The 140359-nt window shown below is 37.3% G+C and overlaps 2 protein-coding genes and 1 long non-coding RNA gene across 4 annotated transcripts; 1 reads left to right on the top strand and 2 right to left on the bottom strand.

Annotated features, from left to right (window-relative positions):
* The first annotated feature begins 20808 nt into the window (after positions 1-20808).
* LOC132120997 (homeobox protein Dlx4b-like) lies at positions 20809-121633 on the top strand. 2 transcript variants are annotated; one of them, XM_059530199.1, is made up of 4 exons: positions 20809-20916; positions 27177-27256; positions 117007-117200; positions 121188-121633. In XM_059530199.1, exons 1-4 carry the CDS (start codon positions 20903-20905, stop codon positions 121437-121439), a joined length of 540 nt encoding a protein of 179 aa, XP_059386182.1. In that variant the 5' UTR covers positions 20809-20902; the 3' UTR covers positions 121440-121633. The 2 variants fall into 2 exon arrangements, with proteins under 2 accessions (XP_059386182.1, XP_059386181.1); XM_059530198.1 differs by lacking the exons at positions 20809-20916; positions 27177-27256 and adding an exon at positions 115526-116132.
* Positions 33198-36065, bottom strand: LOC132120996 (uncharacterized). Its single transcript, XR_009426193.1, has 2 exons — positions 35919-36065; positions 33198-33594 (listed from the first exon to the last, which is right to left on the bottom strand). It is a non-coding gene; the product is annotated as an uncharacterized LOC132120996 (long non-coding RNA).
* Positions 121634-127872: 6239 nt separating the features above from the next.
* On the bottom strand, positions 127873-130976 carry LOC132121248 (homeobox protein Dlx3b). Its single transcript, XM_059530465.1, has 3 exons — positions 130495-130976; positions 129556-129740; positions 127873-128808 (listed from the first exon to the last, which is right to left on the bottom strand). The coding sequence occupies exons 1-3, from the start codon at positions 130811-130813 to the stop codon at positions 128503-128505; spliced, it is 810 nt and encodes a 269-aa protein (XP_059386448.1). The 5' UTR covers positions 130814-130976; the 3' UTR covers positions 127873-128502.
* Positions 130977-140359: the final 9383 nt, after the last annotated feature.

The following is a 140359-nucleotide window of genomic DNA, read 5'->3' as shown; positions in this document are numbered from 1 at the left end:
TTTGTGTAATCCACTTAGATAAACATTAGCTTCAGGATCGTCTCTAAAAAAATAGACAAACAAAACACTCATGCATGTAAGGTAAATAACCAAAATGTGTACAATATATTTAGAACCAACATTGTGTACAATAAACACATGATTTACATATACTCGTTATTATTCTGCTAAACCGGTTGGTAAATCAATTTTTGTTTCGCTCTTAGAAGGATGAATACTTCTGCTTGTTTTTGTGGTGGTAGGTTTGCTCTTATTCATTTGATTTGATTTGATTGATTTTCTGTGCCCTTCATGGAAATCAGACACCACTCAGATGCAGCTGTTGTGTATAAAGGCAGGATTGTAAACTTTTGCTTGGGGACAATTCCTGTCTGACAAGTTTACTTGGTCCTTGACCTTCTAAGATTTTTGAGGTCTCCTCCCATGGAGTCATCATATAACCAGGCTGAATGGACAAAGTAGCTTCAACCAATACCTTTTATCTTAGGTGTGATCTTACCAGGGTGAGGCCAGTATCTCTTCAGAGATGACACTTCGTTTTAGTCACGCAATTCATCATTGTCTTGACTTGTGCTGCAATAATAGCAACAGAACTGAACACTTTTGAGCACAAACTATTGATGTATACATTTATGAACATCTTTGAAACCGCATATTCTTGGACTATGTCCTACATGGCATATATTGAGTCATACAGAAAGGTTGGGCTTACACATTAAACAACATTTCTATCCTGGAGTCCCACAGGGTTCAGTACTAAGCCCTTTTTTATTTTCTTCTTGCACCTGATTAAATGGTTTCTCCTGCTGGTAGCAAACTGATTAAGTGTCTCAGTTTGCAACTAAAATGTTTCAACTCATGGGCTAGAGATCCTTATTTTCAAAATATATATGCTTATGAGCATAGGTGAGATGATAAAACTGTCAAGTATTAAAGGGATAGTTCACCCAAAAATTATGTTTGATGTTTATCTGCTTACCCCCAGGGCATCCAAGATGTAGGTGACTTTGTTACTTCAGTAGAACACAAACCAAGATTTTTAGCTCAAACCGTTGCAGTCTGTCAGTCTTATAATGTAAGTGGATGGGAATCATGACTAAAACATAAACAAAAAAAACAAAACAAAAAAAACATATGTAACGATTATAACTCCAGGATCACGGGAAGAAGGAGGCGGGAACCGGCGGCCAATCAAATATAAACTTTAATAATCAAAATAAATACAAAACAGCGCGTCAGCCCCTCACGGACGACTGACGCGCTCAAATAAAAAGCAAACTAAAACTAAAACCCAGGCCTGGTCTTCTCTCGTCCGTCACTGTTATCCCTCCAGTTTTATATCCCTCCATCTCCTCCGTGGGACTTGAGACCAGTGGGTCGAGCAGGTGTCGCTCATTTCCCAATCACTACACCGGCCTCGCTCCTGTTCCCATGTCTCTCGGCCCCGCCCCACTCGTCACATACCCCCATCGCCCCTCGCAGGCCGGGGGGTTCTCCCGAGACTTCGCTCTACTAGCTCCCCCCCCCCTCCGGGGGGGACCGCTCACGGGGACCTGCAGGAACCTAGGGGTAGGACAGACGAGGCGAGAGAAAAGGAGATGGAAGGAGGAGCGACAGAGACAAGAAAGGGGAGAGAAAAAAAAAAAAAAAAAACCCGGTACCCAGACGCACTGCCGCTTGGCCCTCCACCAGCTGGGCGATCTCCTCTGCGGTGCCTGGTGGTGGCACTGGATGGCCCTCGCCGGATGGCACGACACTCCTCGGCCGCCCGGTGGACGGCGACGCCTCCTCCGGTTTTGGGCATCCGGCAGGAGTCCCCCGTTCCCTGCTCCTTCCCATTCCGGCGGATGGCAGCAGGCTCCGGCCCCCTGGCGAACGGCGCCGACTCCTCCGCTCCCTCACGGACAGCAGCCGCCCCTCCACATCACGGGCGGCTGGCAGCGAGCTCGCCCGTACCTGGCAACTCACTCCAGCCCACCGCCTCGAGCGTCCATGGCGGCACACTCCCTCGCCTGCTCGATGGCAACGCAGATTCACCACAGCGGCGAGGGATCTTCAGCAGCGCGTCCCTCCTTCTCCCGGGTTTCGGCACCACTGTAATGATTATAACTCCATGATCACGGGAAGAAGGAGGCTGGAACCGGCGGACAATCAAATATAAACTTTAATAATCAAAATAAATACAAAACAGCGCGTCAGCCCCTCATGGACGACTGATGCGCACAAATAAAAAGCAAACTAAAACTAAAACCCAGGCCCGGTCCTCTCTCGTCCGTCACTGTCGACGCTCCGGTTTTATATCCCTCCATCTCCTCCGTGGGACTCGAGAGCGGTGGGTCAAGCAGGTGTCGCTCATTTACCAATCACTCCACCGGCCTCACTCCTGTTCCCACGTCTCTCGGCCCCGCCCCACTCGTCACATACCCCCATTGCCCCTCGTAGGCCGGGGGGTACTCCCGAGGCATCTTCTTCTTCTTCTTTCTTTATAGCAGATCGCAGATTTATAAATGCATTACCGCCACCTATCTCTCAAGTGGACCATTTACACTCTTTATTGAGATTGTAGATATAGTGTCCATGGTCTATTTGAGAGATAGGTGGCAGTAATACATTTATAAGTCTGCTATCCTCCATGAAGCAAGAAGGAGCCTCCTCACTGTTAAAAGAGATTTAAAGGTCCCGTTCTTCGTGATCCCATGTTTCAAACTTTAGTTAGTGTGTAATGTTGTTGTTAGAGTATAAATAATATCTGTAAAATTCTAAAGCTCAAAGTTCAATGCCAAGCGAGATATTTTATTTAACAGAATTCGCCTACATCGAACGACCAGTTTGGACTACATCCTTCTACTTCCTTCATTAATGATGTCACTAGAACAGTTTTTTGACTAACCTCCGCCCACAGGAATACACAAAAAAGGGGGCGTGGTCTTGTTGTGCTCCAACGGAGAAGAGGAAGAGTTGCGTTTGTAGAGTGTGTTTGTCGCCATGTCGTCGAAACGCTGTTATTTTCATCTCGGGGTCCAATCACCTTTGTTTGGGCTTCCCAGGGACGCTGTACTTAGAGATCAATGGTTACAATTTATGTTTAACTCAGTTCCCGAAAATTATAATCCACATGTAAAACTATGTGCAGCACATTTTGCTGAGGACAGCTTCCTCAATCTCAATCAGTTTAATTCCGGATTCGCACAAAGATTATTCCTGAAAGATGGAGCAGTTCCCTCTTTGTCTGGAGAAGGCGTTGTTTATGGACCACAACCGATAAGTGTATTTTATTATTTAAGTTGGTGCGTTTAACAGTTTCTGTAACTTATTACACAAAGGCAGAGGTGGGTAGAGTACCCAAAAACTGTACTCAAGTAAAAGTAAAAGTACTTCTAGAAATATTTACTCAAGTAAAAGTAAAAGTACTAGTCTTGAATAGTTACTTGAGTAAGAGTAAAAGAGTATCGGATAAAAAATCTACTCAAGTAGTTAGTTACTAGTTACTTTGGGTCATATATACTGAGCCTATTTTTATTTAGATATATAGATAAAATGTATGTAATGTATGTGTGTGTGTATAAATGTATATATTTCATCAGCCTTTACTCCAATTTATGTAATTTATTATAAAACCCTGTCTGTTTACTTAAGTAACAGATATAGGTGTCATGCCATAACATATTTTTAATACGACTGACTTTATATTAAATGTGAATTTAACATTGAAAGTTAATGTGATATAAATATTGCTACTAGTCTTTCATTGTTCAGAAAGAGAGCAAATAACATTTACATTATTAAAGATAATTTTCACTGACAGTCTAGATTTCAATCTCTCAGAAACTCCCATTAAATCACTGAAACTGTTAACACTGTGAAATCAATTACTTAATTAAAGTTTCGTACACACATCTGCACTTTGTTGTTTCTGACGAGAGAATTCGCCAGAAAGAGGTATTCAGTCAGTGAGCGAGTGAAGGAAGCACCGGCATTTTAGCGATGACTCATCGGAAAACCTCTGATTGGCCATTGCGTTCAAGAGCTCAACAGAATCTTGTGTGATTGGTTATAATGCGCAGTGCTGTAAAAACGCATCTATCTTAGTGATGGGAAGTTCGATTCTTTTCCGCGAACCGGTTCTTTCGGACGGTTCGATTCACTAAACCGGTTGAAAAAAACGGTTCACCGCTTCTTTTACGCTCGACGTAATGACGTCATTGGCGATGACGTAATGGCGTCACGTCTATCAAACATTCAAATATATAAAGTCAGTAATCATAACTTTAGTCAGTTAAAAACCTCATAATCATGAAAAGTTTACAATTAAGTTTTGCAACAATACACCCAAATACAGTAACAGCAATAATGTGCATATGAGGATTTAAGTCTTGAAGATATAAAGTAAATAAATTAGGTGTCATCAGCGCAGAAACCACTATACATAAACCATTGCGATGTATTTGTTATTAAATTAACTTACATTTCGCCAGATTGCCCCTTCATTCAAGCCCTCGGTTTAACCGTGCTCATAACATTAGCACAGAATCAGTTCAGAATCAAATACCAAAAGAATCAGTTCGGTTCAGACGCGCTGTGAATCAGTCGGCTTCACGCTGAATCATGCATGCGCAGTATCATCAGCTCCTCTGTTCTCAAAACGGACACGTCCGAAAGAAACGGTTTTGGTTCAGTGTACTGATGATCCGAAAACCGATGCAAGCGGTTCTTGACTCGAGAACGAGAATCACTCTAACCGGCACGTGCTGCAGTACAGTATAATCAGCTGCTCTACTCGTGTTCATGTTCTGTTTACTACAAACTCAATTTGTGAATGTGTCATCATTAACTATAAATACAGTACACATATTTCATAAATCATCCCTTATTCCTATTAAACATAGAGTCTTTAGAGTTCTTAATTATTGTCCAACTTCCCTGAAACCCCTTCTGGCCTATACATGATCTACAATATACAGATTAGAAACATTCATCTTAAAAAAAAAAACAATAATAATAATAAAAATGTATATAGATATTTTATCACACTTTCCGAAATACTTTACATGCATGCACAGTAGCATCAGTTCATCGGTTCTCAAATCGGACGCGTCCGAAAGAAACGGTTTTCGGTTCAGTGTACTGGTGATCCGAAAACCGATGCAACCGGTTCTTGACTCGAGAACGAGAACTGCTCCAGCAGTGGGCGTGTTCGTTCGTCATCTGGCTCGGCTCGGTGTTCATCTTCAGTTCGGTCTACACAGCAGTTCAGTCAGTGTACTGTTTGAGTAAATGAATTACTCCGGGATATTGGTTTATTCTGACTCAGAGGGAGTGTCAGTCACGTTAAAAAAGTTAACATCTTAAGTAATTTCTGGATTAATGCTTATTGGAGACGTGAACCGTTTCAAACGATTCAGTTCGATTTGGTGAACTGGTTCAACCGGTTCACTAAGAAGAGCCGGTTAAATTGAACGATTCGTTCACGAATCGGACATCACTAATCTATCTCTGGCAGCGCCAGCAAGCAAACACAGATCTGAATTTAGCAGCTGATGATATGACTTGCTGAACGTACTCGTACCGGTGTGATTGTATTAAAATTAATAAAATCTTGATCGGCTATTTTTTGTCTTTTGGAAGCTGCATTCAACTTGACTCCCCTCTGTTATAAGCCTCACACGTACAACAAACTAATGTCACAGTGGTATCGTGTACTGTAATCGAATGTAGCCCAAGTTATTACCTGTTAAACAGTAGACAGCACACGCGGTGTTCATCTAATAAGGATCTCCATCGCTAGCAAATAATAGCCTTTGCAGATTTGCTTTCAATTCAGTACAGTTCCATAGCCACGTTTTCAACGCTGCTGATGTTAAACGTTACAACTCTGAGTGAACCGCTTCAGATGCTCAGCGCGTGCGGCAGGGAACTGAACGACTCATTCAAACTGATTCATGAACCAATTCGCTCGTTTGCCAATTGGTTTGATCAAGCCTTTGAACAGAATTGACTCAAAAGAATGAATCATTCGCGAATGGGCATCGCTCATTGCCCAGAGAAAAGTAGACGGTGCGTTTGGAATAAACTGAAGCATTTATAACATTTATTGCATTAAGATAAAGTAACGAGAGGAGCGTCGCCCACAGTAACGAAGTAAAAGTACAGATTTTCCCCCAAAAATTTACTCAAGTAAGAGTATAAAGTACCCATCTTTAAATATACTCCGAAAAGTATTAGTTACCCCAAAAAATTACTCAAGTAAATGTAACGAAGTAAATGTAACTCGTTACTACCCACCTCTGCACAAAGGGCAACGCTTTTTAACTAGATGTTAAGGCTGTCCAAAAATCGAATGCGATTTTCATGCGCATCTCGTCAGTAAAGGCGTTCTGTGATTGCCAGGTTTTCAAAACAAATCCTGCCCACTTGCTTCTCAAAACTAGCCCAATCGCGTTTTCAGGAGGGCAGCGTGCGCTAAACTGCTGTCGAATCACAACACAGGAACCGCTGGCACAATCAGAACTCGTTATGTATATCTGAAAGAGGGACTTAATAGAATAAGGAAGTCATCAGCCTGTTTTTATGACAGTCAAAACAGTTTCTTGCACAGATCGATCATTTTTCATCTTTACACATAAATGTATGGTCACGAGGTGCAGGGATTTTATTTGGTTTTGTTTGGGTAATTTGTTTTTTCTTTCTTTTTTTTTTTTCTTTTTTTGCCGTGATTCCCATCTACTTAAATTATAAGACTGACAAACTGCAATGGTTTGAGCTTAAAATCTTGGTTTGTGTTCTACTGAAGAAACAAAGTCACCTGAAATCCATTGTTTTATGCAAATATCCCTTTCATGCTTCATTTAATAATTATATATATATAATTACTGAAAACATCATATTTACCCCTCAAACATGCCTAGAAATTCTTTATTTTTTCCCTTTTACTAAAACCTTTAAAAATCAAGTTGCTCTGAGGTGACAGATTCTCATTTTACCTTTAGAGGGCAGTCTCGTTTCATTTGTGAAATGTTAAAAGCGTCCTGACAGGTCCATGTTGGCTTCTTTTTTTGTCTAGAGAAGTCATGCTGTGTTTACCAACATTAGCTTGACTTTCATCCCATATTTAACATTTCTTTCTATCTGCATATACACATTAATAACCAATCATTATCTTACATAAACGTTATGGACACACTTCAAATTTGCATTTTAAAAGAACCATGGATTGCATGTGATTACCTTCGGCTTAATTATGAATGCTTGTATAATTCCCAATCAAACTTCTTCTGTGACAACAGTGGCACCATCCCAACATTTTGATATATTAGACATTCATGTTTGGATCATCTCCTGTAACTGTTAAAGCATGCGTAGAAATATCCAGCAATGCTTTCATTAGAAGATGACTAGTCAGTGGCATTTTGACTGTACAGTTGTGACTTATTTATGCTTGCTGTAGTCAGCATGTTTATGTCCTTTCACATTCAAAGGCCGTTGACACTAACACTAATGTACTGGCAAGAGGCTAAAATGTGATGAGTGTAAATTAAAATTGTAAAATTGCAAAGTACAACCACACTTGTATGTAAAAAAAAAAAAAAAAAAACAACAACAACCTGCTTTTATCCTATAAGTTACTCTTAAGACTCGTTAGATCTTTTTGTTTTCAAAGACCCAATTCAAGCTGTTCCTCACTTCCATGCAATTTCACACCAAAAACTGCTTTTAGTCTTTCAACCCCATGGATAAAAACTACATGATGTTATGTCAGGTAATGGTGCCAAAATCCTCTCAGTGCCATGTTATATAATGTTCTGGATTGCTAGCACGGTGCAGACAGTCTTAGTAAGTCACAATAGCGGGCGTAACATAGCACAGAGCTATAAATTGTCAGCGAGAGAGAGTGTTCTATTGCATATTTGATCCCAAAGGCCTGATTCTCATGTTCCTTGAGTCATTTGTCTGTGATTTTGAGGCCCATGGCACATTATGTGGCCTATGAGAGCAGAAGGAGGCAGTAACATTGGTTTTTTATTTCACCAACACAACCCAGAAAACCTTCAGATCCCAGTCATTTTTTATTAGAATTTTTGTTGTCACACGAGAAAACAATTTACTGATGTTGCAAAGCACAAAAATACATTGTGCCTGAGAAACACATGAAGCAGATCCAAGACATGCAAGCACTGTCTTTTGATAATAAATGCCATTTTGTAGTATATATTTAGTATACAGTATAATATGTACTATATTGTATACTTAGTGTAGTATAAGAGCACCATAAAAAGGGGATATATATATTTATATATATATATATATATATATATATATATATATATATATATATATATATATATATATATATATATATATATATAGAATATGATTAAATAAAGTTATTGTTAACAACAATTATAAAGAAATAGAATATATATACATAAAAAATGTTAAATATTAATAAAGATAAAATATACATAAAACATATTAAGTTACAAATAAATCTTATTTGAAATGGAAAACACTGCGAATGTTCAGTCCTGAGACAGACCTAGTGAACATATTGACTTATTTTGGTTATTTCGCATTAGTATTTACATGCCCACCACTTTACTAGGTGCAAACCAGGATGTTGTGCAGAGAACGGTTGCTAATTCAAACAAACATCAGACATGGACACAATGACATTTTCTCACAGACCTTGTGTGTTGATGTGGGTCCCTTATAAACAATAACCCAGATGCACTGATATACACACTCGACTCGTACACTATGTAATTAACAACAAATTCTCTTGCCAGCAATATAACAGTCATCACAAGCAGTTATTTACCATTTTTAACAGTCACTGACTTAAATTTGTCAGGCAAGCTCTTAGCTGTGCTTTGTGTTTGCCTGTTAGAGCTGATCACACGGCTACACGCAGAAACCAAACCTGCAAGCTTGTTATCATGGTTATGTCCTAACATTTTTCCTTTCACCAGTTTGGAATTTCAATAGCGTACATAATGAATGAAGTAAAATATTTTTTTAGTCCAATCTTGTGGCTACACTGTTCACAACACCCTACAGTGCTCTGCTTTGCATGGTCAAAGTTGCTTACTTTGTCTTCCAGCCAATATCTAGCTTCTTTGGTGAACCACAGAGGTGCAAAAGCCAAGAGCATAATGGGTAGACTGGGAGCGTTGTACAACAGGACAGATGTCCACGAGGAAAATGGCAGTCAATTCATAATGTGGCATTGTGTCAGTGATGTCAGAATAGATTAGGACTTGACGTGTCCCTCATGTCTATTTGACCTCCTCTGTAATTATCAGATCTAGTGTGTTTAAAGTGCTCCTACAGTTACTACCACAGAGCAGTAATTAAAATGGATGTCACTGATTTAAACTTTAGGACAGGGCTATTCAATTAGTTTCATTTGAGGGACGGATTATCGAATTTAAAATTTCATCCCGATCTCTTTCTGAGGGGCCTATAAAATTAGAAATTTAATTTAAATGGATATTCAGCAGTAAAATCAACTAATATTACCAACACAAACATCTATAAAAGGGTAACATTAGTGCTGTCTGTCAGTCGTTTAAAATAATAATAATAATAATAATAATTGCACATGTTTCTGTAATTAAACGTGATTAATAGCATATTAATATATTGTCATAATTTCACAATGAACCTCCAAATTAATGAAGAAACAACATAAATTTGCTATATTTTAAATATGTTTAATGGCATCTCTTTAAATTATTATTAACAAAGGCCAGTATTTTTGATACCAATTCTGCAACTGATGTCTTATTATTTTAGCCTTTAATTTATAGCCATTCAACAAATTGAAAGCCATTTTTTTACATTTAACATAAATTCTAAATATAAAAATAAACTATACATTTAAGTGAACTTGAAACAATCTTCACATAAACTATAAATTGTAGTCTCTAGGAATAAACTACATAGATTAATCTTTATTCAAGCAACAAAAACGTGATATGTTTATATGTCAACTTATATATCAATTTATATATGTTGATTAAACAATCGTGGGATTGTCACATTATGGAATATTTGAGTAAAACCAGTGCTAAACTGTATATTTGAACATTAAGCTACTCTTACATCTATTGCATTCTGTCTGCCTACAGTTTAGCATACTTAAAAATAGGATTGTTTATATATACTTTAAAATAATATAGTTAAGTGTAAACTGAATGTAATGTTTTCGGACATGGATTGCATATTTGCAATAGATGATAATGTATTATAGTTTAAGTTTATATTAAATGCAATTAGTGGAACTTTTGAGTTCTTTTGACCCACATAAGTAGTTTACATTTGCTTTAGTATGTTAGTCAGCACATCAAAATGAAAAGATTATTCAAAGATAATTATTTTAAATGCTTAATTAGAAATTATTACAAAGTGCACTTTTTTAAGTGGATTTAAGTGTTCAGGAACAATTATGAAACTGTACTCTCTTTAATTACACTTAAGTGGCCTTTTATTTCATTAATATTATATTATCTGCAAGAACAGTAAAAAAATAAATAATTATAATTATATATATATGTATATATATACATACAGTGCAGACCAAAAGTTTGGACACACCTTCTCATTCAAAGAGTTTTCTTTATTTTCATGACTATGAAAATTGTAGATTCACACTGAAGGCATCAAAACTATGAATTAACGCATGTGGAATTATATATGGAATTATATACATAACAAAAAAGTGTGAAACTACTGAAAATATGTCATATTGTAGGTTCTTCAAAGTAGCCACCTTTTGCTTTGATTACTGCTTTGCACACTCTTGGCATTCTCTTGATGAGCTTCAAGAGGTAGTCACCTGAAATGGTCTTCCAACAGTCTCGAAGGAGTTCCCCGAGAGATGCTTAGCACTTGTTGGCAATTTTGCCTTCTGTCTGCGGTCCAGCTCACCCCTAAACCATCTCGATTGGGTTCAGGTCCGGTGACTGTGGAGGCCAGGTCATCTGGCGCAGCACCCCATCACTCTCCTTCTTGCTCAAATAGCCCTTGATGCCTTAAGTGTGACTCTACAATTTTCATAGTCATGAAAATAAAGAAAACTCTTTGAATGAGAAGGTGTGTCCAAACTTTTGGTCTGTACTGTATATACTGTATATATATATATTAGCAGTTACTGTAGCTATAGCCGCACTAAGTAATGCTAAATTGTGACTGACAACAGTTAGCTATACTGACTTCCATATTAATAATAACTAGTGTCAACATAATATGGTTGTAGTGTCTGTCATGCTGCTAGGTGGATTTTTCTTTGGACTATTTAGCCTATTATAATGAGCCTGGATGTATGTCACAGATTAATATTTGATTTATATGCTGTCCTTTTACTTATGTATGTCAATTGGACAATGAAGTTGCAGTTTTTTATGAATAAATACATCCTGATTAAATTTTTTTATTTTTGTAAATGTAGTGTTTATAATTTGCAACCCTGGTACAAAATATTATGACCTGTCGGATCGTATTTAAAACCTTAGTTTGTGTGCTTCATAAACATAAAATTTTAATATACAAAATAATAATATTATGAACATAAAACAAAAATAACAATACAACAGTGTTGAATAGTTGAGCTTGATGAATGCTCACAGCAATATTTGTAACATTTTGAAAAAGAAATCCTTCAGAAATCCTTCTAATATGCTGAACCGCAAAAACGGTTTTAACCCTGATAATAATACTATGTTTCTTGAGCAGCGAATCAGCATATAAGAATGATTTCTGAAGGCTCATGTGACACTTAAGACTGAAGTAATGATTCTGAAAATTCAGTTTTGACTCACAGGAATTAATTACATTTTAACATATTTTTTAATTCTTTTGAATTGTAATAATATTTTAGAATAAAACTATTTTTACTGTATTTTTAATCACATAAATGCAGCCTTGGTGAGCAGAAGAGACTTCTTTGAATAATATAAAAAAAGAGTAGTGTAGTGTAGAATGACATTATTGACCCATCTTCCCAACATTACATAGAAAGAGTCTAAATTATGGTCTTGTGCAGACTTTTATGTGTTTAAAACCAGCTACCGTTCATGCTGTGGTAATGGCTGGATAATAGATTATCTATGTAATGGTTCTGACTAATAAAAACAACCAGGACACCAAGTGTACTTTATTCTAGAAAACTATACCTGATAGCTAACTATTGCTCACAAGCATGCACAGATTCACAGAGATTGATGCCGTCGACTTCACAAGGCTTGTTTAATACATAGGGTAAGTTTCTTCCCCTCCTCCGCTGCCTGCTGTATTTGCAGGCGGCTTTAGCGCAGACACCCTGAGGCAGCGGTAGCGCCAGTGAGTCTTCCCACCTCTGTTTTTGTGGTGGGAGATGACATGTCGAAGCTTTGAAGAGCTGCAGAGGGAGGGAGGGAAGGACTGAACACATCACTCTGCAAGAGCACAGAAATGTCATGTGGCCGGCAGTCCGCCCAGATTCCCTCACTGTCTAAGTGGGCCAGAGAAATGTAGACAGGAAGTACAACTCTCTCTCTCACACATACACACACATACACACACAATTAAAAAACTCTTGAAACCTGCAGTCCCATATTTCCGTCAGTTGTGCTGTTTGTCAGCATGGCGGTGTGATGCTTCAGTCAGCTCAAAGCTGTGCCAGAACCCACACCTTACATTCAGAACTGCTGCAACACATCACAGCTCCTTTAAGAGAGAGAGAAAAAAGAAAAACTTGGAATGTTGAGTCTCTTTAAATACCCCAAACAAAAAAAGAGACGCAGCACAAACAGACCCAGACGATCCACCCACCCACAGCACCTACAACAAAATAAATGAAGACACCAGGACAAACACAAATTCTTCTATATTCTATATAAGTATAGCACAATGCTTTCTGTGTATGTGTGTGTGTGTGTGTGTGTGAGAGAGAGCGAGAGAGAGAGAGAGCGTGTCTGTTTTTTGCACTTGTAAAGTTTGGTGTTTTCTGGCGTTTTTCTGGTTATAAACTCCACAAATGCTCAAAAAAATGTTAAAAGTATATAAAGTACGGCCTGTGTACTTCAGAGCTGTGAAAAATAGGATCCTCCCTCAAATTTGGTCTCTCAAAAGTTTATATTTGTCAAGTACATACAAATGATATTAATCTAAAATATCAAATTATATAGTGCATTATAAAACAAATTGTAACCTCTTTCACTTGATAAACTGTTAATTAATAATAATTATTGAACACCATTACGTTGTTCTTTTTTATTACTGAATTATTGCAAGAAAACATGTAGGATAAAGTGCAAAGTGATTAAGCTAAGCTACCATGCTTATTGGGTATCTGTATGCTATGCTACAATGTAAGATATCTAAAACAGACATTAATGGACATTATAATGTACTTCAAACATCATAACATGGTTTTGTAGGAATTCTAATCAGGCATTAAAGCAAGTACCCAATAAAAGTTATTTGAGCCAGTAGGATTGCTTGGTGTCCTGATTAAAATTTTGGTGGAGAACTTGCTTTGTTGTTACAGTGATTTACTGGAATACTTAATTCTGATTGGTTAGTCTGTATTCTGCAGTCTAATATTTTTTAATAATTCCACTAATCTGACCTTTGTCTCATGCAAATGATTTTCAAATGAGCTGTTAGAATAGATTAACCAAGTAGTGCTGTTTTGAGACTGACATGACTACAAATCTAATAAAAAGCAGATGACTTGACTGTAACACGCACTTACAATAAACTGAACATTATCATCCAATGATGTGGACGGTAATGTAGTTATAGTTATAGTTATCAACTTTGGTGTGAACAACCCTTTATATTGACACCTAGTTGCATGGATGAGGTGTTATGCAACAGTTTTACTTATCAAAACCATTATATAATGTAATGCTCTGTTCAAATGGTTCTCAAACAGGTGTCCAGGTCCCACTAGAGGGCCTCAGCAAACCTACAGGGTTATGCAGAATAAATATTGCAAAATAAAATGTAATACATCACTGGTTTTATTTTATGGTAATGATGAGCTGATTTAAATCATCTCTTTAATATTTCTAATTCATTATTGAAGAAACATCTATGTTTGTTTGGTGAGTTGGATGTGGGTACACCTGTGCACTGAGACAGCAGACAGAGAAGTGCACCTCCCTCAGCCGTACCAAAAGCCCACCTCCGCTTGGATCTCCTGTCTGCAGAGCCGAACTTCATTTAGAGAGAGTGATTAGAGAGGAAGCCGTCTGCATCTCTCCTATAGAGATCAAACAGCGCCAAACCCACGTCTCCCATCATGCACTGCTGCAGTCTGGGTTACTAGAAGTTGTGCGCAGTTTGAACCGCACACACCAAGATAAATAAGCCACAGGACGTTTATACACAGAGCAGCAAAGACTCAGTGAGAAGACAATGCTAGCATGCATTTTCTGCATTTCACTTCTGCTGTAGTTTGTGTTCTACTTTAGCTTGACCGGTACAAGAAATTGCTTGTAATGTTCCTCATTTGTGAGTAGCTTGGGTTAAACAGATGAAACCGTACATATTATGCAAAGATAAGTTTAACCCGTAATATGCTAAACTTTTATCACATGACCTTGTCACTTTGCATTCATTTTTCATTAATGCAAAGTGAGTGGAGCTAAGAATTTATCCTGAAAAAATAAAAATAAAAAATCTATCCATCCATCCATATATAGCCTATATATGCATATATACACACACACACACACACACACACACACACACATGGTCATGTGGCAATTCAGTTCAAATTGTGTACATATTGCAATAATAAGTAAGAGTAATACGGTAGTTTATGATATTCAAGTTTTTATTTCAATTATATTTGTGGTTCTTTTCAAAATACACAGTTTCAATGATTTTTACATAAAATAATATCTTCATATCTTAAGATGTCTTATAACGTTCCCTTTTAGTTGGATTCAGACTTTTATCGGAATGTTTTCGTACTAATTACATCATATGAATCCATCACCTCTTTAAACATGTATGTTTTCTCATGAAATAAAGGTTGGCTATTCCAAACACTCAATGTCTGTGTTAACAAAGCACCAGAGAAAACCTACAGTATGGAAAAATGGCTGTGGAAATTGGCTGGTTTCTGATTTTCTTCAGATACCTGTTTGATTAGCTGTGGTTTAGTGCTGCTTTCATTTTGATTTGGCAGTGAGTGATTAAGGAACTCTATTGGACGACCTCCAAACTGTGTTGATTAGATTTTGATTGCCATCACCATCAAACATTTTGATAAGCTTCCAAGAGGAGGCCGACAGACTTGTGATCTCGGCTCAACATCGACCAGTTGCATTTGAATTTTGAGTGATGGCTCCATCAGTTTCTTATCCGACTGAATCACTCTTTGACTGGCCACAGAATCCCAGACTGGTCTGTCTGCACCTGCAATTACTGCAAGTCTGAAGGTTCTTTAATCAGGATCTGGAGTGACCTCATCTGTAAACTCCGTCATAAACAAGCCTAGTATTTAAACGGCTTCTTTTAAACAGTTTACTTTTCTTACAACATATTATTCTAAACCAGTTCATACAGATGTAAAACCATTAACTGCTATGAAATCTTTCTGAAACAGTTTGGCCGTGTTGAAACAAGTATGTATTTCACAAGCAACCAAATGGACACCTTTTAAAGAAATATATTGTAGACAGATACAGATCAGCATCTTTTATACCTGTTTATAATAAATTATTAGCTTTCTTCTAAGCTCTGATCAGTTTTTATCTGTTTTCTTATGTATTATAAATGTTTACCTTTTTATTCTTTCTTTCTTGTTATCTGTATGTTTGTTTTAAAATATTAGCATTCTTTTTCATTTTTCGACGTTGTTTGTTTCTTTCCTTCTTCATTCTAAGTTATCAGTATGTGTTATTTATTTATTAGAATTAGCATTCATTTATTTATGTTTATTTGTTTCAGCATTTATTTTTTTGTTTTTCTTACTTTATTTTTGTTTGTTTTTATTTTTATTTATTTAAGTTGTTTCAGCATTTGTTTGTTTTTATTATAAACTATTAGCTGTTCTTCTTTCATGCCACTAGACAATACTATTAACATCATGGTGGAGAGTTTAGCAGTGCAAACGCTCTGAACAAAAAAAGAAACACCACTGACAAATGCAAAATTATACTTTTAGATTTTCATTCTATACGCCAGATCCTTGAGTGCATATTTGACGTAGTATTGCTGACGTGTTCTGTTATGTCATTATAGTGAAAGGGCCGTAGTAAATAAACATATTACACACATCATTAGAATGAAAGACTGTCATTATACGACTGGAAGTCAGGTGGGGTGCAAAAATCTAACTTACCCACTTTGCCAGATCAGCAGTATGTAATTTCTTTAGATAATTATAGCACTCAGCAGCTGAATACTACATCAGTTCCACTGAACGTGGCTCTCAGGCAGCCTACTTTACATGTCGTCCAACGTGACGGTGTGCTGTGTTTGGTTTCGGTTTGGCTTGATCAGGTGAATTTGCCCATGAATGGAGCACCTGGACAAATGACTCAGCTTTAACGGCCACAGCAAACAAAGAAACCAAATGAGCAGAAACGACAGTTATAGATTCCTCAAGGGACGCCAGCTTTAACAACGTGTTGAAACCTTTAAGAAAATCACGAGCTGTCAGAAATGCTTATGAGCGCATGAAATGAACCCCTCGCAAGGGGGGGTTAAAAACCTCAGAAAACAAAATAACACCTCCACATTTCCCTCTTCCTGGTTTTTCTAGTTGCGTCTACATTTTCCAGGGCTGCCGGCCCAGCCGCTGAGAGAGCTGTTCATTGAAGCCACAGTGTATTTAGAAACGAGGTTGACGGAGAGCGCTTAGGCTCCGTGCAGCAAACACAGGCCTCTCAGTTCTGGGCTAAGGCTTGGCAACAGACCTGACCAGAGAGGCCAGGCATCCAACACTCCCCACAGCATGTGAAAGCAGGCCAAAGAATGAGCCATGTGTGTGTGTGTGTGTGTGTGTGTACATGTGTGTGAGGGAATCTACCTCGGGGCAAGAGCTTCATCTAAGGTGTGCCAAACAGCAGAACCTGTCTGTCCTTGATTTACGGTTGCATGCATTACTTGTCCGGCTGATCTGCATTTGGAAAGAGTGACTGCCATAACTGTTTAAGACTTTGACCTCTACACTTTTCTGTATAATAATCATAATTGTCCGAAAGTGCGATGTGACGTGAGCGTGAATGCATGCTTGGGATTTTTGTCCAGTTGTGAGGCGTTCCTGCCCATGTTTTGGTCTCATATTTGCTGTGTGTGTCAGGCTGTTGTGGTTTCTCAGTTTTTGTTGTTTCATCTTGATATGCAGGGGTCTGGTTGTTGTAAATCTGGAGGAGGGCCCAGATGTGTGCAGATTTGACACATCCGCACAGGAAGAGGAGAGGGGAGTGTGTTAAATTGGTTCCATACGTTTCGCTGACAGTGAGGTCATTACACTGTGTTACACGGGTGACAGTGTGTTTCTGTTTAGTGTCAGTATTAAAAAATCGCAGCTTAAAAAGATGAGCATGGGTATATGGAGTTGTGACCTATTGCTCTGTGCAGGAAAATAGTACCATCTCTACCCAAGTCACAGTGTTTGTCGCTCTTTAGAAACATGGGAATGACATTAGTGATTTCTACCTTCACCACAAAGTCAGTCAGCTGTCCAAAAAAAAAAATAATATTCAGCTGTCTAGTAGGAATATCCTCCATGGGGTCTGTGTGTCTGGGCCGGAAAATGCAAAAACCACTGAGAAGAAATAAATACAATTAAATGGCCTTGATTTGTCTTCTGTGCCTTTGTCTGTCTGGCACATTCAAGTCCGCAGCGGAGCATCTACATTTGGTTTTGGCTGTTCTTGTCTGCGAAAACCACAGGAAAAGGAAATGTAAAGCCCTCTAAAAGCTCAAAAAACATTGGCCACAGTAAAAATTACTGTAAAAATGGAAACATAAAGTTTATACTAACATTTTAAAATAAAATTAAAAAAAACTTGATGTGTCCTCTTTTTACATTGGTTTAGCTGAACCCACTGTTTTCATAAGGAAAATTCTGCCATCATTTATTCACTCTTTTTTGACTTTCTTTTCTCCATGGAATAAAAAAAAAGTTTATTTCTAACTGAATGCTGCTGTATTGAATGCCAAGCTGCTGTTTCCATACGGTAAAAAGTGAATGTTCACCAAAACTGTCAAAAAAATTTTCAAGGCAAGACATTCAGTGAATATACAGTCACACAGTGGCCGCAGAAATATATATATATATATATATATATATATATATGAAAAGAGCAACATGAAATATGAAGCATCTTCTTTTGTGTTCCATAGATGAAAGTAAGTTTAGAATGACATAAGAATAAGAATCGTCTTTTAGGGTAAGCAAATCATCATTCATCCCTTAAATGTCTTAACCAGGCGTCATTCTTTTGTGTTTCACACACATCTCCTCTCACACTACACACACGTCATGTATAGCCTCACTCTGTGTTCCCAACTATATTGAGTGTGTCCAACAGTCCTGGTGAATCAGTGTAGAGTCTTCGGGATGCTCCAGCGAGGTGGGCCATCTGGTCACTGCCGCCGGGCCCTTGAAGTGCTGTGAGAGAAGCCGCTGCGGTCGGCCATGGAGACTGGAGGTTTGCAGCACAGCACTTCCAGCCCTTGTGCTGACCTCAGAAAAGGAAATCTGGGTTGGAGAAACAGAGGGGTTGCTCCTGAGCTATTTCCAGAGCACTCTGCCTATCCAGTGCCACCCACGAGATTCCATATGACAGAGGAAGAGTCTGAGTGTGTGTGTGTGTGTGTATGTCAAGCCCCTCAGTTTGTACTCATTTTATAACATTTCTATGTAAGAACACTTGCATATGTACTTCAGAATTTGATAAAACAAAACTTAAAAAAATAAAAAAAATAAAAATGCCTATCTGTATTTTTTCCATTATTTTTGTCATAAGCATTTTAACGTTTTTGATAAAGTCGTAAAAAGCCATGATTCAAGCCAACAAGCTAGCTTTTATTTGAAGAAAATCATTTGAAAACTGGCCAAAAATATGTATTACATATAAGTCTTTCTAAGTGTTCAGCTGTATCCTGTTGCATTAATTCTTCAGATATTAAAAGCAGGGAAAATGTCTTATCAGTTATAGCCATTGCTTCTGCATTCTAAGTCTTGCATTCGAAAATGACACACACAAACCAGTATGAAGATGAGAAAGCCGACTCTGAAAGAAAAGCAAGCAATTTGGATGCTAAAAGAAAAGATGAAGTCAATTAGAACTATAGGAAAAACAAAGGTCATGGATAAATCAAGAGTTTGGAAACTACCGGCAATATCAGCAACCAACTACGACCTGATCAGCTGAGAAAAACAACAATAGTTGATGACAGACAAATCATAAAAGCTGTGAAAATGAACCCTAAGATACATGTCGGTAAAATCACCAACAACCTCCAGAAAGCTGGGGTGATGTTCTGTCAATCTACAGTCCGCAGGAGAATTTGACACAGAATTACAGAAGCTACACAGCAAGATGCAAACCTCTGATCACCACCAAAAATAGAAAGAAAAAACAAAGGTACAAAAAAGTAAGTCACTTGATATTAACTTCTTGTTCACTGAACTGTGTATAAAAGCAAATGTCACTCTCAGTCAAGCAGTTTGACTACAATATCTCAAAACAGAAGTCTTGCCAATAAGATTCAAAAATCTGTTTTTCTCTCATGTAAGGACATCCCTATTGCGCAATTAATATGATTTTCGAGCACACTATCATGGAGTTATTAAAAAATGAGCTAGTGTACGATATTTTATTCATATTGCCATTTTTACCATTGCCCAGTCTGTACTGTAATGCCCAGTTCTGTAGTCATGCTCTCCATACTGAATATACTGAGACTCTGTCCTCTGTCGTTTCACTCAGTTGCTTTGCACATACTGTAACAACAAAACCACAAAGTGAGTCTCAGCAAGTAACCATAAATCATAAATCACAGTCTTTTTTGACGCTACGTTTTAGTCTGCATACCTTAACCTAAATTTGTAGGTTTGTATTTTCTTTTCCACAACTGTATAAGCAGTCGCTAGTCCCTACTGTTGATGGATATGCAGAAGGGGAGATCACGAAGAGAAATATGAGGCTTGTGTTACAAAGCACGAGACACATCGCTTGGTTCAGATGAGCTCATGGGCATCTCTGTTTCAACAGACATCAGTCGTATTCTGTGGTTTTGTGGTTACTTCTTAGAACTACCTTTTTATAATCAGTGGAAGTCTGACTGTGAATCTGTAGTTACTTTAGAGACTGAAAAGTCTGAGTATGCTCTTAACATAAACGTGGACAGAAGTGACATTTGAACAGCAACTACAGAGCAAAGGCGATCATATTTTTTTTAAAAATCCCAAGCTCAATATTTATACTTATACTCCTTTCAGTTGACATGTAAACAAAACGTTGCTTTGTTACAGAATATAAAACAAAGTCTCTGCTATGAATCAAATTCTGTCAATTATACAACATGTCAAACAATAAATGTTGTTCTGGTGCTCTTTAAAATACAGTAAATACAGTATGTAAGTTGGTTTTATTTATTTATATATAATGAAATATTAGCTTCAAAATCATTCTGATGGTTCACTGACTTCTAAAGCCAATGATTTTTGTTTCTTTCCAAACATCTGTTACTGCAGTTTGTAAGTTTGGTGATAAAAGACGGATTGCTTTACGGCAGCAACACCGCACTCTATCCACTGTAATAATTACGACAGTGGATTTCACTCACTTAACTGTAGGGGGCTCCAAAGTCAGTTGCTTTAATGAGGCGTGGCAGGTCGCTGTGGCATGTATCTCTTTTCCTTATTAGTTATAGCACGAAATAAATATGAATGAACATCGGAAGGTATGTTGAAAGAAACAGTATACAATGACAGAAATGTATCGTGTCTAATGTAATCGCCCAGTTTCTGTTTTAACAGCGTAAATACGTCACGTAGGCTATTACAATACCAGGGTTTCTTGTATACAAACAATACTGGATGCGCGTGCATCCAGGAGGCAGAAAACTGCTATCTGTTTTGCCGAGTTCAGTAAAAGAACATTGTAATTAACGTAGATTTCGCATTGTTTGTAATTTCTTGTTGACTCAATAATAAATTGCAATTTCAGAGTTGGATCTGTTTGTTTGTGTTTCATATTAATATATATATATATATATATTGGCAAAACCATGCTTCCCCCTAGGCACGTTGAACATCTGACACCCAGCACTGGCTCGGTTGGTACAATTGACAACGCAACAACTCCTTGGCATTTTGACTAGCGACAACACCACCACCTAAACCATGTACTCCGGTACGAAGATCGCGGGTCTTTTGCCTCTTAGTTGCGTGCGCAAGCAGTGATGACGTCGTCGAGAAATCCATGTATATGTCACTTACCTCAGGTGTCCAAAGTTAGTTAAGTTAGTTATGTGACGCTAACAATGGATGACAGGAGGCAGATGCAAGTAAAGGTAGTTTATTGACAGGAGGTGTGATGGATGAATGCTGGAGAGTGACGCAGGGACCACGACGGCAGCACAGACAGGTGAGTAGGTGATTTGAGTGCGTTGGTAGCGATGACGGTGGTGGTAGATCGGTGATAGGCGGTGATAATCCGTGAGTGACTGTGATAATCCAATGAAGACCGAAACAGGAAACTGAGCAAGGACAGGAACACAGGAGCACGAACAGACATCAACACGAGGACCTCAAACAATGATCTGACAAACAGGAGACGAAAGACAGGGCGTTAAATAGGCGGTTGGAATTAGTTGCACCCAAATGAACCAATCAACATGACGTAACATGGCTACAGCTGGAGACGGTGCATACGCGAACCGTGACAGTACCCCTCCTCCTAAGGACGCCTCCTGGCATCCCCAGAATCTCTTACCTGTCGATTGTAATCATCGATAAGGGAGTGATCCAGGATGTCCCTAGCAGGTACCCAACTTCTCTCCTCCGGACCGTAACCCTCCCAGTCCACCAAGTACTGAAATCCGCGTCCCCTCCTTCTAGAGTCCAGAATGCGATTAACCAAATAGGTGGTCTCCCCATCTACGAGACACGGCGGGGGAGGGACCGGGGTAGGCGGATTAATGGGAGAATGAAATACGGGCTTAATCTTGGACACATGAAAGGCGGGATGAATTCTCCTGTACGTAGGAGGGAGTTTAAGGCGGACTGCCACCGGACTAATGATTTTGGTGACAGTAAACTGGCCAATAAATTTGGGAGCCAATTTATTAGATACGGAACGGAGAGGAATATTCTTGGTAGAAAGCCACACCCTTTGACCCACGACGTATACGGGAGGCCTAGACCGGTGGCGATCGGCCTATGCCTTGGTGCGCGGCCCCACTTGGAGTAGAGTCTCACGGGCTCTGGTCCAAGTGCGGTGACACCTCTGGACGAAGACGTGAGCGGAGGGGACCGCAACTTCGGATTCCATACTGGGAAAAATAGGTGGCTGGTAACCAACACTACACTCAAAAGGAGATAGGCCCGTAGCTGATACTGGTAAGGTATTGTGGGCGTACTCCACCATAGATAATTGTTGGCTCCAGGAGGAAGGATTCTTGGAGACCAAACATCGCAACACCCTTTCCAAATCTTGGTTGGCTCTCTCGGTTTGACCATTGCTCTGGGGGTGAAACCCTGAGGACAGACTTACAGTCACTCCCAGTAGTCTACAGAATTCTTGCCAAAATTTAGCCACAAATTGGGGTCCCCTGTCGGAAACCACGTCTATCGGGAGGCCTTGTAAACGAAAGACGTGGTCTACGACGGTCAACGCTGTCTCCTTGGCTGAGGGTAATTTGGGCAAGGGAATAAAGTGGGCTGCCTTCGAGAACCGGTCCACCACAGTTAAAACTACCGTGTTGCCCTGGTAGGGAGGGAGGGCGGTAATAAAATCTAGAGCGATGTGGGACCAGGGTCTCGAAGGAACCGGCAGCGGTTGGAGAAACCCATCAGGGGGCCGATTGGACGTCTTACCAGTGGCACAAACCGAGCAAGCCAAAACAAAACTGTGAATGTCGCGAGCCATAAGTGGCCACCAGAATCGTTGCTTGACTAAAAATCTAGTACGGTTAACCCCTGGATGGCAAGCTACATTAGAGCAATGTCCCCACTGGATAACGTTGGACCTTAATCCCTCCGGCACAAATAAGCGGTTCGGTGGGCACCCGGGCGGAGGCGTTACCCCTTCTAAGGCCGTTCTGACCTTCGATTCGATCTCCCATGTGAGAGTGGAGACCACTAATGTCTCAGGAAAAATACACTCAGGAGTGGACGGGCGTTCGGAATGGTCAAAAACACGTGACAAGGAATCGGGTTTGATATTTTTGGAACCCGGGCGGTACGAGATAGTAAAGTCAAAACGTCTGAAAAAAAGTGCCCATCGAGCCTTCCTGGAGTACAATCTTTTGGCAGTGCTAATGTACTCTAAATTCTTGTGGTCAGTCCATACTATGAAAGGAACCCCCGATCCCTCTAACCAGTGTCGCCATTCCTCCAATGCCATCTTAACTGCCAACAATTCTCGGTTACCAATATCGTAATTTCGTTCTGCCGGAGATAAACGATATGAAAAATACGCGCAAGGGTGGACCTTGTCGTCTAAGGGAGAACGTTGAGCTAACACTGCTCCTACCCCCACCTCTGACGCGTCGACCTCCACCACGAACTGACGTGTAGGGTCAGGGGTAATCAGAATAGGGGCTGAAATGAAACGGCTCTTCAGTTTGGCAAACACAGCCTCAGCTGTGTCTGACCACCTGAACGCAGTCTTGGCGGGGGTCAAGGCGGTCAGAGGTGCGGCTAGTTGGCTGAAGTTGCGAATGAAACGCCGGTAGAAGTTAGCGAACCCCAGAAACCTCTGTAGGGCCTTACGGGAATCTGGGCTTGGCCATTCTACCACAGCCTTAACTTTCTCAGGATCCATGTGTATTCCCTCAGTCGACACGATATACCCCAAAAATGGAATTGACTGTGCATGAAACTCGCATTTCTCCGCCTTGACCAAAAGACCATTCTCTAGCAACCTCTGAAGCACTCGTCGGACGTGCTGCACATGTTCCTGGAGAGAGGAAGAAAAAATCAATATGTCGTCCAGGTAGACATAAATGAACTGATCGATCATATCTCGCAGCACGTCGTTGACGAGTGCCTGGAAGACCGCTGGGGAGTTGGAGAGCCCAAAGGGCATAACCAAATATTCAAAGTGCCCTCTGGCGGTGTTAAAAGCGGTCTTCCATTCAGCCCCCTCCGTGATCCGAACCAAATGATATGCATTGCGTAAGTCCAGTTTTGTGAAAATGGACGCTCCCTGCAACCCCTCGAAGGCCGAAGACATCAACGGCAAAGGATAAGTATTCTTTTCCGTGATGTTGTTCAGTCCCCGGTAATCAATTCAAGGTCGCAGTGATCCGTCCTTCTTTCCCACAAAAAAGAACCCCGCCCCCGCAGGAGAAGAGGAAGGGCGGATGAATTTAGAAGCTAGAGAATGGGTCTTAATATGTAGAGGAAAAACACCCAATCTGGCAACACCAACCACCAGTGTCGCACCGCCATCCGCCGCATGCGTGACGCGTCATCAAAAAAAAAACAGCAAACGACAGCAGCATGTAGCAAGAAGGCGTATGATCATGTAAAATAATTTTATGATGTTTATGACAAGGTCGGTGAGAATGGGAGACAAAGCATTAAAGCAACAATGGGGAAATGCTGTCCCCTCAATGCTAATGTAAACCCTGGTTGGATAAGGATTCAAAATTGGATATGAAGATGAAATCTGACGCATAGCTTCATTGTTAAAACTGATAAAATAATTGCTGTCTGTGATTCTATATGGGCTGTGGCAATAATTTTGAAAAATAATAGCTCGCAGCAACGTAGGCTATGGAAAAAAAAGAACTATGAACTAGTTCATTTTTAGAACTGTGAACTTTAGTTCAAAATTTTGTAGTTTGGACTATGAACTGAACTAGTTCATTTTAAAATTTGTGAATTGAACTTTGAACTAGTTCATGTAGAAAGTGAACTTTCCCAACACTGCTGCTGACCATAGACTGTATAAAAATATGGACGTAGTGTCCGTGACGTCACCCGTAGACTACTGAAGAGAGTTTTTGTAGCCTAAAGTGTGTAGAGCGGGCCATCGCCATCTTGGCAGCGCGTCACCGCGACTCTCCCGGACAATCAAAAATGGGCAAAAAGGCGGGAGCTAGTTGCTGTAGCCACGCCCACCTAGCGCGCCGGCAGTATCAGCAGCGGCAATCTCCCTGTCAGTCAAGTGGCCACGCCCTTAATTATGCAGAACTTTAAGTCTTAATATAATTTAAACAGATGAGTTATAAAAAAATTCACCCCCCTCACAGTTGTCATGAAGGGCAAAATTAGCTATTTAGACCAAAATTATTTTTTGAACCAGGCTGTAAACATGTTTTTTCCTGCTGTAAAGTTGGGCATTTTAACATGGGGAGTCTATGGAACTGACTCCCTTTTGCAGCCAGCCTCAAGCAGCCAGTTGATGAATTGCAGTTTTAGTCACTTCCTTATTGGCCTCACGAGAGAGAGCGGGAGGTTGGCGCTCGCTGCTGACACTGCCGTCGTGCTAGGTGGGCGTGGCTACAGCAACTAGCTCCCGCCTTTTTGCCCATTTTTGATTGTCCGGGAGAGTCGTGCGGTGACGTGCTGCCAAGATGGCGACGGCCGCTCTACACACTTTAGGCTTCAAAAACTCTCTTCAGTAGTCTACGGGTGACGTCACGGACACTACGTCCATATTTTTATACAGTCTATGATACGAACACATTTGCCTGAAAAAGTGCGGGGGACGAATTTCCGTGATGATAAAAGTTGGGGGGGGGGCACGTCCCCCGCGTAATCTAGCCTACGCCCCTGGCTCTATGAACAATGAATGCATGGCAAAAAAGAAAAAAAAAGTCCCTGGACATCGGATTTTTTTTTTTTTTTCTTGCCATAAGTCTATACATTTTGTTACATCGATCTTTACTATAGTGATGATTTTGACTTATGTCTGTTCTAGAGACCTTACAATTTTTGGATAAAGCTCTAAATGGTTTTCTTTTGGAAATATGTTTCAAATGAATCCTGAATCGATTTATGACTGTAAAAGCATATCGGTGTGTGTCACAATCGCAAAAATTGATCAAAGAAATCGCGATAGGTTTTTTTTTTTGTCCATATCACACAGCCCTAGTTCATTCAATAAATACAGTTAACAATCTAGCTTCTTAGTACTTAGTTATTAACCCAACAATAGCGGGGTCAGTTAATTGTTTTGAAGTGGGCCGCGCAAACATATGTGTGTGGTTGTGTGGGCCGCGAGCTGAAAAAGGTTGGGAACCACTGCCATAGGCTGATATCAAACTTAGCTATTGGATTTAAATGTTTGGACTGTTGTTGTTAATTTTAACCTTTAATATTTTAGGTGTGTACCAACTGACAGGGTATAGTTTACAGCATTAGTTGAGAGTTTTTGTTTTTCCTAAAAAGATTATCTGTTCTCACCTGATGCATATCCAAATCAATCAACAAGATCAAGAGCTTGAAAATCGAATTTGATTCATGAAATCCTTCTAATTTCGCATTTATAATAAAATATGTTTTAATGTAGTTCAAAAGAGAATAATTTAAGAGAATTTCACTGGGGTATTAAATGGTTAATATTTGGCAACCTAGATAGTGAATTAGATTTCATATGAATGAAAACAAGGCTGTGAGCAGACCTACAATTTACAAAAAAATATTGAAAATACTGCCAAAAAGACATTTTCAGTTCTTTGTCAGCAAAAAAAAGCCAGCAGTTACTCTTTTTTTTATTTCAGACATGTACAGGTGTCTTAGTAATTTTTTCATTTAAAGTATCAACTTTGTCTCAAATGTTGCTCCTAAAATTCACTGGAAGATATACAAATTTAGTGAATTGTTGATTTAAGAGATTGTAAGATTTTTTTTCATCTCTCTTTCTATCTATCTATTTATTTATTCATTTATTTATTTTTGCAGTGTGCCAATCATAATTGCCAACAAATGCGTGCGTGACACTGATTCTGGAATCATGGAAATCATGTTTTTTTACGTGTCTTTATAGTCGATCAGGAGCCACCTCGCAGCTGAATGAAGTCCTGAATGAAGCGAGCAAGCCACCCAGGAGGACCTCCAGGAAGTCCTGTAAGTCTCCTAATGGAGATTTTTAGGTTAAAGTTATTTTAGGTAGCTTTGCTTAGAGGAAATTATAGCAGCAGTGGTAAATGAAGAGAGAGAGAAGGAGGAAGAAAAGGACAGGCGGTCAGTAAAGTGTATAATTTTCTCATTTCTTTCTGGAGGATGAGGTATTCCTCGAGAAGGCTTCATTAGATTTATGAAGCCTGTAGCCCAACCCACTGTCCCTAAATAAACAATGTCGGTCTTCTTTAGGCTGTGGAGACCACGGTGGGGGCTCGGTCTCTCCTGCTGTAACCCTTTCTGCACCCCTGTGTACATGTAATATAAACTTCACCTCATATACTGTCAATACTGTTTACCAGTTCACCCATCATCATGTTATCTTATAGGGTCGTTTTATCATCATTGTACTATAATTTTATGCAATCCTGCACAGTCATGTAGCTTGCTAAATACTCTCAAGAGAGGCTTGAATACATTTAGAATTTTGGCATAAGATCTTTTACCACTAGAAAATAATTTCAGCTCACTCCTGTGAGCTAAAATCACTGTTACCGTAACACAACAATGAATTCACTACATATTTCTGCTTTTAAGCCATGCATTAGTCCATTGATTTCAATTGTAAGTGCAAGCTGTCACTTTTGCTTTTGTAAAGAAACTGAGGGACAAGTAGATTTTTTTTTTTCATAAAGTCATAATGCTCTAAATGGTGTTCCTAGAGCTTAAGTTATATTGAACTTGAACATTCCTTGATCCCTTAGCATCATTATGCTGTCTCTTTCAGCTTTAATCATAGCCTTTACAGAGTTTACGTTCTGTCTCTTTTTCGGTAATGTTGTGCAAAAGCGGCTTCTTTTTGGATATTTTTTTACTCAGGTTTTGCTTTGATCTCTATGACAGCTGGAATTAAGCTCATCAGCCTCTTGAATGCCATTAAAAGAAGAATAAATTTCACCTTTAATCTAAAAAAAAAATCTATCTATCTATCTATCTACAGATAAGATCATTTGTGCTGTCAAACACATGGGACTCAGTTTCTACAATTCAGAGCGATGTTTTGGCAAACAAAAACTTATAAGCAGTTATTTTAACAAGACTTTTCTCTGTCCCACAACACACTGTGCTATGCGACTCCCAGTAGCACATATATAAAACAGCAGTGAATGACATTAATAATGAGTACTGAATGTCTTTGGCTCTATTCCAAATCTAGCGAGCTGTCTTCGACTGATTTATATCGCTCTACATGGGTAACAACTCAAGCAGTGGCATATGAATAGTGCTTTTCATTTGAGGCTTAACTAACAACTGAATTCAATAGAGTGGTGCAAGGATGGCATATATTTGTAGGCCCAAACCTGGAAATGAGTTAGCAGTTTAGTGAAGAGTTAAACGGATTCACTCTCAAACCTTATTGTGTTTATATCCGTGCTCGTGTGTAATACTGCAGTTTTCCAGAAGCCAGTGGAATGTTGTCAGTGTTGAATACTGCAACGCTCTATAGGGTTTGATATTAGAAATTTGCTAATCTAATGCCACAATACTCCAGCACTGTTTCCTAATCAGAGGCAACACAATAAAAAAAATTGTCCTAATCCATACTCTCTTGCACTTTTTTTGAGAATGTTTACTGCTCCTTACCTTTCTACAAAAACTGACTCTGAGAAAGGCTCAAGAATTCCAATGTTCCTGTACTCTAATGTGAACATTTCAAATTCAAATCAATTAGTTTTTAATCAGTGGCAGTGCTGTCCCCGACCTCTTTAAATCATCATTGGTCCAAAATGACACTTTTTATAAAGAGTGCATAACTTTGCAGTGTGCCTTGTTATACACATTCTTATAAGACCAAAAAAATAATAATATGTACCCAATGACACTAGCGTTCTCTATTCTTTTTCTATTCTATCTAAAAAAAAAAAAAAAAAAAAAAAAAAAAACATTAATAACTTGATCCTCTAACACTAGCTCATTCTATACTCTTTTTATTATTTTTATTTATTTAAATAAAAAAAGTGTCACAGCACTTATATGCTTTTTTGTTGGTTTGATTGCTTCTATTGTCCTCAAGTCGGTCTGGATAAAAGCATCTGCAAATGAAAATGACAAAAGACATTTTATGTTTTTGTTGTTGTTTTTTGCCTTGACTCTTTCACTTTTTTTTTTCGCTGAGTTTGTTGCTGTACATAGACAAAAAAAAAATTAATCTACTTCAACTTAAAAACCTCAGTTGCTGCCTTATTTTTTTATTCAAATTACCTGTACAAGTCAACTGTACAACAATTTTTTTGTTTTTCAGTTATATTAATCTTAAAATCCAGTTGAATCTTATTGAAACTTAAGTTAAAATTATTTTATGAAACGAATAAAAATTTATACATATTGTACATATATGTATACTTTTTTTTTTTGCAATATAATGGTATTAGCTTGTTTGTGAAGGTTACAAAAAGTACAAATCTTAGGAGTGGAGAGTGCTCGTATGGTGCCTTAAAATGCTGTCTATGTAGGCAGCTTACTACGTTTTGAAACAGATGAATGAGCCCCTGCTGGAGGGATCATGGAGAGAGAGAGAGTAGGGGGCAGAGCTGTGTAATTATGGGCCCTGTGCTGCAGCTAAACTGGCCTGGGCGGTCTCTGGAGCCAGTGGGTCTGGCACAGGGAGGTCTGGCCACAGACCCCAGTGGTGACGGCACAGAGTCTGGGACGAGTCGCAACACCAGCCCGGGTTTGGAGCATTCCACACATAACCCTCCTCCTTCCTCTTCTCTCATTCCAGCCCTTTCCAGCTGTACCAGACAGAGAATTCTGCTGCGTGTTTGTGTGTGTGATGAACATTTATGTGTGTGTTTTGGCATGCAGGTGTGAATGTTTTTATGTGCATGCACATACATACATACATACATACATATATATATATATATATATATATATATATATATTTTTTTTTTTTTATTATTATTATTTTTTATTTATTTTATTTTTTTTCATGCCTGTTTTTGAAGTCTATGTGTCACATGTCTCTCGGGAATTAGATCTAGACTTGTCTGAATTTTATGGGGAGTTTGCTGGGACAATGGTAGAACATACCATACAAATGGATTCTGTTGAAGTCAACATGAAATCGTATTTGCATTTTAATTCAATGATGTGTCATTTCTGAGGATATGCAGTATAAAATGTAAGCAGGGCCTTAGTTTTATTTATTTATTTTGGGATGCTGGAAATTATGGTCACTTTGGATGGAAAATTATGGACACTTAATTTCTGGCAATATTGTTGGCTTTGCACAGGGACTATTTGAAGATAACTGATCATAAGTTGGTTGATGACATCAATGAACTGACTTTAACTGAGAATTGACTGTTTACTATTGTCCTCCTACATTATCGAAACTATTTTCCTGTTTAACACTGTAAAGCTGCTTTGACACAATCTGTATTGTATAAAGCACTATATAAATAAAGGTGACTTGAGTTGACTTGGTGTAGAAGGGGAGGGGCTGAAAAATAAAAGACCTTGGTGACGTCAGCTGAAAAGAAAAGTTAAAATTTAGAAACACAATTGGTATTTATTTATTTAATTCTTTTTGCAATAACTTACACAAATAGACTCTTTTCACAGGGTGTGATGGCATGTCATTAACATTGTTAATCTAGCATTTCATTTAAAAAAAAAAATTAATGTACATTTATAGCACTATAATTTGTTTTATAACCATGGTGAATTACAGAATACTGGTTAATGCTGCTGTGTTTTTAGTGACTGAGGAACTGACAACAAATTTGACATCTTTCTTTCTTCTAACCAATGTAATCAATTTCTTATTTTTATTTATTTATTATTTTGTTTTGTTTTAGGAAATCGTATACATGTGTGATCATTTTCCATTGCTATTGGTGTAAATGGGAATGCAAAAATGATATTTGTTGTAATTTCCATTCAGCACGATAGAAGTTTACACAACTATAGCAACTTCTATTTCTGAGAACCCTGGAAATGCGAAAAGGGTTCATACTTGCGTGCACTGAGACTAATACTGCATCCAGATATGCATACTTGCCTGAGTAAGTGGAAAAGCAGTGTGTGAAGAGTGGTTCGTTTGAATTCCCAGTATTTAACAAAATTGCCTGATTTCCTGCTTTCTACATGATTCTGAGGTGTCCATCCAGTGGACACTTTACTATCCCATGTGGCTGAAACCAATTATTACCTAATCAGCTAGGATGTTCATTAAAAAGTAAAAGGGAATGGTATTTAACCTTAAAACTTTAATGAGTCTGGTGCTATTATTATAACCTTGCAGTGCATGAGAAGTCAGGCGTTAATCCGTAAAATCTCATAATTCATATTTTGTATGCTATTTTCACAAATTATTACAAACATGGTGAAGTTCAAGTGTGTGCGTGCTAAAAATGTACAGTGCAGCTAACCTATGTGGCAGGTGTGTGGGCCATGAAGCTTGGTTTCATTCTACACGCCAAAAACAAGATCAAACAAGGCGACCCGTCAACAGTCATCTATTCGTGCACAGCTCAGAGCATTCTTATCAACACCTTCTCTGTCCCATAATACCAAAACACACTCACATTGTTCTTCTTATTTTTTAAATGTTTAAGCCTGTGGGAAAAGAATACAGCTCAACAAACTAGGGCTGGGCAATATGGCCTAAAAAAAAATCATACCATATTTTTCACAAAAAAATCGTATTTATGATTTAAATTGATCCCGACTACACATTCGAGTTAATCGATACAATCGATTTATCACCCAGCCCTACAACAAACTCAATTCTGCTGAGATATTCTCAGGTTATCTAAGAGATTCAGGAGCTTGTGGTTTACCAATTCAGCTCAAATATAGGATAAACGTCAAGGTCGAGATCAAAAATCCAATCCAAATGCTCTCTGCTGGAGATCTTTTAGACGGGCTTGTCATCTTGAATCTTTATTTGGGTTGTGGCAACATGGTGTAAGAAAAGAAAAACCTTACAGCTCATGGTGGGAGAGAAGGAGAAAGCATTGCTAAAACTGGGCAGATAATATCTTGCAAACTTTCCAACAACGTGTATTGTTGTTGGCGATGAGGGAGAAATGAATAAATAAAGCAAGTGGCAGTTAATTGTGCACAGCGCACAGCTCAGAATACACTGTCCTTAGTTCAAAACACATTTATGCCGGTTACACCAACATTAGTCAGTGATCCATATCATTTGTTGTGGCAACAGCAACAACACTACAGTCCTTTAAGTGATATATTTTGTGGTTCATCATCAAAAGATCTGATGACTGTACATTGGTCACTTTCTTGGGTACACCTTGCTAGTACCGTTTTGTACCCTCTTTTGTCTTCAGTACTGCCTTAATTCTTTGTGGCATAGATTCAACAAGGTGTTGGAAACATTCCTCAGAGATTTGGGTCCATATTCACATGATAGCATCACGCAGTTGCTGCAAATTTGTCGGCTGCACATCCATGATGCGAATCTCCCGTTCCACCATATCCCAAATCTGCTCTACTGGATTGAGATCTGGTGACTGTGGGGGTCATTTGAGTAAAGTGAACTCATTGTCATGTTCAAGAAACCAGTCTTTGTTACATAGATCATTATCCTGCTGGAAGTAGCCACACTGTAAAAAAATTCCTGTAGAAATTACAGTAACTTACTGGCAGCAGTTTGCCAGTGACTTACTGTAAATTAAACTTACAGTAAAAATACTGTATTCATATTTACAGTACCATTTAACTTGCAATATTATTTTTTACTGTAAAACACAATGTTCTTTTCTTCATTGATATATTTTAATACAGTAACAATATTACTTTACACTGTGAAATTTACTGTAATTTGTTGTCCACTTTTACTATGTATTGTAAAACTGTACAAATTATTGTATTTCAACAGGTCTCAGTAGTAAAAACTATAAAAAGAAGCAAAAGACTGTTTAACTTCTTTTATTGGTTTAATTGTTAAATTGTAATACTTGATATAACATTTTAATATTCCTGCAGATTGTACTTTCAGTTTTCCAAAAACCTGAAAACATTTCATTAATACATCAAAGTTTCATATTAAGAGCATTTTAAAACAACAGACATGAACAGATTCAGTCACAAGAACAATCTTAAAAATTTACAAATTCAGAAAACTCCTGTGTAGAATGTATTTGCTCTTAGTAGCTTAATAGTTTTGCCAGCTGAAATCCAGAAACTCCTTAATGAAGGAGGATACATGAGGGTTCGGGCCAGAGTTCTTCCTTTGTACCATATTCCAACTTCGTTTTCTGACCTGGAACTTTGAGGAGCACTTGCTGTTGTCAGGGTTAATCCTCACAATGAACCTTTACATAACAGAAAAAATTGTTAGATCATTTGAAAAATGTCTAACAAAACAACCAAATACTCACAACACAACCAAATACAGAAATGCACTGTAAATGGCACTGGAAATATTTCCAGGGGACCCCAATAAGTGACGAACCCGGATGGGGCATGTTTAGTGCTCAATGTCTACTTTTTTTTCTTGCAAAACATACAGAGATGACACGTTTATGACATACAACTTTGTATACAATATACAAAATGTGAAAATAACATGAGGGTAAGATATTAATCTATACATCAGTAACATTGTAAAAAAAAAATGGTAATGTTATGTTTAAATAAGTTTCATAGGTAAGAAATGTAAGGTAACGTAGGGTCCAAAGTTGAAACAGCAATTTTTAAAGTTGAGACACACAGATTAATAAAGCATATTACGAATTTTCTTTTGTATAAAATGTATTTATTTGCAAAAGTTATGTTAACAGCAATAAAAAGACATTTATTAAATTTAAATAAAATTACATTTATGCATTTAGCAGACAAAAGCGACTTACAGTGCATTCAGGCTATCAATTTTTAGCTATCATGTGTTCCTGGGGAATCGAACCCCCAAACTTGCGCTTGATAGCGCAATGCTCTACCAATTGAGCTACAGGAACACTAAAAATTTATTTATGTCCTAAGAACAGCTATTCACCATGCTGCTTTGTCACGAGAACATCTCAGGTTAAAATAATGAGGAAATTACGTTGGCTAAATTCGAAATCGCCCCCTAAACATTCACTCATTTCTACATTAGTCCACTAATACAATACAGTTCATTTGAAGCAGTAAATGAAAACAAGTGAGTGAATTCGGACAGACGTTGATCGTACATTGGCATCACTGGCTCCCAATGCTGATGTACAGAACAAATGTAACATTTGAAGTAGGCATATTTTTTTCTTGATTGTTTAGTTTCTTTAACTTTATATTTCTGTGTTTGCAGTAAATGTGAGACTGAATGGCGGAGAGGCTTTGGAAAGTGCATGGGCATTCAGGAGCTGCACACGAAAACCTGAAGTTCGCCGTGTTTTTATGCCCTTTGGCATGATTAATAAAGGCGTATAATGTAAGTTCTTGTTTGGCCAAATTAATATAAGATATTCTGTGTCTTAAGACAAGTTAAGTTAGAACAAGTTCAATAAAACATTTTTATTGTATTTCTACAAGCAGAGGAGAATAGCCAAACCCAAAAAGAAACAAAGAAAACCCAATGTAACATTCATAAACTGTACACAATGGAATGCGCACGTGAGTGGGGCTGCAGTGCCATTTAGTGGTCGCTGTTTTTGTGCATGGATCTCAAGCTGTGTGTGTGTGGATTGGGCAAGGCTCAACGGAACGAAAGTCTCAAAATTCAAATGAATCAAATAGAATCGAAGAGACGTGAATGAATTCACGCGCGTTGCCTGATTCACAAATGCACATTTTAATCTGTACATGCACAAATTATGATCATTTTAATACAAACTATAATGTTTGTATTCACAAATATGTCTCTATTTGATCAAAATGCTGCACATTAATGTAAATCTTAACTCTGCAGACACCGATTGAAAAGAATTTTTGTTTCAGTGTAGTGACGCACATTCGCAAATTTTTCAAATCGTGTACACGTTCATGAATTGCACCGGGCCTTGTTCGTCAGTAGTTGTATGTGTGTGTGGGACATGAAATGCTGAAAACTGCAAAAATTAAGTCTCAAAATCCAAATGAACCGAACAAGATCGACTGGAACTAGATGTCAATTAGCTAATGCACGTGTGTCACCCGATCCACATATGCATGGATTCCTTTTTGCATGAGCAATTTATGATATATTAATGCAGAACGGAACATTTTTATTCGCAAACATGTCTGTATATGTACAAATTGCTACACAATCATTTAATCCCTAATCAAATTGAATGGCATTTGTTTGTGGTTCGTAAAATACATGTATAAAATTGATGTAGTACATTGATATTTTTGCGTGCATCTATTAATCATTTTGAGTCCAATTTCATCCCATAAACCCAAGGCAGAGACCCGTTAATGTTTATTTGTATAAACATTAACGGTAAACATAAACATCAAAATGTCCATATTTTGATGGTGAAACGTTCAGAAAAGGGAAAGGAAAGAAATATGAATGTTTGCACTGTGCCACTGTGTCACCACAACTCTCTCTAGCTCTCTTCACAGCATAAATGTGAGGTGACTGCGCGCTAAATGGCAGCGTTTATTTTAAAAAATTTTTTTTTTTGTTAAACCAAAGCTATAATATATGTAAAGTAAAAGTAGGGATATTTGTACACACCTTTGAAACTGACTGGTTCTTTTCGCATCAGTGTGTCTTGTTTTCTTCTTTCTCCAAGCGGAAATAAAAGCTTTTCTGTGATTGGTCAGGTTTCGCGCTCATTTATTAATTTTTTTACTGTATTTAGATTTACAGTAAATTTGAAATACTGTATTTTAGTGGCATCAGGGGGATATTAACCAAAATGTAACTTTAAAATACAGTAATATGCTGTATAACTGTCCTACAGTAAAATACATTTTTCAGTTAAATACTGTTCAATTTACAGACATTTCATACAGTGCATCAGAAGATGGGTATACTGTAGTCATAAAGGGGTGGACATGGTCAGCAACAATACTCAAGCAGGCTGTGGCGTTTAAACAATGCTCAATTGGTACCAAAAGTGTGCCAAAAAAATAGCCCCCACACCATTACACCACCACCAGCCTGAACTGTTGAGACTAGGCAGGATGGATCCATGCTTTCATGTTCTTTACGCCAAATTCTGATCCTACCATCTGAATTTTGCAGCAGAAATCGAGACTCATCAGACCAGGCAACATTTCAAAACTTCTGTTGTCCAATTTTGGTGAGCCTGTGCAAATTGTAGTCTCCGTTTCCTGTTCTTAGCTGACAGGAGCGGCACCCGATGTGGTCTTCTGCTGCTGTAGCCCATCTGCTTTAGGGTTCGACATGTTGTGTGTTCAGAGATGGTATTCTGCATACCTTAGAATATATAATGTTTGTAACAAAACAGTTGCAGGTAGCCATTGACTTCCATAGTAGGGAGAAATATACTCAGTGGCAACCTTTAAAAATTAACAGAAAATTTTGATGAATTAATAGGTATTTTAATCTAAATTTTCTTTCTTTCTTTTTCTTTTTTTTTAGTTCAACAAGGCAAAAGTACCTCTAAAACCCACCTAAGAACCCTTTGTTGGGAGTCACTGCACTAGGCAGCATGTATTTAAACTGTATTCAACTAAAATGAGACTCCACTGATGTAGTCACATACCTTTTCCTCTCTCTGCACTTTGTGTGGTCTCCCTGATATGGAAAAGGTTGAATTGGAACAGTCACAAGACTATTGGTAAAATGGATTCCTTACTGTCTGTGTAGAGGAACAACTCTGTTGCATTCTTGAAAACAACACTGGAAGAACTGCATTAGCACACTGGCTGCTTTTCCCCACTGCCTACGGTCATTGTCAATACATTATCTATTGTAAATGAGTAAACAGTCAATTGCGTTGTAAAGTATCAGACAATGAGTATTTTGTTTTCAGCAAGTCATGAAAATTAATTAAAAGATGCCTGGAGCTGTTGGTGTTAAAAAATGTCTCTGCTTGCCAAAAAAGTTCACTATCACATATGTTTTTGGATACGTTTGCACAAGGGATAAAAAAAAAAAAAACAATATGCTGCTTCCTAGTGACTTCAGTATTGATACATTATAGGCCTAATACAGGAACTATTCTACTCAGGAAAGAATCATATTTTGCTTAGAAACAATTTAGCCAAGTCGTAATGAAATGGCAGTAATGAAAGTTCTTGTCTTCTGTATTGTGTTGCACATCCAAATGTAATGGATTATTGAAAAATAACAAATGTAGGTCATATTTATAATGTGCATTTAAAATGTGACCTGAGCATGTTTTAATGGGTTTGACCCACAGACAAATGAACCCTAATGTTTTGCATTTATGTATATGTGGACGTCTCTTAGCAACCGAGCGCATCTTTTTTAAAGGAAACCAGTCTGAGGATGCTGCAGCACACATAAGCAGCCAAAATAAACCCTTATACTGGCAGGCGGATGCCACAAAAAAAGAGTCCCTGTTTCTTTTTTCATAAGGTTCTTTATTTTGACAGGAACAGGAGAAATGGGTATTTATATCCCTGGCTGTGTGCTGTGGCCTCTCCACAATTACAGACTGTTCATCCCGGACTCTGAAGAGGGAGGGACAGAGGGATGCAGGGAGGTGTAGTGAGATAAAGGGAGGGGGACAGCGGGACAGGAGGGGACACTGTGGGGACATCAAGTGACATCTCAGATGTGGATTGTGCATTGAGAATCTTTGTTTTTTAAACTAATGTATTTATTGACCAAACAAAAATTTTTAAGTGTCAAATTTATTCAGCTTCCGTATGACTTTATTCTGATTTACAATAAGCATTAGTGAATGTACTGGTTTCAGTGCATATAAAAAAGAAATAAGTGAAGACTAGAGCTTTTGAATTTTGAAAAAAAAACAAAAAACATACAAATATGCCAAAACATAGTCCATATGACTAATATATAATACAGAGTTATCTGAAGAGTAGCTTAAAATTTAAGATGCTTTTCATTAATAATCTTTCTTTTCCAGTGAGCTCTTAACCAAATCAGTGGGTGAAATTAAAGGGATAGTTCACCTAAAAACGAAAATTTGATTTTTATCTGTTTACCCCCATGGCATCCAAGATGTAGTTGACTTTGTTTCTTCAGTAGAACTCAAACCACAATTTTTAACTGAAACCGTTGCAGTCTATCAGTCTTATAATGTAAGTGGATGGGAATCACGGCTAAAAAAAAAAAAAACTAAAAAAAAACTTCACAAAACCAAATTAAACCCTGCGGCTTATGACAATACATTGATGTGATGAGGCTTCTTCTTCTCTAAAGTGGACCATTGACACTCCTAATTGAGATTGTAGATAGAGTGTCAATTGTCCATTTGAGAGATAGGTGGTGGTAATGCACTTATAAGTCTGCGATCCGCCATAAAGCAAGGAGAAGAAGAAGCCTCCTCACGTGCCTGCTTGAGGACGCATTCAGGAGGATGCAATCAGGAGAGTTTTAACAATCGGACATTGCATGAATCAGAGGTATAAAAAAAAGATTGCACAGATCGATCGTTTTGTGTCTTTACACATCAGTGTATCGTCACGAGCCACAGGGTTTAATTTGGTTTTGTTTGAGTATGTTTATTTTTGTTTTATTGTATGTTTTAGTCATGATTCCCATCCACTTACATAATAAAACTGATAGACTGCAACGGTTTGAGCTAAAAATCGTGGTTTTTGTTCTACTGAAGAAACAAAGTCACCTACACCTTCGATGCCCTGGGGGTAAGCAGATAAACATCAAATTTTCAGTCAGTTTTTGAAGTTTGACCTCAGGCTCTATTCATTGTAGATACATAGAAAAGAACAACATGTGCCATTCTTTACAATTTCTCCTTTTGTGTCCCATGGAAGAAAGTAAGTCATTCAAGTTTATTATGACATTTTAATTTTGATTCGCTGTGCTGTTTATTAATACCAAAACAGTTCTTTTTCAGGCCTTATTTAGGACTATTTAAACCTCCTATATATTACGGATTGAGGACTTGTTTTACAAGAATATTTTACAAGCATGCTTTACAAGCATGTTCCCAGCAACAGATTACCAAAATAAATGTATTTAAATATAAATGTATTTATGTGTACCTTTTCTGTATTACATTGTTAGAATTAACTTGTGGCTGAGGACACCCCTCATGTTTGCACTATAAAGATTGTTGCATATCTTGGTTTTTGGGACCCGACCCGACCCGACCCCATTTTGTTTGATGGTTTTGGGGCTTGATGTATCCAGTATGCCTGATATTTTTTTCCGGGGGCTGAGGTTTTGCAGTTTGGTGGGGGTGCCTGAAGCCAGGGTGGTGTCTGAACCACCTTCTCTCTGCTGGCCATGTGCCCAGTGTCGCAGCTTTACAAGCATTGCTCCACCTCAACTATATCACTGCAGCCAAGCCTGTCTAGGGCAGCCAAGAAGATGGCGTGCAAAGCAACAGGAAATACAAGACAGCCTTGTTTATGAGTACAGTGTGTGATGCAATGCTGGCTGCACTGGGCTGACGGGTGCCTTTGAGGCAGACATCTTTCAGTGCTGCCTGTAGCGTCAGCACTCGCAGCTGCAGCGAGGAATACAGATTTTCACCAGTAAAAGTTTCAAATGTCCTTAAAGGACCATAATGGGTTTTATATAGAGTTGTTGAATTTGTAATCCAAAAACCCTGAAGAGAGTTAGGATTTTTAAGCCAAGGGTTCCCTTGGGAGTTTCTAATAGCTTTTTATTATGGTAGTTTTCAATTTATGAGTACAGTAAGGTCTGTGTTGAATTAAATTCTCTGTGCTTCAGAAATGTAATTTGCTAAAATAAAGATTACAAGGATGTGAGTTTACATGCTTATTGAGTTGGACAAAAGTTGTAGTTATGTTTTAAAGCATACAATGGTTTTAAAACACTTTTGTATGGAACTTAAAGGGTTAGTTCACCCAAAGATTTAAATTAGGCTGCGTTTTACTCACCCACGAGGGATCCTAGGTGTATATGACTTTCTTCTTTCAGACAAATCCAGTTGGAGTTATATTAAAAATTGTCTTTGATCTTTCAAGTTGTTTCATGGGACTGAACAGATGTTGCATTCCTTCAGTCCAAAAGACGTGAAATAAAAAGCACCCTTCCGTAAAAAAATGTCTCACGTGGATCCGGGGGGTGCACAAAGGCCTCCTGTAGTGAATCCATGCATTTTTGCTCACTGTTGTAAACTAAGCAGTTCCGGGAGCATGATGTATGGAGTCAGCATTGCACATGTGCCGGTAAGTCTTGTGAAAACCAACGTTTATTTACAGGACTGTGATGGCCGAGGACGTGGCCACACCAAAGGGGCAGTAACTGAGAACCCATGCACACATGCATCCCTCTTTCTGGGTTGTTTACACAATTATTTTAGATTATGTTTAGTATTTCATGACACATTTGTTACAGATACCTTGGTTACAGATCACGCTATTCGCATATTTCATAATAATGACAGACACAGATTTAGTTTACGCTCATTGTTTTATTTTCAAATTTGTTTTCTGCCATAAATTTCTAGTTTGGGTGCACACTTTCTAGTTGTTACTGGCATGTTAACATTTATTTCTTTTGAGTTTAAGTTCTTACGTGGAAAGAGTGGAGGGTTGGTGCTGTCTGGGACGTAGCGCTTCAGTGGAGGTCCGTTCCGATAAAGGACCGGCTGGCGTCAGTGGCTGCCATTTTGTTCTGTTGGATTAAACCATGTTGCTAATTAGCTGGGGGTGCCAGATTAATTATATCTGTTTATTTGGTTATTATAATTCTATGTATATTTTGTTGAGTATGATTCTTTGGCTATATTACTTTGTGGATGACCCATTTATTCATGTTTCTGAATTTATTACTTTATTTATTTGAATTGTGTTAAGTAATGTTGGTGTTATTCCCTGTGTATGTGTAATGGACTAGTCCTTTGTGTATATAAGTTCCCCATGTGTGTCATTTGAGAGGTCATGTTTTCTTTTTGTCTAGTTTGGTTTTGATTACTGTTAAGTTTGGTTCTGTTCAGTTGACCCTGTTTTTAGGCCTAGACCTGACTTTATTTTGTTCAGTTTTCAAGTAATTTAATTTGTAATTTTGTTTGGCATTTAATAAATCATTTTCTTGTTTTTGGAAATCCTGCATTCTTTGCCCTTGACTGCTTGGTCCCTCACAAGGACCAAAAGAAGCAAAGTTTCCTTACTTTAACAAAGGAAAATCAGTCTCCTCTTTGCTTATATAGAAATCCGCCGACATTCTTCTTTACAAATCCTCGTTTTGTACTTCTAATTAGTGACCGTTGTTTTGTTTTGATCTCTGCGTCACTTCTGAGCAGCGGATGCACAAAGCTGACCTTGTTCACCCCCTGGAGCTGAGTGAGACACTTTTTTTTATGGAAGGGCGCTTATAATTTCACGTCTTTTGGACTGAAGGAATGCAACACCTGCTGAGTGCCATGAAACAGCTCGAAAGACAGTTTTTTATATAACTCCGACTGGTTTTGTCTGAAAGAACAAAGTCATATACACCTAGTATGTCTAGGGGGTGAGTAAAACACAGTCTAATTTTCATTTTAGGGTGAACTAACCCTTTAATATCTGGAAATGTGACTTTATTTCTTGCTCACAATATGATTAAAAGTAAGCACGAAATGGAAATTGTGATCCATATGAAATAGATATACATCAAAATAAAATAATAACATTAGTCAGTTTGGATCTTATGGTTACTTGCACTTTGTACTCTGAAACGTTTTCTCAAAATTGTATAACTATGTACAACTTTATTACTCACAGTGTGACTTCTTATGCATATCACAATGTGGCTTTTTCTTATTTGTTTCTTTATCTCATTACTTTTTTATTCTGAGATTAAATGGGCTTCCATACTGTAAATTTGAGATATGACCGTGTCTGTTTTTTTTATTAAATTTAAGTTACTTTAAGTAATGTATAAAGGGTTCATATGACGTGTGTGATTGGCCGAATGCCTCAAGCGTGTGGCAAAATGTTATGCCCATTGACATACTGTGATGCCGTCTCACAGCGGGACGTGTCTCAGTCCAGCTGCTCTGCTCGTGCACATACCATCATCTGTTCTCTTTTAGCAGTTCAGTCAATGTACTGTTAGGAATAACGGAATAACTCGGGATATAGGTTTATTTTGCATCAGAGGGAGTTTCAGATACATTTATAAAACAGATTACTTAAATTAAGGATTAGTGCATACTGGAGACGCTAACTGTCTCAAATGATTCTGTCAGATTATGTCAATGAACACGCCATCACAAAGGATCAGATGCCTGTTAAAGTTGCATTAGTCACTACAGCAAGTTACCCCCCCCACACACACACACAAACAGACACAAAATTGCAGAGGGCCTTGCATGTCAACTTTGGACAGGGCCTCGCACCCCCCTTGCGACGGCCCTGATTGGGAGTCTGTCACACTCTGTGGAACATGTGTTTATGTTGATGGATGTCTCAGCAGTTTGTAACCTACTAGCAGTGAAGTGTTGGCACAGCAGCTTGGACTATTTGCTCTTTGGCTCTTTTGCAGTTCTAATACATCATCACCTTGACACCTACAACTTTGTTTGCTCATCTTTCTTTGAAGATACGGTTGCCATAGCAGCATAACAAATTATTTAAATGTCTGCTAGTTAAAATAGGTGTCACACATTGTTCCTTGGTACAGCGTCATAAAACAGAAAGAGAACATGGTAGCATTGTTTCTAAATTAAAACATTGAAAAAATGTTGAAGTTTAATTTGGGAAGAACTTAATGTTTTTTTGTTTTTTTTAACATTTTGGAACAAATTTGCAACTTCTAAATTGAACCCTGGGACTTTAATGTTGTGACTTCAACTTTAATTTTGGAACTTAAACTAAATTAAAATAAACTTTTGGAATTTCAAGTTTTCAACTTCTACATTTTTAAAAATGGACTTGAACTACTTGAGAAAAAAACTTGTAGAACGTCAAGTTTGGAACTTTAAATAAAACTTGAAATTCGAAATTGAAAAGACATTGGAATGTCAATTTTAGAACTTCAATTTTGGAACTTCTAAATAAAAAATAAACACTTTTAAAACTTCTAAATGTAAAAAAGTGTTGGAAACTGTTTTTTTTTGTTTGTTTGTTTGTTTGTTTTTCATAGTGGAAGTCATAATATACCGTATATCATGCAATAACAGCCAAATGTGTCCCATAAGGCCAACATATTTGGTTGACAACACATCGTTCCTCAACCACTTGACATGACGACAAAGTGTCTGACCTCTGAGATGTGGGTTGTCACTTGTTTTTTTGTGTTGTTTTTCTTTCTCTCTTTTCCTGCTCACTCTACAGTTGAAACAGATCAAAGACAGCACATCGTTCACCTGTCCCTGGAATCCACCTCCTCCTCCATCCATCAGTATGTCTGCTCTCCCAGCATATGGCAGCAGCCCAGGCCGGATCAGGTCTCGGGAACATTCTGTGATGGACAGGTGGCACCACCGATGCCATTAGATGCCATTAGTGTTTATTTGTGTGTTTTTGGGATGGCACTGGTTGGGAATGGGGAGGGGGTGAATTGGGAGAAACCAGGGTGTGAGCCTGTGCAATCAAACAAGTCACAGCTTTGCTTAGGTGGATTTTCTAATGTCTGCGGTTTAGACAGGGCGTTACGCGACTTTCACGAGAACTTTGAGGAGAAAAAACAGAAGAAAAGAGAGGGATTCGGCATGCGTCAACATGCATACCTGTTGCCGTGCAGAGAAGGCCCTGTAGGCACGATGAGATTTTCTCATGAGTGTGAAGAGCCAAGCCCAGACAACAGGACTGCGAGAGCACTATGCTCACCTGAGCCACATTGGCTTAGAGTGGCGTCAACTACCAACACCTTCACATTCTTCTAGGGTTATTTTTTCCCCTCTGCATCATGTTTGTGTGGGCCGACGCTGACTGCAGCTCGCTTTAAAGGTCTTGTTTTTCTTATGAGTTTGTGGGTGGTAGTTAGAGAGGCAGGTCTTAATGCTCTATGATGTCTGTGTGACTATACTGTATTCTGCACGTCACAAAGAGTGGATAATACGACTGGCTCCAAGCACTCACCATGATTGTCACCTTCATAAAAGGATATGAGATGAAGGCTTACAAACGTCCTGCAGTCAGATTACTGTGTTGGCTGTTGGGTCAATGACATTACGTTTTTTTTGCAGACCTATTTTCTATTTTGTACAACATTTTCTACAGTCTGTAAAGTTATTCAACTACACATTGCATGCATTAAAAGCAATTTTGATGTTTATTATTGTTTGGAGTGCATGTAAAATAGTCTCAATAAAAGGCTGACAAAAGCAAGTTTCTTAAAATTATGTAAAGTTGGTTGAAAATGTATTTTTGATTGAAAAATTCATCAATAACATTTTATTTCCCAAAAAGAGAGTTTAATTTAAAAGGCTGGAAATGCAATAAATTGCAATTTAAATGTTAAATAATATTTAAAAAAAAACATTGGAGAGCAAATTCATTGACAAAATCTTCCAAAAAATCCCCTCCTCATACAGTCAGTAATGTTTTATTTTCTTTCTTTTTTGAATTAATATTATTACTATTTGAGTTCTCATATGCTTTTACAACATCCACACACATCTTCTGTTAAGTCTTTGCATTTTATGTACAGTCTTGAACTGACACTGCAATGATTCAAATAAGAATCCACACCCATTTACTACTGTGCACAGAAAAACGAAACAACCTGTGATTAGTCACTTTTCCTGTTCTAAGTGAGCTCTTGGCCAGTGTGTGAACTGGACCAGACTTTATGCCAATAGTTAAAAGTCTGGCTGTGCGAAAATTATATTAACAAATGACTGCGTGTAGGTTTAAAAGGTCACATTTGCAAACAGCACTGTGTTGGCAGGCATTCTGAAGACATATGAAAATTATTAGAGGCCTAAATTAGATCAAGCACATGCTCTGATTTTGTTATGTAGTTTATAGCCATAAAATTTGCCATAATTCATGCTAAAGCTAAGCACATAAAATACTCTCTAGTAAAATGCTGGTGCAAGGCCACCGCGCTCACAGCCTTATACCGCCATCTGCGATTAACAGGGAGTATTCTGTATCATTTCCGCATCCGACATCAAAGAATCATTGCTCTGTGAAAGGTGAAGCTCAGAGGCAGATCTCTGGAGTTAAGTTGCGTGCCACACAATGTTAATGATTGCAGCAGTCTCTTATGACAAACAACGTGAAAAGGTTGTACAAGACAGACCGAGACAGAAGGAAGAGGCTGTTTGCACATTCCTGTACTTCTCTTTACCTGCTTTGTTACATCTGTTCAGCCATTAACTTCACCGACAGCTAACAGACACTGACAGCCACAGTCCTCAATGTTGCAATAGTGATCTACCAAATGAGAAAAGCGAAATGAGAACCAGTACAGTAGGTAGGCAAAAGTGTCTGGAAGCGGGGACAATAATTAGTTTTAGGTTACAGGCCCCATTTACCAGTTTTGTCATTTGAATCACAAAAGCTGTAATTAGGTTGTAATTGCCTTGCCATGAGTTGTCAATAATTTACATTAGTCTGTGTTTTGGCGCATGTGCATGAATGCAATGGGTGCATCCATTAAAGTAAACCCTAATTGAAGTACAGCTGATATGATAATTAAGATAAGCCGGTTACAAGGCCCCAGGTGCCAGTTTCTGTGTTAGCACTGTGATACAGCAGGTTCTTCCAGAGCTGAATCAGTAGAGATATCCCAGTGTGGATAATTGCTGACATTGTCATTTTGGGGGGTTCTCCCATTCAAAAGAGTGGCATGCTGTTGGGTGATAGTGTTGTTTACATAGATATAGCTCGCTTCAGGCGTTTGTTACGTTAAATGGCTCTTAAGACGAGCTTTAGGCTTTAGAAGTATTATAAATAAAAAAATGACCCTCTTTATGTGCTTTTTTTTTTTTTTTTGAAGTCTAATAACTTACACTTTCTACCCGCTAACTACCTGACTTCATGCTGTAAGTCTAAGCAGATCGTAGATACCATTGGAACCAATAGACTGTAATAGACGCCCACTTTTTATGATCCAGTTCCCAATGGATCAAATTAAGTTGCATACACTTTATATCAAATTACAAAAGTATAATGATTTGCTACTGGTGTTACATATTGACTTGTACCTAATTACATTTGCCAACCTAACATTGTCTCTTGCACTCTAAGAAATGTTGGGTTGTTTCAACTCTGCTTTGGGTCAAATATGGACCAACCCAACTTTTGGGTTAAAAATGTAATTATAAAAATGTAATCAAGCTGTTGGTTTAGTCCATACTGAGTTGCATTTGAGTTGCGACAACCCAGCATTTTTTTATTTATTTAATACATTAGTTTAATTTTAATTTTATTTTTTTAATCAGTAGCTCTTTCAAGAAATAATGGTATCTGGTGGTAATACTATTGTGTTATGATACATACCATGGTATTGGATGGTTGCCGTATTTTCTACCATGGTTTTCCATGATACCAGCTTCTCAACAAAGACAGTCTGCATTGAATATTGAGATCAAATCCAGCCTGTCAGAGCACTTCTGAAGTGCCAAGTCAAAACACATGGTGAAAACTGTGCATAAAAATGAAACGTTGAAAGTGCCACTTGAGTTGGGTGTCAAGAACAACAGCATCAGTGTCATCCCTGCTCTCACACAAACAGTTGGCTGTTCCACATGGCTCAGCAGCTTAACAACAGGAGCAGGGTGTTGTGGCATTAAACATATCATTACTTCACTTGGAACTATCAGGGTGACCTTACAGCTCGATGCTACAGCTTCATTCATAAATGAATTCATTTACACCATTCAGGCATGTGAATTTAGGAACTTCTTAAAAATGTATATCTCAGATAGCATGGCTTCAGTTTCCACTCGTATACATTTCTACAAAGTTGTCAGACAAGCAGACAAAGATTTTTTTTATTTATGTCTCCATTGGATTCAAAGACCTTGTTTTGTGAGATCAGTGGTGACAGGACACATAAGGTCAGCCTGGTTGTTGCAAAGAGCATCATTGATCAGATAGGTGACACACTTGTCTTGTCAAGGCTCTGCAGGTGCTCATTGGCTCCGGCTCTAGTGTGAATAAGCATGTCATGTGGGTATTAGTCACGCTCATGCTGCTTGTGTCTATAATTGATGAGTGGTTTATGGCTCTTTCAGGACAACCGGAAGATTTATGCCCTCCCAGATCGGGCCACTGGCTCACATCTTAATTAAGTAAATGGAGACAAAGTGCACATGAGAGCTTCTGAACAGGACCAATACCTCTCCACCACTCCACAATGTTTGTCTCACCTCATTTCTTAATACTGTCCCGTCTTCCCATTTTACTAGACCTTTTTTCCCCTCTTATTATGACAGCTTTGTGTCTGTCTTGGAGTGATTTGTGTCATTTGAGGCTGGTTTGAATCTCGCATAAATCACTTGCATTAAACTTTGGTATATATTCTGGGAAATAATTATGGGTTGAGACAGGGTTATTAAATTGATTAAAATGTGATATTTAAACACATTTTTCCACTTGGAATAAAATAAACATGAATATATATAAATATATATATATATATATAAATATATATGTTTAAAAATTTCAAAAACAACACAATTACTAAACCTACTTTTAACCAAAATTAAAAACATAATAAGATAATACAAATATAATAAAACATATACTCTGAACAAAATTATAAACACAACACTTGGTTATGCCCCCATTTTTCATGAGCTAAACTCAAAGATCTAAGACTTTTTCTATGTACACAAAAGGCCTATTTCTCTTAAATATTGCTCACAAATCTGTCTAAATCTGTGTTAGTGAGCACTTCTCCTTCGCCAAGAAAATCCATTCACCTCACAGGTGTGGCATGTCAAGATGCTGATTAGACAGCATGATTATCGCACAGGTGTGCCTTAGATTTGCCATAATAAAAGGCCAGTCTAAGATGTGCAGTTTTATCACACAGCACAATGCCACACATTTCACAGGTTTTGATGGAGCATGCAATTGGCATTCTGACTACAGGAATGTCCACCAGAGCTGTTGTCCGTGATTTGAATGTTAATTTCTCTGCCATAAGCCATCTCCAAAGGTGTTTCAGAGAATTTGGCAGTACATCGAATCGGCCTCACAACCGCAAACCACGTGTAAACACACCAGCCCAGGACCTTCACATCCAGCATCTTCACCTCCAAGATCATCTGAGACCAGCTACCCGGACAGCTGCTGCAACATTCAGTTTGCATAAGAATTTCTCCACAAACTGCCAGAAACCGTCTCAGGGAAGCTCATCTGAATGCTCATCCTCAATGGGGTCTTGACCTGACTGCAGATCGTCATTGTAACTGACTTGAGTGGGCAAATGCTCACATTCGATGGCATCTTGCACTTTGGAGAGGTGTTCTCTTCATGGATGAATTCCAGTTTTCACTGTGCAGACAGCGTGTCTGGTGAGTGGTTTGCTGATGGCCCATGGTGACGGTGGGGTTTTGGTATGGGCAGGTGTATGTTATGGACAACGAACACAGGTGCATTTTATTGATGGCATTTTGAATGCACAAAGATACCGTGACGAGATCCTGAGGCCCATTGTTGTGCCATTTGCCCATCACTATCAGCTCATGTTGCAGCATGATAATGCACGGCCCCATGTTGCAAGGATCTGTACACAATTCCTGGAAGCTGAAAACATCCCAGTTCTTGCATGGTCAGCATACTCACCGGACATGTCACCCATTGAGAATGTTTGGGATGCTCTGGATCGGTGTATACGACAGCGTGTTCCAGTTCCTGACAATATCCAGCACCAATATCCCACAGACCACAATCAACAACCTGATCAACTCTATGTGAAGATGAAACCCCAACCCCCCCCCCATCAGAAAAGCTGCACTTTTTAGAGTGGCCTTTTATTGTGGTCAGCCTAAGGCACACCTGTGCAATAATCATGCTGTCTAATCAGCATCTTGACATGCCACACCTGTGAGGTAGATGGATTATCTCGGCAAAGGAGAAGTGCTCACTAACACAGATTTAGACAGATTTGTGAACAATTTTTGAGAGAAATAGGCCTTTTGTGTACATAGAACAAGTTTTAGATCTTTGAGTTCAGATCATGAAAAATGGGGGCAAAAACAAGTGTTGCATTCTTATAAAATAATTTTGTTCAGTGTAAATATACAAATAAACATTTATTCTAAATATGAATAAAACAAATACAAATATTGACTTTTCAATTTTATTTTTTTTTATATATAAAAGCATTACAACAAGCTTGATTTTTTAAAGATTGTCCCTTTCTGAAAAAAGATATTTACAGTATGCCATTGCGTTTTTCTGTTTCTGAACCAAAATGATTCCAATTCTTATTACAATCTTATTTTTATTTCATTTATTTTATAATATATGAATATTGTATAGTATTGTATTTATTTATTTATTTTTTATTAAAATACAAATATTAATTGGAGAAATTCTAAACAATGGAAACAACTGACAGTTTGTCCATAAGGATTCAGGACAGGTGAACAAAATAGAGTTTTATGTATATAGTGGTATACAGGTGTATCATGGTATAAAAAATGTCCACATTAATGTATCTGCCTCCAATATGGACCAAATCAGAGTGACAATAAACATTTTAAAAATATCATGTTAAATTCAATGATATTCAAGAATGAAGTATAAGAAAAAAGTGTACACAGAATAGTTGACTGAATCTTCCTTTCCTTTGCTTTGACGGCAAAAACTTGTTTTCAATAAAAAAAGTTACTTCAATGAACCAGTTGTCCATTGAGGTAAGAAATTCTAGATAAATCAAAATGACTTCATTTAAGATATTATGTTATGTTTGAAAACAAGTTTAATGATCTTAAACACAGTCCAGCTGAAGCCAATGCATTGGTTTAATTTTTGCACTCCTTGTTTTACAGTCTTTATATATTGTTGCTTATCTGTAGTGTTGACTATCCAGTGTGCCAGAAAGACAGCAAATGAGAGGCGTAAGGCCAGAGGTCTTGAGCAGGGCTAATGGAGAGTGTTGTAGTGGTCCAGTGTTACTGTGAATTATTGAAGAAGATCAGGTTTCCTGTGGTAACACACTATGGAAAGAAAGCCAACACCACTAATCCTGGCACTTTGTGTGTCGACTTCACCCTGTACAACTTTGTGTCTGTGTTTGCTTTTGCAAGTTTTTGTGCTCCAGTGTTTGTTGTTTTAGTGCATGGCAAGATTTAACAAATCCAAACACATCAGATTTGGATGGATTTTCTCTGTGTATGCTAATGCTAACATGTACTTGTCGAATTTAGAGTAGAAGCGATTATGAATGTTTTTTGAATTATTCAGCATCCTTTGGGCATTACAAATAAAATCTGGTACTAATGCTAACTTTAAGTCATCAGAACAATCATATTTACGACATCTGTCTATCTGAGTTGTGGACGTTTCAGTTAAAACAAATCATAAGCATTGGTGATACGTTATTACGGACCTTAGTCAGGTTAGATACTATATTGAATTTGACGCAGGTGAAAACAAGATTGTGAGGGTTAGACTTACAATATTTACAGTGGCACACACTGTATAAATGACATATTCAAAACTGTCGTTTTTGTCTACTGGAAGTTTTTTGTAAATGGGGAATAGTGATAAATACTACTAATTTAACTGGTTTATGAGGAAACGTGGTTGATTGACAAAACTGCATTTCTCATCTTTCCATGCTGCTGCACAGAAGAAGCTATGTATCAGTTACACAACTAATGAGCAGCTTTATTAGCAGCATTAAAAAACTGTAATCACTTTTATCTTGGTGGCTTAATATAACAGCATTGTTCCTGAAAAAAATCCACATTTCTTCTAAACTTCCACCTCAAGGGTCTAAATTTGTAGCAAATTTGTAAATTTGCTGTTTGATGGTACTTTATTCTTAAGCCTTTTGTTGCATTTTGTTTAGCTGATGAGAGCGATTTTATGTAACTCCGCTGATAATCCTTCATAGTATGCAGTCTTTGAGTATTTGCCAGGTACTTACATTCCCACACCCATAAGACTAGTATGCAAATTCTTTACAGCTCTTCAGGACTCCCATTGTTTACTGGCATCACAGGCTACCAGGAAAACACTGGAGTGGATGTTTCCTCCTGTCCACCATCCCAGAATATCTTGCAACGTTAAATATTGAGTTGTAATTTATATCTTTGTAATGTGTCTTTAGGAAAGTTTTTGTAATGCAAAGGTCTCCCCTTTCCGGTGATTTTAACACAGACATACATGTTTAACATGAAATCTTAAAGGATTACAAGGACTTCCCTTTTGGGTTTCTGTCTGTAATTCAGCCGTACACTTCTTTTTATTAGCATGCAGTGTAACAGGAGGGTCTGAGCATTCTCACACCACAGTGAAATGGAAAATCCCATCCCATTCTTTGTGTTTCCCTTCCAGTGAGGTCATCTCACTAGCCTAACCACAGCTCACCCACTCCAGAGAGTGAGAAGAAGCAGAGGAGCACTATTTACACGTGACTTTTTGAGGATTGACCGCTTGGTGGCAGTGTTGAGCCAGTGTCTGTCTGAAACCCAAACAGCTGCATGCACAACAAAACCACTGGAGAAACGCAAACTTATCTTTTGAGCAGTTGGGGATATGTTTTCTTTTTTGGAGTGACTATTTGTTAAGTTTTTTTATGACTTAAAAAAAAAATATATATATATATCCCTGTACTTTAAACCATTATCACTACTTCTATTGTCATCCGGCAATCAGAGGAAGTATTGTTCCTATTCTTTCAACCAGACTGACTTGTCACTGAACCGTATCCTGTGTTTGGCTTCTGGGACAGGGTTGGAGGATCAAACATCTTGGGAAAATATAAACTCTAAAGAGATAAATAATCAATCATCGATCGGCCAAACAGGGATTCACTTGTGTTGATGGAGGGGTCATCATAGCTGAAAAAATAATGCCTCCTGCTGGGAAATGCTACTACTGTCAATCAGACTCATGCAGCCTACACAGCGACAAATACTGTACCCATTGTATTTATAAATTAGTTGAACATATCAAGAAGTCTGAATATCTTTCTTATCTAATCTAACCTAATCTATTGAAAAAAATCAAAGTTTTTCCCTGAACAATTTTACTTAAATAACTATAAAATGTGAAGTTGAAGCTCCACCTTTATACTGTATATATATATATCTGGGGGGAAAAAAAACACTATAGTCCAAAATCTAGACTATAGTTGAAGGGCACAGCTTAGTTTGCTTTCCTAAATATTTAAGCTCAAGTTTCAAGTTTCAAAGTTTATTGCCATTTGCACAGGTACATTTCAGTACAGGTACATTGGAATTCTTATGCGTTTCTCAGGTTCTAAATTAAAAATAATGTATAAAAAAGTGATATAAATGCATACACCCACACATAGCCTACATACATATACATATACACACACATAGATACATGTATACACATATACACATACACACATACACATACATGTACACACACATACATACACACACGCACACCATGTCTATACACATACACATCATGAGGTAGAGCAGAGAGCGACTAAACATTTTAAAAGGAGTACAAAATTAAATACGGAACTGATGTATAAATAATCTTTCTAGTTTAGATAAATACACATTATAATAAATAGTTGTACCACTGTGCGTTCAAAAATAAAACTCTGAATAGAATAAATTACTATTACACGGATCATTACAAAAATTAAAAACATGGAGAGGGATAGTATTTTCCCTCCTTAATGTCCTGTGCCACTAGCCTGACTGTGGCTGGGAAAAAAACTCTTAAACAGACGTGCCTTGTGGGTGCTAATGCTCACAGGCCTACGATGCCTCAGATTATAGCCTGTGTCCACCCATTTAAACAAAGCATAAGATGGGTGGTGTTTGTCTTTAAGGATGCTCTGTGCCTTTCTTTTGCAGCGCTGGGTATATATAGTGTCCATGGATGGAAGATTAGAGCCGATAACCCTCTCAGCAGTCTTAATGACCCGTTGCAGTGATTTCCTCTCAGCCAGGGTGGTGTTGCCATACCACACCGTGATACCACTGGTGAGGATACTTTCGACAAGGCCTTTATAGACATGAGTTAGTGGTTGACTTTTTAGTCCGGCCTTCTTCAATACCCTAACGAAATGCAGCCTCTGCTGAGCTCTTTTCACTGTTGCAACAGTGTTTTTAGCCCAGGTGAGGTTCTCGGAGATATGAAGTCCCAGGAACTTATAGCTGTCAGTTCGTTCCACCTCAACCCCCTTGATGGTTAGAGGCTGTAGGGGGGGGCTCTCTTCCTAAAGTCCAGAAAGAGTTCCTTTGTTTTGTCTATGTTGAGCACAAGATCATTGTCCTCGCCTGTTACGTCCCACATATGTCTAGGGGTAAATGTGGACGCAACAAAAGTAAAATATTTGAAAGAGCGTTGCTCTGAGTCCTGCCACAGCACCACAAGCCACAAGTTGTCCAGAAAAAGATTGTATTATTTTACAGCTCGTGGAACACGTACAATAAAAGAAAGAAAGCATTAACTTCAGGAGAGGATAAGGCCAAAACAACAAACAAAACAAGCTAACTGGAATTAGTGACCTATAACTATACTAACAAAGAAAAAGAGAGACAAATAACAGGTTTATACCCTAGCTCCCTTCCTAGCCCAAAAACAGGAGAAAACAGGGTTAAACAGAAATGGCATCCACCTCCCTACAGCTTCCAAATCAAAAATAGTGAACAAAACACAAGTAGGCAAATATTAAAGTAGCCACTAAGAGAGATGTTAATACTAGCAGCTACCAACGAAGCAACAAACTAAAAAGTGAAGGACAATAGAAATCTCTTAAACTAAGATAACAAAAGGTAAGTATTAAAGAATATCACAATAAATAAAGAAACAAAACTACTACAATACCAAAGCAGAACACTAAGCAGCTCAACAACCACCAACTGAGACAACAAGCTGGGCAGAACACAGGCAACGCTCTGGAGAAAGCTCTTGGGGAAACGTTCTCTCTTCTCTGGTAGCTGGAGCTCTGCTTTTATTCAGACTCACTCTTGATTGGTAGGCAGGTACAGCTGGGTGCAATCAACTACCTGCCAGACAGTTTGAGTAGGAGAAGTCAAGAAAAAACACGGAAAGAAAACACACATTAAGAGAAACTATAGATCAATAAACACTTCGTCTCCGGACGTAACATAGACAGTGACCCTGTGAACCATGTCCCTAGATGATGTTTCATTGCCGCCTTTGATGAGACCGAGAATAGTAGTGTCATCTGCATATTTAATGACGATATTGTTATTGTCCAAGTTGGTGGCGCAGTCATGTGTATATAGTGAGAAAAGTAAAGGGCTGAGACAGCATCCCTGTGGGCCTCTGTACTCACTGAGAGCTCAGATGAGACCTTCTTTCCCATCCTCACCACCTGTGGCCTGTCTGTGAGAAAGTCTGTTACCCAATTACAAGTGGTAGCTGGTACCCCCAGTTCTATCAGCTTGCCAGTTAGCTTCGTCGGCCGGATCGTATTGAATGCGGAGCTGTAGTCCAGAAACAATACTCGTACATATGTATTTGGAATGTCTAGGTGCTGCAAAATATAGTGAAGTTCCAGTGCCACCGCATCATCCACTGACCTGTTCGAGCGGTAGGCAAATTGTAGAGGGTCAGCTGTTTCTGGAACCACGGAATTAATGTGCTGTAGGACCAACTTCTCCATGCACTTCATGGCGACTGATGTAAGTGCCACTGGTCTAAAATCGTTCATTGCAGTTGTATTTGTTTTTTTCGGAACCGGCACTATAATAGAGGACTTAAAAATGCGTGGAACTGTTTTTTGGAGGAGAGAAGTGTTAAAAATGTCCGTGTATACCGCCGCCAGCTGTTCAGCACAGACTTTAAGGACTCTAGGAGCCACACCATCGGGTCCTATGGCCTTACGGGGGTTCACTTTTCTCAAAGCTTTAAGGACCTGTGAGCGCGTCACCTGCAATGCAGTCTCCTCTGAATTATGGGGGGCTTTCAAGGGTATATCTCTATTATTTTGATCAAATCTGGCATAGAACGTGTTAAGATTGTCCAGTAAAGAGGAGTCTTGGATCACAGATTTGTTTGCAGCTTTCCTGTAATTGGTGACTGACTGTATTCCTTGCCACATCCTTCTACTGTTATTTTCTCTGTAACAGTTCTCGAGTCTCTGGGTATATGCCCTTTTAGCGGACCTGATGGAGTTTTGGAGCTCATATCTGGCATGCTTATACTCCATGATGTCTCCTGACTTAAAGGCTATACTGCGGTTTTTAATTTAGATGCGCACATCCGCATTAAACCAGGGCTTCTGATTAGGAAGAACTCTGATAGTTCTAGAAGGGATGCAGATGGAAGTACACCATTCAATATAGCTGCTAACAGTATCTGTATATTCGTGGATGTTGTCTGAGGCTTCTTTAAAAATGTTCATATCTGTTGCCTCCAAACAACCCTGCAGTTCCTCCAAAGCAGAATCGGTCCACATATTCACAGTTCTAACTGTGTCTGGGTTCGCTTTAAGCCTCTTGATGTAAATGGGCTGGAATAGAATTGCAAAATGATCACATTTTCCAAAATGTGGCTTGGAGACAGCAGTATAGGCACTCCTAATGTTACTATAGCATTTGTCTAAAGTCCTATTTCCCCTGGTGGGAAAGTTAACAAACTGATAAAATTTGGGAATAGTTTTTCGGAGGTCGCAGTGATTAAAATCTCCTAAAATCACCATTGCAGCATCTGGATACGAGTTTTCGTGCCTACTAATCATATCGTGCAATTCTTTAAGTGCGTTATACTCATTAGCCGCAGGATGAACACATTTCACTCCACATTTTCAGAACATGACTGTGATATTACCGTGTTGTCGGTACTCCAGGATTGTTTAACGAGGATAGCCGTTCCACCCCCGCGTGTTTTACCCGCATTCCGTTTCGCTGCGGTCAGCTCTGTAAACATTGCAGCCTGCCGGTGTTATGGCTTCATCGGGGGTCCTCTGTCCAAGCCATGTTTCACAGAAGCATAAAACAGAACAGTCCTTAATGTACCTCTGTGTAGCCATCCGACCGAGAAGATCGTCCATCTTATTCACTAAGGACTGAACGTTGGCGAAAAGTATGATCGGAAGAGTTAGTCGGCCTTTGCTTACCAGTCGGCGGAGTCTTCGTCCCCCTCCTCCTCGCCTACCGCGCTTCCGTATCGGCCTTGCGGTGCCCGGAAATCCCCCTGTTGTGGCCTGGCCTGGCCTGGCGTCACTCCAGCATGGAGATGTATCTCCGGGAAGGAGTTGAGAGCATTTGTATCGAAATTGCCTCTGTAATTCAGTTCTCCTAGTTGTAGCAGAGTCACTCGATCATACTTAATATGAGCTGTAGCATACCGCACATGAAAGGACAGTAACGACACTATCAATACACAATTTAGATAAAACTTGAATGTGTCTTTGATATTAGTATTACCAATCAATGGTTTATTTTTAATGTAATTATAGCAGTGTTGGCTTCTTCTATTGGTGTTTCATGGAGTTGTTGACTACAGTAGTTCTCGCTGTACCTGTAAGTGTTTTGCTCGAGGGAAACATGTTTCCACCTCAAGGGTCTTTTGTTCCACCTGCAAGCTGGAGGAGTCAAAGGTCACCTGCACCTGAGGCCAGGTCCAGTAAACAAAAGCTTGCTTTTCTTTTCTTCTTTTTACTTTTCCAAACAACCACTTCTTGTCATGTGCACAGAGCACAGGAACACAATGGCCTGACTGGAATGTCACAACAGCTGAACCTGCGGGGTCACTTTATATGCATTAAAGCTAATTTATGGATCACAATATCCTTCAGACTGTTTCGCCGTGAGTTCTGCATTTATTCATTAGGATGTTTAAAGGTATAATCATTTTGGGCTTGTCAGAAATTCAATGGGGATCTTTCAAAGGCTGCCCATTGTTTTCAAGTGGCGAGCTGTGCCAGATTTCACAGGTTACGCAATTTTGGAGGATTTCGGATGCTATTGGACAGGTTTCCTTGTGTTTGCACCCAGTGAAAGGAAAAATAAGCTCCTTCCTCCTGGCCTCTTCCTGGTTCCTCGGCTCTGCAGTGGGTCTTCATCCCATTTGGCACCAAGTCAAGGCCAGCAGATGGGAGTCTTTATTCCTCGTGTTGTGGGTGTCAGGCAGATCCAGAACTGTCAGATTGGTCCCTAGTGAGAGACAGAGCTGTTGATCACAATGGGCTCAGGTTGTGCCTGTTCAGACACGAGTCCGCCAGGTGATGGGGGTCTCAGCTGCACAGCAGGTAGGGGAGCCCGCCCCCCTGACCCTCTGTATTCCTCCCCACATAAAGCCTTCCACCTGGGATGGGACACAGCAGGTTCCTCACGCTTCCCACCCTTCTGCTCTCAGAAATGCACGCTTTTGTTCACGGGAACTCCCGCCTGATGGATACCTGCTCAGAGTCCTGGGAGTGTCTAACGAAGAAGATGAGGCTCATCTTTTCTAATATCTACACTGACTTGCATGTCTTATACTTCAGTGGAAATTGATCAAAGATGCTCAAAAAATAATATTCCTTATGTTAAGGCACCAACACAAATACACAAATGACAAATGTTTCATACAGTTGTGATGATTTTAAAGAGAGAATGAGACTGTCTCATCTTATGTATAATTTTGTGATTTAATACATGGACACAAGCACAGCTAAATAATCCAGTTGTTATAAAAATACATGCACACATGCACGCACGCACACACACACACACACACACACACACACACACACACACACACACACACACACACACACACATATATATATATATTAGACTGTCGAACAATTAATCACGATTAATCACATCCAAAATAAAAGTTTTTGTTTACATCATATATGTGTATAAGTATATATAATTACAAACACATGCATACATATATTTAAGAAAAATATGTTATGTTTATATATGTATATCTAATATAAAATATAAGAATATAAATGTATATACATGTAAATATTTAATAAAATATATTCTGTATGTGTCTGTAGTTACAGTATATATCCATAATAAATATACACAGTACACAAACATATATAAACAAAAACATTTATTTTGAATGTGATTAATCATGACTTATCATTTGACAGCACTTTATATATATATATATATATATATATATATATATATATATATATAGACACACACAGGTGCATCTCAATAAATTAGAATGTCATGGAAAAGTTCATTTATTTCAGTAATTCAACTCAAATTGTGAAACACATGTATTAAATTCAATGCACACAGACTGAAGTAGTTTAAGTCTTTGGTTCTTTTAATTGTGATGATTTTGGCTCACATTTAACAAAAACCCACCAATTCACAATTCAACTCAACAAATTCGAATATGGTGACAGGCCAATCAACAAATCAACTCAAAACACTCGCTAAGGTTTCCTGAGCCTTCAAAATGGTCTCTCAGTTTGGTTCACTAGGCTACACAATCATGGGAAAGACTGCTGATCTGACAGTTGTTCAGAAGACAGTCATTGACACCGTTCACAAGGAGGGTAAGCCACAAACATTCATTGGCAAAAAAGCTGCCTGTTCACAGAGTGCTGTATCCAAGCATGTTAACAGAAATTTGAGTGGAAGGAGAAAGTGTGGAAAAAAAAGATGCACAACCAACCGAGAGAACCGCAGCCTTATGAGGATTGTCAAGCAAAATCAATTCAAGAATTTAAGTGAACTTCACAAGGAATGGACTGAGGCTGGAGTAAAGGCATACAGACATGTCAAGGAATTTGGCTACAGTTGTCGTATTCCTCTTGTTAAGCCACTCCTGAACCACAGACAATGTCAGAGGCATCTTACTTGGGCTAAGGAGAAGAAGAACTGGACTGTTGCCCAGTGGTCCAAAGTCCTCTTTTCAGATGAGAGTGAATTTTGTATTTCATTTGTAAATATAGGTCCCCAACCAAGTATTGAGTATATGTACAGTAAATGACCATACTTTCTAGAAGACCAACAATTCACTAAAAATGTGTTATTTTTTTATTTTTTATTATTATTATTGTTCTAAAGAAGTATTCTAATTTGTTGAGATTTGGTGAGTTTTTGTTAAATGTGAGCCAAAATCATCACAATTAAAAGAACCAAAGACTTAAACTGCTTCAGCCTCTGTGCATTGAATTTATTTAATAAATGAGTTTCACAATTGGAGTTAAATTACTGAAATAAATGAACTTTTCCACGACATTCTAATTTACTGAGTAGCACCTGTGTGTGTATGTGTGTGTGTGTATATATATATATATTAAATATATATACATATATTAAATTTAAATTAAATTAAATTAAATTAAATTAAATTAAATTAAATTAAATTAAATTAAATTAAATTAAATTAAATTAAATTATATATATATATATATATATATATATATATATATATATATATATATATATATATGTGTGTGTGTGTGTGTGTATATATATATATATATATATATATATAAATATATATATATACGCACATTAGGGATTGGCAAGTTAATGGAGTTTTATTGTTATTATTATTATTATTATTATTATTATTATTTTGAAAGTCTGTTGCTCACTGGCTACACTTACAAACAAATCATGGGTCAGAGGAGGGGATGCTCCCGATCAAATTATTTAGGCCAAGCATCAACATTCACAAACCACTGTTATTTTTAATAGAAAACAATGCAACAAGCTCGTAATCACGACTACATAAATGGGAAATAGCACGTTTCCAATAGCATGTGAAGACAGCAGAGCTTGTACAGCACAGTGGAGTGCATCATTTTGTTAACTTTGTGGTTTATTATTTTGACTCGTATGGGAGGCGGTAACACAAGGCCCTCTCACAATATATTGCTTCATACATCTATAACTTTTGCCGCTCTGAAATATTCACGCAATCATGCAGCAGTTATTAGAAGATCTGCTCTCTGGCGCTGTTAGTGCTCACACTCACTGATCTATATGTAACTGAACCGCACTCTTGCCCACCTCTTCCAACCGAGCCAGGGACTGCTAAACGGAATGATCACACTAGTCAAACGAACCAGGTTTTGGGGGTCAAGTACGGTTAAGATTGTCTAGTGAGCAGCAAACCCTAATTATTCTCACGAGTCTCTACCACACATCAAGTGTTATCCCGTACCACACTCTGGTGCGATGGGTCCCGCAATCGTGCAAGTCACTAATAGCAAGGTGCCTGTTATAATGTTCTGATCAAGGCTCTGGACTCTGAGCATAACTTGTTTTTCTATAACAAACTATAAAATATTTCCTATAAAAACGTTAATGTCCTGGCAGTGACAAATAGCTTGTTTTATATTTAATTTAATTACATTAATGTTATAAGTTAAGATTTACAATAAATATTTTAACTGATACTGTGTAAAAGGAATACTGCTGTAAAAACAACACCTTATTTATATGTTTGCAAACCAAATGTTATCACACATTTGTTCATATAGCATATGTTTTTTAAATAAATTATGCTAAATGGCTTTTTTTCCACAAAATTAACTAAATTATTTTTGTTGCCAATTGTTATTGTTATGATGATGATAACCAAAATTACTGATAACATTTGCACTAGTATTCTGGTATTTACACTAGAGTTCTTACCAGTATTATTTTTGTACTTTTTTTTATTTTTATGTCAGCCCTTATTTTGTATTTTTCCAATTTTTTCCAATTCCAATTCTTTAATTAACCAAAAATAATTTTTACATTTTGTCGTTTTTTCAAGTCAACAGAAGAGAGCAGGTACAGGAGGAAATGCGTCTGTGTATCTGGAGGTCGTTTGGGCTGGGATGATGCATTTGCCCAGTGTGACTCAGCAGCACGTCAACATATTTATGAGGCGTTCCCAAAACTCCTGTCTGCTTTGACTCATTTCTTAGCAGCTGCATTGCTAGTGTCATATCAGGCCTCAGCTGTCTTTCTAACTTGAATTATGATAACATTAAACCTGGGTTTAATATGAACCTTTAGTTTAGCGTTTTCCCTGTATTTAGACCGTTGCACCTAAACATTTACAAAAACATCAATTCTTGGCACAGCATTTCTTCTCCTAAATAATGGTGCCCTTGTTTGTGTGCATTGGTTTTTTGCTTGCAGACTCCACACACTAAGTCACCTCCGCTTGTGGTTGTTCAGGGCATCGTTGGCATCCCATGTCAAAGCTGAAGTGTTTGTTGTTTTTTATGACTTTTTTTTTTTTTTTTTAAGACTCTCAAGGATTAAAAGTAAAGAGCTGCTCCCAGTGTGCCGGCAGCCTCAGGCAGCACTAGAACCTTTACACACACACACCCAAGTCACGCAAGCCAAAATAACAGACATGTACACGCAGTCCCAGAGCAGCTCCTCTTGGTATTTTGTGGTTACCAGCTTACTAATAATATTTGTTGAAGGCTATTATGAACTTCTGATTGATAATTGGATCCTCATGAACATTACACAAATTTATGCTAATTGGTTGTACTAACATTGTTGTAACTTCACATAACCTTGCATAGTTTAACCTTGCATGAACTTTAATAGCAATTTTTTTTTTTACAAACAAAAGTTATTTTTATATAAAATTATATAATTTTATAATTTTTCATGAATATCCTGTTACACTAATAAATGGGTGTGTGTGTATATATATATATATATATATATATATATATATATATATATATAGCACAAATTAACAAATTATTATTTCAAATAATGTGTGTCTGTGTGTGTGCACTGGTTTTGGTGGCTTATGAGGATACGAATTTGTATAATGACATAGGTATGACACAGGTATTTCTACACTGTGATTAAATCACTCGCATATAATTAATTAATGCATTTAGCAGACACTTTTATCCGAAGCAACTTACAGTGCATTCAGGATAACATTTTTTACCTAACGTGTTTCCTGGGAATCAAACCCACAACCTTTTGTGCTGCTAGTGTAATGCTCTACCACTGAGCCACAGGAACACTAGCATATGTGACTAAATCTTCTCTCTCGCAACTAAATTATATCTAATATTACCCAATGGCTAATAAGTTCTTAGATTTTACTCGCCAATATGTGAGTTAGAGGCTAAGTATAAGTTTAGCACAGATAGGCTATATTTTCACTCGCTGACCAATGACTGAGCGCTTCAGACTGAACGCTTTCACTCTCCGTCAACCGATCTGTGATATTTTCAGTTCTTCTGAAAAAATGCGCAGCAGTGTACCCATATTTGACGTACTGTAAACTTTAGTGTGAAGGTGCACTACTCACTGTTGCTTCGTCTCAGAGTCATAGAATGAGAGAGAGAGAGAGAATTGACGAGCTACATGTACTAAACGATATTCATTGTTGTATTTTCCTGTCAAAATTACAGTGTTCCTTTGGAATTCTTCAGCTTTTAAGAACTGTCGGTAGTGGGCAGAGCTAATGCACAAACAGCAATCACATTGGCTGCCACCCATCTATTTTCGTCCCTGTTTTGATTTCAGCAAATCAGTTCGAGCGAATGCACACAACCTGATTAATATTCAAAAAGCCAGCAGCTCATTAATCCTTAGTGTGTTTTATAATGTTCTTATTAGTAGAATTTGTATCATTATTATCAGTATTTTTGTTAGTTTTTAAAACATTTTTATACAGAAACACTGAATGACCAGAAAAGCCACCTCCAGTCCTAAGTTCAGTTAAAATGACTAATATACTAATATACATTCATGCATGGTTATCAAGTGTGTGTGTGTGTGTGTGTTTATATATATATATATTAGGGCTGTCACGATATTAGATTTTTCATATCACGGTTATTTTGGCCATAATAATTCACGATATCGATATATCGTGATATCTATATAAATCTTGGGGTAAAATATATCAGTCAAATTATTTTTTACTTTGTTTATTGAGTTTTTCTTTTTCACCCAACAAACATAAGGATACTAATAAATGCAGGGCACAAGACTTTGGCTTTCTCCGTCTTCTTTTAAACTCTGTTTAAAACTCTGAGAAAATACTGTCAAGTTCAACAGTATTATGAATAAATATTAATGCTTGGTAACACTTTACAATAAGATGTCATTTGTTAATATTAATGTGTTTACTAACATGAATGAACAATGAACAATATATTTATTACACAATTTATTAACCTTTATTAATGTAAATAGTCATTCATTGTTCATGTTACTTCACAATGCATTAATGTTTACAAACACAACTTGTGATTTTAATAATGCATTAGTAAATTCTGAAATTAACATGAACTAAGATTAATAAATGCTGTGGAAATATTGTTGATTATTATTTATATTATTTATATATGTTAACTAATGAACCTTATTGAAGAATGACCGCAGATGAGGCATTAAGTGCATGGCACTGCGACCTACTTAACATTTTACAGAGTTTAATGTAGCAATATGGTTGCTCAGTTTTTCAAGATCAGTTTTAATCGTGTAACTGTTAATAGATTCGAACAAAGAAATATAGTGTTACTACAATCAGGCCGTATTGATTGCAGATACAAAAATATGGCAAGTAAAGAAAGCATGGTACTTATTAAAATAATCACCCTTTACTTAAATATATGAACACAGAAATCCGCTGTTTACAGGTAAATATAATGTTTCCCATTCTATGACTAGTTAAATAATGGCAACCTACTCTGACGAACACAGCTCTCCTCGGAGTAGCTGTGAGTGCTGCGTCTTCTTCTTGTGTGACAGTGTCAGCGTTAAGGCACAATACTGCCAACAGGGATCTCAACCAGGTCCTGGCGCTGGAGTATTTACATGTGGTGTTATCATAAGAGAACTGTTCATTTTAAATATTGCGGTTATCGCAACACACACAATATCGTCACACACTAAATTAACACAATATCGATAATTGTTGCTTTGAATATCACGGTTATCGTCAATACCGGTATATCGCAACACCCCTAACATATATATATATATTTAGCATTGTTACTGTACAGCATAGATTTGTATAACATTTGAGTTGTGAATAAGTCAAATACAAGTCTTCATAATCTGACACACACACACACATAAACATGTTTACTGTACAAACACTCAATTATACTGTTTGTATTTCTAGTACAATCCTCTTTCCTTACCTCAAGTATGCAAACCTCTTTGCTTCATGCGCTGGAATATGTATTTCATTGAAAGTTACATTTTCAAATGAAAATGGCAACATGATAGATTTATAAAGTATGCTTTCATATGTGCTTAATTTTTACTGGAGGAAAGCTGTGGTGTGTTGAGGGTTGATGGCAGTTAAAACTTAGGCCACAGTAGATGGGGAAACGATTTCTCCACCATGATATTTTGTAAACTGTACTTATGACAAAGAAATGCACAGATGCAGATATTATAACAATCGATAAACACACACCTGTCTGTCTGTCTGGTGAGTAAACTGAAAAATGTACTTGCCAATAGCGATTCAGTTGCCTGGGTATCTATAGGGTCGTATTACAATATGATGGTGGTTTATGAGGACACTTTCTGTGTCCCCATAATTCAAAAGGCATTAAAAACATACTAAATTGTGTGTTTATTTATTATTAATTAATTATTAATTCTTTGGGAGATTGTAAAAATGGAAAAGGAAGGAAGGTTTTCTGTGAGGGGTAGGTTTAGGTGTAGGGTTGGTGTAGGGCAATAGAAAATACAGTTTGTACAGATTAAAACCATTACGCTTATGGAGACCCGTAAACCACCAATACCAACATGTGTGTGTATGTGTGTGTAGATTTGCTAAAATATTACAAAAAATATTATCTAAACTCTAATTAATTATAATTATATATAAAAACATTTTTATAAATTGAAAATACATATATTTTATATAAAAAAAATTTCCTGGTTGAATATCCAGTTTCAGTCATGAATACAGTAGGTGTCATTATGGAACTTAAAAGGGTTGCGAATAATGTATATATATACATATATATAGTATTTTATATACGAAATATACGAAATTTTTTAAGAAAATTTCGATATACATGAGTTAAGCAATATTTTGTTTGACGATATTGTATCGATTCTCAAAAATACGATATCGATATTTAAAAAAATAATAATAATAAAATCAAAAATCATACTGTACTGTAAAAAATCAGTATAACTCAGATCTTGGGTCAGACGTACCCCAGCAGTTGAGTTATTTATTGCAGGGATTTTGCTTCTCTTCTGGAGATAGCAGTTCTTAGCACCATCGAATTGATGCATTTGTCTGTAAAATACAGGTTTGTATACATTTTACTTTGTCTATAAAATCGTAATTAATACTAAAACATACAGGCGCACGTAAATATTTTTTATTTACTTATTGCTAAGGTTTGCATATGGTGGTGTGTTCTTACAACATAGAGAACTATCAAATTTTGCTGTAAGTTTGAATACATCATATAATATAATTGCTGTTAATAGTGTTCATCGTCTGTTTGATTTCGTCTTTAATAGATTTTTCTATACATTTCTGCCTTATGTACATAAACTGACAGTCACCTCTAATAAGCGACTACTAAATATTTTACTAATTTATTTTACTAATATTTTACTAACTAATAATTACTATTGAAAACTCTAGTCTTTTATTTTAAATGTCGTGTTTGAATCATTTAATATCAATTTAACCCTTGGTTATTAACCAATATTTTCATGGTTATGGATAAAATCATATCTCCTTTTTTTTTTTTGGTTTTCCTGGTGGTGGATATATCCTGTTTCACTAATGAATTGGTGTCATTAGAGAATTCAAAAGAGTGAATATTTAATGTTGACTTGATGTGTGAAAGATTGGAGAGTGTAGTTCTCTTATTGGCATTTTTGAGAGGGAATGTGTGTGCCGCTTTAATTAAGGGATAGTATTTTGGATTCATGATAGAGCCACCTAACTTTTGTCTGGTGAAATGATGTCTCCTGTGCTCCAGAATTAGGCTTGTGTATGTAAATGTGTTGGTGGTGCTGCCATAAAAAGAATATGGGAGTGTTAAAGTATTTGATACTGTCCAACAAGTGGCCTGTCAGTTGAAGCAATTATGCCGTCATGGAAACATATACAGTATTCTCTCCACTTTTGTTGTGGCACTTATTTTAAATATTGTAGCACTTTTGAAAAATTTTATTTTGCAAATAGAATGTAACTGAACAGGAATATTTACTCCCATATTTGTGAGTCAATAGAAACTGGGCTGGTCAGGTTCCTGACTCCAGGTCCTAAATGTTCTTTGGATCTAAGCCGAGCTGTGAATGTGTGCCAGCCTGACAGTTTGACAGCAAAAGAAACATGCTAGAGGGCAATGCTGAATGAGAAATATGAAAGAAGCCGGCCCTTTCACCATGACTGCAATGACACGTTGTGCGATAATAACAGTGTTTGTGCTCCACTGCTGTTCTGAGCCTGCACATCTCACTGAGTTGCCACTATTTCATATTAGTATTGTTTGTTTAATGGGTCAGTGACATGGCACTCATTTTTTGTCCTGACTTGGGCCGGGTTTCCCGATAACAATTGATCTAAGCATTTAAGAACGTTTTCTACGAGTAATTTTACGATCTTTCGTTATTGTTTCACGTGCGTTTCCCATGCACATAAAGCAATCGAACGTAGCTGTGCTTTAAGTGCTACTTAGGAGACGCTATCCGTTTGTCAAGTGCTGAAATGTTGCCTTATAGAATGGCTCTTAATTGTAGTACACTATCGTTTATTGAAATGTTAACCTAATGCTACGTTCCAGACAGACAACTTGAATATAATACCTATAATACAATACAATATTATATTATATTATAGTGTACAATATTATACTTTACATAATAATATATAATATACTTTATATACTTAATATACTTATATATTATGTTAGGTAAAAAAATGTATGCAAACATGCACTGTAAGTCACTTTGGATAAAGCGTCTGCTAAATGCATACATTTATTTAAATTTATTTATTTATATACAGTATATGAGAGCGAGTGAGACGTTATTTCTGGGTCCAATACATAGTCAATCACTTTACAGTTAATCCGGAGCACCCATAGATCAAAGATGATTTTCAAGTGCTACTTAAGTTATGATGATTTTGGGAAACAGACCGTAATATTAAGATCAGTCGTACGATCGTTTTTACAAACTTCGTAGGCTTACGAAGCTTTTGGGAAACTCAGCCCTGTCTATGAATTTATTCAAACACATGCAAATGCAGTTCATACAGTAAAATACAATACATAATACACCGTTTATATACGATTTATATAACTTTACATAATATAAAACATATTTGGGCAATACAACTGTCCTGATGTCATAATAATAAAAAAATGTAAATCTTCAAAACAAATAATTGTTTCTAAGAAAACAATTGTAAAGTATAGTGCAGCCAGTTTTTTTTTCTTTTTTTTTCATGTTGTCCAACCAACAAAATAAAACAGTCTCTAATAATATTTGATATTAGGCTACATAATTTGGTATTTTAATTAAAAAAAAAAAAAAAAAAAAAAAATATATATATATATATATATATAGGTTAGTTTCAGGTTATAAAATGTATTATATGATATTTATGAACAAACAAATCATTCTGGATTATATTATAAATAACTGTACATTTTTAACAGATTGGTAATAATAATTGGTATACTGTATATATACTTATTTTAGTCTATACAGTATATATTAATTTTAAAATAAGCCTCTTTAAGTGCACTTTATACAATTTTTAGTGCTGATTTGGTATAATTCTGCACAGTGGATTTGAATATTGGGAATTGTGTTCAAAGGACTTACACACTGATTGGTACCTGAAAGTAAAATAAAATTAGCTGAATTAGCTGAAACAAACACGATGCATAAAATTCAACTAATAACATATATTCAATATTGGAGGGATTTCTTACAGGCGTCGTTTATATTTAAAGAACAGCCTGGACGACTGCCATGTTTGTTCATCCTAGAACACCCAGAAAGCTGTAATGGGAAACAAGTTTATGACCCTTGGTTACTAATGGATTCAGTAACATGCTGCAAATCCTGCCTATGCAGATCTCGTCACTCACTGAGAAACAAAAGGTTTTCTGTAACACTCATCGGATACACCCATTGGCTCTAGTGAAGTACATGAGTGCCGACACGCCACGCCAACTGCCCAGCCATCATCACGCCACTGACAGACTGAATCCTGGCCTAAAGTCAGAAGAACAACAGCGCTTTGTGAAATGACATAAGAGTTATAAGGAAGTATGAAATATAATTCCCCTGAATCGCCAATCCTCCACGGGCGAGCCAGCAGGTTGCCCTGCTTGTGCCTCTCCCAGGTGTGGAGCCAGGTTTATCCCTTTTTTAAGGCTTGTGAGAATCTCCTACATGCAACTGGGTTTGCATAGGGAGGAGCCAGTTAACCTGAGGGCTTGAGTTGAATGTAGGGCAGCAAAGTTCTCCACCAATACCCAAGAGAGTTGGAGAGGGGTTGTAAGGGAGGCCACTGTCCTTCACTGAGTCACGGTTCCCAGAAACAGCATGTCGCCTTTATGATTGACAGGATTGCCCAGAAAACAAGTCAAGTTGCAAACCAGACACAGTCAGACCTGTCACAGCATGCGCAAAGTCCCGTCGATTATGCCTCTATCAAAATTAATAGAGCTTCATGAACTTTGGTCTCCATGTGAGCTTTAAGAAGCCCAAGACCAGTGGTGGGCACCTGCAGCTGTACAGCTGTGTGTACCATGAGCGCTTTGACTGACCTGAGAAATGTTTTCAGTGTGAATATTTCAGCAATCATGTGTATCGTGTATTTCTGTTGACTGAACCAGTGATGACAATCATTTGTGAAGGAGGAGGCGGTTTCTTCCTTTTGTTGAATTGACCAAACGCAATTGAGTCAATTCGCATTCATTCATCTCTCTACACACTTCCCATTTGCACAGTTCTTTTTGTGTCTGCCTGCACTGTTTTTAAGTTTTTTTCCTGTTGGACATGCGTTGGATGGATGTTTTTGACCATTTTGTTGCTTTTCGCCATTTTTGGGTTTTCAAAGCATACATGTCTAGAGACACTTCTTTCTTCTCAGGTGTACTGTTTTCACTCTCTGATCATTTTGTCCAAAGAATCTTATAGAATTGCATAAAACTTACACGAAACTACCACTTATGTATAGAAAAAAAAAACGTTCATTTTTAATATGAGCATATGTTTTGTTGTTGTTGTTGTTTTTTACTTTTGAGTGTTTGTTTTCTTTTGCCAAAAAAATGTACCCTCTATTCGTACCATCATATGAAATCCTGTCTGCGCCCATGCCTAAGACTGCCATAAAGCACGCTTGGCTCAGGCATCCGTCTGCCACCATTCGGCGAAGTTCCCAGCACTGGAGACGCCAGTTGAAGCCAGACAGCAATTAAAGTCTGTCTTGCTTGTTCCTCAGAGATGCTCAAGGAATCAGCCACAACACCCTGAAACCATGGGATTTGTGCATCTTATCGCAGCCTCTATCTAATGACTTGTGGAAGGTAGTGGAGGAGTAACCACATCTAATGGCCTCCCCCTGCTTCCCCTGTGTGGCAGTGCAGCAGTTCACGTACAGTGTGCAGGAAGTGATTAAGTGGGCGAGATCAAAGACACTGGACACGATAAACATTCCTCCCCAGGACGAGTTGCTCGGGGCAACAGCTTGCTTCCTCCTCTCGCAGACTTCCACCACAGCGCACACATTGTCACCACATGACCATCTAGGATGTGTAGAGCGTCTTTGTTGGGGCGTCAAGAGTTTCAGAGGCAGAGGATGTGAGTGTGCTTTTGTGAATGGGTTTGAATGGAGTGGAAAAAGGCATAAATACTGAGGACAGAGAGTCTTATCTGAGGGATATGCGTGGGTCATCGTTTTTAATACAAACAACTTGTCTCCTAGGAAGATCTACTGATGCTTAAAAGGAAAAAACTGTCCATTTGAATGATTTCTAGTTTTGTCATGAATATACTTCAAGAAATGTAAAAGGGTGGAACTGAAGAGTTAAAGAAGAGTCATATGAAATCTATTTTATTCTCAGTTTTTTTCCTAAATTCTGTTTCTTCCACTTTATTTTTTTGGGGTTCCAATTTTATTTATTTTTTTCTGGATTATGTTTTAATAGTTTTAATACATTTTAGCAATCAAAAAAGCATTTTAAAAATAAAACAATTTAACACTGATTTATTAAGTTTAACAAAAATGACATTTTAGGGCCCTATGAAATCCATTATATTTTTTAACAAGTTCCATTTTATTTTTCCAAAGTTAAGTGTTTTCTGATTAATGTTTTTTTCTGGATTTCAATTGCTTCAATATAAAGTGAACTTTTATTTTGATGGGTTAAAACATTTGCCTTTGTGTGTATCTTATGATAGTTATTTTGACATTTTCATAATATCATACAGGTTTCTGTAATTGCATAAAACAGAATGGAATGCTTTAAAGTAAAAAAAAAAACTAAAAAAAACAAAAGGGAAAGCAGTGGATAGCATAAAATCTGATCACATCCATAATAGTTGAGCTGTTATTTTCCTATAAAAAGGTTGTCACTTCCTGGAGAATGATGTCATTAAAGGAACTTAAAACGGATTTAAGGAATATTGCGAAAGACTAACCGGATGGAAATTGAAAATGTATTAAAACACATATGAAAAGCCTATGAACTGATTCAAAATGTAAACAGTATTCCAAAATAATATTCACAAGAATATTTCTTAATAATTTAGAATTTTCCATGTTAGAAACTAGTTCAGCACCAAGGACATAGCAAAATAAAAAAAATAAAAAAAAACTTCTATAACAAAAAAGGCCACTCAAACCAAAGTATTCATTTAATATTCAGCTCTTTTCCTTCTTAAAAATATTTTATTCATTGTATTGTGACATCTATGATAGCAGGGACCTAATGAATGTCCTAATAGGTCTTATTATCTTTAGTCCAAATAAACCAGGCTTGGTCTCAGTTTATAGGGATATGTGTTAGTGTGTGAGTAATGGTTGTGTTAGGCACATAACAGGACCTGTAGCATGCTAATTTCACACATGGTTCTATTGCTATTCTACAGCTGGCCTGTTAACGGACTGCCATTGGGAGTTTATTAATCAGACCAGCTGCAAGAGTGTGTGTGTGTGCGTTCATGTATGTGTGTGCATTTGTGCTTGTGAATGCGTGTGTGTGAGAACTGCTGAAGCAATTGCAATGAGGGGAAACCTCTCTATTCAGATGACGTCAAACAGTTTGGAGCTAAACATTATCACAAGTTTAGACTGGAATATTTTCTGGGTGCAGTGCCATCGGTTAGTTAACCTCCTGTGCATCGGGAAGGCTTTTGTTTCAGTTAGATTTTTCATTTATTTATTCATTTTAGTTTTATTTTAGTGTTATTATTTATTTATTTATTCATTTAAGGATGCAAGCCATTTTATTAATTAAAAATGATATACAGTAAATATATTTTATCATTTTATATGATAAAAATATAATTAATAATAGTATATGAGGAATATAAATATAAAATACATTTATTGGCTCTTTATGTAATGTATTAATGTAGTGGTTTAAAAAATTGCACTGGATAATAAATATATACACCATGCAATCCAATATATTAAAACAATGATAATAGTAAAACAGTTCAAATGTCCTTCCATAAACCATGCTGAATATAACACTGATTAAACCTTGAGAAAAAAGTTTCTTTCGCTCCTTATCTGTTTGTGTTATGTGAAGTGGAACTCACTCCATTCACATGAGAAAGAATCCATCATTCCTTCAACTTCAATGGATGGAGGATCACACAAGCCCTCAGTGATCTGAAAGAGACGATTATCTACAACTGAGCTCTTTCAGGAAGAACAAACCTGCCCTTAATAAGCCTTGTGTGGGGGTTCTTTGCTGTTTCAGATAGTCGAGTGTCCAGTCCAAAGACAATGGCCCAGGTGAGTGACGAGGTTGCCCCTCGGCTAGGGTCCTGAACCCCTCCCCTCGTTCTCTCTCTATCTCTCTCTATCTCTCTCTCTCTCTCTCTCTCTCCACTCCACATGGTTGGGTGATCACAGGTAGATGTTAGTTTGTACTGGGCCCAAATCCAGCCTGTGCTCTCATCTGTGTCTATTTAATGAAGAAACACCACTGGAGGACAGTGTCTGTTTGATCTAAATGACCCACAGCTCTTTGTGGGAGCATCACTTGACCTTTCCGCAGCTTTTCAAAAGCCTCTTTTGTGGTGCACTAGTGATCATTGGGAGCTTCTTGGGCCACAGGATTTTGGTGTAGTTTTTGTCTCTTGCCATAATTTGCATTTTTTATACAAATAAAAGACATAATGATTCATTAAAGGATCAAAGCAATTTTATTAAATATAATTATGGTACCTAAATATTAATATATTACACTAATATAAAATAATCAATGAGCAGAGACTAAGGACAAATGTAATTTATTATTTGGGGATGTTTATATATATATGTGTGTGTGTGTGTGTGTGTGTGAACAAAACTTATTTTGGGTTTTTGTTAATAAATCCATTTTGATTAATTTGTGTACAAATGTGTTTTCTTTACCAAAGGGCAAGATGAAAACCACTATTTTCTGTTACAAACTTTCACATAGCATATTTAGGTTATAATAACATTAAAAAATTTGATTTTCAAAGATTTATTATAAAAAAGGCGATAAATCCATGATACTTTTTTTCCCCAAAATGCAATAAATCCATTGAATCAATATGAACGTTATTTTTCATATTGAAAGTGATGAAAATACATAACATAGTAAGTTGATCCACATATGACAGCTTCTGAACTTGGTCAATACTAGTCTTATAAACAGGCACTGGACTAAAAATACATCCATCAGTCATCGCTTCCAAAAATGAATTCAGCGAGTCATCTTGTTAATGCTATAAATTAATTACAGCAATAAAATAAAATTTAATAAAAAACAAGAACATGAACAAAAATATCACATTAGACCACAGAAATTCCAAAATGACTTTTCCCTTATACATTCAACTTCCAAAAGTGCATTCAAATCAAGTCAAGTGAAGTCAAGTCTGCTTTTTTGTCAATTCTTTCACATGTACGGTACATACTGAGAACTGAAATTGTGTTACTCCCAGACCCTTGGTGCATACAGATAACACTAACAGTAGAACATTAAATACATAATAAAATAAAAAGTGAAACTATACAAATATACAAACAGGTCATGTAAAAAGAAAGAAAGATAAGTAAAGCATCTTTCATCTTGGCCATGTCACATTCATTTAGTGCTATGTGCTGTACTAAGAAAAACATAAATGGCATTCATCAAAACACTAACCCTGACAAGTTACGCAACATCATGTTCATAATCGAATGTGATTCATCTAATGAGCGCAATATACTGTAGCGTAGCTTCTGTGCATCTGAATAATTTCCATCTGAAAGGACGTGATGGATATTTACCGGTACTATTAATCACAGAACTGACTTTACTGACAAGATGTGGATGACAAACACATGTTCTTTATTATGCAGCCCTTGTTTTTTGATCACAAAGTTCAAAGTAGATGAGTAATATTAAGATGAATATATTCTAAGTGGCAATTACTAAGGCTCAATTACTGTCTTGAGTGCGTGGAATGGTGCGCTGTGATTGGTTGTTACTGTTTACAGTGCGTGGAATGGTGCGCTGTGATTGGTTGAGCGAATATATCATAAAACATGCATTTCCTTTCCATTCTTAAACCCCCTCTGATTGGCCATTCTGTTCACTTGCTCAACAGATAGTATGCCTGTGATTGGCTACAATGATCATCGCTTCACAAACATAAATACACATCTTTCATCTTACACAGATGCACACGGGAGCATTTGAAAGCTGCGTCAATCAGAGGATCCTGAATATTTCTGTTCATTGACGGATCCGCTTATAGATAACTGAAGGGTGTAAAAGATGTGTATTTACAACAAGTTTTTGAAGCGATGATCAATGTAGCCAATCACATACACATCTGTTGAGCAAGTGAACACAATGGACAATCAGAGGTGTTTAAGTATCTGCTAAAAATGCTAGCGGGAAGTGCTGGTATCGTCACATTTTTTACATTTCAGTAGTGAAGTTGGTACTTTTGACAACCCTACATTTGATGTTCTTCACTATGATTCAGAAAAGCTTTGCTCTAGCTTTCGCAAAACAGAAATTATGGACATTATGTTGCAGGAGACATATTTCACAGTCCTTTCATTCACTCTCCATTATCAGTCCAGTTTAATTAAGTGTGACATGATTTGGACGCTGTAATTCTCAAGTGGTCTCCATTTAATTCTGGAAGGAACAGTACCATGACTTATTGTGTCTTAGTTCCAGTTTGCACAGTGCATCTGGAGAAACAAACAATGCAGATTGCACACGGGGCCCCTGTGAGGCAGAGTGGATTACAAATTAGAGCTCATTTTGAATGATTATCAGAGCAAATCCACATATGGCTTCTAGCAGGGTTCCCGCTGACTTTCTCCACATGCCATTAAAAAACATTTAATCTGATAGATTCATTTATCTTTGTGTCTGGGCAGGCAAAGTCAAGGGCAGGCCGGAGAGATGCAATTGGTTGAACAATACATTGACATCACCAGGGGTGAAAGGTTGAGTCAGGACAAGCCTACAGCTTCTGGGATGCCAAGTTTTGCATTGAGACTTGCCAGGTGTGAAGGGTTCTCCTTGTTGTTCTTGGGCTTATTTGAACATCTGTTCTGGACTACCGGTCAGGCCCGGCGCTCTGGAACAAATTCAGCCTGAATCTGGCTGCAAATTCCATTTGAACTAGAGGGAAAATTAGCAGAAGAAAGTTTCAGGGTGGACATGGAAGGTAATTTAGGGAGTCCCATGTGCAGTGGGCTTCCTGTTCATACCCCATCAAACCCTAGATAGAGATCTGGAACCGGCTTTGGAGTATTACACTTATGCTTGTTTGAGAAATCCAGCATAATTGCTATGGTAAAACAAATATACCTACAAAGATTCATTGTATTTTTGTTTAGAAAATGTTATATATAGCTTATGTATTCTTTAAAAATTTCTTTGTTGGCATTTATGGTTCAAGAACCTTTAACATCCATGGAACCTTTCTATTCCACCAAAGGTTCTTTACACTAAGAAAAAGGTTATTTTAAGAAATGTTCAATGAAAGGTTCTTTGAGGAACCAAAAACGGTTTTGTTTTGTTTTTGTTTTTTATGGGCATTTTTTATCTTTTTAACGACTCGTTTTGTTTCTAATATATAATATCATGTCAAATAAATTGAACCATCTTAAAAATAACATTATAGCTTCTATAGAGGAAAATGTGTCTTTAGATTATGAAATGTTCATCACACTATATTCTTAAAAAAGTAATGGTTCTTTATTGCCGTCTGTAGTTTCATTAAGAATCTTTAACATCCATGGAACTTTTTCCCATGCAAAAATGTGCACAAACAATGTGGAAAGGTTCTTTAGACTATTAAAAAGTTCTTCACACTAAGAAAAAATGGTTTGGTAACACTATTTTAAGGTCCAGTTCTCACTATTAATTGTCATGGTTCAGGGTGCTTCATCGGCTGCCCTGTTGTCTGTGTCCTGTGATTTTCTGCAGCTCGTGACCTGGGCTATCAGCACTGATACATCGGCTCTGGTGTGTGCAGATCACGAGCTGATTGACAGCTCTGGAGTTGGTTTCACGTTGGATTATTTTTGGATTTTTTTATTTTACTCAATAAACTGTTGAATTTATCCTGTGCATTTGAGTTCTCTCTCTTCACGTTCCTGACATTAATTAGTTGCTTATTGGCATGCATATTACTAACATATTGGCTGTATATTAGTACTTATAAAACACATATTAATGCCTTATTCTGCATTTTAGATTCCTTAATCTACCCCATACCTAAACTTAACAACTAATTTACTAACTATTAATAAGCAGCAAATTAGGGGTCTGTTTAGAGAAAACTCTTAGTTAATAGTGAATATGTGTTCCTAATGGTTCTTTAAAGAACTGTTCACTTGAAAGGTTCTCCAGGGAACCAGAATTGGTACTTCTGTGGTGTAATTCTGAAACCCTGCTTTTGAAACCTTTAGTTTTAAGAGTGTACTGATTGTGAGGTCTTTCGCAGCGATGTGTGCAGATGGTGTGGAAGCCATTTCTTCTGGATTTGAAGGGATGTGGTTTTGGGCTATGAACACTACGTTCCATCTGGACATCCAATTTTGGCCAAGGTCAGAGTCCATGCTCCTGAAATGACAGCCCCCACAGCCCTAAATTGGCCCATTTATTTTTAGTCTAAACAGGGCTATCCAAGCTATTAAAAGAAAGGCCAACATGAGGCAGTATGCTAATTGCAGCTGGTCAGACATCGCTTTCTCTCCTCGATTGCTGCCATATGTTCCCATCGAGACACGTCTTTTCCATCAAGTGTCCCACTCACTTTCACTAGGGAATATTTTGACTATTGTCAAGTTGTAAAAAAGAAAATCCAAATCATCTAAATCATGAAGTAAAATAAAATCTTGATATAAAGAAAGAAAAACTTGGTTCATTGCTTATTTGAAAAATTGTCTGAAACTGTCAATATATAATAACAACTATGATATAGAAGTTACATTTTTAAAATCATTTAAAGTAGTCATTTAATTTTGATACCAACACGAGTACATTTCTAAGAACTTGGCAAGTGTGTGTGTGTGTTTTATTCCATTTCTTTCTTTCCTATTTGTCATTGACCCATTTGCTTTTCATATTAATTTTTTTTTTTTGCTTATTCATTTGTATATTCATTAATCTGGCTCGTCTATGTAAATAAAAAATCCTTGTTATTTCTACACTGGCTATGAAGCAGAACATACAAATAAACCAGTTATCAGGGTTTTAGCCCTGGAAAGTATCAAAGGATTGGGGACGTCTGTTTTGGACAAGTAAAGTAATTGGTTTGATTAGAGCCTGGTTTTGGACAGACTAAGTAATTGGTTTGATTCAGACCAGTTTGTGGTCAGAGTTAGAGTGAAACAAACAGCGTGATCATTAATGGTTGTGGTTGATCGAACACAAGGTGCACGCAGTTTACTCTAACGCATTATCGGGAGGTTTTAAGCAGGAATCCACATGGATTTCCACAAACCAGTCATGTTCTACACATCCCTCGTCCCTTTCGTGGTTGTTTATTTAATGTCTTGACCAATTTGATTATGATTTGAGATATATTTCAAAGAAATCAGCATAAAATGACTTTTCAACAAACATTTGATCACAGCATGTGAGATTTTCTGACCTAGAGACATGAAGAAGAACGTTTACACTTGGTTTAGTGGTTTTGAACTTGCGCAGCTGATGTTATCTTCTACTTTAACTGCTTAATGGCCTCTTTATTTTACACAATGTAATCACAGGTTTGTAGTGTAATGTGCACTTGACTTTAACAGCCAGGCTTTCTTTCCAGCCTTGGCTTTCCTCCAGTTGGCCAGACATTCTCGCTTTTCTGTTTCTGTTCACTTTTCGACTCTTTCCTTTATTTATTTTTTTATATTAAAATATAGCATTGTATGCCTTTCTTGTTTCAGTACACCTGTGTATGAACATTTATTTTGAGTGTTTGCATGAGAGAGAATATGACTTAAACTGCAAGCTCTGAGGTGCTCTGGTTTGTATCAGTCCAGTGATGGGTGGACACCTCCAGCCCACCCGCCTTGAACCCACCTGATTTGACTGATTTTTCACCTTACTTCCTCATTAGCTGTATTCATCTGGAAAGCAGCAGTTCCAGACATGATATTTATCATTGCCAAGTTACCCTGGCCTACGTTTTTGTAACGGTTGCCTTCACACACGCAAAAAAAAAAAAAATGGTACTGGTTTATATCACAGACTTTGTGATATACAAAAAGTGCACCTGCAAGAGCTATACTTCTCAATCAAGTGCACAAGTGTGGGTGACACTTTAGAGTAGGGAACACTTATTCACTATTAGCTATGACTCTCCCCTCAATTAATTCCTAATCTGCTGCTTATTAGTAGTTAGTAAGTTAGTTGTTAAGTTTAAGTATTGGATAGGAATTTGGATGTAGAATAAGATCATGTAGGAAAAGCCATTAATATGTGCTTAATTAGTACTAATAAGTTGCTAATTTTCTAGTAATATGCATGGTAATAAACAACTAGTTAAGAGAGCCTAAAATAAATTGTTACCCAAATGGGTTAAGTCTCTTATGTTTTCTTTTCTTTTCTTTTTATTTTTTTTTATTTAATAGTTTATTTTCATTACAAATTATATTGTTAACTAAGCATAATTTGAAAATGTTAACACGGTCAGTGTTAGAAATGTGCTTACACTTGATTGGTGACCTAGAAAAAGTGCAGAACTAAATTTGTTTGCATTTTTTTACACTTTCTGTTTATTCCAGGTTATATATCTGGTATTTTACATACCAGATTTTCAATGAAGTCACATATTATTGGACCCCACTGTACATTGTGCATTATGGAAATTCCCCTTTACATGCAATGAACTATGGATCACTGAGCACTGAACATAACATAATTGCGGAATTGCTTCGTAATTAATTACAGCTATTAATTCACTGGCCCATGGAAATTGCACTTATTTATGCACGTATTGCATAAAGGCATAAAAGCATGTTGAGTAATGTAATAGTTTAATCTAATAACTTTAAAACTTGAAACTTATTTTTTTTTTTTATGTATTTATTTTTAATTTTTATTACCATTTTTCTAGATAACTGTAGTAAAATAACTAAAACTAAAACTAAAATAAATAATAATAATAATAATAATAATAAAAAAATACAGAAACAATATAATAACTAAAACTTTAACTAAAAATAATAATAATAAATAATTATTATTAAAAAAAAAAAAATCCAAAAAAAAAAAAAAAAAAAAAAAAGATATAAATATATCATTATGCTAAAATAAGATCGACAGAGATTTGGTGCAGCAAAACACACTTCAAATTTGCAAACAATATCTCACTCATGCTCACTGCCTAAAATCTTAAATCCAAAAATAGCTCTTGATTCGGAACCTTTTTTGCTCATTAACCCTTTTCCTGAGAGCACAATATAGGTGTTTCAAGATGGTGGTTTTGGGCAGGGTCAGGTGGGTGGGCTAAGGGTCTGCTATTAAACTGCCAGAGGCTGTGCCCCCACCCGGCTGTCAGTCAGGGTGATAAAGCCCAGACACCCTGTGTGCCCCATACCATGTGGTCCCTATCCCAACACCCCTATCACTGCACAGCCCTTTGACTGTGAGATTTACTGAATTTATCTCACTCATTCACTGCATTTCACTGCAAGTCAATGCATTTAAGAGAAACAGGGTTCTTCTTTTTTTGACTCTGCGAACTGGGATCTAATTTCCTGTTTATTTATGTGATCCTCAGTCTACGGAGTCATTTTAGTTGTTTTCTTTTGTTGTTGCTGTTGTTTTGTTATTTCCTCTGTAACACAGTTTGATTTTACTGGAGGGCAATGCTTGAAATGTGGCTTGCACATGTACCTACAGTATAGACACGGATCCAAGATACTTTCCCACCAATCCACTCTGCACATTCTCACTTGCATTATGTCCTAATCATAAAAAAATACTTCAACAAAAATACTTTTAAACAATTTTGACTTCCAAAATGTGAATTTTAAGGCTATCATCCCCAGTGCTGAGGTTAGTAGTGGACCAGTTCTCAGTCTAGAGAGCCACATTTATGATCATGATGTTATTTTTCAGCCAATGGTTTTATGATAGACATCTTGGACATCATTAATATCATCAGTGGTTCTGAAATACATACTTATATACAAATTCAATTTGAGAAACACAGCATAGACAGAGTTTTTCAGTGAATAATGATTTAAATTACAATCTGCTGTAATCGATATGTTTATCTAAAGATCCTTCAGAAATAATTTTAATATGCTGATTTGTGCTGATTTAGTGATTTTAGTGATTGTACTCAGGCACTAATAACATTCTTAAAGGGTTTTTGCTACTTAACATTTTTGTGGTATTTTTGTTCAGATGTTTTGTTTTTTTGACATAAAATAATCAAAACAACAGCATTAATTTAAAACAGAAATATTATGATACATTAAAATGTTTCTTTATTGTCACTTTTGATCAATTTAATGCATTCTTGCTGAATAAAAGTATTAATGAATTTATTTGTTTAAATAAAAAAACTGTTTTCATCACTGATAATAATAACATATCAGCATATTAGAATGATTTCTGAATGATAATGTGACACTGAAGACTGGTGCTGAAAATTTAGCTTAACCAATACCAGAACAAATAATGTCATATATATATATATATATATATATATATATATATATATATATATATATATATATATATATATATATATATATATATATATATATATATATTTATTTATTTTATTTTTATTTTTTTGTAATATTTTCCAATATTACTGTTTTCACTGTATTTTTTTTACAAATAAATGCAGCCGCATAAGAGACGTCTTTCCAAACAAACAATACTTTTTTTTTTAATCTTCATTATTCCAAAATGTTAGTAGTGTATTTTATCACGCAACATATTATAATAAAACATAATACATTTGGACTTTTGTTGATATAAAATCTCTTCAACGTTTGTCAATAGTTTGTTATGATTCTAAAACAATGTGTCTTTTGATTATATCAGTGTTGTTTATTTAAAGTGGATGTCACTATTAAGTGTTTAAATTAGGTTCGCCCCTCATATTTACGTAAGAAACAGCTGGAGTGTTTGATGGGAGTCTAGCACCCCTCCAGTTTTATAGCTAATCTCCCTGAGAACTCAAGGAGTGGCAAAAACACAAAAATCAGCCAGCTCTTCAGGCATTCCAGAGTCCACAGGGGGCCATGGGTTGGGTTAGAATTGGTGATTCAGAGGCAGCATTGTTTGAGAAGGGGCGGGTACACAGGTGGGCAAGTCCTGGTTTTGTTGTTGCTGTCATTGTTGACGAGGCTCAATAAACATTCCAACCCTCAATGCTGGAAGGTAACAAGTTGGCCGAGAGGGGGTGGAATCGAAGAAGTGGGGGGAAAAGTCAGGTTTTCAAATCTCAGAAGTTAAAAAAACAATAGAGGATGAACCTCCAAGCCATGTGACCCCATGGGCCCTCACACGCATTGATGCATGACAATGAGAAGGCCACTGTGCGGTCCGTTGCCCCAGGCCAAACCACCGACTGAGGTCCAGGCCAAGTTTCCGTCGAATATTTGAATGTGCAGTACAAAGATTGGAGAGATATGTGTCCCTGGTGTTACTATAAACATCTGTGATGTCATGGATGCAAAATAATGGAGGGTTATGATACTGAGATTTTAGTGAGTTTATCCGCTTGGGTTGCAGGCCACGCCATCCCCACCCTTCCTGACCTCAGCTCCGAGACCTGATGAAGATTTTTCTGTAATCCCTTAAAGCCTTGTGCTTTGTATCCAATGTTTAGTTGAAGGGGCAGATCAGAACTATTCATGTGTTTCACCTGTACTAGGTGTACTAAAGCCTTACCTGAGGATAGCTGAAGAAAGACAAGCTATTGTTTGAGTTCTTCTGAAACACTGGCAGGCTGCTGTGTCCAGAGGTGAAACACAGAACTCCACACTTATCTCAGTGTCCCCATTTCAAGCTAAGCAGTTTCGTGTCTTGTTTTTCAAGCTTTTGTTTAATAGATTAAAACAAAATATTAATGAAGTCTGTATATTATAATAAGAGGCGTGATGTACTTTTTTACTCTACTTTGTAAGTACGATTTTAGGGAATTTGTAGCTACTTTACTGAAGCACAACTGAAAAAAATGACTCCTTTTTTTCCTGCTTCTATTTATCTGTTTATTTATTAGTTCTTATTTATTCTACACTGGGGGGGAAAAATGGTGTAGAACATTTTCACAAAATAATTTTATAATAATTACTGCAAGAGTCTGCAATTAACACACTGAAAAGATTAAGACTGAAATAGTATTTACTTGCAAAACATATTCCAGTAATATGTTTTATTTACAATTTACAAAAAATAATAATTATTATTATAATGTATACTAACAATCCAAATAAATAACATTTTGCAAACTTTACTTTCACAGTCAATCTAACTTGATATAAAATGTAATGGCCTCTTCTACTATTATTCATCCTTGTGAACAGACAGTAGTCTCTTTTTTTAATGACCATAACACAATATTTAAACTCAGGGCCGTCGCTAGTGGGGTGAAAGGTGCTGACGATTATTGGGGCCAGCCTAAAAAGATGCTCAGGACAGTTGACGGGCCACTGCTGCACATCGTCACGAAAGCTTATCTTGTTCACGTGTTTTTAAGCCTTACCCTTGTCAATTTAAACGTTAAAGCATCCAAACACAAGACGCGGAAAAGCTTAACGGAATAGCAGAACTCGCGTGCTGTGTTCGGTGCACATGAGAGAGAGAGATCTCACGGACAGCGACACTGAACCGAGCTCTCTTCTGCGAAGTTCTCCTCGAAGTCCCTCCTGCACCTGAACGAACAAATACAAATCTCATTTTGAACAAACAAAAAGATGTGAAAAAGCCCAATTCAGAACTCGCGGTGTTCTGGTGTTCAGGGCTCACGCAGAGAAAGGCGTCTCAAAACGCTTGAACACCGAATTTGCTTCTTTTTGCTCGTGCCGACAAATACATACAAAATATGTCAAAATATCCACCTTGGAAATTATGCTCGAAAAAACTGTCAGTTATATCTTAAGTGAAAGTAAAAGTAAAAAGAAAGTATGTGTATTATATTTGATGCGTTCATCGTCTCTTAAAGTGACAGTGCCTAATTTAGCTACTGGCTGCTGTAATGTTATGTTAATCCAAGAAAATGAAAATCACTCACTGCTCTTGACTGAATTATTTTGTAGTTTTAACAGTCAAACCAAAAATTATTCAGACACTAGATATAATTTGATATACAAATACATATACATCAACAAAGTATTGATGGTAGTGTAAATATTGTCATAATAACAGTTGTCTGTAGTTTTGGTTGATTGTAATCCATTACATACATTTCTATCAAAGTTATGACATTATCAAGATGAATTTGTTCTGACAAGTTCTTGTCATATTTTATAACCATTTTACAAGCGATAGCCAATAAACTGTAATAATGTGAGAAATGTTGAAGGTGTCTGAATAAATGTAGGTTTGATTGTATATTTCATTTTTACATTGAAGACTATCCAGTGCTATTTTACATTTAATTACAAACTTGAAAAAAACGTAAACATTGTGTAAATAGCACAAATAAATAAAAATAAACGAACATACAAATTAAACCATTTCAAACAGGGCCCACTGGTACAACCTTCACCGGGCTCTGCTGACCCCAGCTACAGCCCTGTTTAAACTTATAAACTGTGTTTTTTAATAAATATTAATAATTCCCCTTCACTGGAAAAAGCTGATTCAAGTGCACTCCAATGTAAAACAATTAAAAACCTTTACTGTTGAATTGAAATACTTAGAATTTCACTATGTTGGATTTAGCATTGTATAAAGGATAAAGGTCAGGATATTTAAAAAATATAATAATAATAATAATAATAATAATTAACCAATTTCATTAGTTGAATCCTACAAAAATCAGGCGTTTGAAATTGAAAAGACATTAAAATACACTTTTTTTAAATCCCCAAAAAACAATATATATATAGTATACAGACTAAATACGAAGTCTTATCAACATTTCTTCAGTTCCAGAATCTCAGGCATTTCCTTTGCTCAAGGATCAGCATTTTGTCATCAACAATTTGGTGTTCCTTGAAGGTTTTGCTTTTGTGTGATGGATGTATTTGAAATACATGCTAACGGGTATGATAGAAAGCTTCAGAATCTCAAAACATGCTCCATCTGTCTCTTGGCAGCTCAGACCAGCAGAATCCATCATTTCTGAAAACCTCAAAGCTGAATTCCTCAGCCTAAATTGCCATGGGCTATACAAAAACATTGTTCTTCCTGTTACTCTCTAGTGTAATTTATGAACTCTCTCTGTCACAGATACATCTTTTGCAGCTCGAATGGGATCTTGAATTGTTAAAATGCACAAACATGCAAAAACAATATGTTTGCGTAATACTCCTGCATTGCAGCACTTATTCCAGAGTACTATATTATGCTTTTTGCTGTGGGAACTTGCTCATTTGGGAGGTAAAATCGCAGTAGAATTGAATTTCGAGAGGTCATAATCTCCTGCAATGTAGGGTGAAACAGAACTGTTCTGCATCATTTAATTCTTTTTTTTTCTCTCTCTCTCTTTCTTCCAAGTTCAAGATTTTAATGCATTAAAAAACGCTCTCCTCTCTCTACCCAGCCAGTTAAAGGAACCGCTACAGCAAAGTCAATCAGATAAGAGTTTTTTATTCTATTTTTTATTCCAGCAGATTTTAAGTTACCCTCTGTTGTTTTTTAAGTTTGGCCCTTGGGAGCTTATAATGGGTAATGGGGCTCTGTTGACGTGACCAAGAGCAGCCACCATCAAAGGGGAGGCCGAAAGCTTATCAAGCGATCTCGCTGTAGTCCGAAAGAGGAAAATGACAAACCCTCATCAGGGATATCTTGATGGTAAACACAAGCAATGTTAGGAAAGGGAGCTAAGACCCTGATACCACACACATACTGTAGTTTATTTGCCAATACAAAGATTTCGATCCATGCCCCTTGATGTCTTTCCTTAGAATTAAATCGACATGTGCATCATGTAGTAAACCAGCTTACCTCAAAGAACTGAAATGAAAACGTTACACTCACAGTCCAAGCTGTTGCAGGTCATCTTTTTCGTTTGCCAGAAGCATCTGTGTTTATTTCTTTGTGCTAACCGCTGAATTAGCCCTCGTGAGATTGAGAGGTGACATATGTCAAGGGGCTAACAGCCTACATGTGGGATGAGGGGCGCAGAAAACAGGTGTTGGGTTTGATTGGAATAATTTTCACGGGCAGAAAACACCTGTCGGCCCTTTTATTTGGTTTTTTGGTAGGCAATGTACTGTATCTTTGTGTTGAAGACGCACAGCTGTAAAGAAATCAAAAATCTTCAGTCAAAGCAAGGATGGCAGGACTGTAAATTTATTAAAGGAATATTCTGGATCAAATACACATTAAGATCATGTAGCCATAATGTTCATTAACACAAAAATTGAAGAGAAGAATAAAAACGAATACACTTTTAATATTATGGCCACAAGAGATAAACAGTATGATGGTGTACATGATTTTACTGAGATAAAAAAATTGCCTGATCTTATATTATATTATATTATATTATATTCAGTTTTATAACTTTGTTGCCATGATGATGTATAAAAACCTCAGAAGCTCAAATAATACACAGAAAAATTAATGTAAGGATTGTGTAATGTAATGTAAGGCTTTTTATAAATGTTTAGCTTTACATTTCTTCTTTTAAATCCTCAACAACAAAAAAAGTCCACATTCAATTTCATTATGTGCTTCACTATAAACTTGATATTTCTTTTTCTTTTTTTAACAAAAGGAGGGATGAGTTGAAATTATTTTTGTGGTACTCAACATTATGCCACAAATACTGTAAATTGTGCTTGTCTTGCTTTGAACTCAGAACATTCCTGTAATGCTGTATATTATTTCTTGTAAGGATGCCCAACTAGTTTTTCCAACTCATGCTCATTGGAAAATGTTCCTGTGGCAAAATTTCTGAAAATTATATTACGTTGTTTCTTGCTTGTTTTGTCACACTTCCAAAGTGAAATGTCCAGTTAGTATTATGAAAATATGTTATGGCAACATTTTATTACATTGGTTGTTGCACGTCTTGGGCAGATCTGAATTGAAATATCTAGTGAGTGGTTAATACAAAAAAGTAGCACCTACACAAAACCTGACCAATTATGTTAACAAAATCAGATGTGAAATTTGTGCTACAATAAGTAATTTTTGGAGCTCTTTTGAAGTGTTTTATTTTTTTTAATTTTTTAGTTCTTTAGTTCTTTTGAGTTTTTGTTTTTATTTGTGCGCCACATACTGTAGCAATTACAATGCTGTACCAGGTGAGCTACCAAGCTAGTTTACTATACAAAAGCCACACATATAGAGCTGGTCATGTGATGCAAACATCAAAATTTATTAGTTTACGATTCATGCATTATGGTAAACCAGTTTTGAGATCATAACATAGTATTGTGCAAGGAATAAGGCAAAAATAAGTGTTTATTAATCCAAAATCTGCCCAGTGATCATAATATGTTTGAAAATGAGCAAAAGTTGCTAGTGCTTTACTGCCACTGGTGTTCATTTCAGCTGGAAACTGCAATGATTGTTTTTTTTGTTTGTTTTTATTTTATTTTATTGAGTTTAGGTCAATTTTTTGAGTTTGGCAGAAATGTAGGTTACAGTAGATGCACATTTTTCCAATGAACTTCTTCTCAGCCCAGAGTTCAATGCAGTGTTTGTGGCTTTCCATCATTTTTTAAAATGACACCCTGGGGATTTTCTTCATGTCTTTTCTCCTCAATCTGAAGCATACTCAGGTACTTTGTTAGCTAGCAAACATATTATCTCATTAGTCTTGTTTGTGGTTTGTGGCTCTCTTACTCTCTCTTACGGTCTCTACCACATCCTTGTGATCTCCCCTCTAGGTAGATCATTAAGGCTAATCAAAAGCCACAAAGGTTATAGCCACATTCCTCACTTCTTCAAACTGCAGGATTTTCTTATTGTCGAAGATAGTGAAAGACGACTTCCTTTATTTTGAATATAAAGCATCAGATCTATAATCCAAGCTCTCCGATGTTACAGGAAATGTGCTGGCTCTTATTCCTCCATGCTAAACCCATGAGGTTATGTTTATGAATTAAGCACACTATTGTGTGTGATAATGATTTTTTGATCTACCACAAATAATTGTGTTGACTCAAGAGGAACAGACAACAACAGGTCCCACAGCCCAGGATCATTTGTCTCACAAGTATCCCCAGTCAGCATCACAGAGAGAGCATTCACAAGAACTTGTGGGAAAAACAGGTGTTGGAATGATGTAAACACATCCCAGTTTGCAATGCTTGTATCGCTGGCCTCTTTAAGAGACAAGCCACTTTGTCTGACTAACAGCAGAGCTGTGCGATTATGGCATTAACACTCGGTGGTTGCACAGTAAATACAGCGCAACTATTGAGACCGGCAAATATAGATCTTTGACGACTTGTTCCCACAGGAAAGTAATCCAGCTTGTGGGGAGATGAGGTCTCAAGGGCTCTTCTGTATGTGTTCTGATGTTTGTTTCATACAGTGAACATTCTCAGGAGAGCCTCTGCACTATTTCTCAGAGTGCTTCTTTGTTGACTAGGATTATATCCCAGTGCACCTTTGAGGAGCTATTATTCTGAATGAGTGCTTTATCATTACCCCCTGGAAGCCGATGATTGGCAGGCAATGGCGAAGCATACCAAATTATATTTCCCCAATTTTGGTTTTGTTATACCAATTACACAGTCAACTGATTATTGGCATGATTCCTCTGTCCAAGTCCCTTAGCTTTCATATGGCCAAGGTGGTACCAAAAAGGTTGAGCTGGTTCTGGGGTCCAAAGAAGATGATCTCTTACTGAGTCTCATAAGTGAGTTCCCGTGGAGGAATAAGTAAGAAAAATTGAGGTTATTTGCATTTATTTATTTATTTATTGCATATGGAATTTTTTAAAAAATATATTTTAAATAAATAACCATTTTTTGGTTTTCAGGCCCTGTTTATGACTTTTTGTAAGATTAGCCTTTATGAATTATTAGGAAGTATAATGCCAAACTGTGCATTTTACATGTTAGTCACACTAGATACATTGCTGTTTATGAAGCCCAGGCTTTATTTGTAACATCAGACTAAATGTGAAACCATTATAAACAACAACCCCAAAAAGACACTTTTTAAATGCATAAGTGAGAAAGAAATCTATGCTACTTCTCACTAACACTCTAATATGTGAGGAATATGAGGCTTGGTTTGGTTTATATGAGGCAAAAATAACCACTGTGTTATTTTTGCACACTTTTTTGTATGGTAGGATTTCTAATGTAATCACACGTAAAACCAATTATTACCTAGCCTTCAAATACTATCTTTTTATTTGTAAGATCATGATATTTTAACATATAAACGTTGTATTAATAATTCTATCCCCAGGTTTCACAGACCATTCTTAAGCCTAGTCCAAGATTAAGTGCATGTCTGACCCAGTAATTATACCAGTAAAAAATTTTTGTCTAAGGCTTATTTATAAAATTTACTTAAATGTCCCAATACGGCTTAATACTGGTTTAATCTAAGCCCTGACTGTGAAACCAAGCCTATGTAATACTTTTAAATTCCCAAATATTCTCAGAATCAATCCTGAAGAATCCTTTCTTTATTACAGTAGCTCAATGTGTTTTTTGATCACAGCCATTTTTTCATAATGACTGATCTCAGTGGTTGCATGTAATCATATCTACAGCATTTACAGTGAAACCCGACTCTAGAGGGATATGAAGTTCTCTGCATTCCTGGTGATGTGTGGGACAGTGTATCACCCCAACTGGCTGCATGCCTCAACATCACCTGAGGTGCAGGCAATAAGAGAAACATGCTTTGATCTGCTGCCCCACCCTTGTACTGCCTTCTCCAATAGACTAATTCATTACTGGACCAGTTGATGGCTCTGGCCCACCTCTTCAAAGCGTGGCCTTATTTCAGCTGAGAAACTCTACATTCTGAGACAGACTTTTAAATGCTTGCCCTGCCTTGGGCAATATAACTGGTATTTAGCATGAAAGGTTAAAGGGAAACACCTACAGTTCCTCAGGTTGAGGAGTTATTATTGTAAGAACAGACTTGGGTTCGTTCCCACGGGTAATAAACTTCAGTCAGATGGACTTCCAGCTTCAGAAGAGTTCAGTGGCTTTTTTTTCCTTTTTTTACTTTTCATTTTCTGTAATTTGTTTTTATGTCTGCATGACTTCATATTGGTTGTTCATTGATTAATTTTCCCCAAAACCCCCATCTCAATGGATGGATAAAACCAAGTCCCTGCCATATGTGCCTTTTTAAAACATTTTATTTTCTAGCATTTCTATTCGTTTTATTTTTGGGTCTGTATAGCTTCTCCTTGGTGGTTAGTGATTTATTATTATTAGTTATTATTATCTAATAATTATTATTATCATTAATATATTTTTTTATTATTCAGTTCTAAATAAGTAAATTCAACAAAACATACAAATTTGCCAAAGTAATTAAAAATGTAGTATTGAGAGTTGCCTCCATTTTTGCGTGTGCTGTATAATATAATTTATGCATAGTTTCACATTGGTCACTCATAGTTTCTTTTTTAATACTTTTTTTATTCTCCAAATACTGAAAAGTTTGATCTCATTCAATTCATTCAACCGATTACCATCAGTCAGTAAATATTGACAAGACAAAGGGCTCCAGAATATGTATAATAATATGTATAATATTTATTCATGAATAAATCATTATTTTTAAAAGAGTCAGTCAAAACAATTCATGAATCAGTGCTTGCATCAGGTTGAAACAGAATCAGTCAATGAATCATTCAAAGCCATTACTGAATGAAAAAAGGAAAAACATTTTTAAAGGGGCCTTTTTTTATGCTATGTCTGTACACATATGACTGTGTATTTGGTGTAATAGAATATGTTGACATGCTTTAATTTTGTATATTTTTTTCAAATTCAGTAAATTATTTTAGGTCCTCTATGCCCCGCCTCTCTCAAACGTGTCATTTTCTATAAAGTCCCTCCCTCCGACAAGCGCAGTCTGCTCTGATTGGCCAACTGACCCAGTGCATTGTGATTGGCCGATCATCGCAAGTACTCGTCGTCGGACGGTTAAGACAGCTGACTCCACTGTGTGACTGTCTCTCTCTCTCTCACACACACACACAAACGCAACGCGCAAAACTCCGCATTTGAACATTCAATAGCAAATACTTAAACTAATAACAAAACATACTAACAGTAGCTGATTCAAAAGCGCCAGATTGTCGTAGCAAAGTCAGAATGACCTCCTCTCCCAGGTTCATGAAAAGCGTTGCTGTTCTGTTGTAAGTAATCTTAAAGATTCCTAAATGCATCTACTTTCTGAATGCCAAATAAAGTGCTTTTGCTTTCTCCTAGATACACCCAACATCTCCCTGACATGGCTGCATTAACATTAACTTCTAACTTATTTCTTTGCATGAACATTTTGGCAGTATTACGCAAATAGTTCTGCATAGTGATGTAGACATGTGGGGGTGTGTTTACTTTGATAATATCTCTTTGGATTTGAGACTTTAGTCTATGCAACTTTACAGATCTTCTTTATGCACCAAGAGCTTGTAACACTCCAAAGAGAAAGGAAAAACTGAAATCACATCATACGACCCTTTTAAAAATATTATGATTACGCTGTAGTTTGGGGGTAATTTCTCACTATCAACTAACAATTAACTATGACTTTTGCCTCAATAAACCCCTAATTATCTGTTTATTAGTAAGGTAGTTGTTAAGTTTAGGTATTGGTTAGAATTAAGAGATCTACAATATGGTCATACAGGCATTAGTATGCACTTTATAACTACTAATAAACAGCCAATATACTAGTAATATGCATGTCCATAAACAACTAGTAAATAGCAAAAATTGGACCATAAAATTAAACGGTAACAATATTATGAACTAAAGTGCTTTGTAACAACCATTTTTCTAGGGTAAATCTGTAATATGTCAACTGAAAACTCATTTGACTCCTAAATGTTTCTGTTTTACACTCTTACGTTCTTTATTGGCATGGTTCCATGAAGAAACTTTAAAGGGGCTGTGAACTGAGAAATCAACTTTCCCTTGTTCTTTTGACATACAACAGGTCGATGTACTATTAAAACATCTTGTAAGTTTCAAAATTAAAAACTTTCTTAGTTTAAAAATGGCTTTTATTGAAACCAAGCTCAGGAGTATGTCAGAAACAGCGGGAGATCAGTTTGCTGTCGTGGATTTGCTGTGTCAATCCATGCCACATCCAGTGTAGAAAAAAATTGCTGATTATATTGTCAATAATCGCATTGCGCAACTCGTGTCCAGTGTTTACAGGGGGTAAAATAAGCAGAGAGCTCCAGGTCGTGTCAGTGAAACACTGTTTGTTTGTTTGCTTTACTTTACTACATATAAATACAAGACTGTATGATGCAGGCTTTTTAGAGAGACTGAAAGTAAAAGTGGATTCAGTGCTGAGTCTACTTTGGATCCAACAATAATGTTGCAACACATAAGTGTCAGTAAACCTTTTTTTTTTTTTTTTACCATTATTGCATTGTCGGTTCCAGACCATTTAAGTATTTATATGTTTTTAACCCAAATGACCCATGTTGTTTTCAGAGTATGTCACAGCACCATCCATTTATTAAGTAAAACTGTTAGCCAATCACAGCAGTGGGCGTTTACTTGAGAGTCTTGAATGCGCCTGGCCAATAAAAACAGACCATTTTGCAAAGAGGCACAAAAACAGTATAGAAAATAGCCTAATACCTATAAATGATGATGTTTTTTTTATGTAAAATTACACAAAAAATATATGTGAACTCAGAGAACATTATAAAATAATAATAACAATCCAGTTCATGACCTCTTTAAGATTTACACTGCATTAAAGGTTCTTGAAAGTGGTAAAGGTTCTTTAGGTTTCTTAAATGTCCTTCACACTAAAAAATGGTTCTTTTAAGAACTGTTGACTTAAAGGTTCTTGGGGAACCAATTCAATCAAATTCTGTTGGATTGCTGTGAAAACCCTCTTTGGAAACCTTTATTTTTAAGAGTGTAGGAGCCAGTGGCTCTTTCTTTTACTGTGGAGTCGTGCCTAAGAGATACTGATTTTTCATCTAGCAGTACTAATAGAGCTTTTCTTCTAGTTTTTGTCCTGATTGTCTAAATGATGACATGGAACAAATGGTATTCTTAAACATGGATCAACTTGTGTGGAATGTCTTAACCTCAAGCTTCTGGACCACAGTTCATCATTCAGAAGTGCACCTCCCTCAAACTCACCCACGCAGACCCATATCGGCCATAACACTTGCCAAGTCTGATGTCAACCCCACTGCACACAAGTCCCCATGCTCATGTTCCATTTCTGTTTTGACACCAGGCCCTAATTACTGATGTAAATGATTGATCACCTAGATTATGCTGCAAGGGTGGATGGCAGTCTTCTGCCTATCAAGTGAGACTGAGTCTTCCGAACTAGTATAGACGTAAACAGATACCTGTCCCATCCTAAGAGATGGGAGATTAGGTTCTGAGCACCTGCAAATTGGAGCGAAGGCTTTTCCCATTAGCAGACACTCCACTGGCCACAGTACCCGCACAGGTGTTTGAGGATATCTGTGACCCTTTTGTTCACTCTAATCCTACTCCATTCTGCTCTTTGGTTCACTCTTCCAGGTCTAAGCCTTCTTTTTGACACCTGAAGGATTTGACCATTGGCTGGTAAACTAAAGCACTTTTGAAATGTGATTTGGCTAATTGGGTTTGGAGTGGAAGGCCTTAGGCCTTAGAGTGCCTTAAGGGAAATGCTCCAGATGGCTTCGGTCACAGTGCGGCTGTATGTCCACAGACAGCATCTAAAGGAATATGAGATTTCAAAGTTCACTTCTAAACTGAAATCACTTCCCTGGCTTTACCTTTATATTTCTAGGTTGTTGTTTTTTTAATCATAAAGTAACTCTGTGTCCTAATATGCATACTATCACACTACATAGTATATTTAGAAAAAGAAAAAGAAAAACAGTACTTCAAAAGAGTAGTATGTCAAAATTAATTGACAGTAGGCAAAAAAGTACCCGGATGACCTACTACTTCAACTGAGATTCTGGTGTTTGCATTAGATGGACACTTCAATATCCCATGTAGCCACTGGAGAGGAGTTTTGAGTGCTAGTGAAGTGATGGATCTGATACTGGTAGGTCACCTGACGGTGATAACATGCCAAATGTAGTATGTCAGAATTGAATTCAAACTAACTGTCACGCTGTCTAGTCTCTGTTTCCCTGGGTGTCCACTAGTGGGCTCACTTCCCCTTAGGCACTTCACCGTAGGCACTATAATTCCACTAGTCTTGTCCTTTCATCACAGTAATTGCACTCCTGCTAATTGCACCAGGTGCCTTCACTTAATTGTCATTAGCCTCCCTATATTTACCAGTCTTTTCATGCTGTCTGTATGGAGTCCTTACCCTTCGTGATCCCAGTCTTCTCGTCCTCCGAGATTCCTCGTCTTCCTGTTCCCTTCCTGTCCCTTTCCTGTTTGTTTTATTTTGGATTGTTCTCTGGATTTGACCCTGGCTTGTTTGACTTCGTTTTGGATTATCCCTTTAAAATCATACCTGCAATTGGATCTCTCCCTCTCCTGTGTCTTACTTGGGTCGCGATCGTCACAGACGACGTCCATACAGATCCAGCAGTATGTCCTTTCATGTCTCCTCCCCTGCCAGTATGGTGGAGCGGAGGGCTAAATATTTAAAGTTAACCTCCCTCCGCCAGGAGGGTAATGATGTGGGGGCCATGGCACAGGTGTTCTGGTCCCTGGCTGAGGGCATGGGTTATAATGAGGCAGCCTTAAAGGACTATTTTAATAGCGGGCTGGATGACCCGGTTCCACAAGAGGAAATGGCTCAGCTGGACACATATGGGTTCTGGGAATTCGTGTGTTACTTACAGCATCGGCTTCCGTGGGATGCCCCAGCCACTTCTGTCTCTTCCGGTGGGATGGCCGCAAGCCCAGCACCACTGCCCAAGATGGCCGCCAGCCCAGCGCCACAGCACAAGGTGGTCACCAACCTAGCGCCACAATGCAAGATGGCCACCAGTCCAGTGCCACAGCACAAGATGGCCGCCAGCCCAGTGCCACAGCACAAGATGGCCGCCAGCCCAGCGTCACGACGCAAGATGGCCGCCAGCCCAGCGCCACAGCACAAGATGGCCGCCAGCCCAGCACTACTGCCCAAGATGGCCGCCAGCTCATCGCCACTGCCCAAGATGGCTGCGGGCCCATCGCCACTGCCCAAGATGGCTGCCGACCCATCGCCACTGCTCAAGATGACTGCCGGTCCAACGCCACTGCCCAAGATGGCCACCGGTCCAACGCCACTGCCCGAGATTGCTGCCGGTCCTGAATCGAGTCAGGTTCCTGTTGACCTTCCAGAGTCGAGTCAGGTTCCCGTTGACCCTCCAGAGTTGAGTCAGGTTCCGGTTGACCTTCCAGAGTTGAGTCAGGTTCCGGTTGAACCTCCAGAGTCGAGTCAGGTGCTCGTGGACCCTCCAGAGTCAAGTCAGGTGCTCGTGGACCCTCCAGAGTCAGGGTTAGTCACCGTCGACCTTCCAGAGTCAGGGTTAGTCACCGTTGACCTTCCAGAGACAGGGCTAGTCACCGTTGACCTTCCAGAGTTAGGGCTAGTCACCGTTGACCTTCCAGAGTCAGGGCTAGTCACCCTTGACCTTCCAGAGTCAGGGCTAGTTACCGTTGACCCTCCAGAGTCAGGGCTAGTCACCGTTGACCTTCCAGAGTCAGGGCTAGTCACCGTTGACCTTCCAGAGCCAGGGCTAATCACCGTGGACCTTCCATACTCAGGGCTAGTTACCGTTGACCCTCCAGAGTCAGGGCTGGTCACCGTTGACCTTCCAGAGTCAGGGCTAGTCACTGTTGACTCTCTAGAGTCAGGACTAGTCACCGTTGACCTTCCAGAGTCAAGTCAAGTCACTGGTGATCTTCAAGGACAGAGTCAAGTCACTGGTGATCTTCACGGACAGAGTCAAGTCACTGGTGATCTTCAAGGACAGAGTTAAGTCACCGGGGTTCTTCATGTGAGAATTCAAGTCACCAGTGATCTTCATGAACAGAGGCAAGTCCATCTTCCAGAGTCAGGGTTAGTCACCGTTGACCTTCCAGAGTCAGGGCTAGTCACCGTTGACCTTCCAGAGTTAGGGCTAGTCACCGTTGACCTTCCAGAGTCAGGGCTAGTCACCGTTGACCTTCCAGAGCCAGGGCTAATCACCGTGGACCTTCCAGACTCAGGGCTAGTTACTGTTGACCCTCCAGAGTCAGGGCTGGTCACCGTTGACCTTCCAGAGTCAGGGCTAGTCACCGTTGACCCTCCAGAGTCAGGACTAGTCACCGTTGACCTTCCAGAGTCAAGTCAAGTCACTGGTGATCTTCAAGGACAGAGTCAAGTCACCGGGGTTCTTCATGGGAGAATTCAAGTCACCAGTGATCTTCATGAACAGAGGCAAGTCACCAGTGATCTTCATGAACAGAGGCAAGTCACCATTGATCTTCATGAACAGAGGCAAGTCACCATTGATCTTCATGAACATATACAAGTCACCAATGATCTTCATGAACAAATGCAAGTCACCAATAATCTTCATGAACAAAAACAAGTCACCAATAATCTTCATGAGCAGAGTCAAGTCAGCATTGATCTTCTGGAATCCAGTATAAACACCATGGGATTACCAGAGTCTCGTCACGTCTCTGAGGGACTACCAGAGCCTCCCCACGTCTCTGCTGAACTATCAGAGCCTCTCCACGTCTCTGATGAACTACCAGAGCCTCTCCACGTCTCTGCTGAACTACCAGAGCTGTTCCACGTCTCTGCTGAACTACTAGAGTCTCTTCTAGGCTCGGCTAATCTACCAGAGTCTCTCCTGTCCTCTGCGGAACTTCCAGAGTCTCGTCACGTCTCAGTCGAACTCTCTGAGCACCCGACTGATCCTGTGGTGGCCACGGAGGCTACCCTTAACTTGTTCATGTTTTCTGTTTCAGACTTGCCCAACCAGACTTGTCCTCCTGTTTATTCGGCCGCACGGATGTGGTGGTCTTCTGCTCCGCCCTGGGGGGTTTCAGTCTCGACCACACAGACGTGGTGGTCTTCTGCTCCGCCCTGGGGGGCTTCCGTCCCGACCACATGGTTGTGGTGGTCTTCTGCTGTGCCCTGGGGGGTTTCCGTCCCAATCACACGGTTCTGGTGGTCTTCTGCTCCGCCCTGGGGGGTTTCCGTCCTGACCACACGCTTGTGGTGGTCTTCTGCTCCGCCCTGGGGGGCTGCTGCCTCGACCACACGGATGTGGTGGTCTTCTGCTCCGCCCTGGTGGGTGTCACGTTATGTCCTCCTGGACTTGTGTTTTTGTGGTTGTTTTGTTTTGTTCTTTTGTCTGTGTCTTTCTTTCAGTTTCCATCTATGGACCTGGCCCTCCGTCCCTCCCCCTGATCCTCCGCCGGTCCACCTCCCTCCTGGGTTTCTTGTCTGTGTCTTTCTTTCTGTTTCCCTCTAAGGACCTGGCCCTCCGTCCCTCCCCTTGATCCTCCGCCGGTCCACCTCCCTCCTGGACTCCTTGTTTTGTGTTGCACTTCTCTTGTCTCTGTTTTCCCCATTTTACCTGGTCCTCTTGTCTCTGTTTCCCCATTTTACCTGGTCCTCTTGTCTCTGTTTCCCCAGTTTACCTGGTCCTCTTGTCTCTGTTTCCCCCATTTTACCTGGCCCTCCGTCCCTCCCCCTGGTCCTCCACCGCTCCACCTCCCTCTGGGTCTCTTTGTGGCTTTGGTCTTCCCTTGGGTTCGGGTGGAGCATCTGGCAGCTGCTCCGTGGAGGAGGGGGTAATGTCACGCTGTCTAGTCTCTGTTTCCCTGGGTGTCCACTAGTGGGCTCACTTCCCCTTAGGCACTTCACCGTAGGCACTAGAATTCCACTAGTCTTGTCCTTTCATCACAGTAATTGCACTCCTGCTAATTGCACCAGGTGCCTTCACTTAATTGTCATTAGCCTCCCTATATTTCCCAGTCTTTTCATGTTGTCTGTATGGAGTCCTTACCCTTCGTGATCCCAGTCTTCTCGTCCTCCGAGATTCCTCGTCTTCCTGTTCCCTTCCTGTCCCTTTCCTGTTTGTTTTATTTTGGATTGTTCTCTGGATTTGACCCTGGCTTGTTTGACTTCGTTTTGGATTATCCCATTAAAATCATACCTGCAATTGGATCTCTCCCTCTCCTGTGTCTTACTTGGGTCGCGATCGTCACACTAACCATATTCATACTATATAGAACTTTTTTAATGGTTGCAAAGTAAGTTTCAGCCTAGATTTAGAACCTACTAGATGTTATGCAAACTTGAATTCAGCTTAACATTCTCAGAATGTTTTGCTAACCAAACCTGTTAACTGGATATAACTAAACTTCAGTGGTTAGTTAAGGTCAATGGCTGAAGGTATCTTACATTTGAGTATTTTAATCTCATACCTTATTATTATTTTTAAATTTAAGTTTGTCATTATTACAATTAAATTATTTAATTAAATGAATTGCATATGCCAATTAATTGTTAAAATTAATACTTTAATATATTAAATGCATTTATAAGTAATTGCCCCCAGTTTAAGGTTGTTGTAGTCAATGTGTAAATTATTTGATTTACAAAAAGTGACTTTAGTAAATACGGTAGATCTTTTATTGTGCAATCTATAAAATAAATGTTTTTTGTTGTTGTTGTTGTTTGTTTCCAGTGCCGTCAAACATTTACATGATATTTTACGCAAGGCCGTACACAGACATTTTGAGGAGTAGTGGCCGAAATCACTGGGAGTGAGGCTAGTTATTGCTCAGTATATGTATATGTATTTATATAATATGTGTGTGGGTGAGAGTATTAGGGTTGTGACGGTGATTAAGTTTTCCCACCATTTAATCGACGTGTGACAAAACTGGTAATACCGTATAACGAAGGGGTGGGGTTCTTTGGGGTTTTCCCTCTTTTCCTTAGCTTCTAAATGCCCGTGCACATTTAACTTTCACTTTCAAATTAGCTGCAATTCCATGTCATTTGCTTGAATGGACAACAATAAAACAGTACAACGGCAAACTCATTTATATTAAACATAGAACTTTTGTTAACAAACCGAATAAAAATACACCATGCAATAGCCCTAATATAAAAAAAAATACTTGTATTAGATTATGTATTTGTATATGTATACAGTATTTACACTATAATAGACTACTTTTTTGTAAAAGTTGATATATAAAGGCTGATATGAATTGCAAGTTTTGCATTATTATTGTAGTCAAATCTAGACACAGGGAACACATTTTGTTACTCATACTAGCTACATATAATAACTTGATGAGTCACATGAAAGTAATCATAGTGTTCCTGTAGCTCAATTGGTAGAGAATGGGGGTTCGATTGTAAGTCGCTTTGGATAAAAGCGTCTGCTTAATGCATACATTTAATTTAATTGAATTTAATTTAATCACAATACATATTGACTCAGAATACATAACGACCAGGGCGATATTCCAAAATATATTACTGAGTGTTTACATACCATATGAACAGAGATGTGGTTTGTGGTTGAGTCCTTTGAAAAACTCCACATCCACATCAGTTGAGCATTATCAAATTTTCAGGTGGCAATTGACAACGCTCTGATCCAGTGGCATTAGAAATTGTCAGATTGACAGTACTCTAAGCCAGTGGTGTTGAGAGGGCACCTCACTGGGCCACCCCCCTGTGCATGGCCCTGATTTTAAGAAATACATAATTACTCAAACTGATCCAAACTAAAAGTCTGTTAACACAATTATTATATAAAGTTATACTTTCAGTTCTACTTAATTTCATAGCATGATTAAATTAACCGAGAAGGTGGAGAAGAGTCCAAAGAATAAATATGATAAGATTAGCAAAAATTATAGCATGTACTGGATCATGACAAAATATGACAAAATTATATGGTGTTGACCAACACCCCATCCTTATCCCAACTCTGTGCACACACACACCTTTAAGACAGCCAGACTTGAAATCCCCATTCATCTGACACATGCATGAAGACAGTCTTGCCAATCTTTTCTCCTAGGGGCCAGGCGAGGTTTACCTTAATCTTCTCATTTTCCCAGACACACATGGCCCTTGCAGCTGCAGTCCAATTGATCTAGGTGCTGCGGGGAGATAAATTGGAGAGGAAATGGCTTAATTGACCTCACTCTCACTGCTGGAATGCAATAGCTCTTTGTTACCCACCAATGAGGCCAAATCTTCGCACGTTTAGGTTGCTCCTGTTACGTAGTCAACAAGAACTCTAGTGTATTGCCTGCTGACAATCTGCTCTACACTCGTAAACGTAAATGTTCCAAAAGAACCATTTTTGGTCCCCCAAATAATAATTCAGAACCATAGATGCCAAAAGAGAACCATTTTAAGAGTGTTTCCAACAGGTGGATTATGTTCTAAGCCTGTTTAATATCACCTCAATTAGTTGGCTTTTTGTCAATTTCTCTTAAAGAAAGTATGCAGGTGCATCTCTCAGGCTTCCAGCAGTGGGCTGGCTAGATAAACAGGCTTGGGTCATGACTCCCTGAGCTGCATGAAGATGAAAGCGTTAAACAGGCAGACGTATGTAACCTGTGTGGCTTTGATCTTCTTCAAAGGTCACTGATCCATTCACATCAATCTTCATGTGACCCTGAGCCACTGTAGAGGGCGCTGTCTTTCACCTGAACAATAGGTTAGTTCTTTGTGTGGACATATTAAAATGTGACAGTGGAGACATGGAGATCACAGTGAACACTGTCACACAGACATAATAAGAGATCAATCAGTGCAAGATTTCTAGTTTTGGTACACATCTACCTTTGCAATAAACAAAACATAACGGCTCAGTTCCAAAACCTATAGTGAGCTGTGATGCCTTTAAATACAGCTGCCTTCGAAGATAGCATCCTAATAACACAGAACCACATAAAACACACAAATAGCAGAAATATTGGGTGAAATACTTCCAAATATTGGGTGAAATACTTATTTTTTATAAAAAAAAATATAAATAAAAATAAAACGTATTTCATTTAAATTAAAATCTAATAAAATTATGTATTTTGCATATTATATGAATAATCAAAAGAAATTGTAAATAAAATACAAATGATAAAAAATAGAGCAAAAATCAAATGCTAAACTGCTTCATTTTTTAACTAGATACAAATAAAGAAAATGTCAAATAAAATGATTAGTATAAAACATTTTTGTCACTTTTTGCTATTCACTGTTGGCCTTCACTGTGAAGCATGCAGTACATCATAATTAGGCTTAAAATGCTGTTTACATAGGCACCTCACTAGATTTTGGAACCTAACTGACATACGCTGTCTGTGATGGACTCTAGTGCTTGAAGCTTTAAAGAGTGTATATCTACAGGTGGGAAAAGACGGATGCCTCTTTTCTGTCTTAGAGGTTGTCTGAAGTGTCTCATGACGTTTAAATATGACAGCAGCAAAAATGTGGATTCTTTGAAGTCAGTGGTTGTCCCTCAAATGGCAGACAATCCGACGCTTAGTAGACACAGAAAGAGGAACAGAGGGAGGGGAATAGCATCACCTCTCTCCTTCCTCCTCTTCTTCTGCCCAAGGGCCTGGCAACAACTTTCCAGATATGACACTCTGTCACTCTGTCACCTGAGGCCATGAGAGACACCTTTAACATTGCAGTTTATTTTCATTGTTCTGTTATTGTTGTTGAAAGAACATTTTGCCCCTGCATTTATAGTTATGTTGCACATGCCGTTCTGTGATTCACAAATGCCTTGTTATATAACATAGCACAACCCGGACTTTTTTAAATCACCATTAGAACATTTTATTGACTTGAATGCTGAATTAGATTTTCAGAGTTTGGGTGCAAAATCCTGCTTATTCCATTTGTGGATGTTTTTCCTAGCCTGTTCACACTATATGTGTTATACTGTATATAGTAATATACTATATTAATGTTCAGCTTTGAGATTGACTTGATATTACAAGATAATGTGAATGTCAGCTTCATCTATATTCTGACTGCTATATTTTGATATCACATTTGAAAATAACCATATTTTGCATATAACATTAGGTCTGGTCATTATTCCGGTGTTACAGGTACTACTGGGAATCAAAATGGATGTTTTAATGGATGAAATGGTGAGACATAAAATATGATTACTTAAACCATGATTACATCAATTGTAAATATATATATATATATATATATATATATATATATATATATATATATTTATACACACAATCTCACCAGAGCCTATATGACCTTATTGAACTCGCAGTAGGTTAAAACAGAGAAAAGGGACCAGAATGAGGTTTTATATTAGTTGATTTTTAAATGTTTTAATAAATGTCCATAAATATATATAAAAACTGCTGTCCTACATTTCACTGCAATCCATTTTACTGTTTAATTGTACAGTTCGAAGAGAAAGGAAAGAGAAAGGAAAAATTTAAATTGCATCATATAACCCCTTTAATTTCCTTCATTTTATTAATTGTTCTAAGTGAACACATTCAATTGACAACTCTAATTAAGTATAAATTGGGTTATGGACAGGTAGGTTTAGGGGTCATATATGATAATACAATATCTTAATTTTAATAAAATAAAGAGAAAATAATATGAAATGGTAGAATTAAGAACATTCTAGAAGTCAGCTCTGTTTAATTAAAAAGTAAAATGTTGTTCTTTTCAAAACTGGTAGAGATATTTGGTTCCATGTTTCAGTGAACTGATAACCTGTCCACGTCCTGGGCTCCTGTGTTATTCATCAGGCAGCAGGGGCAGCCGGGGTGCTGCGAGGGCCATTGTGTGCCATTGTAGGTCACAATGGAACTTAACACTTGACAGAGCCGGGGACTTCTTGTCAGGAGCTGAACTTGATCCCGGTGGTTTATTTCTATTGAGAAGCTCTGGAGAGAGCAGGCACTTTCTTAAGGAAAAAGGAAAAATCATATTGGTTGATTAGGTTGGGAGATGTCTAAAGTATCAGTCGTCATAGAGAGGCGTTCGATGTTGAAACTCAAACAAGTGAGAATGTCTTTTTCGTGTTTCCCGTGCAGGAAGTGCTCTTGTTTTGCTTAGACAGATGTCAGGTTTGCTGAAGCTGTCTGTACAGATGGACTAAGCCGAGATGGTTAATCATAATGCTCTGGGCATAGTAGACCACAGGCTAGAGCAGGTCACGTTACTGAGGGGTTGGGTAACCCCAGAAGGATAATCCCTGGACCTGGTAAACCGGTCTTTAGAATTCCCTGTCTATACTGGAAACCTCAGGCCTTGTTGCATTGTCTGTTGATTGGATGTGCATGTGCTGTACTCCACTCCCTTGGGATTAGCCTTGTTTCTCTTCCCGTGTGCTATCCTCATGTCCTTCATTCTGCAATGGACAGCACACTAGTTCAAAAAGTACCTCTTAAAGGGAAAGTTCACCCCAAAATCCACCATCATACTCCAAACCTGTATGACTTTTTCAGCCCAGGTTCACTGGAATAATGTGAACTTTGCTTCATTTTCTAAGCAAAATTTTATAACAAATTACAAATTAATAAATTATTAATAAAACGCACAATTATGAGAAGCAAAGTCTAAATCGTGAGACATAAACTTTAATTGTGGAAACTTTTTCATTAATATGACTTTATCTCTCAATTATTATTAACTCCCATTTTTTCTCAAAATTGTTTCTCAGAAACTTTCAATTTGTCACAGACTAGTTTTATCTCAAAATTGAGTTAATATATGAGTTTAGAAAAATGCCAGAGTTATGAGCTTTAAGCTCAGAACAGTGAGAAAAAACGGGACCCCACTGACATTCATTACATTAAAGAAAAATATTTTTCTAAATATGTGTCTCATAAAAGATAAACAGTCTGGAACGACACGAGGGTAAATGATTCAAAATTATCAGTGTTTGGTGAAGTTTTTCTTTAATTCTAAGATGAACAATAAAATATGGAATTGTTTATCATGATGTTTAAAACGAATAAAAGAATATTTTCATCAGGGTCATATGACATAGCTAGAAGCTCTCACAGTGTGCTGTAGAGTAGTGTTTCAATGTAAACTGTAAACTCTGAAATGCCACCTCTTGTCTCAGTAGGTACCACAACATTCCTGCCGCACTGTTTTCGGTGACCTCAGTTGAACTGTGCCCATCTCCTCCAGCAGCTGCATCTCCTAGACACCCCCAGCCTCTGCAATCCACACTGCAGCTTTTAGCTGATCTGAGCTCACTTCTGAGCACTTTGGTTTTTGTTGTGGTCCATGGTGACATTTACAGTGGAAAAAGCCCAAACCCCCTCCCTGGTGTTGTCTCGTCCTCTGGAATGTGTCTTTTGCTCTGCTTATGTGTCAGAAAACAGCTCGGTGGTACTTCTGCACTCGCTCCAGTTCAGTTTTCCTGCCATCCAGATGTGAATATTTAGTGAGTTGGATTAAATACGCTCTGTCTGTCAATCTCGTTCTGCTTCTTTCTCCCTTTTTTTTATTTCTCTTCTTTACATCCTGTTATTTGATGATGAAATAAATTTTGCGTAGGATTTAATCTTGTTATGTTTTGTCATTATAGAAACATTAAAATCAGTGAATGAAAAAGTAATTTTCAGATTCATTTTCTACATATACACACACACACACACACACACACACATATATATATATATATATATGTGTGTGTGTGTGTGTGTGTGTGTATATATATATATATATATATATATATATCATATAAGATGTGAAAAATAAATTAATATGAATGAACTTTTGTGGAGACAATATGGCCGACTGAATTATCTAACTGACCACTTAACAGTCCAATACAAACTATACATTACACCTGGTTTTTTTTTTTTATTATCAAATCTCAGAAACTGTGGTCACATACATACTGTAGACAGTCATTTAACAATTGGTCAAATCATTCATGCAGAGAGATTCTAGCAACTTCTCTCACATTTCTGTCTGGCAGCAATTACTCTGATGATGAATTCAGAGCCCAAGCCAAAATCCAGACACACACACATTTGCAATTCCTACAAAAAGCAAGAGAGGCTAATTTTCAATGGGTTCTCAATGCCTGAAAGATTTCATTCTGATTTTCTTACTCTTTTCTCTACCTCTGCAGGTGCCCGTTGGCTTTTTTTCACTGGAATGAATTAAATGAAAATCTGCATTTAAGGAACTTGATATAACTATTAGAATAGCTTTCATTCCAGTAATACAATGTATTCAGGTTAAATTTATTTCATATTAGATACTTTGACATTTTAACTTAAAATAGTAATATTGTGAAATGTTATTGCAATTTGGAGGAGCATATTTCTAACTGAATATATTGTAAGATGTCATTTCTTCCTGTGATGCAATGCAGAGTTTTCTGAATCTTTCTTCAGAGTCACATGATCCTTCAGAAATTATTCTTATATGCTGATGTGTTGCTCAAGAAACATTTCTTATTATTTTTAATGTTGAAAACAGTTCTGCTGCTTAATATTTTTGGGAAAAGAATGGAAACATTTTGTTTTTCAAGATTCTTTGATTAATAGAAAGTTCCAAAGATCAGAATTTACTTGAAATGGAAATCTTTTATAACATTATAAAATATATTTACTGTCACTTTTGATCAATTTAATGCATCCTTGCTAAATAAAAGTATTAATTTCTTTAAAAAAAAATAAAATAAATTAAAGGTATAGTATATCACGGTTCCACAAAAATATGAAGCAGCACAACACAGTGTCAAAGGAATCAAAGGAATTTGATTGATCATAGGTTAAGAGGGAAATGTATTTGATATGTGGGTCTGCAAGAGTCAAATTACAACAAAACTGAAATACATGGTTATTCAATAATGAACATACTATTTGGACTATTTCTTCTGCCATCTGATCATCTCTATTAGCTTCTCTTCATTTAGACACGTTTCATAATTACGCTTCAGATTGTTCTCTGTCATTCTCTCACTGTCATTTTAACCATTTAATCTGGTTTAGTCATTTTGTGTCTCTTGCGTCCCCGTCAGTGCTGAGTGATGCTTTGATGATTCGAGCTAATTATCTCAGGGAGTGCTGGTAGCTAAAACTGTGAAACATGATTTCTAGATCAGTAATCCTGAAGATCTCCCTGTGAATAGTCACATATGCAGACCCCATGCAAAGCTCCCTGCCAACATGCACACGCCATCAATAACCTTTAGGATAAAACGGCGAGGTGCTGTCGACTTGTCTGCACAAAAGGAATGAGAGCTGAGTGTGGACCACAGAAAACAGTCCTAGGTCTTCTAGTAGCCTGGAGCACAGATTAACAGACTTTATCCTACAAAGCACACCAACCTCTTCCTCTGACCCTGAATCCCCTCTGGCCAAAACATGAGTGGAATAAGACAAATCCTGTTGTAAACATTGCTGTTTGCAAGACCCAAGCACGTACACTACCTTTCAAAGGTTTGGATTAATTATGATTGTTTAATGTTTTTGAAAGATATCTTTACTGATCACCAAAGCTGCATGTATTTGATCAAAAATACAGTAAAATCAGCAATATTGTGAAATATTATTATAATTTTAAGTAACCATTTTCTATTTTAATATAATAATGTAATTTATTCCTTTGATGGAAAACGTTTCTATTTACTCCAGTCTTCAGTGTCAAGTGATCCTTCAGAAATCATTCTAATGTGCTGATTTGCTGCTCAAAAATTATTGTTTAAAATAGTTGTGTTGCTTATTAATTTTGTGGAAACCCTGATTCTCTACTATTCAAAAGTTTGGGGTAAATTTAAAATAATATTAGTAAATAAAATTTCAGCAAAGATGCATTAAATTGACAATTATTTATATCACAAATATAAATAAAATGTTAGATTGCATATATTACAATAGTTGTGTGAAATGGTTATAGCATTTCATATTATAGTTTACTGTAATTTTGATTATCTAAAAACAGCCTTGATGAGCATAAAAAATTATTTTATTATTATTATTTCAAATTATTATTATAAATGCTGAAAACGATTATGCTGTTTAATATTTTGTTGAAATCATTTTTACAGGATTTTTGTATGAATAAAAAATATAATTAACAGCATTTTTGGGGGTAACATTATACATGTTTTAACTGTCAATTGATTAATTTAAAAGTAGTAATAAATTAAAATAAATAAATAAATAAATACAATCTTACCCCCAACTTTTGGGGTATGGTAGTGTATCACGGTTTCCATAAAAAATGAGGAGGATGAAAATCTGATCATTAATCAAAAATTAAGCAGCAAGATCACTGATAGTGAAAAATGTTTCTTTAGCAGCAAATCAGCATTTTAGAATGATTTCTGAAGGATCATTTGATACTGAAAACTGGAGTACACAGGAATAAATATATTTTAAAAGCAAAAAACTATTTCATAATAAATCAGTTTTTTTACTGTATTTTTGATCAAATAAATGAAGGCTTAGATCACATTAAAATAAAATAAAAATCTATTATTACAAACTTTTAACCAAAAGTGTATATATCCACTTCAAATTCAGATTTTAAAATGTAGTAAAAATACTAAAAAACATACTTTTCTAAATATTTTTCCCAGATTCCCAGAGCAGTCTTTTGCCTGTGAAACACCCCATAGATGTGACATTCCAGTTTTGCAACACTTTTACGAAAAGGTGATAAGATAAGAAGCGGCATAAAGATGGAGCCAGAGGGAAAACTGATTTGAATAAAAAGGAATGCCGTCACTCCACATCACTGGACAATGATGGACTTAACAGGACTTTAACACGATCCAAGATCCACACGCACACTTACACACTTACCTAGGAAGGTTTTCCTCGATCTTTTCTCGTCTCACACACACACATTCACAGAGACGTACCTGTGCAGGGCAGCAGACGCCAGCGAGTCTGGGCCACGTTCTGGTGTATTGTTATTAACCTTCAGTCTCGTGTGTATTAAGGCACTGTGAGGACACATCCCTGCACTATGACTCCAGGGCTCTGCTTTGTTCTTCTCCGTAGCACAGGCATAATTACAGCCTTAAAGAGCTTCTACCTTTTCTTCTCACCCTCTCCGCTCTGTCCCACACCCAGATATTCACAGAGATCTGCTCTGGCTACAACTTTGCTGCATTATACTCCTGCATGTTATCTGTGAAATACAGTCTCAAATACTTCAAAAATACTGCAAATACTTCTATATAGTGCCTGTATGAAGGGTTTTTGGACATTTAAGAAACAAACAAAATGTATAAATATCATTGCATTACTTAATAAAAAATATCAAACCAAATGGCATTTATTTTTGGGTTTTGAATGATAAACGAACAACCATACTGTTCAAAATTAAGATAAGGTATTTGGGCATAAGGTCGTCATTTAGTTTGATATTTTATTTTCTAATGCATACCAAATACATTCATTTTAACTTATGTTAATATATATATATATATACACACACACTACAGTTCACAATTATGAAATAATTAGATTTTTTTTTATGTTTTTATGCTCACCAAGGCTGTTTATTTAATCAAAATTACAGTAAAAACAATGTTAGGAAATGCTATAACCATTTCAAACAACTATTGTAATATATAAAATCTAACATTTTATTTATATCTGTGATAGCATTTAATTTTTTCAGCAGTCAATTTAATGCATCTTTGCTGAAATGTAATTTATTATTATTATTTTTAATTGACCCCAAACTTTTGAATAGTAGTGAATCATGGTTTCCACGAAAATAATAAGCAACACAACTATTTTAAACAGTAAGTATTTTTGAGCAGCCAATCAGCACATTAGAATGATTTCTGAAATATCACATGACACTGAAGACTGGAGGAATGATGCTGAAAGGGCAGCTTTGTGTCACAAGGATAAATTACATTTTAAAACATATTAAAATCAAAAAACGTTATTTTATATTATAATAATATTATGCAGCCTCGTTGAGAATAAGAGACTTTTTTCAAAAACATTTAAAAATCTTAATTATTCCAAACATTTGAGTGGTAGTTTGTAAGAATTGTACTTGCGATAGAACTGATAAAACTCTCCTCTCATTGAAATTGTCATGTCACATCCTCACTGTAATTTCAGAGAATGTGGTCTAGCCATGACAATAATTTGTGGGTATGTTTTGGTCCACTGGGCTTGGAGACCATGAGCTGCCATGGCTTGGATCTTAGCCCATTGTGGTCCCCTACAGGAAATCTCAGCTGCAATGAAAAATATGGCCAGAATGAACAAGTGGCACACCAGCACTTCTGCAACATATGGAAGTTGCTTTGCTTTAATGATCATTGATCATGAATCATACTCTGAGACAGATTAAAAGAGAGGTTTCGCTGCTGTGAGTTACTTATGGCTGGGATTTTCAGGGTGTGATTAAAAGTCACATGTATTGCAGGCTCTTCTGGAAGGATGTAAGATGCTGAGCAATACAGTAATTAATAACTCAAACTGGGGTGCGTTTCCCAAAAGCATAGTTGCTAACTTGCAACCAGCCTGTTAAATTGTATTGCAACGAACAAAGTTGCTAACTTAGTTATCAACTATGGTTTTGGGAAACGCACCCCTGGCACGTTTATAGGCAATGACTTTGCTTATATCTCTTTTTTTGCTTACTCTATTTGGTGCTTTTATTACATTTACTGTAAGTTTCTGTCAGATCCATCATTACTGATTTTGGATAGTGCGTGATTTTCAGCCATTTTATTATTATTATTATTATTATTAATATATAATCTGATGTAACCCATAAAATGTAGTTTTGTTGGTATAAATTCATGCATTTAGGTTGATTCAGCGATATTAAATAAAATAATATTTTTAACCAGTTACATGGATGTTAACATTTTCAGGTTTCATTTTTTTCCAGTTTACACAGAAATGCACAGTCCACTGCACAAATAAGTCTTACTCCCTGTTATTGATAAAATTATATATATATATATATATATATATATATATATATATATATATTTGTTTTTGTTTTTTATATATATATAAAATTCCCTTATTTGGAATTAAATCTACTTATCACTACATTTTGCACATTTTGAGCATAGTCTACATTTGTTGTGGTAATCAAATGTTCTTGTTAAAATTATTATATGATCATAGCCGCCCAGCCTATTTTCATTTTTAATTCAAAATTAATTCAGTAGAGGAAACTAAATGTGCAACTCTTAAAATAAAAATAAAAATAGATAACATATTGTTCTGTTTATGGGTGTATGGGTCTTGAACAAGGTGTAACCATGATGATATTTGATATTTCTTTATATATATTTGTGTGTGTGTGTGTGTGTGTGTGTGTGTGTGTGTGTGTGTGTGTGTGTGTGTGTGTGTGTGTGTGTGTGTGTGTGTGTGTGTGTGTGTGGATATTTGGCTACATATGAAATTAAATTAAATAAGTAGCATTTCTTTCATTTAACACCCAATATGATCTCAAATCCATGCATGGGATTTTAGTTTATTTTTTTATTTAATTTTTACACAGAGACCTAAAACATCTACTGACACCTCATGTGGTCATATTCATTTTCACCCCTGAATAAATTATTATTCAGAACCAGTTCATTTTTAACTGGTTCATCCCGTCTCTCCGTGTTCCGCTAAGCTATAGACCTGAATTCAAACCAAAACATAATAACAACCACTACTATCATATCAAATGCGTCTTACAAAGAGCTTAAAACAATTATGTCCGAATGTGCGTATGAATTGGTTGAATTGGTTGTTGTTGTTGTTTGTGTGTGTGTGTGTCTGTGTGTGTGTGTGTGTGTCTGTGTGTGTGTGTGTGTGTGTGTGTGTGTGTGTGTGTGTGTGTGTGTGTGTGTGTGTGTGTGTGTGTGTGTGTGTGTGTGTGTGTGTGCGCTTGTCGGGCTCTGACCAGGGCCGTGCAGAGACCTTTGCAGGGGCAGGTGCTCAAAGTATAAAAGGGGCACATGGAACAAGACTTTAAATAGCGCTGTTAAAAATATCAATACAGCAATATATTGTGATGCATTCCTTGCTGATTCAGTGATATCGATATGGATGATTATGTATTGATATGGCAGCAAATGCTGTGATGCAGTTTTGAAAAAGAAACAGATTAGAAAATACAATTTTAAGTTTAAAAGTAAAAAAAAAATATTTTCTTTCTACCTAATAATAACTCTGGGATTAGAAACTGAAATGTCTTAAATTGTCCCAACCTGACAATTTCTTCTCTGTTCTACAGAATAATTAAGAACAGCGGTTATAGTAAAAACTATAGAAAACACTCATGCCTCTACATTTTCCTCTTTCTCACCAGCCTCTGTCTCCTGGCTTGCTGTTACCTGCTCTCTTTCTGTCACTTGTGCCTCTACATTTTCCTCTTTTTCTTCCTCTATCTCCATCTCCTCATCTGACTTTACACTGTCTGTCCATCTAGGAACAAGGCACAATTTACTATTTCAGCATGAATCTATTATTTTAACCATCACTGCTACTCTTGCACCTAATCAATAAGTCCACCTTAAATATTGATACAAAACATTAAACAACTGATACACTGGAACATAGTGATTAATATTATTATTACTGTTGTAGTTGTTGTTGTCTAAAATTGAACACCGTTGCAATGTAAACAAATGACAGGCTACATTTGTTATTCATCTCCTTCAAACTGCACTTTGATGTCAGGTATATTATTTATTTTATATTGACATTGATATTTCTACATTTACTTCCAGAGAGATATTATTGAGTTTACAGGCTAAAGTGGTCTTGCTGTTGTAAACACTGTTGCTATTGTAGAAAAATATATTTGTGTCACATTTAAAATATTATTATATTTTAATTCATTTCTGAATTGTTTTTATTTTCATAATGATAATTCAGAGAATGGGAAAATCTGAATAAGCCTTACCAGTGTTGTGATAATTATTTTTAAGGCACTCTACGTGTTAAAAAAAAAAATACTGTAATATAATAATAGTTTAGTCAAATAACATAAAAAGACCAGACCCCTCGATCAGGGGCATCATGCAGTCATGATTTTTGAGGGGGCACAACACTGTATAACTGATATAGGCTTATGTTTTATTTATCTATTTTTCCTATTTATTCAAAACAATTTCAAACATGCTTAATATATCAGGAAATATCTCGATTCTCAAACATGTTTAAGTAAACGCGTTTTGCACCTTTAGATTGTTATTTGATCAATAAATGGAAAAGTAGTGTAATCTATTAACTACACATAAAAACCCGACTTTTTACTTAAGTGCCATATCATGCCATAAAATATTTTTAATACAAATGAATTTGCAATATTGCAAATATTGTAAGTTACTTATTTTAACACTTTCATTTTACAGAGAGTAAAGAACATTTACATTATCAAAGAACATTTTCATTCAGTCTAGCCAGAGTTCAGGCACTCTCAAAAACTCCCATTAAAATCACTGAAGCACTTAACATTACATTATGCACATAAGCACTTTTTGTTGTTTCTGATCACAGAATTCGCTAAATCAGTGGTTCCCAACCTTTTTCAACTCGCGGCCCACACAACCAAACACATATCTTTCCGCGGCCCACTGCAAAAAAAAATAACTGACCCCGCTATTGTTGGGTTAATAACTTAGTACTCAGAAGCTAGATTGTTAACTGTCTTTATTGAATGAACTGGCAATGAACAGAAAATAACTCAGGCTGGTACCACTTGGCACAACTGCTGTTGTTCTGGAGCATATGCAGCAAAAATATAAAAGATAAATTCTTATACATCCCTGTGTATCTTAATATTTAAGACTACAGTATAATGCACATTGCCTCTTGTACATCCCTGGGTATCTTAATATTTAAGAATGCAGTGTACTTTCATGCACATTATTTTCCATTCTATATTTAATTCTACAGTATACATCTTTTTTATATTTTATTCTTATATTTTTATTGTTTAGTTTTATTTCATTCTTCCAGACCTATATTTATATATATTTATGTTATATTCTTTAATAATTGCACTGTCCATGGAGCGGACCTGATTCACATTTCACTGCTGGTTATATATGCTCTATACAATTGTGTATGTGACGAATAAAAATCTTGAATCTTGAATAGTAATTGCCGGACCACCTGCAATAACATTTAGTGGGTCGCGGCCCACAGGTTGAAAACCACTGCGCTAAATAATTCATTCAGCCAGCGAGCAAGTGAACAAAACACCGCGTTTCAGTGATGACTCTTCTGCACGTCTCTGATTGGCTATTGCATTCATAAGCGCAACAGAATCGTTTCTGATTGGATATCATGGATCGTTGTACGAACGCGTCTGTCTCTGCCTCAGCGCCAGCCAGCGAACGCAGATTTGAATTTAGAAGCTGATGCTGTGCACTGAACTATCTAATCACACCGCTGTGATTGTATAAAATATATAAAAAATATTACTCTGTTTGGAAGCTGCATTTAAAATCCAATTGGCTCAGAAATCTGAAGGGGTACGTGCTCCCTCACATTGAATGGGCATGACGGGTGCCCTCGATGCCTGTGAAACGTTTCTCCCTCAAACAGCATGCTAACGTTAGCTACTTCTACACTACAGGCTACACACACAGCAATATAAACAACATATCTGCATGTTCTCACATCACATCGTTCTTGTAAAATAATAATAAGTAAATAAACATCAAAATCACTTCGCTGAGAATGAAACACCTCTTACCAGCTTGTTGAAAATATCCTCTGGCAATTAAAAAATGCACGTGCAGGGTGACGAATCGTCCCGATCGGATGAGGCCGTCGTCGTTAGGTGAAAGGTCATCCTGTGGGTCATTTTATTGACGGCTAAATTATTATTCAGAAATGTTACTAATATTTAGATTGGGCATGGGCAGGCATTCACAAAAGGGTATATTATGACAAAAAAAAATGTGAGGACATTTTGCTTTGACAAAAGGGCACTTTGGGCACCAAGGGGCAAAGGGGCAGGTGCTCAAGCACCTTTTATCCACAAATATGGATATCTTAATTTAATTTTACTTTTAGTTACCGCTTGCAATAGACTATATATATATTATAGTCTGATCCTCAAAGTGAATCTGGACTTCTTTTCTTTTACATTTTATATAACTATAACTTAATTAACAATTTAGCCTATTTTAATTGATTCTCTGGCTCATGATTATAAAGTTAAGTTTGTTTGATAGCATAAGGGGAGTCCACATCACATGTTGTTACATTTTAATATACAGGGGCGTCGCACCCGTGAGGGATCACCCACACTTTTCCCGGTGAGAGGGTTCAAAACCCCGCACGTTTTCTGCAGTTTTTCCGCAGTTTTGCACAAACGCCCTACTACAGTCGCTCCTCCGTTTCTCTGGCCGCTCTGTGTCTGCGCTCGCTGCGGCTGCCCCCCCCCCCCCCCCTCTCAAACATGACACCGGCTTTGAGTGTGACCGGCTGATGATTGGCTGTTCTGCCTTAAGTCCCGCCTCTCTTGGGGTGTTATCGGTCCGCTCGTGCTGAGGAGGCGGGAACTTATGGTTATGGTTATTTACATCTCCCTTTTCCAGGTACTTTGAATGAGTGTTTATGCTTTCGAGGTTTTTAAATAAGCTTGATATGTGTTTGGGAAGATGTTCTGTTATCGTTTTGTTGACATGTCCAGTGTTTTCGGTATTATATTTCGTTTTTTAGACTAATGCTAATTGCTATTATTGGGATATTGTTCAGCAGCTAGCTAAATTCGGTTATGTATATGTAACGTTATGTGGTATGCAATGTATAAAATAACTGTGACGAAGAAGTCAGGGATTTGACGAGGAGGGGGGACAAACTGCCATTGTTAAGCAGTGTATTTATGGGTTCATTGCCAGTGCAACTGATTTTGATATTTTGAGCATTGTTTGTTGATTAGCTGAATACTTTTGTGGATACTTACCTGTTGTGTTTGATTAACGTTACCTGTTAAGGAGAAAAAAGTGAGAAATTATGACATTGTTTGCATACCTGTTAAAGAACTATGAAAGAAAAGTGTATATTATTTTAATGTTTAAAAACAGTAAATTGTTACATTATTTATACCATTAGAGAAAAAGTTTTGTGTGGGGTTTTTTTTTCTCCCCTTTTCTGATTTTTTTTTTTTTTTTTTTTTTAAATGTAGGCCTATGATTATTTTTTTTCCCAGCCAAACGCTGCAAGCTGGAAATCCGGCACAGTGCCATAGAACTTTAAGCCCTGCATTTTGTACCCCTCTGTCATCGTTTTTATTGTTTATAAACAAACCACATCCATCCCCCGCACTTTTGAAAAGCTTGCTACGCCCCTGTTAATATATATATTTAAAAAAAATCCCCTATGAACCCAGTAAAACTAAGGGTTGATTTAGGATTTCAGCTTTAAAGGTCACGGGTTCACTTCTTAAACGCTTTTGTAAAATAAACTTATATTTATTTTAAACTGACGATTTTAAAAGTAGCTAATATAAAAGTTATTTATTTCCCAGACCATTAAACTTAAGTGTAAATATTGAATATAAAAAATAATTCTACGTTGATATTTTAAACTTTTGTTCACACACTCCAGCTCATTCGATATGTGTAGGCCTGTATACAATTCGTATTTTAAATGTGAATAATCGCTGTATCCAATACTTTATTACGAGCATAACAAATATTTCAGAGAACAATTCCGAGTTTTCTCCTCGCTAAAAGAAGCAAGAATGCGTGTACAGTGTGGAACAAATAAAAACTGGACCGGAGGAATGGAATGGATTAACAAACATCTTCCAGTCATTTTAGTTTCTGAATGGAAGGTGTATCACATTGAGCGCAAACCACTGTATTTGTGAAAAGTTTTGGAAGAAATCACTGCATACAACTAGAATAGGTGTATTCAGAAGATTTCACTAAACTTGGAGAAATGTCACATAATCACATTTTAAGGTGGCTGAAGCCCCCAATATAGTACACTGAAATGCATTAACGGAAGCAGGCATTATTACACTGACACTCATTCATATTTTAATATCTCCATGTTTTTTTATGATCGTTGCCGTTTGTAATAGTAAAAATTATTAATTGATTTGTATTATTAATATAATGTCATGCAATAAAGGATGTGTTTAAATTGAAGATCATTATTATGTGACATGATCGATATCAGGGCTCAGCATCAGCAATTCGATAGCAAATGCTCATCAAGTTCATTTAGCGCTCCCCGGTGTCGCGTGACGCACCAATCATCACGCGCTCTCGCGGAGCGCGAGTCAGTCAGAAAAACAGGAACTCGAGCCCGAGGTGACTTGGATATTGCGCGGTTTTGTCATGATTTGAGAAAGATAACCTAACCTAACCTAACCTAACGCATTCACCTATGAGATTCACTGCAGTGACTTTGGGAATTAGGTTTTCATTTAGAAATCCGTGGTTATTTGTTTTGTCCCAGTTTATTTTGGGATGGATCCGGTTCAAGGTCTTTTTCGAGCACAGTGAACGTTCAATGCAGCACTCAGACCATCCTCGGGCTTTATGGACTTGACTGTCAATTATGTCTATGAGTTTCATGCCTGATACGCTGAATAGTTTAGATCCATCCAAATCAGCATTTTTAGAGTTCGGCCACGGACTTGCAACCAACCAGCAGCATTTATCCGGATACGCACACAATATTTACCCGGTACATGGATTGCACTCAGGCGGACACCGCCAGCACGATGCTCCCTACCCTTCCACCGCGTCCCATTACAGGCGGCCGCTGGGATACGCCTACCCCGGGCCGGTGAGCGCTCCTGCTCCCGGTGCTTACATGCCTTACCAGCCAAACAACCACAACAGTACTCTGGCGCACGCGAGGGCTGAGGAAACGAGTGAGTATCTTCATAAAACATCAGAATGTGAGGTTTTGACGTGTCTTCGTTGTTTCCTAAAAGATTCTGCATGCTTTCTGCATGTTTGCTAATGCATTTTTTTCTATACAAAATGTACAGAATTAGAAGTAAACTTTATACAGGCATGTTTCATTATATGATTAATATCTGCCATGGCTTATGCCTAATTCAAATTGAGTGCATTTATAACAGTAGCTAATTTAACTACACTCACTGTTTTTTTAAATAAATAGGCTACCAGATTTAGTAAAAAAAAATCACTTGGCCTATTTATTTTTAAAGACCAAGAGTTTCAGTGAACTCGGCTAAATCAGTGGCAAATGGCAAACACTAAATGGTGTGGATTGCAAGGCAGTGATCTTTTTTTAACAACTTTTTTGCAAGAATTTGTTTTTCGGTCTTAAACTTTATTGCGTGGGGGAGGGGGGTCTTATTTAAAGGCAACATTAAAACTTTTCATACCTATACGTGACGTAACGCTTCTCTTAGTGACAATAAAATTAATGCATTCGTCAGAAATATCATTAATATCGAGATAAACATTGCACATTTTAGCAATTCATCGACAGAGCAATGCACACAAACTTAAGATAACATTAACGTCGGCCTGTAAACTTGACTTTAAAGCGACGTTAATTATGGTTTTCTTTTCTTAAATGATGACCCATTAATGTTCCCCCTAAAACACCAGGTAAATCTCCTATTTGGCAATCGTAAATCAAACAGACAGTAACAGCTCTTTAGTGGGTCATAATTTACGATTTCTCTTGTAAACTGCTTGTTTGAAGACATTTATCCAAAGCCGTTTACTGTGTCATAATGCTGTCGTTTTATTTCGTTTGCATGCCTGAAGACCACGAAAAGCCAGCGGTCATTGAGAATGGTGAACATTGCCTTAATGGCAAGGGGAAGAAGATCCGCAAACCGCGAACCATTTACTCCAGTGTTCAGCTGCATGCGCTGCACCAGCGCTTCCAGCAGACCCAGTACCTCGCGCTGCCCGAGCGCGCAGATCTAGCCGCCAAACTGGGACTGACGCAAACACAGGTAAATGTCCAGCATCTCCACTTCTGTGTGGCACCATACAACTGCAGCGTGTTTTTTCAGATCGGTATGAGGCCTAGTATTCAGTAATACGGCCGGACGAATTACAACAAGATTATGGGTTAGGCTACATTTTTATTAGGTTATATACAGTATGATCTTTTGAATAACTTCATTAGGGTGACGTCGGCATTATGACATTTGTCATGTGCCCAGTTAACAGGGAACGTTCTCAAAACGTTATGGCAGTGTTCGCTCAAAGTTATGAATAACATAACATTAATAGAACGTTCGTTCAGTTATCTAATGTTCCCAAAACTTTAGCACAAATACATATCTGTACATCATTCCTGTAATGTTTTTCTGAAACCCTTTAGGTTGTCAAACATTCTTTTACATTTTAAGTTTCAGAATGGTCAGAGAATATTCAAAAGTAACGTTCCCATATGAAAAATGATTTTTAAAAAATATATATAATTTTCTCTTAATGACGTTTCAAGAGGGAAATGAGAGAGAGAGAGAGAGAAAAATGTTTAGAACATTTTTAAACTGGACGTTTTTAACATTTAGAGAACATTCAGAAATAATCATTTCATAATAATAATAATAATAATAATTTCATTGTTAGCAAAATGCTCACAGAACATAGGCTTAGTTTGTCAGCGATATGTGGGTGCTGTTCATGGACCACAGGAAAACCTAATTTGTTAACAAATGTGCATTTTAGCATTTTTCCATTTTTATGTTGTTTTTAGGGTTGTCTCAAAAATATTTAGACACTTTGAAATCTAGCCTCAATAAACATATGTTTAAAGTATTGTTGTTGTTATTATGTAACGATTGTTTTAAAGGCAAAATATTAAAACGAGCGGGATTTATAAAGAAATAACACCCTTACCTTTGAGATTATTTGGTTATTGAAAAGTATTCGTACACTTGGTAGTGGAATATGTTCATAGTTCATGTTGATGTGAAGAAATATGCTTGTGGTTACTCTGATAGGACGCCCATGTGTGAACTTGAGAGGAACTGACTTAATACATTCACTAAAAATCACCAAAACCCCATTCGATTTAAAGTGAACTTAATACTGTGATAAAATTCTAGTGTAACATGCAACTGCAAATGCTATTTGGTTTAATATTTTCTAATACAATAAAATCCATGAATTCTTGTGAGGCTCAAGTGCTGAAATACCTGCAAATCTGTCTGAAAGTAATTATATGCTGAGGTGAGGCTTTAACTCAGTATCGTACTGGATGAACAGTTAGGTGAGACCATGATGAGTCAGTCAGTGCTGGTTTCTGAGCATTTATGTGCTTTGTGTCATGTATACACAAGTAGGCTGATTTGTTTCAGTATTGTTAAAGCTAAGTGAGGATTTTGTTTAATCCGACCTTCACTTTCATTTTTAAATTAGCACACTCACTTTTGTGTTCTTACTCTTTACAGTTTAAGAGAGTGTTTTTCCAGCACATATCCCAAGAATAATTTATTCTTGATTGCTTTAAGCCTTATGCTTAATAATAGATATCCAGCCGCACTCATGCGATTGATTTAACAAAATACATTCATTTCTGGGCCAGCGGATGAGATAAATGTGTTCTACACTAGACTCACATTCATTAGTGCAAAATCCATCTGCTATCCCATTTTAAATATCCCATTTGCAAAGCATGTATGTTTTGAATGCGTTCTCTTAGGGAAAGCTAACTGATTAACAAGTCATATGCCTGTGCTTGTTATGTTGATGTCACACCCATTAATGAGTTCCTGTTGGGTGGTGTTTTGGACATTGATTTATTTTTATAAATCCCTCTTGTTGACACACACCTACAGGAATGAACAGTAAAATATTGATGCATGCATCAGAAATGTGTATGTGTGTGCAGAAAAATGGAACCCAAACATAAGCCTGGTGCAGCTATATTGCTTATGACATACTGTAAGGCTTCCCATCATTCTTGCTCAGTTTTTCATTTCTTTCCCTCCCTCTACATTTACGCTATACACTTGCTGCCCTGCGTGTGACAGGTTGCACCACATTTTTAGCCATGGAGAATGAGTTCAGTCTGTCTCTCAGCTATAAGGAGCTGATTACGCCTTGGTTTTCATCAAAGCGCATCTGAGTTTTCCTGTCATCGGTTGACGAATGCCTCTCACATTCACCTCAGACAGTGGTTGCAAACACATGGCTTGGAATTCAAACGTACTACAGTGATAAACAAAGTATGTAATATTGGTGGCAATGATTTGAAATCCAGAGCATAGCTGACAGTTTGCATTTGATCCATAAACCTGATTAAAGGCACATAAACAAGTGCCACACAGCACATGCTTTTGGCTTTTCCAAGTCCCTCCTTGTGCGTATAACATAGGTCTGGAATCCATCAACTCACCATAAAATCTGTTTGGCAAACCAATCTTTGGAAATAAAAAAGAAAATCTTTTTTTTACGTGTGTTTATTAAGTCTGTTGACAGCCAAACTAATAACTATGTGTAAAGATCCCCTTGCATGGATTTTGATTGTCTGAGATTATGGAAACTCCATTAGGTGGGCTTTCTGACCTAGCCTTGCAGTGTGGCTGGTGTTTTTCATGCAGGCGTTTAGCTGAAATCTTCCAAAGGCACAATTTCAGGTCTCCAAGGTTTCTAAATTGAGTGCACATTCTGGCAAAGGAACCATAAACTCCTACATAAGTGAAGGACACTTCTCAAACATTTGTGTGCCGAAGTATTTGCAGTGAAATAAATGAATTTTAAAGCTATTTTGTAATTCCAGAATACTCTCACCACTGTAACCGTCTGGTCATACATTAAAAAATGATGTTTTAAAACCACAGGTGAAAGGGGGTAACATTTTTGAATAATAGATATAGCCTAACCATACTTGATTAATTAAGAAAGTTCTGAAATGTTGTTTAAATATGCAGATTAGGCATTATTTCGTTCAATCTGAATTCATTTCCAGAAGAGAAATGTGAACATTTATATTTCATTTTGTTGAGATACTGGAGCCAAAGATTTTAACTGAGGGGATCTAAATATCAATTGTTTTGTATCACTCCTTATATCAGAAAATACTGCTAACATCAAGAAAACTGTTTTTAAAGTAAAATATATATAAATATTTAAAACAGTAAATGTAATAATAACAGTGTATTATATAAATCGAATGAATGAACAAACCCTATGTAAAAACCTTCAGAATATAGATAGGAATAAAACTGTCACGTTTGGTGTATGTTAGTGCTGCTGAAGTGAGTAAATTATGAGCTGTGCATTGAAAAAAAATTTTTTTTGATGGATAATTGACTCAAAAATTATTTCATCACCGTTAAGTTGTTCCAAACATGTATGAGTTTCTTTGAAAATGTTGGTACCCATTGACATTCATTATATTTTTTCCATACTGTGGAGTTCAGTGGCTACCGGCAACTGTTTGGCTACCAGCATTCTTCAAATTATCTTCTTTTATGTTCAACAGAAGAAAGAGAATTATACAGGTTTGAAGATGAATACATTGTAAGAGAATTTTCTTTCTTTTTTTTGTGAACTATCTCTTTAAATATGTTTGGGTGGCTTTAGCATCAATATGTACTAATTTCAATGCTAAATGTGTTCATGATTATTTTGTCAGAGTCTACCAAACAAGCTTTCTGGAAGCTCTCTTTCAGTTCAACTAAATTCAAACCTATTTTTACGCTGTGATTGTTGATGTCAGACACATGCTTCACTGCCTTCATAAAAATGGCAGGGCGGAACAATTGCTGAGTGTGTGTGTAATGAAACGCAGCAATGTCACTGAGTCCATCTCAACAAAGACTGTTCAAGCTGCCTGGCAAATTCTTCAGAGTGTCAATATCATAAAAAATAGACCTCTGATGTCTTGAAAGCGATTGTAAAAAGTAGCATGTATATAAAAAAAAGTAACATGTAATTTTTTGCATGTATTTTAATGTTCTTTTTTTCTTTTTTGTTTACTGAAGGTGAAAATATGGTTTCAAAACAAGCGCTCCAAGTATAAGAAGATCATGAAGCATGGCTCCAGTGGACCTGAAGGGGAGCTTCTTCACACCACCTCCTCATCCTCTCCTTGCTCTCCAGGTCTCTCTCAGCTCTGGGAGGCCTCTATGGCCAACAAAGTGCCACCCATGCATCCCAGCAATTATATGAACAGTTACGGGCACTGGTATCCCCCACACCACCAGGATCCTGTGCCCAGACCTCAGATGATGTGATTGACATCGGAAAAACAGAGCCAGAGAGACTCCAATCCATGTTGACACCTGCCTAACCTGTGAAGGCACTTACCTTCACGGGGTTCATATTTAGTGTGTTTGAAAGGACTGTGTTTTACTCCCACTGACTCCCATATTATATTTCAGTAGCTTTTCAACGTTTTTCATATATTTTTGCAATGTGTTTGAAATAAAAGATTTATGAAAACATGAAAGTGTGCTATGTTGTGAATGATTTATAGAAATATGAAGAATGTTGATATTTAACGATGTCCGTAAAATGGAGGTAATAACTCTTGTTCTCATTTTAAGAAGGTCTGGTACAAATAACATGGTAGCCTACATAGCTTATTCAAAACAATATAAACTGCGTATAATAGCCTAATGCTGGTCATGTTTGAACAGACATTTTAATAATACTCAAAAACAATAGGCCTGTAAATTAGCGTTCTGGAATAAATTAAGCAAAAATAGCACAGAATGAGATTGTCGAGATTAAACGAAGCTGCGAAAATATGTAATTAGCCTACATTAATTCATCATTTATAAATTCATAGATGTTCACTCAGTGTCCATGTTGTAGAACGTTTGCGTTTTTCCCTTTGTCCAGGTGTGGGAAAACTAGTGGTTGAGATTTATGAATTATTCATGATCAAGCCACATGAATGTAAGATTTTTTTTTAAATATTTAAAGAGATTTATTTTTAAATGTCGTGTCACCTGAAGCACGTTATTTGTCGGGTTCTGTTCGCTTGTTATTTTACTTTAAATATAAATGGAATTGTGACTTGTTTTAAATGATGCAATGATTTTGTATATACATTTTACATTTTATCTCCTACAAAACCTCTAACATTTTAGTATACTTCAAACATTGGATGCATAAGAGAACCGCCACACACACACACGAATATATATATAGGCTCAGAAGGTCCGATTTAATTTTGGAAATATTGCCCCAGAGTCTTATTTCCAGTGTTACTAATCGTTCTGCTTTTTGCAGAAATAATTTCTGCGAACAGCTGGATATGAGCTAACAGCCGTTAATATGAGCTAATAACAATTATGCTCACTGCAGCAGAAAAGTTGGGTTTTAAAGTATAGCCTACGTGTTTTCTATTAAAATACCATTGACTTAGTCAGAATCATAGAGATAAAATTTGATCCATGCAGTGATAAATACGCGGCTATATCGAACTTCAAGACGTTTTGCATCAAATAAGAAAACATCTGCTTTTCCAAAACGTTTGTGTTCCTTTATTTTCAAATGTAGTGGTAAAATACTGAATGAGTTGATGTCGTGATGCCACCATGATAAATCACCACAGAATTCAATCAAACGCTGGAGAGAAAATTGATAATTAAACGCACATTTCAGTGCTTAAACTATCTAAACACCGTGAACGAGATGTTTGTGTTAATTACGCATCCCAAATTACGCTGATGTGCATTTAATGTGATTCACAGTGATTTATGGTCTGCTTATTTCTTTCGTGGTTATTTTGCCGGAGATATACATTTTGTATCGATGGAGCCTGTTTTTGCGCCTAAAGAGGTCGAAAACGCTACTCGACTTTTTGTTACACACTCTTAAATAAAGGTTCCAAAAAGGGGTTTTCGCATAGAAGATCAATTTCAGTCAAAAGTTGTTGAAATAACCTTATATATATATATATATATATATATATATATATATATATATATATATATATATATATATATATATATATATATATATATATATATATATATATATATATATATATGAACTATATATCAACAATGAACTGATTTTAACTGATAAACTGACTGTTTTCGATTGTCCTCTTGAGTTATAGACGCGTTTTTCCTGTTTGACACTCTAAAGCAGCTTTGAGACAACCTCTATTGTATAAAGCGCTGTATAATTAAAGCTGACTTAGCTTGACTTGACTAAATAAAGGCCTTTGCAACACAAAAACGCAAATATTTAATGTAAAATATTAAAAGCAATGGGATGAATAATAATCACGAACCCTCACAAAATAAAGGGTGCTGTTTTTGCTCTAATGCCCACTGTAATAAGATGCCACCTGGAGGAATGTGGGGTCCACTTGACCTGACTTTGACCTGGCTCACTCAACAGGGTCTTGTCTAAACAGCCTTATTTAAACAGGCATATTACAAAGCACCTCTGTCATTTCAAACTCCTCAGATCCAACACAATTCAGCACACTGTGTGGTTTTTCAGCTTGGAATAAATCTGTTTTAATCCACCACAAACTACAATGAGGTAAATTAAAATGTTGAGTGGATTTTATTATATGCCATATTATGAGATAAAAATAATGCCTGCCACATGCAACTCTCATGCACAGAACAATAATGACAAATTCTTCCAAAACATTTTACTGCTTGAAACTCTAAGATTATGCACAATAATTCGCATTTATGAGCCTCCACAACATCTGTGGGAGATTTACAGCGATGACTCTACAGTCCCACAATCAGTTATTTTCTTATTTTTCACAGTCCTAGTTGAAATCACAAGTGCAAAGTCACTTACCTGCTTTCCCTCACTAGGTAACAAACCACGCTTAAAAATCCATCACACTTCTGGAAATGGAAACCATCTCTCTGCACTTTAAACATGCACCTCTTTATATACTCCCATCCCAGAGTTTGATTTGTGGAGTTTATGTTGCTCCGTTTAGATGACAGTCATGGGAAGAGAAGACAAGTGATTTTGAATGAAGTAGCGAGCTCTCACAAGGGAAATTATGGGCAATTTTACATCTCGAGATTAGAATAATGGGTGCTCAAGTCGGACAAGCAGAGAAAAGGGGCTTTCAAACAGGGCAATTATGTGGGAAGCTGATTTGGGAGCACACTAAAGTGTGATGGGATGGACTGATAGCAGTTTAAAGAGATTTCCAGCACTTTGAGGTGCCTGGTGAGTTTTAATTATGGCGCATCAGCGTGTGCAGAGAACGAGTCTTCGCTGAATGGATTTAAAGGCCTGGAGGAGATTTGAAGGACAAGGACGAAACCGATTCCCAAAATCTTCCCCAGTTTGTGGGGTGAAAAAGAGTTCAGTGGTTCACAGCTGTCAAGAAAACCTCTCATTTGATCTTATTTACAATTGGAGCAGAACGATGCTGCTGAGTGAAGCCTGTGGACTCGGGCTCTGAGCGGGTGTCAGGCAGCTGCCCTCTGTCTCTGCATGGCAACATGTGCATGTCCCAACCACAGTTGACCTCCTCTTCAACCACCCCAGAGGCCTCCAGTGCCATTTTTTGGATACGGTTTCTCGTCAAACACGTAAAGATTGGCCCTGCCTATCTTTATTTAGGTGGTATGGTGCACTGAATCGTAGTATCATGTTCAAGTTCAATAGTTCAGGCACCGACGGAGCACACGGGTCGAGGTGACCATGTCAGCCCACACACCCAGCTTGGCTAAGAGTTTCTCTGAGTGAGAGATGTGTCCCAAGACGATGCCACCTAGATCATAGCCCATAATTGAAGGCCACACACCACGAACAAGCCCAAACGAAAGCAGATATGTTACATATGGCCTAACTACAACTGCAAATATTGTATCAAACAGATAACAGCCGTTTCTTTATGGACCCTATGGCATATACCTCAGATGAAAATGGTAAACACATTAGAGGGGATAAAATGTCTAAGGGTTTGAGCTATGGCCATTGTACACAGATCACGGAATTATCAGGTTTTGAAGAGAACTAAGTGGCATGACAGGTTTTAGGTGTGAATATGACTCTTTCTTCTCTATTGGAGGTAGGAGAGTAACCCAATCGCATGCAACAGCAAGGCGGGTATTATAAGATCTTCATGACTAATTCTACAGCTATGAAATGACCAGAAACGACTCGCAGTTCACCAACCAACAATCTTAACCATCTGGATCTATCATGCTATAAATCTAACTAGAATGGCAGCTCACAAATTTTTCTTTTCATCCCTGTCAGCATCAGCATCCACATCCACCTATGCTTTGGATATCACAGCGGTATTTTTGGATGCAAGATTTACAGTGTTGGTCACGCAGATGGACTGTTTATGCATCTTGTTACTAAAGCTACAATGGTTGCTGTTAAACAAAATTGAGATTTCCGTGTAAAACATATCTGAATATTTAAAGTATTGGAAAGACTTTATTTCCATTCAAATTACAAATGAGGGTTTTCAAAGAACCATTTTTAGGTTACTTGAATAAAGTTTAATTGAAAAGTTCTTTAAATATATATATATATTTTTCATAGAGTGAAGAACATTTTATAAATCTAAAGAACCTTTTCCAATCTTTTGTGGAATGGAAAGGTTACATGGATGTTAAAACGTTCTGCTTGAAACCATCAATGCCAAAAAAGAACCTTTATTTTTAAGAGAGTATTTGGTTTTTCCCAACGTTTTGTCCTAAAGAAAAACTCTTGCCATGAGGTCCTGTGTGAGTGCCTATACATTACCCATCTCCAGATTAATATTGCCAAGAGTATGGTGGATACATTGATATTCCAGTACTGAAAGTACATTTACCAAATACATATAGTCCAATCTTAAAAAAATATGTATATGTTCTAAAATACATCTCTGATGAATACAAATAAAATATAAGCGGTTTAGGTCTATCTGTATATAGCTCTATTAAGAATTGCAGTCATGAACACTGAACTCATTTTCATATTGGATCACGTTGTAGTAGTCACAGCCCGCATAAGGGCTTTGAATGATGAACCCCATTAGCGGTTCGTTTTATGATTTCGGCATGAAACCACATTATTTATGGTTTCTGTGGTTCAAATTATGTTTTTGCGCCCATTCCACGTAAAACCAAAGGGCATCCTCACGACCTACAAACCTAAGTGAAGTCTGCTTTCTATTTTTCACAGTCATGATACAAGAATCCGAGACTTGTCATGTTTCTATCATCATATATTTAGAAGACCGTCCCTTTTTTTGTAAAGTGCCAGACTTGGTTAATTAGATACAGCACAAGGTGTTCAGACAACACCTAGCAATAAAACATTTCGTGTCTATTTTTTGATTATATTTAACTGATAGGCTAGTTGTCATCAAAAGCACAAAAGCCGAAGGTAAACAAGCGGTCAAAGACATTAAAAGCACAACATAAGACGAATTCGCTTAATGGTTTTTAAAGAACACTACGTGCTATAGGCCTACGTATGTTTAATTGTGCGGTTAAGAAAAACAGCCATATGACGTCGATATAATTTTGAATACTGATTTTAGTCAGTGTAACACTTTACGCTGTAATATCTTTGAAACATTAACCATCAATTTTACATCCTTATATGATGGTTAACAGGTCGTTAATGTACACTAAAGTAATTATAAATGTCACAAAACGTGTCTCCGTTTTCATAAATGAATAGGCCTAGGCTACATGAAAGCCTAGTTGCGGTTTTTAATTAATTTATTGTTAGGCTACCCAAAATTTCAATGGTCAGTTAAGAGTAAATAACAGAGCACATACAATGACCATTGTCTATTTTTAAGCCTTATAAAGCCTCATGACGGATAATATAATTTTAACACCTCATTTCTGCATGATGATAACTGGCATCGGTTGGACGACTTCTAGACAATTTTCTCGTGTTTTCAGCAGGACTTTGGCTACAGGAAATTCATTGCTGGTAAACACCAGAAACACACACCAACCCTACGTGAGACCGCCAGAACTTTTTCAGATTCTAACTGAAGTTGTTGTCTAAGAGACAAAAGCGTAAAATAAAAACAAATCATTAAACAATCTGGACGCATTCTCTTGCTTCGTTCGTTAAGTTGGTGTTTATGTAACCTACACGGTAAAAGTTGAGTTAAAAAACTCTCAATTCAAACGTACAGGAACTTCGATTGTGTTGTGGATATTCTACGTACATAATTACACAACGTCATTACACTGCCTTACAGACTGATATTATATATTGGTATGAAAAAGAAACCAAAAGCGCGGGAAGGAGGAATCTGGGAGGAAACGTTTTAAAAGCCGCTTTGAAATACCTCGCTCTGTAATTTGCATATACCTGTAGGAACCTCTTGGGGTTTTTCTAGGCCTACGTCTGTTTGCCCTGTCTATTCTTGTTGTGACCGACTATCTCTAAAGCTCAGGGCTTTATTCCAGAAGTCACCTCCTCATTGCTGTAGTCTATCTTGTTATCTGCCAACAGAATAGGCTACTAATAAAATCCAGTGACTCCAACATGTCTGCTCGCCTGTCGCCTCCTACAGCCTCTTTGCACGCAGGCCTACCAGGCTCATGCATGCAAACACATCACAAAATAACATCTGTCTGACTTAACCCTTTTCTAAGATCCCAAACAATGAGATGTCACGGCAAACTTCAGATTTGTAATTAATATCAAACGGAATTTTGCAACTCGACTCAGGGAAGCCGCATGTGGCAGAAATGTTTTCAATTCGCATTTATTTAGTTTGACAGAATAACAATACAGCTATACTTACAGGAATATATAATGGTTCAAGAACCACCGCGCAGTCTCTGCCTTTCGAAGTAACACGAGTTTAGTGGTTCACTTTTATTTAAACACGTATATACAGCTTTCAACATTTTGTACAAGTCTGAATAACTTATGTCCTGAGTCTCTGACGCGCGCGACACCGGCCCACATTGTGGGAGGTGAGGCTGATAACAACACAATTTGGGGTTCCATCGTTCTTTAAAACATTTTTAATATACCCATCAATGAACAAAACATGAAGTTAAAGGAAGTCATAAAACATAATAATTTAAAACCACTCTGAACTTCCTTTACATTGTTTAACCTACACCTATGTGCATATGAAACAGTTCTGGGTAGCAGGGACACATTGAAACATTGTTATTAATATTACACTACTGTTATTTCAACACAAAGCATTCATATCGGCATATATGCGTTTAAACAGTCCACAAAATGCCAACACATGTGTGTTGTTCCACTCCAAATAGGCTACTTGTGAAGCATCTCTCAGCTTATTTATGTTGAGTTTTTCAAAAGTCTTTTCCCACTTATATTAAACTCTTCCATCAGTGTCTGTTAATACACGGCCCCCACGCTCTGAGGGGGTCCTGGGTGGTGCACTGGATGCTGTAAATGTGATCCCTGCTGGTACCAGTGATTGCTGTAATCTTCCATGTAGGGGGGTGTTGAACTGAGGGGTGTCTGGGGGATCTGCCCCCGGTTGACCTGGCTAGAGTGCGCGCTGTTGTCCCAGACAGCCGGGGATGGAGGCGAGTTGCAGGCCATGGAGTCGCTGGCGTTCGGGCTGTGCTCCAGCGGAACCTCGCCGTTCTTGTAAAGTTTCTTGAACTTGGATCTCCGGTTCTGGAACCAGATTTTGACCTGTTCAAAAAGGAAAACCACGTTCACATCAGTTTTCTATTGGACATTGTAAACAATAGTAGCATAGAAAAATTCAATGTAATTGCTACCTTGCTTTTCTTTAAAGAAAAATAAAGTTCTGTTAAAGTAGGCTAGTAAGTATGTCTACTTTGTAAGAGGTTTGGAGATTAGAAGCTTAAACCTCCCACAGAGGAAAAAAGGTTGGGATATTTAGTAAATTTAAACCTGAACATACTAGGTACGTGAGGTATTATCTCGACAGAATGCACCGCGAAAATAATTTTAGGCTACATTTATATAATGTATCAGACTTATGAAATCCTTAATGAAGCTGAAATATTTTAAATCTTCGTTGCATAAAACACTGACATTTTGAATTAAATCACTTATGAAGAAAATTGAGGAGAAAATATTCTTAAACACGAAGACGTTATTAGAACATGATGACTATATTTGTATCTATCTTTATATATCTTTTTGAAAAATTATAACGACATAAAATGATAGGCTAAACATATTTTTGTAGAAAACAATGCAAATAACAATTATTCATTTAATAATTATGATGGTAAAAATATGAGCAACAACGTTTCAACACATCTCACGTGAGCAATGTTTTATGAGCTGATAAGCTTGCTGCTTATCTCAGTGTGTTCTGTGTCAGCGAAAGAAGTGTAGGAAATCGCTTTAAGCTGTTAACGCAGCCCAGTAATTATGTTTAGAGTGTTGTTAGCGCTCCAGTGTTACCTGTGTCTGCGTGAGCCCCAGCTGAGCGGCGAGCTCGGCTCTCTCCGGCAGCGCCAGATACTGCGCCTTCTGGAAGCGGCGCTGCAGCGCGGCGAGCTGGTAACTCGAGTAAATGGTGCGCGGCTTGCGGATTTTCTTGGGTTTTCCGTTTACCATCCGAACTTCAGTCTCTGGTTCTTCTTTGACTGGAAAGAATAAAAATATAGACCACGTTATGGCAACGTAGAATTAATAACAGCAGCTAAAAGAAAACCGCAAACCGATTGGTTTCATTTTGGGATTGTGACGGAAATGAAAAGGTCACTCCAACTCATGATATTCTCTCGTTAAATGAAACAAATCTGCTTCTTGAAAATTAAACGTGTGATATTATATGAGTAAAATAAAATGTATGTCAGCATCTGGTATATGCAGTATCAGATAAATAAATGCCAATTTGAGAAATAAATACGGTATAGTTAAATCATCTTCAAGTTTGAAGGAAAGGCTGTATCGTGTCATGTGCAGGCCTACTTCAATAAACAAATATATCGTGACTTCTAGCCTAGACTGATCACCGAGAAATAATGAGTAATCGCGTTACAGATGCAATAAAAATGTCATAATTGTTTTACAGCGACCGCAAATCTGATGTGATAAACTAGAGGCAACTTTCTACCCTGCTTAAATTAATTGTATGCATAACAATCCTTTAAATAAATTACTTTAATGGGCTAATAATAGCCTATAGAGTAAATGCAAAAAACCAAACAGGTAAATAGCTAACTCGATTTCTAATATTGGCTATATATATTTTCTCAATAGGAACTCGGAACAAAACACAGTTGTACAAACTTTAGAAATGCCTGTTTTATACCGATATTAAGATGACAAATGTTGCCGAATTAACAATGCATATACCCTACCTCTGGCATATTTAAAAATGCAAAAATATCTCACCTGCGCTTTGTGGCGGCGTCTGCAGCTCTCTGTTGTATTGTCCGTATTGTCTGTAAGTATTGTAAGGGTACTCTGTCTTGGTGGGGTAAGGTCCAGGTGATGCCCCCATCCCAGACAGATTAAACTGATGATATGAATTCATTTGCTGAGAGTATTGTGCACTCTGGTAGTACTCGTGATGGCTGCTGTAATAACCCATGTCTGTAGCCGAAGACTCTGGAAGAGTCGGAGAGTCCTTAGAGGTCGGATGGCAACTCATAGAGCCTGAAAGATCAGATGAAACACCGTGTATCTTCCTGTCAAATGTCGGTCCACTCATCCTTTAGAAAGAAAAAAAAACAACAACAATCGTCCACTTTATTTCCAAGGCAGACGTGAACAAAACATGCAGACGTTTAGTTCAGGACTATGCCTGTAACACAAAATCCTAGACGAGCTGCTGTCTCGAACTCCCTCGGTTGAAGCACTGAAGTGATCTATGAGAAACTGGGAGTTATAATGCACATGGGTGGACGCTCGGCTCCAATTGGCTCCTCGCCTCTGTGTTTTTTTTTTCTCTCTGCAGCCCTGAGGGCGAACCAGAGACTGTTCTCCGCCTCGCGCCTTAACGTCTCCAAACTTCAGCATTTGGGGATTTTAGCTGTTAGAGTGATAATGGAGATGCGAAATGTTGCAGACATTTTAGTAGAAATGAAGTAAAGAAAGTTCAGCTTCTGTGCAAGTTAGAATTAGGCTACTTATGTTTTTTCGTTGCATTAAAAAACAAACAAACAAACACACACACACACACACACACACACACACACACACACACACACATATATATATATATATACATATATATATATATATATATATATATATATACATTTATTAGGCCTAGCCTTCATCGTTTTAATTCTCATAAATGTCCATTTTAAGTAGGTTTAATATGACTGAATCAACAGTAGGGTTCTTAAGTATATAGCTCAAGTTAAAATATAGTTAAGGTAACGCTTTTTTTTTTTTTTTTTTTTTTTTTTTTTTTTTTTTTTAAGTTTCACGACAAATTAGTAGTGTGAGAAAAACTAGTGCACAGGTGCTTTTAATAAACCAAGAAACCAATACATTTATCTGAAGACTCTGTAATGTAACGTAATGTTACTATCTAGCTAACTTGAGAAGCTTATAGTTCTTTACACAAAAATGGTTCTTTGCTGAACCAAAGCTGCTGCAAAGAACCATTCAAAATTATTGTAATATGTATGTCTAGTCGTGTCTGTGGAGGGCGAGACGTGGCTGTTTTAAATCTTAAATGCATAAACAATTATTAATTTGTAAATGTAGCGCATGTTTGACCAAGGTCCCCGATCACTAGGCTATACTGTTGGAGACATTTTGATCTCATCAGTTCACTCTTTTCTGATTCAGAGTGACTGGGTCATGAGAAGCTGGAGGACCTTATCTGGCCCACTGATCACCCCTGCGGCTCTCACTGGTGTGCCCTCTTTATTAGACCAAGGCGTGGTATCAGAAGTAAGTCTTAACCTCTAGCACCCAAATAACCTTTATCAGCCACTGGCCTATGAATGTAAACGAGGAACTGTGTGCTGCTGCTCTTTATTTATTGTCGGTCCCTATGCAAATGCTGCGCACCGGGACGTGCTGTTAGACGAGAAATGTGCTTCTCCGTGTGAACACGGCAGCCGCGAGACATCGGTATGTCACATACCTGATGTGCACAGTCGTGGCATGTAGTCAAATTCCATGTCTTTTGAGTCTTTTGAGAGACATGCAAACCATTCTTGAGATCTGGGACATTCTGTGCAATGTCAGCGCCCGGCATAGTTTTATTACACATAAAAAAAAAATTAAAAAAAATTGTCAAACATGCAGGCAAATCGTTTCTACAGAGCTAATGTATAAAAATAAATTCGTTATTTTTCATTTAAATCGGTAGCTTATGCATACATTCTCTTTTAAGAGAAAAAGCTAAATCAAATAGATATATCATGTGAGTTTAATGCTGTTTTGTAGCAGCTGTTTCTATTTCAGAGCCCTAGGGTCCAGACATGTTCTAGAGCTGTGGTAGTTTTTGGTGTGATAGTGCCTCCTTGTGGCTGCAGTTGCAATGCATCTTTACTGACCGAGATGGTAATGAATTAGAACTACATTCTTCACTGTAAAAACAAACAAGCTGATTCACCTTAAAATGATTTTTAACCTGGCTCCCTTAAAGTGTTCTGTTAAATAAGCTAAAACAAACTTTGTTGTTTACACATATATTCCTTTCAAGTTCCTTAAACCTAGAATCAATAATTGGGGTAACAAAGGTGAAGCTGAAAAAAAACCTGAATCAACTTAATACTTTGTCTAACAAATAAGACTTTATTTAGCCCAACAAGACAAGAAAGTTGTGCTAACCTAAATCCGTTGACACAACATAAAAATTAGTGAGACCAACAAACGTTTACTGATATTGAGTATTTGTCACGCTGTCTGGTCTCTGTTTCCCTGAGTCTCCACTAGTGGTCTCACTTCCCCATAGGCACCTCACCGTAGGCACTACAATTCCCACTATGCCTTGTCCCTTCATCACAATAATTGCACTCCTGTTAATTGCACTCAGGTGTCTTCACTTGATAGTCATTACCCTGCCTATATTAACCGGTCTTTTCTGTTTGTCTGGATGGAGTCCTTTCTTTCCGTCACCCAGTTTCCTCGTCTTCCGAGTTCCTGTTCCTGTTCCTTTCCTGTTTGTTTATTTTTTGGTTGGATTTATGGTTTTGACCCCTGCTTGTTGATTTCTCTTTGGATTACCCATTAAAACGCATACTGCGATTGGATCTCTCGTCTCCTGCATTTCACTGGGTCTCCGATCGTAACAGTATTTTGTTAAATAAATGTAGAATTATAAGCTGTGCAAACTAAATAAAAATTGGCTTAACTAAGCATTTTATTGAATTAACTTATCTTTTAAGGCAGCCAAATCAAAAACATCAATAAAACTATAATATTATCACAGTTATAATAAAAGAGCACTGTTAAAAACTGAAACTGATTTTTCAAAGCAATAAAAAAAACAACAACAACAAAAACATTGGAGTTCATTCTACTAGAAAATATTATTTATTTCTGTCTACGTCAAAATTTCCCATTTAATTCAAAGTGTTATACTGCCATTTCTTTGTAATTGTGAAATTTATTAGTAATTTAAGAGTAAAAATTAAATCAAAAGTAAATTAATAATTAATGTAAGTAAATTAAGGTTAGATCAAACCGAAATAACTCTAAAGCAACAACTGCTCCTTTCTTAAATTGACAAAACCACTGAGATGAAAAGGAGCATTACTTTAAATTCATTTCCAGTTAACTGTCAGCCTTATATATGAGCAGGTCAATTTGACATTTAATAAATATTTATTTATTTAGTTAGTAAGTTGGGGTTTTAAAAGTTTTGCTTGCGTTCCATTATGTAGATCTATTTGTTTAAAAGCCTGAGCTAATACTCTTGTACAGTCAGCAGGTGGCGCCAGTAACATCTCTGTTATCTCAAATGCACTGTTTAGACCAGGGTTCCTCAAACTTGGCTCTGGAGGGCAGGTGTCCTGCAGAGTTTTGCCTGGAAGTTTCTAGTATGCCTAGTAAAGACGTAATGGTTTAATGATCTACAGCAAAATATAGAGAGCTTTGGTGATAACTGCAATATTCATTTCTCTCTAGAAATGACATACAAAGTGTAAAAACGTTGATCAAAAACATACATTTACACATAAAATGACCACCGACTGCAACTTTCAGACGCTATCTTTATTTTTTGGCTTAACTGTCAAGAATGGAATGCATAGGATCGTGGGTTATCAAAGGCAGCGAATGACATGATGCCTTAAAAAATCGGCCAGATGAAAGCATCTCAGGAGACAGGAACTGAAGCTAACATTGAGTTCGGACGTGCCTTGATGCCTCCCTACCTTGGAATGCATCCTCTGAAGGCAGCATTTTTCAGTTTTCGGATTGAGCCACACACACACACACACACACACACACACACACACACACACACACACACACACACACACACACACACACACACACACACACACCTGGAATCAGACTGGAAGAGGATTAAAGATGCATTGTTCACACTTTTCCTTTCTCAGCAAATCATGGCTGGGCATTTCTCTGATATATCATGAGCTTTCAGTATGTTCAAAATGACACAGACTCCTTTGAAAGTCCAGAGCTCTTGTGGACTTTCTTTGTTAGAAGTGTTTAAACCTCACATTTGTGGCCTGGCCAAAGCATTGAAGTTCTTCGGAGGAGCCTGCAAACAGTGCACAGTTCCACTGGTCCACCAGGCAGACCGCATTCTTTTTTTTTGTGGTGTCAAATGGTTCCGTCTTCCCTCAAAGTGTATAATTTCTATTAAGCGTTCACAAATCCACCAGAAAATGTGCACAGCTGCAGCTTAACACTCTGCCTTTGGCAGGTAATAAGTGTTAAACTGTTGATGAATTAAGAAGTGATGTTCAGATGAAAACACTGAAACAGTGTCTGAGTGCTATAGAAATATAAAACTTTCACCAAAGTATGTAAAACATACATGAAAATTAGCTAGCTCAGCGGTTCTCAATTCCAGTCCAGGGGTACCTCTGCTCTGCACATTGTATGTCTTCCTTATTTAACACACCTGATTCAGATCATCAGAGATCATCCATGAACTGAACCAAGGGTGTCAGATAAGAGAGACATACAAAATGTGCAGAGCAGTGATATCCCAGGACAGGAATTGAGAACCACTGAGCTAGATCATTAGAACATAGTGACATATATGTGTATGTTTGGCTGTTTCCCTATATGATGTGTTAAAAAGTGTGTAAAAGGTAGACGTGCACATGTTCTTCCTTACATCACATACACTAACTGACTCATGAAGGGAGGATGAGAGGGAGTTTGCAGTTTCATTAAGGGCGGAGAGGCGGGCAACAATAATCCTTCCACTTGTGTTTTTCTCTCTCTTATTGTGTGCTGCAAAACCAACCCAATTTCTTTGGGAAAAACATCAGAGAGCACTCTGGGATAATGAAGTTCAAGGTTCTTTACACAGACTGAACAACAGGAGCTCTGCATGTCTTTAAGAGGGCTCTCATGAGGGAAGCATCTTTCAGTCTCTGAGTTAGCTTAACTGAATTCAGTCATGATGAAGAAATCTGAGAAATGTATACAACATAAAAGATGTGAAATGAAAAATGTTTTTATTATTAATTTAACCCAGCTAGAAAACAGCATTAAAATTACTGAAGATTACCATTTTTGGCTGATGTTTAATAGATACAATTGATTTAAATTGATTTACTCACTGTGTGTGTGTGTGTGTGTGTGTGTGTGTGTGTGTGTGTGTGTGTGTGTGTGTATATATATATATATATATGTTTATATATATGTGTGTATATAATATGTTTAAGAATAATATAATCTTTTAAAGCACACTAAAGATGAGTTAACATATTTCATTTTAATTATGGTAAAAATTTTCATAAATAAATAACCTGGGAAATGTATACTACATAAAACAGGCCATGTGAAAATGTGGACCATGGGTCAGTTAAAAGAGATAAGATGGCAAATACTGCTATATTTCATGTAATATTTGCCACACATATATATATATGTGTGAATATTAGGGCTGTCAATCGATTAAATTTTTTTAATCTAATTAATCACACCCTTTTTCTGTGATTAATCGCGATTAATCGCACTCTTCATGAAATTAAGCATATACCATTTATTTTGTTTCAAATGTTGGACAGGTATTTTGTCAATCTTTTGCTATATCCATTGAAGTAAACAAAAAGATTAAAGGCTGATTCTCAAAAATCTGTATTTTCTGCTTTTTAAGATAAATTTAGATGTCTTTCTGAAAAAGGTCACTTAGAAACTCCAAAAGGACACCAAATAACTAAATGATATAAGGAGCCCATATAAGCACATATGCAAGAAAAAAAATCTGAATTTTATAGTTTTTTTTTTATAGGCCTCTGACCTTTAAGGCCGTGATATACTTCAAACGAAATCGAAGAACAAACTAATATGACATAACTTCAGAATCAGTTCGTTTCATTTCGGCAGTTTGAAACAGCTGACTAAAGCAAACTTTCTGGGGGAGTTCATTTTGGCTCCTAAACATGCGTTGCGACACATGTTTACATTAATCTACATCCCGGCCTCCAGCAGCGCGAGGGTGTTGGAATGTTCAGAAACAATATTCCATTGCTCAGCTTTTTCAAACTCCTTTAGCTAGTGCATATATTTAGTTTTTCAAGATCATAAATATATATACATATTTTTTACATTTCTCATCTATGGTGCCATAAAATATAATTTCCATTTTCCATTTAAAGGAATAGTTCATTCTAAAATTACAATTTGAACATTTTTCAATTTGTTTGTTTGAACAGAATAGATTTGGAGATTTATTTATTTTTCGGTTGAACTTTAAAATTTTTAATGTTGACATGCAATTACTAAGCTATAAAATGACGGCAGATATAATAGCTCAGATAATATAAAAAAGGTAAAAATGAGAATTGTTTGATCTCTGACACGAGAGATTACAAGGGTACTATAAGCTAAGAAATGGAAGACCTCATTATTTGCTCCCCATTATTTTCTAAGAGAAACAAATAATATGTTAAGGAGATCATATAGATGATATTCCTTTTCTTTCTGTAAAAGAAAAAAAAACTGTCTTTAATAACTACATAGCCAAAAATGCTCACACAAGGATGTTGCACTGCCTTCACAATTTTATTTAACGATATTGGATATGCATCTAATCTGAAAGTCTGTTTATTATAAATATCACATTGCCTCTGTTCAGCAAGAATAGAATCAGCTGTGTTTTCTCTGAAGCTCTTATGAAATAAGTGGCACAGAAGCAGCTGGTTTCTCTGGGTGACAGGAGCAGGCTTCACAGGAATGTGCTAATTTCTGAACAGCTGTGGTGGGAGTGAAGGGGGTCCCTCTTCTCTTAATGAACTCCGTCATTGCATTCAATCTCTTCTCATTGTTCAACGCCCCTCAAACCCTCAGCAGCTACCATGGTGGCATTTTGTGCAGCAACTGCTACATTGAAGATCTGTGTTCAAACATTAAAAAAAAAATCAGTCATCAAAAATGTGTGTGAATTAATAGCTAGTCTAGAGTAAAAATGAAGTAGAATGATTGGAGGTATCTGTTTCGAAAACTAAATGGAAATTTTATTACAATGCAAAAAAAATTGCAGTTAGAAAAATATAAACTTTTTGCCTCTAAGGTTTAGAAAAATAAATAACATTTTTTATCAAAATTCAATAATTAAGATGTTTAATTCCTCAATGAAATTATAATAATTAAATGTAATTAATTATTTAAAAGTAAACTAAAAATAAATATTTTATTATGCTTTATAATATTAATGTTAATAATAATAATTTGCAGTGTGAAACATTTTTAGTCAATCCATATTTCGGGAGTCCATTTACGCTGTAAAGACCCTGATCAATTTTCATTTGGGACAAAGTGGCAGACGTAAATAAAAAAAAAATAAATCTGTCAATTTCATTGCTCCATTCATTTCCTTTTGTGATTAAATAAAAATTATTATTAGCACATTTATAGACATTAAGGTGTTTCTCTAAATGGATAAATAAGTACAACAAATGTAAATCGGCTTATATTAATGTTTACATCATTTGCCTTGTACAATCAGCTGTAAATGAAAAAGTAATAAATACATTCAAATAACATAATGAAAATTTATTTGTAGCGTGCAGGTAACATATGGCATCCCAGTCTTCTCTGTTGTGCTTGCTTTTGTGCCAGGCTTTGGCTTGTTCTCCTGTGCTTATGAATGGACATATAATGATCTGAAAGAGAGATTCAATTGAGTGTGTTTGTGGAGCGCTGTTCTACTCGTTCAAAGAGAACAAAGACCTGTTCTAACAATTTCCTTACAGCTTTTGTTTATTTGAGGGTCAGTCAGGCCAGAATAATATGTTTAGCTGGTTGTTCTGTAAAGAGACTTTTATATGGAAGCCTGTTTCTGCCATGGTAAGTAAATAAATAAATAGCAACTTTTTATCCACCTCACAATTGTAAAATGTAATCTTCAGATTCTGACAAAAGAGTCAGAATTGTCAGCAATAAACTTAGAGTTCTGACTTTTTTCTTGCAATTCGTTGAGTTTCCATCTCATGATTCAGACTATTTTCTCTAAATTCTTGCAATTATTTGTGGGCTGCCACAGCTGCAGCGCCTTGGGAGCAGTTGGGGGTTCTGTGCCTTGCTCAAGGGTCTCACCTCAGTCGAATAGTTGAAGTGATGTGCTTGGTGCAGTTGCACTTATTATAAGTGCAGTATGCCGTGAAAGGAAATTCAAGTTTACACTTGCATGTCAGGCAATTTTTGTGTGGGTTAAGAGAACGCAACAAAGTAGGCCTAGACTTTTGCCTTAAATGCCTTTTCACACGGGACGCAGCAAGCGGAGGTATCACCACACAGCTTCACAGTGCTTGAGCAATATGGTCAAGGCCTCTCTGTCAGATCTGTTTGTGTTTCACACAGTGTGTGTCTCTTCAAGCAGAGAGGATCCTGGCCTGACCTCCTTGTTGTAAAACATGGCAAATGTGGATGGCAAGGCCCAGCCGGCTGCCTCACAAATATCCACAATGGACCCCTCGCTGGACCATGCCCAAGACGAGGCGATGCCTCTGGTAGAATGGGCCACCTAGCGAGATGGCGTCAACTATCCATCTAAAGAGTCTTTGCTTCCTGACCGGATGCCCTTTGGTGCGGTCACTGAAGCTGACAAAGGGTTTTTTGAACCGTCTATGAGGGGCGGAACGCTCAATATAAATTCTCAAAGCTCTGACAGGGCAGAGCAGAGATATCTACTTGTCCTTTTCAGAGGGATGAAGTGCAGAGAGTGTAATGACCTGTGCTCTGAATAGAGTGAAAATCACCTTTGCTATGTAACCATGCTTTGGTTTCAGGAGTACCTTAGTTAGGCCTGAATTCCAGGCAGGCAAGGCTAATGAAGAGCACCTGCAGGTCTCCTATTCACTTTACTGATGCTAGTGTCAGAAGCACAGCAGTCTTTACTGACAGTGACCGAATGTTGGTAGACTGTAGCGGCTCAAATGTGAGCAGATCCCATGAAGTGATGGTTAGGGGACAAGGCGGATTCAACCTCCTGGTGCCCATTAAGAAGCGGTCAACCACACTCTCTATGCCCACCAACTGGCCCACAATAGGGGCATAATGAGAGGCTGCTATAGTCAAGTCACCTTTTTTATATAGTGCTTTAAACAAAATACATTGTGTAAAAGCAACTGAACAACATTCATTAGGAAAACAGTGTGTCAATAATGCAAAATGACAGTTAAAGGCAGTTCATCATTGAATTCAGTGATGTCATCTCTGTTCAGTTCAAATAGTGTCTGTGCATCAATTTGCAATCAAGTCAACGATATTGCTGTCGATGAAGTGACCCCAACTAAGCAAGCCAGAGGCGACAGCGGCAAGGAACCAAAACTCCATCAGTGACAGAATGGAGAAAAAAACCTTGGGAGAAACCAGGCTCAGTTGGGGGGCCAGTTCTCCTCTGACCAGACGAAACCAGCAGTTCCATTCCAGGCTGCAGCAAAGTCAGATTGTGCAGAAGAATCATCTGGTCTCCTGGTCTCCGCTGTCTTTCAGGGGCCGGTTGCACCAGCTAGACGTAAAACAGCTGGGTGTAAGTCCTACGTTGGGCTTTGCAATGTCCAACTTTACGATAAATATTTACACCTGTTGCACCACGATCAGGTGCAACTACGTCCGGCGTAGACAAGGCGTGTCCATGCGA

Source organism: Carassius carassius, chromosome 39, assembly GCF_963082965.1.
Source record: "Carassius carassius chromosome 39, fCarCar2.1, whole genome shotgun sequence".
Taxonomy (NCBI): Eukaryota; Metazoa; Chordata; class Actinopteri; order Cypriniformes; family Cyprinidae; genus Carassius; species Carassius carassius.
The sequence above is the reverse complement of the archived record's forward strand: the minus strand, read 5'-3'. Positions and strand labels throughout refer to the sequence as shown.

Coding starts and splice junctions, on each gene's coding strand:
- LOC132120997 (XM_059530198.1), top strand. CDS start 115,814: ATGTCTATGAGTTTCATGCCTGATACGCTGAATAGTTTAGATCCATCC. Junction 116,133..117,006: donor CGCGAGGGCTGAGGAAACGA/GTGAGTATCTTC, acceptor GCATGCCTGAAG/ACCACGAAAAGCCAGCGGTC. Junction 117,201..121,187: donor TGGGACTGACGCAAACACAG/GTAAATGTCCAG, acceptor TGTTTACTGAAG/GTGAAAATATGGTTTCAAAA.
- LOC132121248 (XM_059530465.1), bottom strand. CDS start 130,813: ATGAGTGGACCGACATTTGACAGGAAGATACACGGTGTTTCATCTGAT. Junction 129,741..130,494: donor GACGCCGCCACAAAGCGCAG/GTGAGATATTTT, acceptor TATTCTTTCCAG/TCAAAGAAGAACCAGAGACT. Junction 128,809..129,555: donor TGGGGCTCACGCAGACACAG/GTAACACTGGAG, acceptor CTTTTTGAACAG/GTCAAAATCTGGTTCCAGAA.